The sequence below is a fragment of the Saccostrea echinata genome, unplaced genomic scaffold, assembly GCF_033153115.1.
Source record: "Saccostrea echinata isolate AGI-Se365-2 ecotype Australia unplaced genomic scaffold, CSIRO_AGI_Sech_v1 ptg000029l, whole genome shotgun sequence".
NCBI classification, from domain to species: Eukaryota; Metazoa; Mollusca; class Bivalvia; order Ostreida; family Ostreidae; genus Saccostrea; species Saccostrea echinata.
The window spans coordinates 42,827,474-42,950,000 of NW_026889778.1; the positions used below are offsets into that span (position 1 = coordinate 42,827,474).

At 33.5% G+C, this 122,527-nt stretch overlaps 3 protein-coding genes across 3 annotated transcripts; 2 read left to right on the plus strand and 1 right to left on the minus strand.

Annotated features, from left to right (window-relative positions):
* Nucleotides 1–51,646: 51,646 nt before the first annotated feature.
* On the plus strand, nucleotides 51,647–78,623 carry LOC133195972 (RNA helicase Mov10l1-like). Its single transcript, XM_061331959.1, has 21 exons — nucleotides 51,647–51,766; nucleotides 52,301–52,931; nucleotides 53,185–53,399; nucleotides 58,652–58,772; nucleotides 59,030–59,242; nucleotides 61,713–61,836; nucleotides 62,272–62,370; nucleotides 62,552–62,698; nucleotides 63,962–64,053; nucleotides 64,357–64,415; nucleotides 64,871–65,086; nucleotides 66,209–66,318; nucleotides 69,200–69,277; nucleotides 71,808–71,963; nucleotides 73,396–73,461; nucleotides 74,782–74,946; nucleotides 75,369–75,542; nucleotides 76,611–76,754; nucleotides 76,971–77,078; nucleotides 77,402–77,542; nucleotides 78,097–78,623. Exons 1-21 carry the CDS (start codon nucleotides 51,661–51,663, stop codon nucleotides 78,241–78,243), a joined length of 3,312 nt encoding a protein of 1,103 aa, XP_061187943.1. The 5' UTR covers nucleotides 51,647–51,660; the 3' UTR covers nucleotides 78,244–78,623.
* Nucleotides 78,624–80,397: 1,774 nt separating this feature from the next.
* Nucleotides 80,398–99,507, plus strand: LOC133195973 (kinesin-like protein KIF28P). Its single transcript, XM_061331960.1, has 25 exons — nucleotides 80,398–80,591; nucleotides 82,401–82,616; nucleotides 83,061–83,178; nucleotides 83,783–83,894; nucleotides 84,174–84,281; nucleotides 84,555–84,688; nucleotides 85,089–85,159; nucleotides 85,391–85,451; nucleotides 85,604–85,774; nucleotides 88,369–88,484; nucleotides 89,483–89,597; nucleotides 89,997–90,060; nucleotides 90,360–90,485; nucleotides 90,954–91,114; nucleotides 91,470–91,618; nucleotides 92,840–92,977; nucleotides 93,359–93,494; nucleotides 93,621–93,706; nucleotides 93,955–94,023; nucleotides 94,212–94,331; nucleotides 94,561–94,692; nucleotides 95,440–95,487; nucleotides 97,115–97,321; nucleotides 97,809–97,865; nucleotides 98,159–99,507. Exons 1-25 carry the CDS (start codon nucleotides 80,439–80,441, stop codon nucleotides 98,255–98,257), a joined length of 2,967 nt encoding a protein of 988 aa, XP_061187944.1. The 5' UTR covers nucleotides 80,398–80,438; the 3' UTR covers nucleotides 98,258–99,507.
* Nucleotides 99,508–100,346: 839 nt separating this feature from the next.
* Nucleotides 100,347–105,801, minus strand: LOC133194851 (sodium- and chloride-dependent GABA transporter 1-like). The gene is made up of 13 exons (XM_061330762.1): nucleotides 105,674–105,801; nucleotides 105,001–105,231; nucleotides 104,919–104,934; nucleotides 104,652–104,784; nucleotides 104,333–104,467; nucleotides 103,265–103,368; nucleotides 102,829–102,953; nucleotides 101,799–101,911; nucleotides 101,515–101,646; nucleotides 101,255–101,357; nucleotides 101,048–101,148; nucleotides 100,729–100,896; nucleotides 100,347–100,648 (listed from the first exon to the last, which is right to left on the minus strand). Exons 1-13 carry the CDS (start codon nucleotides 105,753–105,755, stop codon nucleotides 100,553–100,555), a joined length of 1,539 nt encoding a protein of 512 aa, XP_061186746.1. The 5' UTR covers nucleotides 105,756–105,801; the 3' UTR covers nucleotides 100,347–100,552.
* Nucleotides 105,802–122,527: the final 16,726 nt, after the last annotated feature.

A 122,527-nucleotide genomic window follows, 5' to 3' on the forward strand; every position in this document is an offset into this window, starting at 1 on the left:
TTGAGCGCAGTCTTTTGCAAACATATTTTCATCAAAGACTAATTATTGAAGAAATTTTTTTCTTCTTCAAAGCTGTGCTTTATGTTTTCATTGGTAAAAAAAAAAAAACAAGAAAAATGCATATTTTGTCTAATTTTATATTGATTGCAAACATAGTACAAATTCTGACCTTATAAAAAGCCACTGAGTGCATATATATGAAACACATTGATTGAAGATGTATCTAATATAAACTATTTTACAAAATCAAAAAGAAAAGAAAAAGAAAAAAAGCCATTCAGTGCATATATATGAAACACATTGATAGAAGATATATCTAATATAAACTATTTTACAAAATCAAAAAAAAAAAAAAAAAAAAAAAAAAAAAAAAAAAAAATTTAACTCCTGAATCAAATTTAAAAACTTTTATCTGTGGGGTCAAAATTTACACTAAGTTTTTATGATGTTTGTGACACGATTGCGGTGTTTTTCTTTGAAATTTGCTGTTCTGTATTAGCAATACAGAACGAGACTACAGTGGGCGGAGCTACTTTCCGTTCTTTATTAGCCCTGTATACTGTCTTGTATTAGCCAACTGTTCTGTATCTAAAATACAGCACGGTCTAAAAATAAATCTGATTCAATTTATCAAAAGCACGTACAAATAGTAAATGCTGATTTTTTTTCCTATTATAAATTTTGAAGAAATATTTCCTTAGGAATGTAAAATATCAAAATTTCTCAATCACTTTTAAAAAATTATTCCACACAGAATCTACACTTTAGTTCGATCCAAACGAAAAGGAAAATTTGCAATTATGGAAAACATCCTATGTTGATTAATTCCTGAAAACCTGTTTGCTTTCCCTGCTTTATGTGTCCCCTTCAAAATAGTAAAGCCAATGGGTTCGCGGATGCAGCATACCCTAGGTGAAATTCGCACTCCCCCTCCCCCATTTTCCACTCTTCTCGTGCAAACGCCATCAAGTCCATTTTTCAGGATTTTTTTTTTAAAATTTCATCTCAAATCCTTATCGCTGACGACTGCCGCACATCTCTTTCACTTCGTTTTTTATGTCGCATTTCAATAAGAAAATAAAAATCCGTAGCATCAAAGTCCATCGAAAAACTGTCTGTATTGCCTGTATGTGTATCTAGTTTAACTGAGATTTTAAGACCCCTGAAATAAATTAGGATCAATCTCCATCGACACCAAGGTTAAATCGTCCACCTTATCAATTAAGACTGACTTCAAGTCTGTTACGTCTACCCCATTGTCAAAACTAATCTGACTAAATCTTACGTGTCCATGGAAATATATATACTGCGGAAGTATGCTCCCCGTCGAGGCCTCATCTACAGAGAGATCAAACGAACTCTGGCGGAAGTTTGGATGCTGCACAGCTATGAAGTGGGCGGTGCTTTTTTTTTAATGATCGTGTCACAAATCATTTAGAGAACTCGACAGGTTCTGTACCGTAGATACAAATTTGGGGGTGGAGACTCGTGCTACATGTACGCAGTCGTCCACCCCCAAATTTGTATCTACGATACAGTACTGTCTCGTTCTCTAAATAATACTTACGGATGTTTTAGATTATTTTAAATAATTAAACATTCTACTTTATAGTATATCTACCCACCATGAAAAAAAAGGGTTTCGGAGTGCATCAAACAAAAAAAAATTCTAGGTCACCCAAGTCATGCAGGTGACCTATTGCTATCTGTTTTCCTCCTTCGTGCGCTGGTCGTAAACTTCTGAACATTTTCGTCTTCTCTGGAACAGCTAAACCAATTTTAGCCAATTTTGGCATATAGCTTCTATGGGTAAAGGGGAAAAATGTTAATTTCAAGATCTCTGTCCCACTGGGGGATGGGGCCAAAACCATTGAATTTAATGTAATTCTCAAAAGACACTGAAGGATGACACTTTCCAGAGGAAATCTGGAATTGTAGCGTCTTTCTGTAAGTATTTTCTTGAGTTTTGGGAAAAGGAAGTCACAAGTACTGAGATCTTGATAATAAGGAGAATGGCTAAGTTTTGTAACGGTTTCTTTTCTTTACAATAAAAAAAATCCTTTTTATCTCTATGTTTGTGTCCAACTGGAGTTGGAAAAGAAAACACACCGTGGAAACTGGTATTTTGAAGTTACAGTGGACTTGAACCTTTCTTTATATGTTCACATAAAAACTGTCATAATAAAAACTTTGATTTACATGAAACTTTACTGTGAAACTTATTTGAGATTTCAAATCTTAAAATCTCTTAATTTCGATAACGGTGATATAAAATTTGGAAATAACATGTGAATATACAAATAATACTTCCATTTAATATAAAAAATGTGCATGTATAAATTGAATAACAAAAATATAAGAATGAAATCCAAAAAAAAAAAAAATGATTTGCTAAAGAAGAAAAAAACTTTTATACTAAAGTAAACTATAGTTAACTGTAGCAAACTAGAGTATTTCTTTACGGTATCTCTATTAAAGAATTTTTTGAGTCAATGAAACAACTATGTAACAACTTTTTTGAGTTTTGGCTTCTCTAGATCTCAGTTATTATGGGTCGACTGAGTACGCTCTCAATCTCTAATGTATTATTAATTTTCCTCTGGGACTCACTATAGTATACGTACATCTCGTATCGAAACCTGATAAAAGTTTATCATACTTTATTTTATCAAACTGGTTATTTTTTTAGCAGTTCCTTGTAAAATTTTAATCGTGATTTCCTATGTGCATCTGTAATAAGATGAGGCATCCATCTTAAAGAAATCCTTTTCAAATTCATTTCCGTTGACAGAATTCTATGAACTACTCTGGATGATATTTCTAGTGTCTTAGCAATATCTTTCATTGTAGATCTGGCGAATTAACCTATCCAAATAAAATATGGGGTAAATAAACGCATATGAGCTGATTGTAGAAATCATAAAAGAGAAAAGAAGGCGACTGGACTAGATAAATTTATTCAAGTCTGGGTAGGAGAAGATTAGTGGATAATTCCTCTTCCTATTTTAATTTTTAGAGTAATTTAAATGTTGCAATGCAAAATTGATACCTTAATCGTTGAAAGTAGAAATCTGCTTTGTTTTGGTGAATAATTTGGGATAAAAAGATAAAATTGGGATTTTAGATTGGATTTAATTGACTGTGTAACATAAAAATAACCTTGTGTTGTATAGAAAGTGCATCATATATTTCGATTCAAACTAAGGAAGAGCACAATGTACACGTCAAGACGTTTGACGTCTATATCATCATGCGTAAAATTATTTTATTCTCGCACCATGTGTAAAGACGGTAGAAAATACGAAACAAACACCGTGTGCTTATGTGCAAATTTATAAAGCAACATGCTCCTTGTATTAGAACAGGAGGTTAGATCTGATCTAGTTATTCATTATACATTCATTTTATGAAAAGGAATGCTAGGAATTATGGACTAACATTTGGGAGATGACAAAGCTTTCTTCAGCTGTCTCGGAAGTCCACGCGGGTATGTTAAGGAAGCATATAAGTCAATTCTCTGGAAATTTAGACTTTTTAAAGAAAATTAAGTTTGATAATTTACCAAAACCGCTGATAAATGTAAACTATTATTATCTATTGCATAAAGATAAAAGAGTGTCTAATGCAAAGACGTGCACCACCACCACGGCATCACGTGACTTCTATTAATAGCGAAATTTTCCTTAGTAAAAAAGCTAACAGAACAACAATACCCCGAAGTGTAATAATTTCTTTTAGTAAATAATATAGTTGGAAAACATCTATTTAGCCTAAAAAGTGCTGCTAGAATCCCACTGTCCCGTCAGTCAAATAATAATTCCACACATTCGCACCAAACCTTACCCGATGTTTTGAATTTTATACATATAAACCGAGATTTTTCGTAAAACCATGCTTAACTCGGGATTCTAGCAGCACTTTCCAAGTATTTTAGGAGGGAAACTTTCCATCTGTACAAATCTTATGTTTTGAAATATACAGCTTATTGTTGTTCTGCTGCATTATTTTTGTCACAAATGACAGAGGAAAGGCCGACCGGGATACGTATATAGCTGACTGTCTTCGCAGAGAATACAATCGATGAAAATAAATTAGCATACCTGTTTTAGTAACTGAACTCCATATGAATTTCACAAAATATTCAGAATGTTTGCTTTTAAACTCCATTTTACGTATCTTTGTACATGCCGTCTTAGCCAAATTCTCTTTACACGACGTGATCAATTCCCAAGTTAATTGAAGTACACATATGACGTCATCGGTGGTAGATTTTAATCAAAATGACAGATACAGCATAACAAAATAAAAACATTTTATTTTTGTTAATGTTTACACGTTTCTATTTATTTTCTAGAGTTAAATTACATCTCTAAATACGAATATTACGAAAACTTGTATTCTAAAATTGACGTCATCTCGCCTACTATGACGTCATAATGTAGCACTGATTAAGTCAAGGTAGAATATTTTGTATGCTTCCTTATTACCCCTGCGCAAGGCATCATCATAAGAGGCAATTGACAACTCTCGATAAATAGTATAAGATTTCCAGATGTTTCAGAAGTGATGTACAAAAAATATACTTTTCATTTTCACTGCAAAATTGAGCACAGAAACGGTTTTTCTCATGATCAGTAGGTCAAATGCAACAACCTACTTCAGAATCTCTGGTTTCTGTGTATTTTTATAGCATTTAGTAAAATCACGATTTTTTTATTTATTTTTTTTTTTAATTTCTTTTTTTTTAAATAAATTCGTGTTATGCAAATCTATTTTGTATTTGATCATGGAAGGAGAGGGAAGATACTATGCAAACCTTTTCAGAAATATATACAATAAAGATACGTGAACGGCACTCAGTTTTTGTTTGTTTTTTTTTTTTAAAATGTTCTCTGAAAACTTCACTCATAGCATGCCTATTCGCATTCCGTGCCCATTGGAGAGGAACTTAGTAATATAAAGCACAACATCAATCATAAATATAAAAAAAAAAAAACTATAACGATTTTGCAAAATTGCAAAAATATTCTTTTTTACTTTGTGCCTTTGTGTAGAAGCCTTACGTTTTTTTCTAATATGTGCATTTAATTTGTTCACAAATGCATATTTTTGAGTTACAAGTATAATATATACAATCAACTTGAACACGCTAACACTAAGATGTACTTTAATTTAAGTATTTGATAAATTAAAAAAAAAACATTTAAATAAAAGAAATAAATAAATAAAGACAAATTAAAATGTCCAATCAACTTCTTCAATTAACAACCTTAACTGCATTACCAAACATATCTTCTTAATCACATTACAATGAATCGTCATAACAAAACATACGTAAATATTAGACTTCATTAAGGATAGGATCCAAAGCAACACATTTTAGCACAATCTCATTTTTTTTTATTTTCCGGATAAATGCTTATCATCTTAATTTCCAAACACATAAAAAAACTAAATGTAATACTAAATAAATAAGCATACGATCACAAATAAATATAAAATCCTTAGCAAAAATAAAATTACGAGCAAACAACATCAGATATCAAAATAGAAACTAAAGGAATATCAAAAATATGACAACAAAGTAAAAAAAAGAAAAAAAAAGAACAGAAAACAAAATCAAAAGCAAAATTTAGAACAATGCTACCTGCTAAAAGTAGCTATATATTCATTTAGGAAAGGGAAGGGTATTTAAAAAGTTGCTCATTACAGATATACAAATGCTGAAGAAAAAGTTATTATCTAGGTTTAATTTTTGTCAAATCTAAACATATTTATTTATTACATGTACTAGACATGCACCATTCAGAGATCAGATTTAGAAACTTGGAAATTACAGAAATTAATGAATTATATGATAATATTAACTGCTTTCGCCCATCCTTCCTTGATAAAAAAAATGGGGAAGATTTGGCATACCAGGTATATTGATACACTTCTTCAAGGAGTTTTTTTTTTGCAATGATAGACCGAAATTTGATTTTTGGGGTAAGTCATCTCTTTTCTTCATTGTCAATATATTTTGGTGTAACTCCAATCCCGTTGCATCCATATTTAGTTGAGCTGCTTTTTATATACCTTTTTTTAATACCTTTGCTGACCTTACTGTATGCACTGATGTGTAATGCACTCTCTCTTTAATACAATTTCCACATAGAAAAAGCATTTTGCACGATATAAGTTAAGGATACTGAAATCAAACAATTTATTTTCCATAAAATTAAGATTTTTGGCAAATGTTAAATATCTAGACTTTTGTTTATTAAAGTCATTCAGTACAAGCAGCAGACTGAAAACTACAAAAAAAAAAAAAAAAAAAAAAAAAAAAAATGGAGGAGGTACAAAAGTACATGTCCACACTAAAAATACATCCCCTGAGTCTCTCCGTTGATAAGCAAAAACGAAAATTTTAAAAGCGATAGTCTGGTAATCTTTTATACTGATTTACTAAAATATTTTTAATACTATTAACATGAAAAAAATCTTAAGAGATATTATAATGTATTGGCCATTGATACTTGTTTCAAATCCAACCCAATTAAATAATAGGAATATTCAGGAATGAATAATAAGCTAATGCCTTATAAAGATTGTATGTTTTACACGTTTGCATTCATTGATAGCATATGCACAATTGAAATACGAGGTGTAATTGAGGAACATACAAAAATGTACAAGGAAATAGTTGAATTACACTTTTCAAAAGTTATCTCCCTTGTCCGCCATCTTTGGGGGGGGGGGGGCATAGAATCCTCACAGTACCCCTTGGTAGTCTTCTGGTATGTTACTTTGTCATTTGACTGGAGAAAATCTGTGTATCGTGTATACTGATTGCCCCTGGATGGGGCTACTCATACATGGAAGGAAAAATATTTAAACACAGTGGATTTATCTGAGCATGCCCAAATGATTGGTACCATAAAGAGGAGAAATGTCGTTCCTTTCCCTTTTGGTTGACCACACAAAGGGACACAACTTTTTCAAATTGTGGATTGGACTATTGCAAAAATTTCTACAGAAACGTGCTATTGTGAAATTATAGGGATACTATTTATATGATATAAATTGAACGAAAGAATTTAAAAACAACGTAAGAAGGCATACATATTTAAAAGCATTCCATAATTTAGCTGAAATATATGACCAATATACAAATCATATGATTCACTAGATTAAATTTAGATTTGATTTAATTTGAAGAAAGAGTGAAATATCATTATTCTAAACAATGCAATATATATACATACACCGTATGTAATACTTTTTGTTATAAATGTCTGTCCTAATTAATTGATAGATGCCTTTTTATGTTGAAATCATATACATATCATGAAAACACAATCACAAAAAACTTATTGGAAAATGGCAACGTATAGAATTTCAACATCAGTACATTTTTTTAATCCCCTCAGTCGTTAGAATCTCGCTAAAATAAAATATCGACTTTTTAGGAAAAACTATAAATTCAACTTATGCAGTATATGAGAACATTTTTAAAATGAAGTAAGAACTTTTTCTTTTAAATTCCCCCCCCCCCCAAAGTCTTCCAAATAGCTTCATGACTTACTCAGATGGTTCTAAGCAATGTGACAAAGTGACAATAAAATAAATAGAGGCTGATTTTAAGATCAACACATCTCTATTTCATTACTTCTGTGTTTGTGTTGGTACGTTTTGATTATAATTTTGCCTCTGGAATCAGCTGTGTTATCGTGCGAATGATGAATTTTACTGTTAGGGTCTTCGGTAATTTGCATCTCTTCGTTGGAATCAGTCCTGGCATCCTGTGAATGTTCATTACTGTTTGGATCTTCGATATTTTGCTCTTCGTCGACAAAATCAATATCAGCAACAGGCCAGACCTCTGTATAGTTACGAATGACCTCATTCAATAAATTGCTAAAGGAGACACTACTGATGTTAACTTCTAATTCAGTCGGAGGTTTGAACAAGATGTTTCTGAAAATCCATGGTAAAAATCCTCCAGCGAGCGTTGCCAACATCTGATTAAAACCTGACATTGAGTACTCATTTCCGAAAGCCATCACAACAACAATTACAAATAAAAGAAATAAAATGATAATACAGAATTGACGAAGTGCCTGACATAGATTTTTAAAAAGACTTCCGGGACATCCCTTATGCTTCAGGTATGCTACTTTAAAAAAGAAATTACGAGATATTAATGGTTTGTCCTCGTTATCCAAAAAAGAAGAACTCTGCCAATTTTTGTTTTTAGTATTCCATCTGATACAAAGTATTCCTGACCAGTGCATGCTTCATTAGATACATGATCATCCACCTTAATCTGGAAAGCTGTATTTTCTTGTTCATCTGCTGATTGCCAGGCTATAGTATCAACTTCAGTTTTCGCTTTTTCTAAAAGAGCTCTGTTTAAAGCTTGGTTGAAAATTTGATATTTTTTAGCCACGCTACCGAAGCAATCCCTTGCATACAAAGATAGCATGAAAAGTAATGATACAAATTTTAGTGTTTGGGAAGCATTCAAAATGATGCCGATCAAAGTATAGACAATTATTTCTACGAAAAACACAAAAATCTCCACTGCCAAAATGACACAAGACATCATTGCTAGTAAACACAGCAGTATAGTTATGAATTGAAAACAATGAAAACTTATTGTTGAATGTTGGGGTAAACGTGCGATCTTTTGTTTCCGCAAGAATCTGTCACTTCTTTTCAGTAGGATTTTTTTAAGTTTAGTTTCAGGAATTAAGATTACTATAAGATGAGACATCAAACGTGCTATCTGCTGATTTCGCAAGAAGCTGTTATTTTTTCTCACTAAAAATTCTGGTAATGTACACCCAGGGAATAAGATAATTAGAAGATGAATTAGTAGACGCCCTAAAATATTGAGTGTTGGAAAACAATTAAAACACAAAAAAATAATGCAGATAGGAAATACAATAACCCAGTAAAATCCAAAGAAGATGAAAGCTAATATTCCACACTTTTTAAAAGGATATAGTAAGATGTTTGTTGTCCGTCCAAATGCATCTTTGAATGAATTTTCACGCATATCTCTGAAACACTTTCGGACAATTAATTCTATATTTTGTTTTATATCCCAAGCTAGGAAACTCTCTTTTTTAATATTTAGACATAATCGAAAAATTCCGAAAAATATGACATCTATAAATAAAACAACATAACAAATCAAAAATGCAACATGCAGAGGAGTAAGAAAACTTACAAAGCTTCCTGGGAAAAATGCAAAGTGAACCTCTAAATTTCGTTCTCTGGCTTTCTTTTCCTTTGCCTCAAACTCTACATTTTCAAATTTGTAAAAGATAAGAATTCTGATGATCCACGGTGTTATGATGAGAAAACCACTGAAAAGGAACATCAGTTTTCTAAAGCAACTATACCATGTCGATGTTTTTGAATTTTGACATAGATTTCCCAGTGGTCCACAGATGCTGCTCTGACAACATTCTGAAAAAGATTCTGTTTCTCTGATTTTACATCGGATGAGTGAATTATACACAGACTCAAGAATTCCAACAGGTACATCATTTGATGGTATCAATCGATGAGGATTAACACGTAAGTAGAGATCTGATATTTGGCGCTGTTTCAAATCGTTCGCCTTCATATCAGTTATATGTTCTTTTAAATTCTTCATCGCTGACAGCTTTGTAATGTCTAAATAATCTGTTTTCTTGGGATTTGATTTTTTCAATAGTTTTATTGTTCCTTTTTCTTCGGTAAAACTAACGTTGTATGCAACTGTCTCATATTTGATCTTGTACCAAGATTTGGGTATGAAATATGGGCAATAAATGATTGCTATGAAGATCATGAGGTATATAGAGTAAAATAAAATCTGTATCCAGATATCTTTTACCAATTCTGTACATTCAATAACACCTTTCATGGTTTTATGGCAACATACGTGATAGAAAACAGCGTGACTGTTCACATTTTTAATGTGCATGTTGCATACGTTTTCGTTGCTATTCAAGCTGCCACCAGATCCATCGGGAGAGATTTCCTGGAAGTCATTTAAAAGAATACGTCTGATGTTTACTTCAATTTCTTTAACGTTTTTTTGCAATAAGCATCCTATGGGATCTTCCTGTAATTCTATTTCCATGGTTTCTGTTCCGAGGGTTAAAGTTGACAGCGAAAACACTTCAAAACCTGTCTTCAGAAATAACAAGCCTTGTCCATGTCGACCTGTTGTTCTCTCCCAATAAAACGGTTTATAAATATCAGACTCCATTTCTCCGGGTAAGGTTCCGGTATGATTAATGAAACTAAGCTGCATGTATATTAATTTAACTCCGGAGTCGAGTTTCTGTTTGATATCATGGCGGAGCATGTTTGAAACGGGACTAACTGAACAGTTTTTCGAGATTTTGATTTTGTAGTCTACTTGTTTTGTTTTCTCGCTAGAATTGTGATGTAAAACCAAGTTTACATTATGGTTTTGTATACAATCCATCCTTTCCACTGAAAAACTAAATACAAGCAATAGAATTAACAGATCCATGTTGAATAAGGCTTTCCTATTAAATTGTGCAATCTATTTTAACACTTAAAGAGATTACGTAACTTGATAATGTATGTCGTCTAGATGACAAATATCTTTAAGTAAAAGAGTACTGCACTTTAATTTTCAAATTACAAAATCAATGCCTTTTGCAGTTATATATAGGATTGTAAATTTTATGTGCTACAAATCAAACTGAATATGTAAGTGCTAAAAACCAACAGAAAATTTGTTTCGGTTTCAGTATTTGGACAATCTTCAGGCATATAAATATAGAAATATCTCTGTCTTGACATATATACAACGGAAGAACTTTAAATCCACAGATATAGTGATATATAGGGTTAGATTAATATTCATGTTTCTTTGCATACCCTGAAAATCTTTCATAAAACGTCAGCTACAATAATTTTGTTCAAGTTAATTTCAGTAGAATATCAAATTGATGAAGAATTTGAGTCTTATTCATATCAATATCCCATATAAGGAGATCGACCGATCAACATCATATAATCAGTTTTTCTGCTGATCAGTCATATACAAGGTGGATTAAGGACCCTCTCTACATTAAAAAAAAAATGTTTTTTTGGACATTAGAAAATTATATTGTATAAAGGTGTAAATATTGAGCTTATTTATATCCTTTTCAACATAGGGTGCCTGGCTTTTAACCCCAGGAAAAATGTTCAAAGTCAACAAAGTTGAAATCAAAGAAATCACTGTTGTTTACCTAAGTGGGGAAAAAGCATGCAGATGATGTTTTCAATTAATTTATCTTGGCCTATCAAAATGTCAAGAATGCTTGAATCATTAGAAATTGATTGATAAACTGTAAATTTCAATTTATTTTATTTTAGATCTAAGGGCAGATTACTCTAACTACATAAAAATACCACAGAATCAGAACTTTTTAGTGTGCAGTGTATAGAAGGTTCTTAATTTTTTTTAAGAAATTTAAAATGTGGAATATAAATCCTTCTTAGATAGTGCAAAATATTATATTCCAAATCGTATATGAAATAACATTCCTTACTGCTTTGGACTATTGTCCCTGTCGCATATATATATATATATATATATATATATATCTATATATCTATATATCTATCTATCTATCTATCTATCTATCTATCTATCTATATATATATATATATATATATATATATATATATATATATATATATATATATATATATATATATATATATATATATATATATATATATATATATATATATATATATATATATATATATATGTCAAATATCGTTCAAAGTTGATGTAACAGGAGATACATTATATACACTATACGTTACAGATAGTCCAACGTGGATTTTAAAATAATAAGTACCTCTATAAGCTTTAATTATATTGCTCCTGGGGGGTTTTCAGAAAACGATGAATTCTTGGACCATTGATTGGAAAAAAAATATTGAATGTGTAGGAGGTATGACCAAATAGTAATGTCACTGCTGCTGTAAAGTATTTAATACTTACAGACCCTGAAACGTGCTACTACCCCGCACGCACGCTGCACGAACGGTACACTCTCGCGACACGGTTTGCACGAAACGCTGCACGGTTTACACGAAACGCCACACGGTTTGCACGAAACGCTACACGGTTTACACGAAACGCTTTGCACGAAAGGCTACAAGGTTTGCACGAAAGCCTGCACGAAACGCTTTATACACGTTTCTCACACGCTTTGTACACGATTCTCGCACGCTTTGGCCTCGATCTGGATTTTCTATTCTGAATCTCTCGGACTTTATTTAAATTACTACGGATTAATCAAAGATTAGTTAAGAATTGCAATCATTAATATTCAGATTAAGTTAAGATTAAAACTCACTATATTAGTACTATTTTAACAGATAAAATATACTCAATGTTCAGTTGTAATTAATAAATAGTTGTCACTGAGTATGTGACCCGCCCGGTGAAATGCGTATAGTCGTCTATGTACAAAGCTTTTTCACTAAACTCTAAATAACGCACTGAAAAAAAAATAATTATATTTGTAAACCAAAATCTTTTACAGCATTCAAGGTTTTTTTTACAATTATAATTTGTAATTAAAAGTCGTTTTATTACTGACAAATAAACTCAGTTATTGATTTGAAAAAAAAATATTGATGAAATTGCTTATGATTTCTGTAAACGGATTGACTTTCTTTTTTTTTTCCTTAATTATTGATTGATTTATTCATTTTTTGATTTAGTAGAAATAATTTCATTTGATTAAATTAGGTTCTGTTTATAAATTGAAATGGTATTATGTACACTGCATCAAACAGGAACATTGTGCAGGAAATGGGGGGGAGGGGGGGTTATGGATTAGCGAGATCTTACTGTCGTATCTTCAACTCTGTACATGGCTAAATATAACGAGCACTTGTTTCAGTAAGTATACCATTGGGATAAAATTATTATAGAAACAAATGCCCGTTCTAAAAAAAAAAAAGGATATCCATATATCCAGCGGGACCAGATACATATAATTCATTAAATGCACTTAATTCAGAATGGTACATTTATCGTTTCAATAAAGAGTAAAACATTAATTTATAATTAAAATTTTATATGGTAGAGAAGCCGGGGGATAGGTATTGAAATTCTTTAGTTCTCTTTTGAGGTATTGTGTTTATCAAATAAAAACAATATAACCACCACCTTGTAAAATCCTTGAGTATATTCGATTAAGACAACCCGTGTCACACTAGTGTTCAATATGCGCATGCTTACTAGTTGAACTCTAGAAATCAAAATAAAACATCTCGTGTTGTACAGTGTTTATCTAAATATGGTGGGTAAAACAGTATATCAGCGGGTGTATAATTAAGGAATAACTGTCTTATTTTTTGGATTCATGATGTGATCAATCGAGTGGCTTGCGTGATAATTTGCATAAACGCCGAAGGCGTTTATGCATAAAATTATCACGCAAGCCAATCGATTGATCATCGTCATGAATAAAAAAAATCTGACAGTTATTCCTTATATTTACATGCTCCTGATTCTGCAAATTCCCGTGCTAATAGCCCCGCTTCTGTCTCTATTTGTCCCGCCCCGCACGTGATTTTTTTTAACCGCGCCTATCGATGAACCAGTAGATTTATGTAGAAATAAAGTATTTTCACAATTTGTAATTTTATCTCGGACAAAGACATTGGAAATGTAAATATAAACAGATCAAAAACCGACAACTGTATCCTGAAAATGTGTATATTCCAGCAGACACTCTGACAACTGGGTTGTAAAAATCAAAGAAAAACTTTTTGAAAATGATTTATCTGGTTTGAACAGGACAAACAAATGACTAATAAACAATTTCTAATTACTAGTATCAAACAAAGAATAACAGATAATTTCATACAAAACCTCATGGCTGAAATTAATTGTTCAACAAAATGTATTTTTTACAGAGATACTGTAGATTATTTAACCTTGCAATATTATTTAAGAAAGTCAATACCTTCTCTTTATGAAAAACAAGAAAGTAGAATAAAAATGTCTTCACGTAACCTTGCAATTGAAACTGGGCGTCATAGAAATATTGTAAAGGAACGAAGATTTTGTGAATTTTGTAAAACCAACATAGAAGATGAATTTCATTTTGTTTTGATGTGTCCCCTATACAAAGAATTGAAAAGTAAATATATTAAATGTTATTACTGGAAAAATCACCCGCATTCAAACTAGTTCAATTACTGAGTGTCCAAAACTTTTCCGAGCTTTGTAATTTCGGATTTTTTTGCATTTAGCTTTTAAGTTAAGAAATGAAAAAAGTTGTGGTTCATTCTTCGTATATCCTATCTTTATATCCGTATATATGTATTTATTATATGTTACAATGTTTGTTATATTCATCATGTATAGAAGCGCCATACCAAGCAAATTTGTTCTATAATATAGGCGCTGTTTTTCATGTATAGAAGCGCCATGCCACACCATTCTGATTTTTCTGTGTATACTGTAAGAAAATTGTGATAATACGTATGCATTAAGCAAATAAAGAATAATACAGATCTAATGACAGACGTGTCAAAAAAATCAAATATTATACCTCCTATAATTTTTTGCATGGGGTATAATAATTAGTCAGAAAAGTACTATGCCTATCATTTTTCATTAGTCCAGTGTTAGTCACAGGATGTGAGAGACATATACTTGAATAAATTTTTGGAGATCTCTACCACAAAAAATTCTGACGCCGGTTGGAAATAAACATATGTATTAATGGTACAATATTATGATTGTGATTGAAGGCTGACAAGGTAATTTCCATATAGGTATAACCTTTTTAAGTGTATATTTATTGTAAAAAACAAACCATGCAGCTGGTTCTGGGGATGCTACATCCATATTTGTAAGATTATTACATGCACATGTAACTGCCATTGCTCTCACATTGGAGTCTGTTTATTATTTTGAAACTGAATTATTTAACTAATGAACACGACATATCTATGTTAAGATTGTTAAATCTATAGGAATAATTTCATTGATCAACATACATAGACATTTTTATAAAGACTAATCCAACAGGCATAGTGAAAACAAAAAAGAAAGATAAACTTAAAAAAAAAATAAAATCTGTCAATGGTAACACAATAGTAAATTGATGAGTTGATCTGAAAACTAAAAATGGGAAAAAAAGATGTCAAAATAATGTTGTAGACTTTTTTCATGGACGTTGTAATTTCTAATACAAACACTGACAAATTTATGCAGAAACAGTTTTCACATTTACACTGGGTCTTCACTTCCCGCCATTTTTTTTTTACCTGCTACTCCAGGTAAACTGAGGAGTATACTCGCGTAACACGGGTTGGTCACCCGTGTCAAAGATGTCTTGTTTTATTTACAACGCAAGTAACTCGTGTAACTCGTGTTGCTTAATCGAATATACCCCTTGATTTCCAAACCCCGTACGCGTCTAGACAAAAAAGTGTAATCAATAGTCGCGGCTCTTAACAATACATTCAATATACATCTATACATGTCCAATGTCCTAAAAACTATAAATTATGCTCTAGAAGTGCGTGATTAATAAAACAACTTATGTATAATTATTCAGGATGTATATCTTAATATTTTTTATTCACGAATACACTGGCAAATTAATTCACTGTTTACAGGCAATCGGATAAATTTAAGAAATAAAATCCACGGGTATTTATTTGTACCCATTAAATACTAATAAAACCATTTAATTAATTTCACGAATTAAAAATCAATCGTTTTTGTCGGGTGTCATCTAAGCTATGATTGACAAGAGCTAATAGCAGAACAAGTTTTCAGTTCCCGGCACGCGGAGCCCATGATCGCCGTTGTAAATGACCTTGATCACAGTCGTAAGAAGAGTGTTGGAAGTGTCAAGAAGATTCCAATATATTTTTAAGGGGTGCATCGGGCGCACCCCGAAAAAAAGCAATAATTTTCTTTAAAAAGAAAGTTATCTGTAAAACACTTGTTAACAACAAAAACTCGAAGTTTGTGTTTTCTTTTGAACATTTATATGACAATTATCAATCACCAATTTTATGCATAAAAAGACTGTAAATGACTCATCGTTTCAAAATTATTTGTATCACAATCTTATAATATAAGAAAATTATGTTCGTTTATAAAGAAAATGAATTAACTGTGCTCCCCGGCCTAGAATTCCGATACTTCACATTTATAGCAACGCGCTGAATTTTGTATTTTATTTTTCACACCTGTCTTATCTCTATTATTTTGTATTAATCATCCATATGTAATCTCTATACCATAATTGTAAAGCGAATCCTACACGTTTCTCACACGGTTCTTGCACGAAAGTCGCACGTTTCTCACACGCTTCTTGCACGCTCGCTACACGGTTTGCACGAAACGCTTTGGAGCTTACACGAAACGCTGCACGGTTTACACGAAACGCTACGCGGTTTGCACGAAACGCTACACGGTTTGCACGAAACGAACAGCGCACGAAAGTTACACACTTTTTTGGGGTAGTAGCACGTTTCAGGGTCTGTAGTAATAGGAAATGATCAGCAAAATTTGATTCACCAATACTAGCTATTTTGACGATTTTCTGGAAAATTATGCATTCATATAAACACACACGGGTGTGACCGGTCTGCAGAGGATGCTCACTCCTCCATGGCACCTGATCCCACTTCTCATGTTTTAGAGGTCCATGTTTGCTCTGCTCATAAATTGGTATTGTTTAATGGACTTTTGAGTTTGAATACATAGAGGATATTCAATGTTTTGTAGATGAATATGGAATTTATTTCACGAGTGGGACAAGATTTTTGATATTTTCACGAGTGCGAAGCACGAGTGAAAATATCAAAAAATCTTGTCTCACGAGTGAAATAAATTCCAAATTCATCTACAAGCATTGAATTTTCTGTTTATTACATTTTCTTTGATTTTCCCTTTGCCTCTGTCTTTTCTTAACACAGTGCCACAGGCTTGACGTCATAGTTGAGCGGTTGAGACGTCATAGCTTAGCAGTTGTGTGATTGAAAACATTACATAGCATGTATTTTAGCAACATATTTGTGAAGGAATTTGCAGTTTTAGCTCTATCAAGATGCTTAGTTGCTATCTCTATCTTATGTCAGGCCAGAAATTATTTTTTACTTACTTTGATATCCTTTCACACTGTGAGAGAATATCATTTTGGTATCCTTTCACACTGTGAGAGAATATCACTTTTATTCAATAAATAAATCACAGTATTTCACCGTTGAAAATGTAATAATGTTCATTATCTCCATATATTTCACAATACTCTTTGATATAGAAAGATTAACGCAAAGATAGGCTACATTTGAACGTCTATCGCCGCAGGATGAAAATGTGACCGACTACTTTATTATGCATGTTACTTTTTGCAACTCATCCACAAATCTCTCACACGCGTTTTATTTAATCTTCACTGCCAATCTGTACTAGAGCGTCTTGCTTTTAGTTGTAGTAAAATCATTTGAACTCTCCCGTACCTCATTTCCATGTTCATTCTGATGAGTGAATATAATCTCCTCTAGTCTTATTTCATAGACAGTGAGTGTAAGTTTAGCAGAACCTCTACGCACTTTCTTCTTCCTCGTATCTTTCTACCTTTTGACTTTCATTTACTTATTAAGATGTTAATGTAACGTTTTTATCTCTATAACGTTTTTTTTTCTTTTAATTTCCCTTACTCATGGTAAAACTGTTTTTATTCACGCCTTGACGTTTAATCAAGCAACAAACTTTTCAACATTTTAAAGTGAGTGGGCGATGGGTCAATATTTAAATTACTTACTCTTGAAGACGAAGACACACTAGAATACGTTCAACAGAATGAATATGGTGAAGAACTTTGGACATTTGAAATATCAATGAAATAACTTGAAGCTACACGCTATATAACAAGATGACAATGATTGATTGATTGTATATTGTTTAACGTCCCATTCGAGAATCTTTCACTCATATAGAGACGTCACCGTATACCGGTGAAGGGCTTCACATTTAGACCTATACTTAACACTCAAGGCCATTGAGCAGTGAGGGTTCTTTATTGTGCCAACGCCTACCGTGATACGGGACCTCGGTTTTTAAAGTCTCATCCAAAAGACTCGTGACTTTGAATTCTAGTGCCGGGGGCTTGGCGAAGGAACTATACCGCTATGTTTACGTCATAGGTAGATGACTATGAAGATTATTAAAAAGCGTGGAAATTAAGACACTTTTGAGAGATTTAATATACTTGTGGATGAAATGAAAATGGGTGATGAAAAGGAACGTCATAAAGACGTCGGTAACGTTGTTCTCGAACGAGCAATAAACGTAACCTAAGTTTGTGTTAATTTATATAGTTTTAAAAGTATTGCATATATCAGAATGAAATTTTTAGTCAAAATAGGAATTAGTAATATATCAAATGTCGTTGATGATTTCCGATTATTATAACAGTGGTGACATTGCTTTTGGATCAAACCTCGTATAAAGCATTGTATCAGTCAGAGTCTATCTCATTGTAATGGCATTGTATCAGTCAGAGTCTATCTCATTGTAATGGCATTGTATCAGTCAGAGTCTATCTCATTGTAATGGCATTGTATCAGTCAGAGTCTATCTCATTGTAATGGCATTGTATCAGTCAGAGTCTATCTCATTGTAATGGCATTGTATCAGTCAGAGTCTATCTCATTGTAATGGCATTGTATCAGTCAGAGTCTATCTCATTGTAATGGCATTGTATCAGTCAGAGTCTATCTCATTGTAATGGCATTGTATCAGTCAGAGTCTATCTCATTGTAATGGCATTGTATCAGTCAGAGTCTATCTCATTGTAATGGCATTGTATCAGTCAGAGTCTATTTCATTGTAATGGCTTTAGATAACCAAATTGGCAAAACACTATATTCCGGATTGACTTTGATTGGTATAACCTGATTTCATTCGTATCCGGTGAATTCAAATATGGATTAAGCATATTTTTTTAGTTTATTCGCCTGCTTTTCACCGTTTTCTGTTAACTTTTTTTAATTGAACAGGTATCAACTAAATGATACAAAATCAAAATCTTGAATTTCAAATGTTCTTTACGGCAAATTTGATTTTGTATCATTTTTATTTAGCATCCTCATAAAAAAGAGTGCAGATTGAAAACAAATTTATCATATGCTAAACTCTTATTAAGCTCTTTAGCCTACCGGAAGACCAATCCATGGATCCCTCCAAAATTCTATAAAATTCTATATCCTAGTGGAGATATATTTGTAAGTACATGTATTTGTATTTATAAGTTTACACTATGTACTATGTATTTAGATTTTTCCTTACAGTTACCATCACACTACCCATAGATCAAACTTTTTGCTCTTATGCATATTTCACATACATGTACATTAAGGGACTCTTTTCCTCGTTCTTATCGGTAAGAAAACAGAAAATGACAATGAAAAAAGAGATTTTACTGATATGGTTATTACTGATAAGTCATGGGAAAATGTAAATATTATGTGTTAGCCCTGGTCATTGATATGCGTCTGTCACATTTTTCTTTCATCGAAATTCCGTACGTTTGAAAATGTTGCATTTTGAACTAACCTTCCTAGGCATATTCGTGGAAATAAGGATGACAGTTTGTTTTTCATCTTGAGCTTTCTGTCTTGACATTTTTACATTGAGGGAAACTTCAAATACCACGGGAATGTTTGTGTGTATATTGAATCCAGAATGTCGATCTTTCTGGTCACATCAGGTACAAAAAAATTGTTTAAATTATTGAAGAAGATCATCAAATTGCCTGATTGTAAAATAAATTAAGGCTTTTTTGTATAAATATCTCAAATGGGAAAATAAAATATCGTATATTTTCAATTACCCCACTGCTTAATTATATAAAAATGGTGGGGTAATAATTTCTATGAATTTAATTTAAAACAGGAGAATCCAAATTTTACAAAGATATTGCAAAAATATGTATTCCAAATTGATTTTTACATAACATTGCCTTACTGCTTTGAACATTTTTTACCCTCTCTAAATCTTATAAATATCAATAAAAGTTCAAGTTTGGTTAAGCAGAACACATTAAAGGTGGATTAGATTTTAAGTTTAAACTAGAGTAGGTGATTCTTGAGGGTTCTCATAATACGATCCTTTTTGAGACCAAGATTTTTCAAGACGTTTTGAATATTAGTATTGGTTGGAAAATTATAGTAACCCGTCAAATTATTGGATGAAAATAAACATTTTTAAGGAATAAAATGTCCGTATTATTAGAAACTATTATAAACTTCTATGAAAAACTTAAAAGGAGTTAAAGCATGAGCTTCTCATCATTTTTAATTCTTAGATCTTATAATAATCTGTCTAAGAATTTTGATTGATTGGTATTGACACCATATGCATTGAAGGAAGAGTTTCGTTTGTTATGGAGAGAGGCATTTTCAATCGATTAAGTACTAGTTATATACTAAGATTTCTGTATAAGATCCCAAACTTATCTTCAAAATTAATTGACCGGTCACGGTAGCCTTGTGGCAGGTCGCTCGCTTCTTGATCGGATGGCCTGAGTTCGATTCTCGTTCGCCGCGCCGCGTCAAATCTAAGACGTAAACATACATAGTGACTCTTCCTTCGTCAAGCGCCCGGCACTAAAAAAAAAACCGAGGTCCACAGCCACAGTAAGCGTTGGTACAATAAAGAACTCTCACTGTTCAACGGCTATGAGTGCCGAGTATAGGTCTAAATTTGAAGTTCTTTACCATTATATGGTGTCGTCTCTAAATGAGTGAAAGATTTTTAATGGGAAGTAAAACAACATACAATAAATCAATCAAAATCAATTTTTAAAACCTAAGTCATAATTTAAACAAGAGGCCCATGGGCCACATCGCTCACCTGAGCAAACTGGTTAGGAAAAAGCAGAAAACAGTTCAGTATATTGAAAAGTTTTAAGGAGGCAAACTTAAATTTACACTACCTCAGGATGCTTATATATCAATATTACTTATCATGGCTTTGCTGTTCATAAACAGAAGAATTTTAAAGATTTTTTTCCTATGTATTTCTTTGTAAAACTCTGATTGGTCATTGTGGCCCAACCCTACCCACCGTAAATTTGAACAAATTTTAATTTACATTACCTGTGAATGCTCCTATAATAATATGACTAATCATGGCTTTGATGTTCTTAAGTAGCAGATTTTTTCTACGCAGCATTGCTAAGGCGTACTTCGAAGAAATCAACGGAATATAAACGTTCATAAATACATATCTTTTAAACTGAATTTATTTTTGTAAAGGTACTATATTATCTCATGACTTTTGATATTATTCGAAATAACATTGTATACCCCACTCCGTACTGACTTTGGTTTGGTCACGTTATTTGACAGTCACGTGATAAATGCATGTAATGTGTACTGTATGTAGGTCACAAACAAATTTCAATATCGCAAGGGCATGCCCTAGTTAAAATTAAAAATTAAAGTAATAGATTGTTTCTATATAACTTGTAGTTTATGGAAAGTGCTGCTGCCTTAAATAGAATTCGCATTTTATTAGTTTAAATTTCAAGTTATCTTGCTAATGTCGAAATATGTGTGACCTTTACCAAGTATTTTATGTATTTATTAAGTTATGCTCTCGATTTCAGGAAAGCAGCAGCACTTTTCAAGTTAAGGAATATGTCCGTTATGTGTATTCAAAAAATGGTCAAAATCTATTAAGTGTATCCCCTTGCGAAAAGGCGATTTAATGAGGAACCTCGGCGTGAAACATGCACACCTAAAGACAAAAACACGGTAGAACTAATTCAATACATTCTCTCGATATTTTTTAGATAATGGTACTAAAGAAAAGTATCAGATTTGTATTAATAGTCTACCTAAGATTTGCAAAAAATATTCTGTTTCATAATAAAATGCATTTTTCACTGTGAAAAAATCACTTGATCCGCCTCTCACTGCACATAAAATGCGTCAAACTTTACCATGATGACGTCATGTCGACAAGTGCATTGCGATCAGTGACTTGTTTATATCTTGTTGTGTAGGATTTAACTAGCGACAAAAATGAATGCAGTGGTAAGTTTTGATGTAGTTCATTACTCTTATGCAGTTTAGATTCGCAGATTATTTCATTTTCTGTTATAATGAGGAATTGCTATATTTGTGTGATGTCACAGTAAACTTTTCCCGTATAAATTAGGCCCCGCCCACTTTATGCAGCCTTAACAGAGCTGCGTAGATGATACCCATATATTCTTATGCAAAACTTTGACCCCATGTTGTGCCCCAACCCCCGGGGGTCATGATTTAAACAAACTTGATTCTACAATACCTAAGGTTGCTTATATATATATATATATATATATATATATATATATATATATATATATATATATATATATATATATATATATATATATATATATATATATATATATATATATATATGACTAATAATGACTTAGTTGTTCTTGAGAAGATTTCAAAGATATTTCCTATGTAACGTGTATGATCAGATTCTTACAAGGGATATATAGGTTTTCCTTTTACTCTGTCTGAGTTAATGACTGGACAGCTATATCTGAGGGTATATCACACAGTACTTAAATTTTCTCTTTCATCTAGAGATGGGGACTGGATAAGGTACTACTTGCACCGTGTTTCTCCCCTAGGTTCCCATTGATAGATAAGAACCAGTTTTCTCAATCTTCTTCAGATTTACTACACCCAGAACTTCAGTATTTAACAAAGATTGCATTGAAGTCTATGGAGCAATTTTTAAAAAAAACAAAATTCAAATAATAAGAACATCAATAGATACTGTAGTGAAAAATGCACTAAAACACAGTAGAAATTGAATGACAATTGAAAATGATTTTTTTTTTCAAGTTTATATTTTTAAAATTGATTTTTTTTTATTTATTAAAAACAGAGGGAGATAACTCTTTCCAAAATTCAAGATCATAAATTAGGACACATCCCACCCGTACATACTAATAGTAATAAATGGGAATTATGTCTAAATATACTGAGTATTTAACACCTACATATCTGTTATGTATTCAATTTCATTGAATCTTTTGGTATTAGGATGGAATACCTTAACTTCTTTATTGCTGATTCATAATCCAACTTCTATATCTACCTTCTGAGTGCCTGACTTTCCCAATGCTTTGCCTTATATACCCTTATGCTAGTCCATTGCAAGGGTTGTCAGGTCATTCCACTATTTGAAGTCTTCAATGTGTTTTACTCCAATGTCCTTTAACCATTACACCTATATATTCATATGTAAACCTTGATCCACTGTTGTGGCCCCCGATCTACCCCAAGGGGTCATGATTTGAACAAGCTTGTATCTACAGTACCTGAGGATACTTCTGTATTAATATGTCTAATAAGGGCTAAGCTGTTCTTGAGAAGAAGATTTTTAAAGATATTTCCTAAATATCCAATGGTAACCCCCCCCCCCCCCACCTGTTGTGGCCCTGCCCTACCCCCAGGGGTCATTATTGGAATTTTAATCTACACTATCAAAGGATACCTCTGTATTAATATGTCTAAAAATGGCTTATCTGTACTTGAGAAGAAAATTTTTAAAGATATTTCCTATATATTCCTATGGTAAACTTTGACCCCCCCTGTTGTGGCCCTGCCCCACCCCAGGACCCATGGTTGGAACAAACTTAAATTGACACTACCTGAGAATACTTATGTAAAAATATGACTAATCATGGCTTTGCTGTTCTTGAGAAGAAGATTTTTAAAGACATTTCCTATATATTCCTATGGTAAACTTTGACCCCCCCCCCTGTTGTGGCCCTGCCCCACCCCCAGGACCCATGGTTGGAACAAACTTGATTCTACACTACCTGATGATACTTCTGTAATTATATGACTAATCATGGCTTTGGTGTTCTTGAGAAGAAGATTTTTAAAGACATTTCATATATATTCCTATGGTAAACTTTGAAATCCCCCCCCCCTGTTGTGGCCCCGCCCTACCCCTGGGGGTTATGATTTAAACAAATTTGAATATAGAGTATGTAATGAAGCTTTCACATAAGTTTCATATTTCCTTGCCCAGTGGTTCTTGAGAAGATTTTTAAAAGATGCTACCAAATTTTTACGAATTCTTAATTATCTCCCCTTGAAAGAGGGCGCGGCACTTCCTGTGAACAAACTTGAATTCCCTTCACCAAAGAATGCTTTGTGGCAAGTTTGGTTGAAATTAGCCAAGTAGTTCTTGAGAAGAAGTCGAAAATGTAAAACGTTTACAGACGACAGAAGGATGCCGGAAACTCTTTGATCAGAAAAGCTTACTAAAAAGTGATAACTTAAACTAGTACGTTTGTCTATATCTAAGGATATGCGAAAAGGATATGCCAGAAGTAGATAAACAATATTGTTTGTGCACAAATGCTAAAAAAATGGATTTAGGACATTGAAATTATGTATAAGGCAGGAAAAGTTATTTTTCCTTATTTTTGTCCTTTTGATTGGGCATGAATCTTTATTTCCTGATTTTTTTCCCGGGCAATTTTACCCAGGAAAAACGTTGAATACAAATGTTCAAAGTTGGGATGCTGTAAAAAATTAGAATAATTAAGAATAATTAAAACTAAAGGTGAAACGATCAGCCAATATAATCTAACATAAATGAAGGCAAATTTGTCATGCTTTGAAAGTGGTTATAACAGAATACCTGAGGCCCAATTTAACAACTGCAAACGAGTTCCTGAAGGAAAGTTTAAGGTTTTGCTTGACATCAGACTTCAAAATTTCTAAAACTCCAAAAATAAGGTGCCGAAGATGATAATACTGTAGCAAAAAATAAACAAAATGTACACGCATATGAGAACGCTTATCTATCTTCCTGGAAAATATGCATAATAAACCTCTAATTTTCTTTTGCTTTATCTTCTGAGCTCTCATATACATAGTATACAAACATTCTGAAAAGACACGTAGTCATTGCTAAAATGAAGTAGAGAATGAGTATTGGTTTCCTTAGACAAAGATTCCATGTCCTGTTCTTAATACATGTCATCAAAATCATTAAATATACTGCTGTTACAGCAACCTTTGACCGAAAAAACTCTCAGCATTCGGATCATGTGGCTCCATCATTGGATCCTTCCTGAAGTTCTGCAGAGAAAAACTTAGTATTCCGATTGGGACACCATTTGGGGGAAACCGAGTTATCAGGTTTTACGTCTAAAAACATTTTTGAATTGCCTGTTTTCGTCTCCTACATATTCAAAAAAGAGTTTAAAAAAAAAAAAATTCCATAACACGAGGGTCACTTATGTCCACTCCAGTGTTTGATTGATCACCAGCACCTTAGCTGTTGTCAGAGCATGCAATTGCGTTTTGTACCTTAATTGTAATAGTTTTATTGCAATAAAACTCATATTTGACAGTGGCAATGTTTATAATATATATACAGACCAAAAAAACTTACACCCAGATGTCTCTCCAATTCCTTACATTTTATGTCCCCTGCATCTGTTTTATGGCAACAAACGTGATAAAACTCTGCACGGTTGCTAATATTTCTTATATGAGTGTTGCATACGTGTTCGTCATCGACGAGACTATCACCAATGAAACTTCCATTCGGCGGTGTTCCTCCAAAATCACCCAGAAGAATATATCTTATTTCCATTTTTATTTTCTTTACATTTCTTTGCAAAAGACATTCTTTCGGATTTCCATTCATTATTATATTTAATTTTTCGGGTCCATGGGTTAATGTAAACAGTGAAAGTATCTGAAAACCGGTTTTTAAGAACAACATGCTTTGACCATGGTGCCCTTTACTTCGCTCCCAAAAAATGGTTATACGTCAGGAAGGGGTCCAGAATGGTAGGGAAATGTAGGTTCCTTCCAGAGTCCAAATTTTCTTTAATGTCATGTCGTAAATTGGCGGACATTGGAAACACGGAACAGTTTTTTGGAGAACGCACCTGTAAGGAGATTTGGTAACTTGCATTCTTTTGAATAATTGTATTTTCAAAAACATGTCTCAAACCATCAAATCTGTTGTATACATTTAAACGCCCAACAAAAATAAAACCATCTACAGCTCCATTTTGCAACTGAATATTAACCTTGTTGTCCTTCTGAGTGGTTTTAAATATTTCGTGTCATCGGGAAGATATACTGATTTTTATTCCACTGTGCAAAAATATCAAAAGACGTGATAATCATTCCTACGAATTTAAAATTCGTAAAATCCACATTTTTGTATATGCTGCAAAATATCTTATTCCAAATAAAAATACTGTATTGATTAACCTTTATTGTTTGACCTAGCTGGCATTAATAAAGGGATTGTCATACTTTAAATTCAAGGTGGTTTATAATTAGCTCCCTACCGGTGAAACCGGAGGGGACTATAGGTTTTTTTATTGCCTTTCAGAGTAAAAGGATACTCATATCCATGATGATTCTCAGAAGCCAATTTATAACAGGTTTTTTTCAGTTAATTCGCATATAAGGGGATTTAAACATTAAACATCATTTCTACTTGGTGTCGAAGATCTTATTGATCTTTTAGAATAAAAATAAATCTGTTTTAAAAAACATATCCCAGAAAGTTGATACTATTCAAAAACTGACATTACTACTACTGGAACACGTCTTACTGTCTAATAGTACCCAATTCGAAATCATATCATTCAGATTAACAGTTTTTTTAACGTAATAAAAAGGATTAGTACTCTGTGCAGTGGTACTTCGAACGTCTTGAATTGTGTAAGCAAATTTTAGGGGTATATGCAACATAGCTGTTTATTCTGAATAAGGACGATATACTCTTTTACATCAAAGGTACATGTTTTATCAAGTTTACAAAAAAACTAACAGTATTATTATTCAACATTGTTATGATATCTATATGAAAAACTTGAAAGAAATATGTCAATTTGTAATGTGAAAAATTGAATGTCATAGGTTAAATTATTTTATGCAATCCAGAAATATGATACACCAATGGAGATGCGTGTTCTTGTTTAAAATTTAAGTTTTGGAATAAGGGAATTATCTCCCTTGGCATTTTAAGACGATAACTTAACTCGCTTATCTGCATCTCTCCTCACATTTTCGGTGATATTGGTACTTGTTCGAAATTAAAATACAAAGGAGAAATATTGGTTAAAAAAATCGAAACGACATGACGATTAGCAGATCTTTGTTTTTCGCTGGGCAGGGCAGTACTAAGGACAGTGCCCATATTATGAACTCTCCCAATTTATTCATGGTTTTTAAAGGCATTCATTTACTAATATATGTGAACAACAGTTGTCATATTTTTATGAAATGGATAGCATAATGATAAATATCCTTTATAAATATACACATGTGTTATCATGTTGGACTTCTGATTTATTGATGGCATTTCTTCATCCAGGGTTCTATCCGCAGTGTCCAGGGAAATCTATCTAGAACGTAGATATCTACAGTAGCAGTGTATTAAGCATGTATATTTTTAGAATTCGAAAATCCTGATCCTTAGAATATTTTCATTGATTCATTCTATCGCTTTTTGCAAATGCAGTTATCAGTCATTGTTTAACCTAACAAAGGACAAGATAGGCTAAGACCCCTTTTTGGCCCCTGGTTTAGGTTGTCTTTTAGAATGATGCAATAGTTTATCAATTAAAAACCTGTTGTCACCCCTGCCACAAAATGAGTATTGGTTCTAAGTTATGGAATACACAGAGGTCACATGAAAGTCAGAAAATACGTCAATTTCCGAATTTTCTCATTTTTATGCAAATTTTCATCGATTTTACAGCACATTTTGGTTTAGAAAACATAGAGCACAAGCTTGCTTTCGACCAGAATTGAGGAAATTTGGGAAAATGCCCTATTTCTGCGCCCTCTTGTGGCCTCCGTGTAAGTTTTGAATTAAAATTAGAGACGGTTTTAAAACAAGCATAATTTTAAGTTCTTAACTAAAAACTATCACAATTTTAACTGTGTTCTGATTTTTACATCAAGTAAGGGGCCAGATTCGGCCGTTACCATACCTTGTCCTTTATGTTAACAACAGTGTTTATGTGACACACTCTCATCTTCCCAATCCTTCCCCTACTCTATCTCCAAATCCATCTGTGAGGGGGACAAGAGGGAGCGCCTGATTTTCTCTCCTCATATAATTAAGAGGTTCAACTCTCATTTGGCCCCAAGGATGTAAATGAAATCTCTGAAACCTTATTGCATATATACAGAACACCACCTATCATATTCCAAGAGATAAATTGGTCACTGTTTAAGTTGTAATTAAAAGGAATTTCAGGAAGAAGAAAGCGTAAAAGACAGACGGACGGAACAGGATAACAACAATATATCCGAACTTTCTTTTAAAAGTGCGCGTATAGTGACACACTCCTTCTTCTTAACCCTTCATAATTTCATAATATTAATGAAATTATGACGCCAGTTGAAAGATCGGGGTTCCCTAAATTTTGGCCTTTTTAGAATAAGTGATTTAAGGTTCTCATTATTAATTATATTTTCCAGTAATAACTTGTCCAGCAGGACTATAGTTGTAGGGTGAAGAAAAACATGAACACGATGGAGGATTATGTTTTAGATACTCAATATCCAGGCTCTGTAAAGTTTTCTTGTAATTAAAAAGTTTGGAAGCAATAGTCGATGTATTTTTGTAGGAAATACAAGATGTAATCTTCAATTTGAAATATGGGGAATACAAGGCTGGACTCTTTTGTGATTAAGAATATTACTTATATTAACCGCGTCAATTCCTTTGTTGGTATATTGAATTTTAAGGAAAAAACGGGTAGTTTTAGATGCATTATTTTTCGTAAAACGTGGTGGTTTAAAGGTCTTTGTTTTGCAATATCTATGACCACAGATCCAAGCTTGTATTCAGGTGTCGAAGAATTCAATTATGAACTTTCTTTGTCTTTTACAAATAGATTATTCAAAACTTTCAAAGGGACCGAGTAAAGTTTGGTGCGAATGTGATGAAGGCCTAATTGTTTATTTACATAGTAGCGAATCAAAGGAGACATCGTGTATAATAGGTTTATTGTAAGACCGATATCCATGACTACGCTTACGTCTCTTTATACTGTTAAAACCTCTCATCACATTGACATTGCTACACTGTATTGTCATTGCTACTATATTGAAAGGCCTATAGTTTTCTAAAGCAGTATTCTTCTCGTTGTCTACGGAAGGGTGTACGGAAAGGTAGAGCTGCTGTAAACATTTTATTGCCCCCCGCTTTCACTGAAAGTGGGGAATATTAAATTGGGTCTGTCTGTCCGTCCATCCGTCTGTATTTCTGTCTCTCTTTAATACTTTCGTTTCCGCACGATATCTCGAGAAACCTTTGAGCTTTCGCAATGAAAATTTGCATAGGAACTCCCTATGGATTAAAGAAGAACCCTATTAATTTTGAGGTCAAAAGGTCAAAGGTCAAGGTCATAAATTCTGTCTGTTTTAACACTTTCGTTTAGGTGCGATATCTCGTGAATTCTTTAAGATTTTGCAATTAAATTTTACATAACAACTCCCTGTGGCCTAAGGAAAACCTCTATTGATTTTGAGGTCAAAAGGTCAAAGTTCAAGGTCGTAAATTCACAAATTCCTCTGTGTGTAACACTTTCGTTTCTTGGCGATATCTCAAAAAGCTTTTGAGCTTTTGCAAAGAAATTTTATACCATAACTCCCTATGGCATCTCTCGCCCCTCTCAAAGTGTCCCGCCCCGTTTTTTTTATTTATTGTATATTAAAAGTCGCTTGGCACTATTTTTAGCACAGGGGCATGTGGAGAGTTATTACGTATAATACAGGTTGTCGACCGACTTTATATTCTAATTACATATATTAGAACTGTAAAGGCTAAATTGGACAATATGTATTGTGTAAAATTTTGACAATATCGAACTTGAATATAAACATTATATGTGACCTAATATTTGCATTTAATCAGACTTAACTCAATATGAGTTAAGTCATATTATGTAAATGAGTAGATCAACTTCTTGTTACATAGTCAAAGAAGCATAACTCTTACAACATTATCATTACTGACTTTTGATACTACCCTTTTGAAATAATTTGCTGTATAATCAAGTGCTTCCGTGTTCTAGGGGTATGATGCTTGTTAGCAAGCGAGAGGCCCGGGTTCAAATCCCGGACAATCCAATTTTTTATTTTTTTTTTTTATTTTTTATTTTTTTTTTATTTTATTTATTTATTTTTTTTTTTTGATTTACTAAATGATACTATTCAACATGTGAAATTAGAAAGTTATGACGTCTGGCGTGTTCAAACTCATAAAGTCATTATTACAGCAATATTCTATCTACATGTATTAAAAAGAATATTCTATACACATATGAAAGAAAAAGCAATCAAATCTTTATATCCATATTGGCATTTTTTATTTGCTTCAATATACATGTATACATTTAATAATTCTATAAATCCAGAGAGGGGGGGTGTCCGACCCCCCCCCCCCCAGAACTGCGCATGCACTTCTTCTTTCCCTAAGCGGGGGACACAAATTCTCTGAATTAGCTTGTCTCTAAATGGTGTAGGTGATCCGATTCTTGCCGATTTAGCTATTCTATGCGCATGTAAGAATTTGTCGAAATCTTTATCTTACTAAGAAACTTGAATTATGGTATGTGTAGATAGATGAAAAAAACATATGTCAGGATTACAAATCTTAAAATACATTCACATTTTTTTTTGTTTGGTAATTGAAATACTATTTTTCACAATATAGGGAACGATATTTCTTATTAAGGCAGAAAAGTTATCTTTTTTAATATTTCTGATCAAACTCACGAATGTCACAATTTACACATTTGTAACCTATAACATCAACTTCTTGATGACCCTTCTGTCATCTTCTAGCACAAAACATTAAATAGCATGAAGAGCAAAAGTAATCCAGAATTTAAGAAGTAGTGAAGATTACATGTTGTCTCGAATTATCAAGTCCACTTGAGTTTTCAAAATGTCCAACAAAAACAATTAACAAGTTTTCCATGCATTATCACCTCTCAATGACTCAAATAAATATGAACACTAAAAGGTCTTCATTATTTCAAAAATAAGCACAAGCACTTCTAGGCGTTCATAGTATTGGAGGAATCTCGATTCCAAGAACTTAAATACAGATCGTGTTAGCGATTTCAGATGAAAAAGATCTACAGTAGAATATCTGAATTTCTCTGGTATGACTGTTTATTTACAAGTTTTCTTAAGAACTGTATCTTTAAAAGAGATTGATATGTATCGTTTCATGTACTCATGAGAAAAATAATTTTATCACTCTTTTCTTCAAGTTTACTTAAAAAGCGGATTGTGTACTTCCTTCACCAGAAACTTAAAAAAAAATGAATATTATTATAAGGCATAAGACTGCTATACATTATAAGCCTAATTCCTACAAACATGGATAAGAATATTTTATGTCAGAATTGAAGACATGTGATTGATGGAATTAGGAAAAACATATTAAGTCCTGAATTTGACATGTAACATTTCAAAGAAAAAAAATCCTCATTATCGCGAGAAAAAAAAAGTTTGATGATGATAATAAAACTCTGTTTGTAATTTCCATTTTACAGATGGCATCTCTCGTTTTAATAAGTACCGGTGTTGCCGGTGTTGTAGAGAAAGAATTCCGTCAAAGCCACATTTTCCCTCGAAATCTGTACAATGAGGTAGAATTTCATCGGGAAGGGGGGTACTTCACACCAAAGTAAATTCCCCTCCTTATTTCTCCTATCTAATAAAAGCTAAATTGTATAAACTACAGCGAAAATATTTTGGCTGAAGTTGATATAAAAGATATGAAAGTCAATTAACTTATTTTTTTTTATGAAAAATGAGTGTTTTTGATTCATAAATTGTTCAATTAATTAAAAAGTGTGATTTTTTTGCAAAATATATTTAGAATAACTGAGTTTGATTCCAAAATTTCAAGGGGGAGCGTCACACCAAAATTTCAGTTCCTGGATCTTCAAAACATTTTTTTTTAATATGAGAGCGAGAGAAGCCCTGAATGATTTCATGTGATTTTTGTGTAATTAATGTAAACACTGTTTTGGTAACTAATAAGACGCATTAGAGCTTTTGCTCTTGATTAATGCATAATACAAATATATAATGAAACACGTCGAGAAGAGCCAGACATTTTACGTTTTAAAATAAATAGTTATTGTTAAAAAAAAGTTATTCATTTATTATTTCAAACTGTTTATCCATACATTTAGACCTATGAATAAAATACAATTTTGAAATTTAAACCAATCCTGCATGGTTTAAATGAAAAGGTTCTTGATTAAAAAACAGACTTAAGAATAAAGGAACTGCAAGCGATTTCATTTTTTCTTGGCAACTGCAACGAATAAGCAGTAATTTTGGAGAGAAAAAAAATATTTTAAACTAGAAATGTGTTTTATATAATGAATAATATTTTTGGTGGAGGAAAATTGTCTCTTGGGGAAATCACACTTTATAACTATTAAACAGTGTAGGATTTCCCCCACAGAAAATTGAGTCCAGTGTAGGATTTACTTTGGGCAAATTCTACTCTAGAGTCATTTTCGTAGAGAAAATCCTACTCTAGAGCCATCCTTTTGGGAACGAAGACTTTATAGGAGAAGGACAACTCTACAAGACCGGTATTTGATAATCATTAGTCATATTTATCTTTAAGTAAACTTAAATTTATTTATATTAATGAAATAATTATTTTGATAGCCCAGTTACCCATTAAATCGCTTATTTCTTTCCGTAATCTTCTCAACACTAGATCACCTTATCTTATCCTCCTTCAAAAGTCTGTACAACATATATAGTTTGCCCTGTGTTGCCACCTTTATGCTGTAAAATATGATATAATGTTGTGCATTTGAAATTGATTTGAGCGGATATGCATAATGTTTAGAATTTAAAGTTTAACTACCTTGTTAAATGAATATCATCTTCTTTTAGATAGTTTAAGTTGTGCTTAGTTTCAGCAATGATCAATTCAAGTGTACAGTGTATTAATAATAAAAAACCAATAGGGTTTGGAACCGACATTTATTTAAACATTTGAAACTTTAAGCTTAAGAAGTAATGATAGACTTAATATCATACCAGTTATTAATTGAACCCCCCCCCCCACCCAAAAAAAAATTACCTGTCCGGTTCCAGAGTGGGAAGGGTGTACGGACCCCCTTTGGGATTTTTATTGTTCTTAAATTGCTATGTAAAGTAATCAAGATCTTACTTTGGACCCCTTTAGGAAACACGGACTCCTCGTATAATAATTAAGAGAGTGATATATAATTATGAAGAAAATTGATTTAGAAAAGTGACATGTCCTACAACGTTACCCCTCCCCTTCCCTCCCCTATGTTTTTAATGCAATGCATGTAAACTATAATTTTGCAAATTGTATTTAATGGAATTGATATAAAAAGACAAATCAAAACCTTCGATTCTAAGTAAATTTAAAAGAATGCAATATTTCTATTAAGGTAGTTAAGAATAACAATAAAATTGGAAACTGAATTAGAGATGTTAAAGAGCTCAGGGTCAGAACTCCTAACGTGATAGAGTGGGGAGTGAGCCCATAAATATAACAACTATGGGTTACCTTGACTAAGGTGTTTTGCCATCTTGGGTTTCATTGGTCAACGGGCAGAACTACAGACAAGCTTAGGTGGCAATTCAATGAAAAGGCAGCCAGTAAAGAGTCCTTTTATATGCTGGACCATGGATACCTTTTTTGCGCCTTCTTTTTGCGTTACTGTATGATTGTATATCCATTAGTTAATCTATAGTTAAGATTTTCGGGAAAGTAATCTGTATTATTTCTTTCACTTTGTTCATGTATTTCATTCAAACACCAGTAAATTGAACATATTCAGAAAATGTTGTACACTTACGAATTCGAATTTATCAGAAAAAAACTAATTAAAAATAATAATATAGATTACCTTCTCGAATATCTTTATTATAGATAACTGTATGGTATACAATACATAAAGTAAAGCAATAATAATCTTTTTTTTATATTTACTTATTTCAGCATATTCAGAGTTAATATAGAAAGAAATGTGTCGAATTTTTCATCATATATCTTATAATATGGAGCTTCATTTTAGATTTAAAAGGATTTTTACTGAAAACTTATTGATAAGTTATAGCTATCGAAATATCTACCATTCATATATTTCATAACACATGCATGTCATTGTATTCATTTTTAATGATACACTGTATCATAATGTAGGGACTCATAATATTTGTATACATTCTAATTTTATATTATTTCGATGAAAACTAAGAAAGCTATAATTCCAATCTTAGCCAATCAGAATTCAGCAAACGTGCATGCATGTAGTTTCTAAATTTCCCACACATATTTTATTTTACGGTTTCACTATAGATAAGCCTATGTTTTTAATTTCAAAACTTTTAATTGAATAGTAAAAGAGTTATAGATAATAAATTATTGGTCAATCAGAATTCAACACACGTGCTTGCATGTCCTTGCATTCAATTTTTATAGTTCCATAATGTAGTAACACTTAATATCTATATGCTACAAATATTCTAAATTTCGCCCTGTTTTGTTGAAAATCAAGGTAGTTATAGCAAATTAAAGATTGAACCATTTAAATTTCAGTTCACTTGCATGCACGTGTTTTCAAGAATTTCTAATTATAGTAATATTCATAATGTATACGTATTTTAAATTTCACAGTATTTCATGTGAAAACAAGGAAGTTTTTTTTTTATTTTTGTTAAAGTCAAAAAGAGCGAAGTACACGTGCATGCACATGTTCATCTAATTCATTCGTGCCATCTTGTCTTGACAACTAATATACGTTTGTATATAAAATTTCATAAAAGAAAATTACATTTCAAGTGTTTTCAAGTCTGTTAATCATTTCGCTCATCGCACGCTCAAGCACGTGCATGCAAATCTACTTGTGCATAGCATGCCTGTTAACCCTGAAAAGGCATCATCTCAATCGGATGAATACTTTCCAAGAACACTCACGGGCAAAAAATAAAGAAGACCTAAGAAGGAATAAGAAACAACGTAAAAGCAATATGTTCCTAAATTTCGTTTATTATATATATAAATTATATTTATTACACTCATTATATATATTACACTTACATGTATATAAAAGGAAAGAAATAAAGCCTCATTACAATTAATATATTTAATATATAAGTAATACAAATAATACATAAAAATATATATTACACATATAAATAAAGGTAAAATAAAGGGCTAAGAACCCTCTATACACTGCACACTAAAGAGTTCTATTTCCATGGCGTTTTAATGCAGTTAGAGTGGTCTGCCTTTAGATCTTAAATGAATTAAATTGAAATTTAAAGTTTCTTTATAAATTTGTATTCATTTCAAGCATTCTGAACATTTCATTTGGCCTAGTTGAATTATTGGAACACTTTATTTTCATGTATTTTTTTTCCAATTAAGTAAGCATCAAAGATTTCGGTTCACCAACACTTTATTGTATCTGAATATTTTTCCCTGGCGAAAAATAGCAGGTATCCTATGTTAAAAACTAAACAGATGTACTATATATATATATATATATATATATATATATATATATATATATATATATATATATATATATATATATATATATATATATATATATATATATATATATATATATATATATATATATATATATATATATATTGGTTTTCAATATAGAGGGTCCTTAAAGTCTGCTTGTAAAGTGCATTGCCCCGCATGACAAGCATTGCCCCGCATGACAAATCTCCCTGGCGAGACCCATACTATCCACAGCATTTCATATTCACCCCGGCTGGGGGGGGGGGGGGCATACAAGCAAATCTGTCATATATACGACGCTAATACTTTTACATCCACAAAGCAAGCTCATCCCAGCTTTACACATTACGGTAACATTTTTAACAAAAATAAAACAACAAAAAACAAACAAAACAGATTATATGTTTCTATTGACCTTGTAATAAATACATTATATTATATCTAAAGCAAAGCAGCTACAGTATTTTCTTTCGAAACATTTTACCATTTACATTTTTTCTGGTTACTTATACATGTATGCGTATATAATTTGTGAATAATAGTAAAAATATAAATGTAAAATAAGCGATACAGAACAATTGATAAAGACAATCCTCTATACATACAAAGTTGTACAGTAAAACACGCTGATAGCGAATTGTCAGAGACGACCAATTTTAATTCATTATTAACGTTATTCGCTAAATATATTCCATAAGTTCATGATATGTTATTAAACCACAGGGAATAAAAATCACTTCCCTATAAGCATAGATTTATTATAACCGTGTTTGCTGTATAAACATGTTTAAACGTTTTTGAAATAAAGTTTACATACAATATCTTCATCGTTTTCTCCAATCATTGGTCGATATGCGTTTTCAATTCTATTCTTTTTATATTTCTCGGCCTTTGTTTTATCCCAAATTAACGATATTTCCTTATTATTATGACTGTTTTTCAATTGAGTGTCGTTTTCTTTTCTGTTTTGAGACTGAGTGTCCTTTTTCATCGTAAACTCGATATCCGAAACAACATACTTTTCTTCATGTTGGTTGATAAGGCCAGAAAACACACTTTTAAAAATGACATTTTCAGCGTCGACATTTATGAGTTTTGGAGTTTTAAAAAGAACCTGACGCAAAACTAATGGTATTAATCCCCCAGCAAGTGTGGCAAGCATTTGGTTTAACCCGGACATAGAGTGTTCATTTCCAAAAGCCAAGACAACAACCACAACAAACAGAAGAAATAGAACAATTGCTATAAACTGACTTAAAGCTTGACAGATGTTTTTCATTACTCTGCCTGGGCAACCCTCATATCCCATTTCTGCGGCTTTAAAATAAAATTTCCGAGTGAGAAATGGTGCATCTTTACTATTCAAAAATAATACAGTGCCTGGTATTTTTGTTTTAAGAATTCCGTTATCATTTTCAAGTGTAAGATCGCCATTGGGAATATGAGCCAACGGCACTCTTACTTGAAAAGCAGTATTGGGTTGGGTCTTCGCAGTTTTTTCAGCTACTCGGATTACGTCCTCTTTATTAGCGAACCCTAGAACAGCTCTGTTTATTATTTGATTAAAATTTTGGTATTTCTTGTGCACACTTCCAAAGCATTCACGAGCATAAATGGATATCATAAAGAACAGTGATACAAATATCAATGTTTTCGAAGCGTGTAAAATCACGCCAATTAGTGTATATACAGCCATTTCAACAAAGAAAACTGTAACTTCAATGACCATAATTGCGCAAGATAACAAAGCTAACAAACATAAAAATTTGGTTATAAACTGGTAGAATCGAAATGGTGGTTTTGAATCTTCTGGCAATTCCAAAAATGTGTTTTTCTGCTTTTTGTTTGAAAGTTTCATTTTTATTTTCTTAAATGGGAGCAATTTTACACAGGGAAACACCAAAAGAATAAGATGGGAAAGTAATCGAATACATATATTAAGCATTGGGACGTTGTAAAAAATAAACAGAATTAAAACCAAAGGTAAGACGATCAGCCAATAAAAAACAACATAAATGAAGGCAAATATACCATGTTCAGAAAATGGATAAATCAGAATACCTATGGACCATTTTAACGACCCCGAAAGCGAGAATGCACTCATGTCCTTGAAGCATTTTCGCACCACCTTTCTAAGGTTTTCCTTCACAACAGACTTCAGCAATTCGAGAACTCCAAAAAGTAAGGTGTCAAAAATAAAAACACTGTAACAAAAAATAAACAAAATGTGTAAAGGTGTTAGAAAGCTTACAAATCGTCCGGGAAAATATGCATACTGAATCTCTAACTTTCGTTTATTAGCTGCATTTTCTTTTGCCATATATTCTGCGTTCTCATATTCATAGTATATGAAAATTCTGAAAAGCCATGGAGTCATTAATAAACAAAAGTAGACAACGAGCATTGGTTTTCTCAGACAGCGATCCCATGTCCATTTCTTACAACTATCACATTTATAAAATATGCTGCTCTTACAACATTTATGGATCGAAATGTTCTTACTTTCGTCGCCCTCATCATTTCCATGATTTGTTTCCGCTGTATTATCCTCGTTCTCCTCAGAAATTCTACAGCGAAAAATCTTATAGTATATAAAATTAAGTACTCCGACTGGGACATCATTTGGGGGAATCAAGTTATCAGGTTTTACAATCATATGTATTTTTGAAATGTGTATTTCCTGTGTAAAACTAGTTTTTTTTCCTTTCACGAGATCGAAAATACATTTTTTAAATTCTTTCATAAAATGCGGGTGGCTCATATCCAAACTTTGGTTGTTCCCAGTCTGTAACGGGGCGTTACCGATCTGTAACGGGGCGTTCCCAGAGCTTGCGTTTGTTTTTTCTATCTTGAGTGTGGCAGGTTTGGTGGCATGAAATTCATACTGAAACTCTTCCTTACACTCTTTATACCATGAGGATGGTATTAAACAAGGACAATACATTACTGCGAGGAGGTTCATGAAGTATATGCTGCATAATAAAACCTGCACCCATATATCTTTCTTCAGTTCTTCACATTCTATGCTCCCTGCATCTGTTTTGTGGCAACAGACGTGATAAAACTCTGCACGGTTGCTAACATTTCTTATATGAGTGTTGCATACGTGTTCGTCATCTCCTAGACTACCACCGATAAAACTTCCATTCGGCGATGTTCTTCCAAAATCATTCAAAAGAATATGTCTTATTTCCATTTCTATTTCCTTTATATTTCTTTGCAAAAGACATTCTTTCGGATCTTCGTTCATTTCTATATTTAATTTTTCGGTTCCATGGGTTAATGTAAATAGTGAAAGTATCTGAAAACCCGTTTTCAAGAACAACATGCTTTGACCATGCCGCCCTTTGCTTCGTTGCCAAAGAAATGGTTTGTATACGTCAGACTCCAATTCACCTGGAAGGCGTCCAGAATGGTTGGGAAATATAAGTTCCATAATGATCAGGTTCACTCCAGAGTTCAGTTTTTCTTTAATGTCGTGTCGTACATCGGTAGACATTGGAAACACGGAACAATTTGTTGGAAAACGCATATGAACGGAGATTCGTTGACTTGCATTCTTTTGAATAGTTGTAGTTTCAAAAATATTACCCAAACTCATTGCATCTGCAGTAGAAATATAAATGCCAAACAAAAATAATATCGTCCGAAGGTTCATTTTGAAATGAAATTCGTTGTCGTTTTCAGAAGGATTTCAATTATCTGTGTGAATATTCAGATCTACTGAGTTTAAGTATGCCTTCCCCTCCTCTGCTGTGCAATTATATATTTAAAAAAAAACAGATAATAATTTCTTGGAATTTAAAAATTCTGGAACTCCAAAAATCTTTTTATACTTGTATTTATAGGACATTTTAGCAGAAGAAAAATCAGTTACCTGTAAAAATTCAATGCACATTTTACCGGATTTTTTCCACAAGTAAATTTAATACGTCTTAATTATAAAGAATCCATATAAAGTCAGCAAATATTGACCAATTAATTATAAGGTATCAACGCTAATGCAGGTCTCAATGACTCAAGTATAAACAAACTTTAACTCATATTCATACAGGGAAGCACACGAGAACATGGTAGAATTGAAGAGTTCTTCCAACACCATTCTCATTCAAATCCTACTCCTGTCTCCCTGTTGGTGAGTAGGAGACTGGATAACGGAAGGGAAATATGCATGCATGTATATATTTTGCTACATTATCCGCTAAAATATCCGCATAGTTGGAATTCTGCTAAAATATTCTACAAATCTTCAGCTAAAATGTCCACAGCATCCTGTGGGTGAATTAAAAAAAATGACCAAACGCATATTTATCAACCCACACTAAAAATAAGGAAATGAAAATAGATTTCTATGTCTCAGCATATATCTTTAGATAGTGTCTGAATACCTGCCAAATATCTCGTTGATATCTCAATTAACAAAAAAGTTATGCCCAAAAATGATGCTAAAATTGTCAGGAGTGCAGCACCTTTTTGTGACATTTTGAAATTTCAATATTTTTTTTTTTTTTTTTTTTTTTTTTTTTTTTGAGTCTGTGAAACAATAAATAATGCTTCATGTTGAAAATAAAGACTTTCCTGATAATATTCAAAGTATTGAGCTTTAAATGTGGACTGTCATAACTTTTGTTTAATCAAGTTGTGGTCATGGCTGATGTTTAAAAAAATGTTATACCATGTCAGGAGTGCAACAGAAAAAATGTAGTGTTGCCAAAAAACATCAATTGTAAAATTCTGAAAGAAAATTAAGACAAAAAAAGAATTTTTGAAGTGTAAAACAATAACTGATATAATTTTAAAACTTAAAAATGTTATATAAATCACAAGCAGCATTAATGACAGTCAAGTATATGTGCATACCCAAAAATGTCAGGAGTGCAACATTTGATGTTTTGCTCCCAAGCATGAAAAAACTATTATCTTTATATGATTTTCTGATTTTTATTTTGGAAAATAAAGACACAAAGAACATTTTTACCATATAGATTTATCAATTACAGGATCTGTCTGTGCTTCAGCTCCATATTTCTATATGAAAAATAATGTAAAATAACAATCAAAAAGCCAATTATTTGTCACATGTACAAGAGAAGATACTCGTTCAAGGTCGAGATTTAATCGTTTTTTACCCTTTTACCAATTTGAAACATAAAAAACTATAATTTCTTGTGATTATGTATTTTAGAAAGTCTTTTAAGGTGTAATAATATTTTCTTTTTTCAAAAGAAATTTTACTAATTAAAATTCTGAAACGTTTTAATCCAATTGTCTATTCTATTGCCACTTCAGGATTTTAAACTAGAATGCATTTGCAATATGATGATTTAAGTGAAAAATATGTTATAAGTAGCTGAATTTTGCCAAAAAAATTCAGTTTGGTGGTCTTTTTTTTTTTTAATTCACCCCTGTCAATCTGCTAAAATGTACAACACCGTATTATTTTACTCAGACAAGTAAACAACTGTGATTTTTTTTTGCAATACTTTGTTGTCTTTGAACACTTCTGAACACTTATTGAACACTTTTCCTGACGGTAAAAGCCAGGTACCTCATATTGAAATTTAGATTGATAAGCTCAATATTTACACCATTACCGGTATATGATATAATTTTCTCAATGTCCAAAAAATTAAAAACAAAAAAACAAAAAACAAAAAACAAAAACAAAACAAAACAAAACAAAAAAAAAAAAAACATTATCTAGAATCGTAAGGTAAAATATTTAAAGTTTGAGGAACATAATTAATGACCCTCTATACGCTAAAGCGAAATGGTTTTTTTTAAACGAGTTCCGTGTGCATTGACGCCATGCGAAATTTCGTTCGCACTTGCGTGACTAAAAAAACAAACAAGCTGACAGAGAACAGAAGAAATTTCCGTTGCTTACCTTTGAACTTCTTTCCTTCTCTTTAGAAAAAAAAAATGTTGAAAATGATAATGATTCCGGAATTTGATGATCGCCAAGTCGATTTAAAATGGTCGCCAATTTGGTGACTTATAGAGAAATTTTAGGCACCATGCAATCAAAAATATTAGGTGCCATGGCGACTGAATTAGTCGCCAATTAGAGTCCTGTTTTGGTGTCTTGAAAATGATTATTAACGTGCGTATTATCATATTTAAGTGGACTTTTTATTTAACAGTAAAGAATTGATTGCATTTTCATAATTTGTATTTTTTAAAAATTATGTTTTCTTAACTCATCGAATTTGAAGTATACATATATCCCCACATAACCAACCCCCAACAATAATGCAGTTTGAAGCTGCAAATTAATGTCACTTCTGCTCGCATTCCAAATCAGTTAAGATAGTTTGAGACAATTTCATGTCAGTATTTCTCTTGGGAAGATATTATGCTTTCATTTATTCGGCCGGAGAATTTTATAAAGACGTGCGATAATAATTTCTACGAATTAAAAATAGTAAACGCCAAATTCCTTTGCATCTCATTCTTAAAAGAATGTTTTATTGCTTAACATTCTGTAACTATTGCCCAGTTCTGTTATTGTCATCTATCGAGCGAGATCACCTAAAGGGAGCGCCAAACCTTTAATTAAAATTTATAATTTTTAATACATTTCCGTGTAAAACCCACGCAAATTGATTTGGGTTCCCAGAATTCGATAATTTTTCACACAAAGCAATATGTACTATGTTAACAAGAAGATAAAATGTCTTTTTTTACTTAACACTTCAAAATTGTCCAAAGTCGATATCCTATCCAGTACTATAGTAAACAACAATAAGTTTTCTTGTTGGTTGCTTCTACTGATATACTCTTTCCAATTTATGCTGATTTTTCTTCATCCCATGCTCTATATACATGAAACGTTTCTCTTTGGATATTATCATTCAACAACTTTGGCTTTTTTCTTCTTGTCCCTTATGTATTACGTACATTTACGTCTAGTTTCTCACCAGGTCCAGTAACGAGTCTTATATTTATTATCTTGTATGCTATTTCCCCTTCTGCTGTATTTTCATTTCATGCTGTTGTTTATAAATAAAAACAAGAAATCTTACATAAAAGAATGGGGAGAATAATAAAAGTTTCATTTACAAACTCAGTATGCTTGCTTCTAACCTGGCCAAGCAGATGCAATCGATTATACTTATGTAACATTTGATAATACATGTATCCTTAAAATTTTTCAAAACATTCACAACTCTAAATTCTCATTGATAATTGTTGTTTCTTTTTTCGACCTCGTCGGATAGCAGTAAAAGCTTTTTAAAGACACCTTTATAGATATTTCTAAACGCACCGGGGTACTTTAACACAATTTGGTGTTAAATTTCATTATTTGCACAGGCACAAATGCAGTGGTGGATTGACTCTAAGTAGTATCACGTTAAGCATTTTGTCAACAACGTTTATTTTCTGAGCAAAAAAAGAGATATCTATGCAAATTTTATTCAATCCATTTTTAACTCACACAGTCTTAGTAATCAAATGTATTTGTATTTAGATTTAGCTTTTCTCTCCCCCCCCCCCCAAAGGTATACGGTAATATTATTTCAGAGCATACATATATGACTTCAATATAAATAATTTAGGACACCGTTTAATGTCAAATACTAGTATTTTTCTTTAAAAATTAAAGAAAAACAACGAAACTTCCTAAATATATTTTAAACATTTCTCTCTAATATCTAATATTCTAGAGATCTAGAAGATCTAAAGATCTAATATCATTTTCCATTTTTGTTAAGTTTTAATTAGAGATTGCCCCTCTACGATATATAAAAATACTCATCAAACTTAAAAAACGGAAAATGATATCAGATATCGGAATATAGGTACATGTATGATTAAAAAAAAGTTGTTAAAAAGGAATTCAAACAAGCACACACACATTTTGTCTCTCCAACTTGTTATTCCTCTCTCCTCTTTCTCTCTCCCCTATCTCCCGCTCAAAACCTTTCTCAATCTCTAACTCTCCACCATCAATCTCATTCTTTTTTCTCCCTACTTACCTTCTTCCTGTTTCCATTTCTTTACTTCCATTTGCACTCGGTATGTTCTAACTCCCCACTATCACTCCTCTCTCTCCCTTAATCTCACTTTCTCTCTCTCGCTTTCCAATTTTACTCTTCTCAGACCTCTGTCACCCACTGGGATTCTTCTAGCTCTCTCACTGCTCTCTCTCTCCCAATTATCCCTCTCATTCCTCTCTCCCAACTCTCACTCCTCCCCTTACTCTCACTTCTCTCGCTCTCTCTCCCACTGTCACTCCTCTCTCCCCCCACTGTCACTTCCCACTCACTCCTCTTACTCTCACTATCCAACCTCTCTCCTCTACTCTCTCTCCCCACTTTCACTCTCCTCACTCCCCACTCCTCTCGCTATCCAACCTCCCCCACCATCCTATCTCCCCACTTTCACTCTCCTCACTCCCCACTCCTCTCGCTATCCAACCTCTCCCCCTCCTATCTCCCCAATTTCACTCTTCTCACTCCCCACTCCCCTCCCTCTCGCTGTACAACCTCTTTCCCATCCTGTCTCCCTACTCTCACTCTTCTTTCTCTCATATCCCACTATCCTCTCTCCCCACTCTCACATCCCTGTGGACTTTTGCGAGAAGCTCTGACTTTTACAATCGACGGCTTATATTTACACTAGGACAATATACGAAAGCTCTTTTGCGATATTAATATTAAGCTTAACAATTAATTAAACGATAATAATGGGCCATTTCAAAACACATATTACGTTGTCTAGGAAGGGAACTGCAACCGCCCTACCCTCAACCCCCTCTCTTCCCACATTGACCAATTCTTGTTTAGTTTTCCTTCCGGGATGTATTTCTTCCTTATTTGATTCCTCCAGAAAATGAGATTAAAAGGGGATACTACCCCTCACTAATAAGGTAATCTAAGTTGTGTAATTCTGCCTCCAATCATCTCTTGCGTTGATTGCATACCGCTAAAGCATGTTAGTGCCCCTCACACCATACCTATAACCACTATTAAGGAGTTCTTGTCTATTATCAATTGCGCACATGCGTACATTAGGCAGGTTTATATGTCAAAGTAAGCCGTCGATTGTAAAAGTCAGTGCTTCTCGCAAAAGTCCAGTAATCTCTCTCCCCAATCTCATCCCCCCTCTTCTCTCCCCACTTTCACACGTCTCTCTCCCCTCTCACACGTCCCACTTCCCACTCTCATACGTTTCTCCTCACTCTCACACGTCCCTCTCCCCCCTCTCACTCCCCACTCTTACACGTCTCACTCCCACTTTCACACGTCTCTCTCCCCACTCTCATACATCTCTCTCCCCACTCTCACACGTCTCTCTCCACTTTTCTCATTCCCCACTCCCACACGTCTCTCTCCCCACTCTCACACGTCTCTCTCCCCACTCTCACCACGTTTCTCTCTCCCCACTCTCACATCCTACTTTCTCTCCTCACTCCACTCTCTCATCCCACTCATCTCTCTTCTCATCCCACTCTCACATACCACTCGTCTTTCTCCCACTCTTGCCTCTCGTCCCACTCTCATTCTTCTCTCTCCCAAGTTTCACATGGACGGGGGGGGGGGGGGGTGCTGGTTTTTATTGTTACTTGTACTTTGTCATTTCGAAGAAAAAAACCTTAATTAGATGAACATAATTGATAATTTTTAGTGTTTAATATCTGTGAATTACTATAATCGCAAAAATTTAAAAGAACGTTTAAATAATATACATCAAATTACAACTGAATGATTTTTATCAGTATTATGAACATTCTTGAACAATTGATTTGCCTTAAAAAGCACATCTGTATATTTATTTACGAGATATATCATACAAACCCGCAACGTATATGTAACGTCTATGTCACGAAACACTCAATAGTAATACTTTCTCTCAAAACCTTCATCTCATACATTTACATCAGCATTGTAAATAAAAATTAACTCTTAAAATATTCACTATTTTCAGTGATTAAAAAGGGACTTTTGGCTTGCTTTAATCACACATAGGAGGCGAATTTAACTTTCTTTACGGAACTTTGCTTACACTAAATACATGAATTTCACCAGAAATATTAGTTTTAAAAATCTGGATTTTATTCTTGGTGTATATGAATCTAAATACTTTGATTGATCGTGTTTATGCACCTGGCCAACCAGGAACCGGGATTTGATGTAATATTATTTGGTGTAGAGCTGTACTCTATTACCATGAATCTCCACTCAGTTATCCGTGGTTTGACATCAATGTCTGAACGGGACTTTTTGAATTGAAAGTGTTAATTGGACCAATCATTGCAATTGGACCAATCAACTTATGCTTAAATTTTGATTACTATTGAAATTCTTGCATGGATTACTTAGAATTTTCACACACAAAAAATTGTACAAGCTGATGGCCGTAGTGTATATTACGGTCATCCAAAAATGTCGAAAGAAATGATCGGTTAGAATTTTTTTACTCATTTCAATTCTTTATTCTCTTAAAACCAGGTCACTGGTTCGATAGTACATAATGTCTAATATATACAAACACAAATAACAGTCAAGGGTCATGAGAAGACTGAAAGCAATTTTTAAAGATGTTTTATAGCATATTGGGGGGGGGGGGGAGGGGGGCAAAAGAGAGATTGGGGCATAGATGAAAAAAATCAAAATATAGTAAGATGATATAAAAATGGACCTTTTTCCACAGTAAACATCAGCACATCTAAATGCTCTAATATGCCGAAATTGCATTCCTGACAACTTTTTTTCCATCTGATAAAATATCAGTTGACCACTATGTTTTTGTTTAGTTATGACATAATCTCGCCAACAGACATTCTGATAGTTATTTTTTTTTAATTTTATTTTATTATTATCATTTTTTTTTGGGGGGGGGGGGGGTATTGATGTTATGTAAAGTATTCAAAACTCTATTCTGATTTGTCAATGGTAAACATTTACCTCGTATTCAATAAACCAGTAAAATTCGTTCATTTAAATACTCATTCGCTATAGCATATATCGACGTTTTTTACTTGTTTTAGAGTCATATGTAAAAAATGTTTGACAGTTTCCACTCATTTTTTTAACCCTCTTCCCATGAATTCTGAGATGTGAAGTTTGTTATTTTGAAATGATTTTCGAAAAAAAAATTATAATGTACATGGATTATACAAGCATTTTTAAAAATCAAAATAACTTGTAACGTAATTACTATACTTTGATTACCATATGCATGGGAGAAAAATCCCGTTATAATAAAATAATTTAATGCACGCACTTGAAAACATATATACATGTATTTCACAGCGGTTTTTTTTTTTTTATTATTTTTTTGTTTATTTCGTGAAATCAAAGACGAAAAATGTATTGATAAACACCTTTTAATTTTTTTTCTGATTTTTTTTTTTCATGCGTCACGTGTTTCAACATTCTTCATAGTTCTTTGAAAGTATGAGTACGTGCATCATGTAAGTTGTCACTAGTTGTGGAGTGAATAAAGAAACACTTTTATATCTGGCATCACACACTTTTTTTTTTAGTCAAAAGAAATTCTTCACCGAATAAACAGATAAATGGAAATGATTATCTTAGTGCAACATTTAAATTTTAAATTTCTCTCAAATACTCAAATTCTCACTAAGAGCTTAAAGTATTTTTAAAATACTTTTGCAGGTGCCCCCTTTCGCCCCCCCCCCCCCCCCCGAAGGCAAACAAACTGAACAGTGACTGGACTCCATTAAAGACCCTCTACACATATAACAAAATGTTTTTGGACATTGAGAAAATTATATTGTGTGAGGGTGGACATATTGAGCTAATCTATTTCATTTTCAACATAGGGTACCTGGCTTTTACCCCCAGGAGAAATGTTCAAAGATAATGGAGTACTGCTGATCAGAAATCACTGTTGTATACTCGTGTGAGAAGAATACATGCCAATAAAGTGTTCATTTAAGGTCAGTTGACACGTTCCTCAATAATAAAATTTTTTCCAAGAATTTGTCATTGAAGTATTGCTACTTTAACAAGTTTCCTCATGCACAAAAAATTAAGGTACCTTACCAGCCATTTTTGTAAGATACTAGAGGATGCCATTTACTATAGAACCCTATTGGAAATCACTAATATTGTCAATATCACAATTCTTTAGTGTCCTTATCTACTTAAACATTTTGAAAACAGTTTAAAAATCACAAGTCAATGATAATTATGGTTAATTTGTTGTATACTGATTACGAAGAGATACAAAACAGATATTCAAGTAACGTGTCGTCATGCAGACCTTAATTTATCCTGTCCTATTAAAGTGTTCAGAATGCTTGAATTGATGACAAATTGAGTACACGCTTTATTTCAATTTCTAGGGGTAGATCGTAATCAGAGCTCTTTAGTGTGCAGTGTAGACAGGGTTCTTAAGGACTCTATCTACGACGTTTCCTAATATGCCTGCCCTATAGAACTCGTGTAAAAAATCAATTTTAAACATAAAGCAGGCTTTGTCTATCCCACAGATAGAGTAATCAATTCTACGAATTTAAAGTCGTAAAATCCAATTCTAATGTATACAATGAATATTATATTTCAAATGGAGTATCCGGTACCGTGGTCCCATTATCATATTTAATTTTTTCGAACCAGACATAAAGGAAACACTGGACTTTGAATTCAAGGTGGTTTAAATAAATAGAATTTCGCGTTAAATCCAAACAAATTCACAATTAGTTTTCACACTTTGACGATTTTTTTACAAAATGATCTCGCACTTTGAAACATGCATGTACTTGTACATGTTGTATACAAGACAAGAAAATAACAAATGATATAATGTCTTCCTTTTTCTTAACTCTTCCTATTCTATCTTAAAAAAAGGATCTGAAGACGATATCTAGATATATCCAATATATGTACAACCACGTTATGTTTCTATACGTACTGTATTTCTCTCTTCAGTTTGAACTTTCTTTTCCTGTTTATGCTGATTTTTATCCCCTGCTCATAGATTTCGATAGTTTTGTTTGAATACGCATTTAACATCATACTACAATATTTTATTTATTTATTCACCATATTATTTTTCTCCCGCGTTTTTGTGCATTTCAAGTTGTCATTTGGGTAACATAATTTTATATTTCGGTATTTATTGTAATATTGTATATATTACATATACATGCAACTGTAAGATCATTGAAACAAATAATAATAATAGTAAGTCAAAGCTATTGTATTTAATTGCATGCAGATAATGATTAAAACAAGATGTGATTGTGAAACACTGATGCCCCCGTATTGCAACTTATAGCAAAGGTTAAAACTTTCTCAAATGCAAAACAAATATGTTGGTACCACTGGCGGATTTAGAAAGGGGGGGGGCTAGGGAGCCCGGGTCCCTCTTTTGTGTCCAAAATGTACATAAGATTTAATAAATCAATTGTTTTTGGGTGTGGCCGCGGGCCCCTACCCCGACCCCAAACTGGTCGGGCCCTCCTTTTCAAGATTCCTGGATCCGCCACTGGGTACCCAAAGTAAGGTCTTGACTCAAGGAATATACCTGTGAAATATGAAAGCCCTAGTAGCAACCATTGAATAGATATGGAAAAGGTTAAAGTTTTTTCAAAAGTATGTCAAACATTAAGGTCAAGGTCAAGTGGTCAAAATTAATGGTGCCCAAGGAAAGGCCTTCTCCCAAGAAATACACAGGTGAAATATGAAAGCCGAAGCACCAATAATTCAAAAGTCATGACCAAGGTAATTATTTTTCAAAAGTGGGTCAAACTCCAAAGTCAAGGTCAATGGATTACAATTGTTGGTATCCAAAGGAAGGCCTAGGTCAAGTTGTCACAAGGAATAGACATGTGAAGTATGAAAGCCCTAGCACTAACCGTTCAAAAGTTATCGTGAAGATTAAAGTTTTTCAAAAGTAGGTCAAACTCCTAGGTCAAAGTCAAAAGGTCAAAGTTGTTGGTATCCAAAGGAAGGTCTAGATCTTGTCATAAGGATTACACATTTGTGAAGTATGAGAGCCCTAGCACAAAATGTTCAAAAGTTATGGCCAAGGTTAAAGCTGGGTAAAATCTTGCAAAACTGGGTCAAACCCCAAGGTCAAATATGATGGTACCCAAAGAAAGGTCTTGTCAAAACATGCAATTTAAGGACATACGCAACGTACCTTACCTACAGATAAGTTTTTAAGATATTCTTAATTTAAGATTATAGTGCAATTAGATGTTCGTAGACAAAAAATCAGCATGCATTACCAGGGGTTTTGAAAAGATATCAATTGATGAAAATTCTTGTATAATTCAAAGAAAAATATACAAAAATTACTAAACATAGATTCTAGATGTTTTATTTATCCAAACTTGTTTTAGAAGAAGTGTACAGCAGCATACATAGACATTAAAATGTAACACACAGTTCCTTTAAGTATTGGAACTCTTCAACTCCAGTGAAAAAGACAATAAAGTTCAAACTACGTTGCGTATGTCCTTAAGGAATATTAAACATGTGAAATATGAAAGCCATAGCTTCAACCAATCAAAAGTTATGGGCTAGGTTAAAGTTTTTGCGGACAAACAGACAAACGGACGGACAGGGCAAAAACTGATCTTCGATACGGGGGCATAAAAATAAATAAATAAATAAAAACAAGCAGGTTTAATAATACGAATAAATATGTGTACCGGTTATTGAAATAGCAAAGCTTCTGCGTGATCAAGACTTTTAGCGCCATTTGTGAAAATGAAACTAGGCTTATGTGAAAGGTGATTTTAATAAAAGTTCACGTGGCTCTGGTTAAGAAAGATAGAAGTAAGAATTCTTTGTTGTAATATTGAATGTTTTAACCTATTGTTCTAGTGAAGTCTTTGCTCAAGAAGGTTGATTGAAAGTCACACGTTATTTGAAATGCAGAACATGCATGTTTTAGTTTTTATCGTGCTGTGGTTCTTGCAAGATAAAAACATATTCTCATATGTTTCTGAATTTCGAAAGGTATACATTAAAAAAAAAACCCAAACATTATTTTTTTTTTAAATGTAGGTGTGTATTTTAGATTAAGGTCTTATCCCCAGCATGTGTCTAAAAAATCATTTTGCAGCAACAGTAAGGCACAGCAGACTTGAGAGTGGGGGTCAATGCTAAGTTTCTCTTGAGTTTAAAGGGAAAGAATGAATAGCTATTCCAGTTAATGCCATTTTTTGCAAAGTTAGATAACTCGTGTTTGTGACCTGGCGGCCATCAACATTCGAATTTGTTATGTGAAGTAAACAATGATACTAAATAAATTGAATATTCTGATCTATCTGTAAGGACAGTTGACAATTAAAGATTACGTAAGTAGTTATTTTGTTTTCCGATATAATCTTATATGTTTTAGATAGAAAAAAAATATTTTGATAAGAATATTTTGATGAAAATGTATGTTGAATAGGAAGTGTAGCATGTACACTATTTTTCCAGATTGTCTTTACGTTTTTAGTGTTTGCACAAATTTGCTACTTTCTAAAGATTTTAAACATTATTTAAGATTTTTTCATGCCTAAACGAAGTCCCCAACATGTAGCACAAAAGTGCACAGACTTTTGTAAAATTTTATCTTCGTCGGGATTGGAGACATAGTTGGTATTTCATAATTTGAAGAAAATAAAGTGCTGACAGCTCAAAATACCTATAAATATAAGGAAATTTTTGCAATTTAAAATACATTTCTTAATTTTTCTAACTTGAAAATTATTCAAACGTTAAATTCAGTCATCTATATTTTGCTTAATTTCAATCGCGCTCGAAATACTTCTGATAGTTATCTTCCCTGATTTGCTCTCCTGGGTCACAGACGTTGTCAGTGTTTGGGTATTTTTGGGCATCAATATTTAGTTTATTGTGTGAAATTCCTTAAAAAGAATGCTTATTCTTTTCATTCTATGGACTTAACTTCCTAGAAATCAAAGATTTGCATTGAAATTCCTCTTTTTAATTTTTAGGTGGATTAGCTAGAAAGAAGTATAAAACTGATATTTCACAATACATTTTACTTATTTACTTGCAGTTATAATCTCTGAAAGGACCATGTTTTCTGCATTTGCCAAATTGTTAAGTTTTTTTTTGAATGATGAAGAAGATACATCAGAGGACAATGAATTATCTGCAAAAGAAGTAAATGATGAAGACAAAGGCAAGTGTTATCTTCTGTTTTGAAGTTAAAGATTAATTGTATTGAATGTTATGAAACAGCATAGATTTAACCATTTTTTATCAAGTTAGTTGCCAATGGTAAGTTTTTTTTTTTAAAATACTCAAATGAATTCATTAGCATAGCATACACATGCATAGAAGTAATTAAGTTCATTTTTAAAGCTAATGGACTGATGTGTGTAGTTTTCACTAGAGGACAAAATTTCAATTGTTTTCATTCTTACTTGGAGAAGTAGGAAAGTATAAGTCCCCATTCATTAAAAAAAAGTACAAGTAGATTGATGTAGTGTTTACTTGAAATAATCTTTGATAAAGGAGACAGGAATTGGCCTTTTTTTCATTGTGTAGTTCTTCCATATGATTACATTTTCAGTACATATTAATTTTATTTTAGTTTTAATTGTTAAGAGTAGTTTTTCTTGGTACATGATTCACAGCTAGTAGTACACAGTTAATAATTACTCTAGTGTTCTGATTGTTTTTGAATTCTCTTTACTAGGTCTTGATGGCACAGATGAGAAAGAAGGATTATCTAAGAGTTCACATGGAAAGGTCACTCACATCTACAATGATTATGGTCTTATAGATGGGGAGATCTTTTTCACATTCCAAACTGTCTTGTCAGAAAAAAGACTAGGGTATGGGGAAGAAGTCAGTTATGTTGCTAAACGGGAAACCCTGGGATCTGGTTGGCGTGCTACTCAGGTTGCCTTAGCAACCAGCTGGGATGTTGACAGTGATGAGGAGGAGGATAAATCAATGGTGGGGATCATTGAAAAATTCAACGGAGAATTCGGCACCATTAATGGACATGTCCAGTTTAGTCTGGCCGCAGTATGCTTGGATAACTATGTTCCTTGTGTAGGTGACTATGTCACAGTTGATGTGAAAAGGATATGCGGGCTGTTGGAGGCAACCAATATGAAGCCCCTGAGGATGTTTGAAAAGGAAGGACAGATCTCTGCAGTGCAGCAGGACCATGGGTACATTGACGGAGACACATTTTTCACCCTGGCAGCTTGCTGTGATGGCTTCAATCCTCGAAAATGGGACAGAGTTCAAACTGTGGTCATTGAGAGTTCTCGGGGCCAGTGTAGCTGGAGGGCTATATCGATCAAACCTTTGATTGTGAATCCTACTCTGAGGTAACAAAATAAGACTGGGTCCTCTGTAATGCTTTAAATTTTCTTAATTTGATAGAAAACACAGAGAAAGGCTTAATATGAGGATACATGTGTAATGCATATTTTCATTGATGACTTTAAAATGTTTACAATTAAATTTTGTATTAAACAAATTTGATTCAAAATTTTAAAAATGTTTTTAATATAAAGCTTGCAGTGTTGTAAATTCAAATCTTTTTGATGAAATCTGAGTAAACATAAAGTGAACTTTCAGTGTCTCAGCTTTTGCTAGTCCCATGAAATCAACCTTCCTTGATGATCTCCAAAAAAACAAGAATGGCATACATGTGTCTGTGGAAACTGATTTTGGGAAAGTGGATGTAGGGGAGAGACGTAAATTGACTGTGTGGGTCCAAAACAAGGGGGAGACAGAACAGGTGTTTCTGAGGGCGCATCTGCCACCAGAGTGTAAACAGGTCAACATTGAAGGTAATAAAATGTAGGAGAATACTAATTACCCTGGAGTATTAAATTGTCCTGATGCCAATAATCCTGTTGCTTCATCTTCCAGACATTGCTTTTCTGCAGTATTTATCTTGCTTCGTAAATCTTTTTTTCTAGAAAAACTTGAGGCTATTCAGTCATTCTGAATCTTAAAAATTTATCTAGACAATTTGATTAGAGACAGAACTGGCTGTTTGGATTTGATTTAAGAATGAAGGTGTCATTAATAAGCTGAATCTGCATGGCAACAGCTGCATATATACAGTCAGACCTCGTTATTTCAAACTTGACGGGACCGAGAAAAAACTTTGAGATATCCAAGGGTTCAAGATATTGAAGGTAAAATACTTAAGAAATACGTGGTTAGGACTTCTCAATCACTTTGACGTATTCATGGTATTCGAGATATCCGTGTTCGAGATACCGAAGTTCAACTGTATAGATAAGTAAAGAATGATAGGGTAAGTCAGGGTAATTTCGACCACCATTTAATTCCGACCACAGGAACACAACACCACACAAAGATCTACGGAAGTGTTAAGACAAGTTTAATTTATTCGGAATTATAGAAAACTATTCCTCAAATAGTGTTTCCTAGTATAATTATTCATCGCAAATATAGCTTGATCAGAGATATAAATAATATTTTTACTATCATTTATGTCTCCAGTTCGACGTTCGATGTCCCTGTCTTCAGTGCGCTTGATTTGATCAAGGAAATGCAAGAGAGACAACTGGTACAACCTCTTTGACCTTGTTCAACAGTCTACAGCACGAATTAAATTAAAATTGTTTTATTTTTTCTTGGAATATCTTTAAGTTGCAGAATTTTACAAATTTATCTTGGATTTCTCTCAAAATGCACAAGAAACGTCCATATGATTTTGGTCGAAATTACCCCTACTGATTTTAAGGACGCGGGGTAAATTCGACCACTTATTCTGAAATATGTGTAAGTTGTCTTTAACAACTGTTTAATGCAATGCAGAGTTAGATCTTCAAAAAAAAAAAGAAAAGATTATACTGTATATTTACAATATAAAATACATATAACCTTTTATATTAAAAAAAATATATCAGATTAATTAACATGTGCATGCCTAGCTTTATATATTGTCCGGGCCGTTCACGAGGGTGCATCACTGATCGACGTGTGAGAGAACACGTAGTCGGCACTGGCTTTGAAATAACACATGGCGAGAGCAATCCATAAGATTCCAAACCTGTCAAATTAACAAAAGAGAGGATGCAGGCAATATTAAATATATGTAAAAAAAAATCAGGTTTTTGTAATTTTTTTCATCATTACAAATGCGTTTTGCGGACAAGACTGAGGCTATCGAAAACCAACGAACCAGTCGTATTAAGATCGCATCACACAGTCAAGGTACACAAATCCAAATAGTACCCAAAATATCAGAACAACACACCAAAAGAGCCACAACAATCTTGAAACACAAAAAAAACTGATGTTACACGAAATAAATGATTTCTTTGAGTTTGGGTTTTTTTTTGGGGGGGGGGGGGTCAGAGGACTTTGCTTCTATAAATCTTTATTTAATCATCGTTGGAAACCCACGGTCGGTCTCGACCGACCGTGGGTTTCCGAAGATCTATTTAATTGACTTGATCGAATTTCTCAGGATCTATCTCTTTTAAGAATTATAAAAAAAAACACGTAAAAAATATGTAAAACCACGCATTCCAAATGAATGTGTATATTATGGTAAAAATTAGTGAAGAAAAATATACACAATTCTAATGCTATGCTCAAAACTTGTACATATTATATTATATCATATATATACAATATATATATATATATATATATATATATATATATATATATATATATATATATATATATATATATATATATATATATATATATATATATATATATATATATATATATATATACAATTTGAATGATTCTGTTGTGAAAAGACGATATTAAATAAAATCCTTTTGGGCTGAACAATTTAAAAATCATAACAAAGAAATTATTTGTGGAATCTGAGAAAATTTTATCTATTTGCATAACTTTATAACACAATTTTAAAATATAGAATTAGGGAATTAAAAGCAGAATTTAGAATAAAGAATAAGAATTAAGATGTCTATAAGACAACATTGAAAAGCTTAAGTAACCCAACCCAATTCTTTACTGTATGGATACTAGTACTTATTCATTTTAATCTTTTTATTGAGAGAGATAGATACACGTATTTTCTAAATAAGGCAATATAGTTTCTCGGACCATAAATTTTGAATAAAATGCGACAAGTAAAGTTTACATGCATTGCAAGAGTTACCTTTCTTTTTGATGTTTGTTGTGGTCGAAATTACCCCGAGGCCGGTCGAAATTAACCCATGCAACATGCTTACTTATTTCTAAACCAATTCATTATTTTTTATGCATTTTTTAACTCCTAAAGCAAAAAATATGAAGAAAAAATCATTCTCAATTACTTTTAATCTTTTTTAAACTAGTACATTTGAAAACAGTTGTGTTTTGTGGATTGAAAGCCACAAATCAGCATAAGTGGTCAAAATTACCCCAGTCTACCCTAGCAATTTTTGTTATATAAATTCAGTGTATATTGTGATATTCTAATGGGAGGAAAAAAGTCAAATACTAACTTCAGAACATTGTTTTAAATTTTAAATATTTTACTTCAGTTTAGGTACATGTACCAAAAACTGAGCTTCCTTGTAGATCATATTAATCCCTTTGGACATTGTATTTACTATAGAGACCTTTTGATTTATTTTTTAGACATTGTATTTACTATAGAGACATTTTGATTTATTTTTTAGACATTGAATTTACTATAGAGACCTTTTGATTTATTTTTTAGACGTTGTATTTACTATAGAGGCCTTTTGATTTGGACATTCTATTTACTATACAGACCTTTTGGGTTTTTTTTTTTTAGACATTGTATTTAATATAGAGACCTTTTGATTTATTTTTTAGACATTGTGTTTACTAAAGAGACCTTTTGATTTATTTTTTAGACATTGTATTTACTATAGAGACCTTTTGATTTAGACATTGTATTTACTATTAACTTACTATAGAGACCTTTTGATTTATTTTTTAGACATTGTATTTACTATAGAGACCGTTTGATTTATTTTTTAGACATTGTATTTACTATAGAGACCTTTTGATTTATTTTTTAGACATTGTATTTACTAGGGATGTCAACGAATATTCGAGTACTCGACTATCGTTCGATCACACCGACTATCGACTAAAATTTCTTTAGTCGGTTATTCGTTAAAAATGTGTTACCTAAAAGTAATTTTAAATTTAATGTTATAAACTTGGATCCTCCCATTTCATTTATTTACAGATCAATATTCTCGTAAGTAAAAAACTCAGGGTATGGTTTAACTGTTCAAAAGAAATTATTTGTATATCGATTTATGTTCGGCAAATATGCCTCCAAAATCTACAGTTTTGATGTCAGGATGGAAAAACAGTTTTACGTTATCAAGATTATGTGAAACTGAACTCGTATTCTGCAATGGAAAATCAAATATGATGTATCATGTGCCGAATCGGTCAAACATATACACAGTCTTCAAGTGAAACTTTCGTAGTACGTTCTCCACAAAAATGCCAAAAAAGCAGAGCCGGAAATAAAAATGTTGCTATCACAAACGTGACTATCAAGGATTATCTACCACATATTGTTGTAAATAGAGAGGACGTTCAAGAATTGTTTGGTTTTGTAGATTTAAATTATAAAGTTCCATAAGATTCCATAAAATGCAACTATTCATAAAGAATATTTAAAAAGCTGTTACAAAATTGTAAATACGTGTAAATTTGGGGACAGTTATGAGTGTAATTAAATGGTGTTTCTTTCTGATATTGATACCATACAGTCATTTTAAGATTGTATTGATTGGACAAAATCTCATAATTAAAATTTATCGCAAGCTCTCTCTGTTTTTATAAGAGGCACGCTTCAATTGTTTACCAAAGGTCACTGATTGTTTACCAGTCAAAGGACACTAACACGACACCTAGAAATGGCTTCAATTAACGGGTACATGTACTATCGTTATGAAAAGAAAGGACAAATGCGAGCGTTTTATATCCTGCATTTAGATAGAATGTGCAGTAAATGCTATATTAATTTTTAAATCAAATACATTGGATACATGTAGATATAGATGTACAGTATTTATTGTACTATGTAAATGTTTACGATTCAGAAATTTGTTGTATAATGGTGATAGCATAGGTTAGATATTGTACAACTAGTCTATAAAAGATAAATATTGATGACATGAAAAATTAATTTAAATTTCAACGAATATTCGACTATCGTTCGACTAAAGCCTCCGACTATTTGACTTAGCTGTCCGAATAAAATTGACATCCCTAGTATTTACTATAGAGACCTTTTGATTTAGACATTGTATTTACTGTAGAGACCTTTTGATTTAGACATTGTATTTACTGTAGAGACCTTTTGATTTAGACATTGTATTTACTATAGAGACCTTTTGATTTACTTTTTAGATATTGTATTTACTATAGAGAGCTTTTGATTTGGACATTGTATTTACTATAGAGACCTATTGATTTAGACATTGTATTTACTATAGAGACCTTTTGATTTACTTTTTAGATATTGTATTTAGGCCAAACAAAAAAATATGTGTGGTTCCGGTTACACCTCCAAAAAAATTAGGGTAGGTAGGGAGGGATTTTTTTTTTTTTAAACAAAATAATTTTCTTAATTTTTCTAAATAATACCTATCACTGCTTTGCAAGTGGCATTTAGATGTGGTGTGATAATATACTAGTCAATATTGGTAGGGGACACCTACATGCTAACTTGCTTTGGATTTAACACTATTAAACACTTGCACTATGTTTTGCAAAGAGGCCGTCATTGCTGAAACTAAAACTTAAACCGGAGCTATTGATGGAAATCGGGGAAAATTCTGGAAAATATATGAAAATTGCCAAAAAAAAGTTTAGGGTAGGGGGTATAAAATAGGGACGGTCGGGTAATTGGAACCACATATATTTTTTTATTTGTCCTTACTATAGAGACCTTTTGATTTATTTTTTAGTCATTTTATTTACTATAGAGACCTTTTGATTTATTTTTTAGACATTGTATTTACAGTACTATAGAGACCATTTGATTTATTTTTTAGACATTGTATTTACTATTTAAACCTTTAAATTTGATTTATTTTTTTAGGAGTGAAATACTTAAGTGAACATACAGCCATGATGAAATCTGGGAATGTTGAAGTCAAGAAGGGAAAGATAACTCTGTATCCAGCTATGTCACTGTATATCAATGTATCACTAGAAGCAAAGTATGTGTGAATTTGCTTGCCCTTTTTTGTAAATGTTTATTCATTTTGACAGTGAACACACCGCAAGATTCATTTGTATTGTCTCCTTTCATATGTACAAATCAGAGGTCTGATTGTGGCATAACTATTAATATAAGTTCACGCTTCAATGTGAGCTGCAAATTGATTAATTAATTTTCTTGAACCTTTGAAGAAATTTGATATTATATAATGGAAGATGACAATCTCCATTTTCTTTCTTTTTTCCTTTGTTGCAGATTCCCTGGAATAGAGAAACAGCTTTTGGTGGTAACTTTTGAGAAGTTCCGTATTGGACGGTACATCACAGCAGAAATCGCTGACCCATATCACAGTTTGGTACCAGTTGGGTCAGCGTACAGAAGTGAACAGCAAATGTCACCTTTCAGCAAATACCGAACCTCAGCCAATGCAGGTCAAGGTTGGGTGGTTCCAGGTGAACGGCCACAGAGGTAAGTCATGCGTACAATGTAATATCATATGATAAATACTGTTGTAAATCATGTGTCAGAACACAAGAATGGGACATTGATGATTTAAACATGATTGACCCAAGACCTGGCACCTACATGAATGGCAGTTTTAGTGCTTTACAAAATGAAGGAGAAAAATAGACAATGGGACTGAGAAAATACATGTGATATTTATAGAAAGTGTTCAGGTGTAAAACTCTATGTAATGTGATCAATGTGATACTCTGTGTAGTACAGTGTATTTTATCTAAAAACCTTTATTTTTGGTAAAATTTCAAGTTCTAATTGTCTTTTTAGCTCGCCTGAGCTGAAAGCTCAAGTCTGTCCGTCCGTCTGTAAACTTTTCACATTTTCAACTTCTTCTCAAGAACCACTGAGCCAATTTTAACCAAAGTTGGTACAAAGCATCCTTTGGTGAAGGGGAGTTTAAATTGTTAAAATGAAGGGCCAACCCCCCTTACAAGGGGAGATAATCAAGAAAAGACAAAAATTGGGTGGGGTAATTAAAAAATCTTCTTCTCAAGAACCACAGGGCCAGAAAAGCTGAAACTTATGTGGAAGCATCCTTGGGTAGTGGAGATTCTAAATTGTTCAAATCATGGCCCCCGGGGGTAGGGCGGGGCCACAATACGGAATCAAAGTTTTACATTAGATATATAGGCAAAATCTTTGAAAATCTTGTTCTCAAGAACCACTGGGCCAGAAAAGCTGAAACTTATATGGAAGCATCCTTGGGTAGTGTAGATTTTAAACTGTTCAAATCATAGCCCCCAGGGGTAGGACGGGGCCACAATAGGGAATCAAAGTTTTACATTGAAATATATAGGCAAAATCTTTGAAAATCTTCTTCTCAAGAACCACTGGGCCAGAAAAGCTGAAACTTATATGGAAGCATCCTTGGGTAGTGTAGATTCTAAATTGTTCAAATCATAGCCCCAGGGGGTAGGGCGGGGCCATGATAGGGAATCAAAGTTTTACATTGAAATATATAGGCAAAATCTTTGAAAATCTTGTTCTTAAGAACTACTGGGCCAGAAAAGCTGAAAATTATGTGGAAGTATCCTTGGGTAGTGTAGATTTTAAACTGTTCAAATCAAGGCCCCCGGGGGTAGGGCGAGGCCACAATAGGGAATCAAAGTTTTACATTGAAATATATAGGCAAAATCTTTGAAAATCTTCTCAAGAACCACTAGGCCAGAAAAGCTGAAACTTATATGGAAGCATCCTTGGGTAGTGTAGATTCTAAATTGTTCAAATCATAGCCCCAGGGGGTAGGGCGGGGCCATGATAGGGAATCAAAGTTTTACATTGAAATATATAGGCAAAATCTTTGAAAATCTTGTTCTTAAGAACCACTGGGCCAGAAAAGCTGAAAATTATGTGGAAGCATCCTTGGGTAGTGTAGATTTTAAACTGTTCAAATCATGGCCCCCGGGGGTAGGGCAGGGCCACAATAGGGAATCAAAGTTTTTCATTGAAATATATAGGCAAAATCTTTGAAAATCTTCTTCTCAAAAACCACTAGGCCAGAAAAGCTGAAACTTATATGGAAGCATCCTTGGGTAGTGTAGATTCTAAATTGTTCAAATCATAGCCCGCGGGGGTAGGACGGGGCCACAATAGGGAATCAAAGTTTTACATTGAAATATATAGGCAAAATCTTTGAAAATCTTCTTCTCAAGAACCACTGGGCCAGAAAAGCTGAAACTTATGTAGAAGTGTCCTTGGATAGTGTAGATTCTAAAATGTTCAAATCATAGCCCCAGGGGGTAGGGCGGGGCCATGATAGGGAATCAAAGTTTTACATTGAAATATATAGGCAAAATCTTTGAAAATCTTGTTCTTAAGAACCACTGGGCCAGAAAAGCTGAAAATTATGTGGAAGCATCCTTGGGTAGTGTAGATTTTAAACTGTTCAAATCATAGCCCCCGGGGGTAGGGCGGGGCCACAATAGGGAATCAAAGTTTTTCATTGAAATACATAGGCAAAATCTTTGAAAATCTTCTTCTCAAGAACCACTGGGCCAGAAAAGCTGAAACTTATATGGAAGCATCCTTGGGTAGTGTAGATTCTAAATTCTTTAATTCATGGCCCCCGTGGGTAGGGCGGGGCCGCAATAAATATTACAAAGGGGAGGTCTTGTGAAGAACAGCAGGTCCAAAGTTACTCAGGTGAGCGTTGTTGCCCATTGGCCTCTTGTTCTTTTTGTTTTGAGAAGAGAGCTTTTAGTATGTCTCTTTTTATGTCTTTTCAAAACTTCACAACTGGATATATATAACTCCTGAAGTATTTTGAGATAGCCAGCAATCAAATATTTATTGATTTTGTTATTCTTCAAACTTCTGTTAATAAGTAAATTCACAGGTATAAATCAAAGGTCAAATATCAATTAATGTATGGAATTGACCTGAAAATAATTTTTAAGAACGTTTTTTGCCTTTTTTTTAGAGGTGGAAGGAAACACATTTTGAAATTACCCAATCGTCTTCCACAATACCCTGTGCCCCAGTTACTGCGGAACTTCATTCTCAATGGTGACCAGATTTTGGAAATCTGTCCAGAGCTTACACAGGTTAATGTAACTCTATATTTACTATGTTTACTAGTAGTCTATATTTACTATGTTTACTAGTAGTACCACTTATAAGTCAGTCTGTCTTGCAATCCTTCTTCTTATCTTTGATCTAATATGGGTTCCAGGTTTTAGATCTGACCATAATTATTTGGTGACTAGGCAAGGACAAGTTTAACAATTACATTACCTAAGCATATCTGCTATATCAGTAGATAAATGTAATTCTTTTACAAAAAAATTCAAGAACTGGAATGACCTTGTGTGCTTGTCAAATTGGAAAATTTAATTAAGTAAAAATGCAGTCACGTTTTCTGAAAATCATTGATTTTGTCATTGATTTTGGTAATGTTTGATGTTCAACAAATAAGGATACTGGATCAACAGTTTGTTCATTCCATTATTTCGAGTTCAAGATAACCTGTTTACTTCCAGGATTTAACCACTGAGAATTATGTGAAGAAAATGAAAACCCTTCTTCATTTGGAGGAGATACAGATGGATATAGACATCAGAGAATTCGACTTAAGCAGGGTATGTAATTTGAAAAAATAATGAAATTCATTGCAAAAGAATTAATTAGTATCAAAATGTTTTGTCTTGAGTATTATATAAGTTCATAAGACAGGTGGTTACATTTACAGATCAATCTGAAGTAAAATTTTTAGAAATAATTCATGAATTACACAATAATAACAGAATAAATGAATTGTAGGTTCCTCTTAGACCGGTTGGGGAGTTTCTTGGGTTAGCAGTACCTGGACTGGCAGAGGGACGACCTTCAGTGTTGCTAGGAGACAAGGTCATGCTCTCTGATCCCTCAGATCCACAGGGGCCTGTTTATGAAGGATATGTTCATGAGGTAGAACATATTTGAAGTGCTTGATGATTGCATTAAAAAATAAGACATGTTTGTGAAACACTGATGTCCCTGTACGGCAGCTAATGGCAAAAGTTAAAGTTTCTAAAAAGCAAGTCGAACTCCAGGTCAAGAGATCAAAAATGTTGGTTCCCAAATAAAGGTTTTGTTTGTCTCAAGGAATATACATGTGAAATATGAAAGACCTAGCACGAACTGTTGAAAAGTAATGGAGAAGTTTAAAGTTTTTCAAAAGTAAGCAAACGTCAAGGTCAAATGATAAAAGTTAATGGTGTCAAAGGGAAGGTCTTGTAACAAGAAATGCACAAGTGAAACATGAAAGCCCTAGCTCCAACTGCTCAAAAGTAAGGGCCAAGATTAAAGTTTTTCAAAAGTAGGTCAAACTCTAAGGTCAAGGTCAAAGGGTCAAAGTTGTTGGTATCCAAAGGAAGGTCTTGTCACAAGGAACACACATTTGAAGAATAAAAGCCCGAGCTCCAACCCTTTAAAAATTATTGCTAAGGTTAAAGTTTTTTACAAAGAAGGTCAAAGTTCCAAGGTCAAGGTCAAAATTGCTGGTACCCTAGGAAAGGTTTTGTCACAAGAAATGCACATATGAAATATGAAAGCCCGCACCAATTGTTCCAAATTTATGGCCAAGGCTAAAGTTTTTTAAATGTAGGACAAACTCCAAGGTCAAGGTCAAAAGGTCAAAGTTTTTGGTATCCAGGAAAATCTTATCACAAGGAATACACATGTAAGGGATGAAAGCCCTAGCACCAACTGTTCAAACATTATGGCCAAGGTAAGTTGGGTAAAATTTTGCAAAAGTGGGTTAAACTCCAAGGTCAAGGTCTAGAGGTCAAATATGATGATTCCCAAGGAAAGGGCTTGTCACAAGGAAAACACATGTGAAATATGAAAGCCATAGCTCCAACCAATCAAAAGTTATGGGCAAGGTTAAAGTTTTTGCGGACAAACAGACAGACAGACGGAGGGACAGGGCTCCAACCAATCAAAAGTTATGGACAAGGTTAAAGTTTTTGCAGACATACAAACAGACAGACAGACAGATGGATGTACAAGGCAAAGGCTATATGCCCCCGAATCTTCGATTACAAGGGCATAAAAATAAGATAGTATTTCTGAAGTTTTAAATTAAATTTGTCACTTTACAAAACATTGTAATCTTACCTGAACAAACTTTCATATAAGAATGTCGATGATACGTACATGTAGTTCATAGTTTTGCCATAATTGTCACAGGTTCTAAGTGAAGAGGTGCTACTGAAATTTAATTCAAATTTTCACCTGGGCTACAATGGGAAGGATTATAATGTACAGTTTACCTTTAACAGGTGGGTTCAACTTTCTCATACATATTGTCAATGAAGATTTAGATAATACAATTTTTTATGTTGTCAGGTAGGAGCTTGATGAAATCATTTTTATGAGATTCTTTTTGTCAGTTTACATTGTAATATAGAATTATGTATCAGGGTAAAACAAATCTTCTTGACATCTTACTTGTATATAAATCTGAAAACTGTTCAGCCATTCAGCCATTCAGCCATTCTTTATTAATTTTTTTGGGAACAGTACTATATTTTATTTTGAATACAGATCTTCTATCAGGAGATATATTTTTATTTTGAATACAGATCTTCTATCAGGAGATGCCATCAAGCAGTGCAGTTTGCAGCAAATTTGGATGAAAATGGTAATTATATAACTTAATGTATAATAAGATTTACAGATTCATTGATTCGACCAGTAATGTTTTCAGATAGATTGATGTACATATGCATGTAGGTACTCTTATTAATTTACACTCCAGTACAAGATTTTACAATTAGGGAAATCTATAAGTTCTACACAGGGGTGTCCACACTGTGGCTCAAACCTACAACCCTAAGATTTAAAATCCAACGCTCTACCTACTGAGCTAAAGGGTTAACCCACTAGCTAGTGCTAGTAGGAGCGTGGCCTCACTATATACAATGCATAGCCACTTTTAACTCTGTTACATATGTTTATTGTCAATGATCAGACAATCTGTTTGTCAATCTAACACATTGTATTCTGTTTTAGGTTCATTATAAATTAGAATATTACATTAATTATTCTAGTATAATAAATGAAGATCTAGCTGTGATTCTGATCCAATGTTTGCAGTTCTGTTTCCGTCCACCGTATGCCCTCGCCCATCTCAGCTGAAAAGAAGCTCCAGTGGTCCATCTCTGTCCAGACAGGCAGAAAGAAATGGTCAAAGATCTGATAGGACAATGCAATTCTACAATCCCGAACTAAACAAGAAACAAAAGGTGGCAGTATCTAGGATATTACACGGACAGTCTCGTCCTGTGCCTTATATACTGTTTGGACCCCCAGGTAATCTAGTGCTACAAATTTATAATCCAATGATAGAAATGATGACAAATATTGTATGATCAAACTTGGTTATTAAGTGCTTATATATACTGAATGTGTAATTAAAAAAGTGGGCTTTATGTTTTAGCGGCTTTGGCGCAAACAAGGATGTGCTAATTCATGAATACTGCTAAGAAATCATTTATATATACAATATAGACATGTTTAGCACTAATTCATGATTTAGCCAACAACTCCATATGTAGTGATTGCGCTAAATTTTTGAATACTCCAATTTATGTACACTTACAGGAGTTAGCCTAGTATTTAGAATTTGTTGACAGATCTTGTGTGATTGAGAACCAGAGTCGAAAAAGAATTCAAAGTTTTTCTAAAAGTCAAGCTTAATGTGAAACGTAAAATGCAACATTCTGTGTACAGTTTTGGTACATGCATGGTTTTCTATGAAGGAACATTGTAGGCAAATATGATTTGGAGAGTAGAGGAAATTGAGTATATTAACAAGTCTGAACATCATTATAAAACTGGTCATGATGGACAGACTGCAAATTATGAAGTCACCTTAACAATGATAGGAGATTGATTTTTTCCCAACATTTGACATGTAAATCATCTTACAGCAGAATAACTATCCTTTAATGCAAAGGAATAACCTATCTGTCACAGGTACTGGTAAGACTATAACAATTGTGGAGTTAATGCTACAGTATGTCTGTTGTTTTGTTGTAGGTACTGGTAAGACTATGACAGTTGTGGAGTCTATGCTACAGTGTGTCTGTTATTTTGTTGTAGGTACTGGTAAGACTGACAGTTGTGGAGTCTACACTACAGTATGTCTGTTGTTTTGTTGTAGGTACTGGTAGACTATGACAGTTGTGGAGTCTATACTACAGTACATGTATGTCTGTTGTTTTGTTGTAGGTACTGGTAAGACTATGACAGTTGTGGAGTCTATACTACAGTACATGTATGTCTGTTGTTTTGTTGTAGGTACTGGTAAGACTATGACAGTTGTGGAATCTATACTACAGTACATGTATGTCTGTTGTTTTGTTGTAGGTACTGGTAAGACTATGACAGTTGTGGAGTCTACACTACAGTATGTCTGTTGTTTTGTTGTAGGTACTGGTAAGACTATGACAGTTGTGGAGTCTATACTACAGGTGCTGACCCAGATTTCACACAGTCGAATATTAGCCTGTACCCCATCTAATAGTGCTGCAGACCTCATAGTAAGAACAAAATATAGCAGATCTTTCTTGCTTAAAAAATCCCCAGAAGTCTTAAATTGAATTCCATAAAGATCTGTTTGTAAAAATTAGGAATTCAAATTAATGCATGTACAATTTAAACTTCAAAAATTTAATTGACATACATTTAGCATGTATTAATGGACTTTTGCGAGAAGCACTGACTTATACAGTCGATGACTTACTTTGACATTTAAACCTGCCTTGTGTACGGATGTACGGAATTGATAATAGACAAGAAAGCCTTAATAGTGGTTATAGGTATGGTGATAGGGGCACTGACATGATTTACCGGTATGCAATCAATGCAAGAGATGATGGGAGGCAGAATTACATGTATAAATTACCTTCGCAGTACAGTTACGGTGCGCAATGGAAATATCGGCAATTTTTGTAATTAAAAATATATTCTTAATCTGCAGGATGGCGATTCTTTTCAGTACTTTATTGATATCCGACAAAGGTAATTATGGTTAATAAATACATATTGAGGACGATAAGATTTTATATTTAGACTTGTCACGTGATGCAGCAGTCACGTAATATAGCACATATACTGGCAATATAGAGGTCACCTATAAATTTCACTAGTGCAAGGGCATAATCAAGTTAATATTCTAAATTTAGAGTATAGATATTTTCAACACGTATTGAAGTTTCTGAAAAGTCCTGCAATCCTCTATAGATTCTGCTATTTCATTGTTAAAATCATATTTATATGACCGCATTCTGTATTTTTTGCTGGTCAACGGCATTAAATATAGATATAATTAATTCATTTTTCAAGATTTCATCAGGATCGCAGCACTTTTCAGATACCTTAATACTGCTAGAGTTTATATGTAAAAGCTTACTGTGATCCGTTGAGTGTATATGCCCTTGCACTAGACTGATTTATTAAGCCCCCTACATTACCCTCCGATGTACTTGCATACGGAATATATATGAATAAAATCATAAAGAAGACATTGCATCCAAGTTAATGGCCTCTTAAATATCTTTAAATGATATTTTATTTATAGAATACATTTTTCGTTGTGAAAATATCTCTTGGCCCGCCTCTCACTGCATAAAACTGCGTCAGGTTTTACAAAATGACGTCACTTCGACAAGTGCATCGCGATCAGTGACTTGTTTATACCTTGCTATGTGGAATTTAACTAAAGACAAAACAGCATGTTATAGTAAGTTTAGATGTAGTTTGATGGTTTCCTATAGTTTAAAATAGCAAATCATTTCATTTTGTAGTATTTTTAAGAATTGTTGGTTTTGTATGATGTCATAGTTAACATTTCCCGTACAAATTAGGCTCCGCCCCCTTTTTGTCTTAACTGTGCTGGATTACTCGTGAGGGGTAGTATCTCTTTTCAATGAAATAAGGAAGAAAAAAAATTTCGGAAGGAAAACTAGACAAGAATTGGTCAATATTGGAAGGGAGGGGGTTGAGGGTAGGGTGGATGCCGTTCTCTTCCTAGACAAGGTAATATGTGCTTTGAAATGGCCCATTATTATCATTTAATTAACTCTTAATTCCGTATATTGCCATAGTGTAAAAGTAAGTTGTCGATTGTAAAAGTCAGCGCTTCTCGCAAAAGTCCAATATTAATAACTTTTCCCCATCAATTACTGTTACTGTGGTTTCATTAATATTCGTGGGCATCAATTTTCGTGGATTTAGTAAAAATCACTATTTCGAGGATACATAAATTCGTGGATAATGATCATACAACAACAAAAAATGTCACTTTTTCTTTTTTGTTTACTCTCCGTATGCTTCAGCGGGAATCCTCACGTCATATACAATGTTAAGAGTTCGTTAATATTTTAAAACAATTACTAACACTTGAAAACTTTTTAATATTCTTTATATTTTGCTCATCTGTATTTTTAATAGTCGGAACCTTCAAGCGTTTACATGGTATAACAATAAAGGGAGAGAAATTCCAAATACCTTCTCCACTGTAAGACTATGATCTCGATTGGACAATTATATCGGATATTGAAACAGATTATTAGAAACAATTAACTAAAATACTATAGACTTTAATTTAATCATCGTTTCGGTTAAATGGTTTTTAAGACAATTTGAATTTCACATTGTATCTTTTAAGCGCACATATATACCGACGATAATTAAGTGTGGCTAAAAAGTAACAAAAATTATTAAGTACTTAAATTTATAAATTTACAAAATAGTTTTAAAGACTTATTTTCACATGCACAGCGTGTTGTTTCTGTACTTGACAGTGATATCAAGACCCCTTTGTGTTTAACAAAAAATTTGTTTCAAAGTCAAATTAGCATTTAATTGTGTTAATAATTTGTATGATTTAATCCAGTTATGAACAGGGAATAATTTATTATTTCTACCGGACTTTTTATTTAACGATAATTTGTGTTTTTATTGTGCAGGTGATAACTGGTGTTGGACCGTTAGATGTTTGAGAATAACGAATTTACAAATTTACACCTGATTTTCTATCATCCTTTGTGCTATACTACTGACTGGGATATGCACCACTTTGACAGTTCTACGTTTTGTTTGATTATTTCCGTACAGAATATTTAAACATATTGACTAAAAATTGCCATATAATTATATAAAAGTATTTCTTCTTTATTAAATATTCTTAAAAATGATAAAATACATTTATAAAGCCAACCTGTTGGGAAAAGGGGGACAGGTATTCGCATATATTAATAGAAGTCGTTATAAGCTTTTTAAAAGTTTATCATAAATCAAAATGGAGGCACCAAACTTCGATGAACATTTGATTTCGTGGATTGACTCAACAACGAAATCCACGGAAATTGGTGTTCCACGAATAATGATGAAACCACAGTATACTTGTTTTACTTTCAGGCTGAGAGGTTACACATGAGTGGTGTTGTGAAGACCTGTGATATGATACGACTTAATGCATCACAGAGAAGTCAGGAGGTACCACATACACTTACTACATGTTCATATTCCATTTTATTGCTTTTTTAGCTCACCTGAGCCAAAGGCTCAAGTGAGCTTTTCTGATCAAAATTTGTCCGTTGTCTGTCGTCGGCGTTGGCGTCGTCGGCGTCGTTGTTGTCGTAAACTTTTTACATTTTCATCTTCTTCTCCAGAACTACTGGGCCAATTTCAATCAAACTTGGCACAAAGTATCCTTGGGTAAAGGGGATTCAAGTTTGTTCAAATGAAGGGCCACTCCCTCCTCAAAGGGGAGATAATTACGAAATAGCAAAAAATTAATGGCATTATTGAAAAATCTTCTTCTCAAGAACCAATGGGCCAGGAAAGATGAAACTCATGAAGAATTATTGTCAGGTAGTGTAGATTCAAGTTTGTTCAAATCATGACCCCCGGGGGTAGGGTGGGGCCACAATGGACGATCAAAGTTTTACATAGGAATATATAGGAAAAATCTTCAAAAATCTTCTTCTCAAGAACAGCAAAGCTATGATTAGTCATATTTATATGAAAGCATCCTCATGTGGTGTAGATTCAAGTTTGTTCAAATCATGACCCCCGGGGGTAGGGTGGGGCCACAATGGACTATCAAAGTTTTACATTGGAATATATAGGAAAAAATCTTCAAAAATCTTCTTCTCAAGAACAGCAAAGCTATGATTTGTCATATTTATTTGGAAGCATCCTGAGGTGGTATTGATTCAAGTTTATTCAAGTCATGACCCCCAGGGGTAGGGTGGGGCCACAATGGACGATCAAAGTTTTACATAGGAATATATAGGAAAAATCTTCTTCTCAAGAACAGCAAAGCAATGATTGGTCATATTTATATTGGAAGCATCCTCAGGTGGTGTAGATTCAAATTTTTTCAAATCATGACCCCCGGGGGTAGGGTGGGGTCTCAATGGACGATCAAAGTTTTACATAGGAATACAGTATATAGGAAAAATCTTCAAAAATCTTCTTCTCAAGAATAGCAAAGCAATGATTGGTAATATTTATTTGGAAGCATCCTCAGGTGGTGTGGATTCAAGTTTGTTCAAATCATGAACATCGGGGAGTAGGTTGGGGCCACAATGGATGACAATTAAAGTTTAACATAGGAGAATATAGGAAAAATCTTCAAAAATCTTCTTCTCAAGAACAGCAAAGCCATGATTGGTCAAATTTATATGGAAGCATCTGCAGGTGGTGTAGATTCAAATTTGTTCCAATTGTGACCCCTGGGGGTAGGGTGGGACCACAATGGACAATCAAAGTTTTCATGGAGTACATAGGAAAAATCTTCAAAAATCTTCTTCTCAAGAACAGCAAAGCTATGATTTGTCATATTTATTTGGAAGCATCCTGAGGTGGTATTGATTCAAGTTTATTCAAGTCATGACCCCCAGGGGTAGGGTGGGGCCACAATGGACGATCAAAGTTTTACATAGGAATATATAGGAAAAATCTTCTTCTCAAGAACAGCAAAGCAATGATTGGTCATATTTATATTGGAAGCATCCTCAGGTGGTGTAGATTCAAGTTTGTTCAAATCATGACCCCCAGGGTAAGGGTGTTGCCACAATGGACGATCAAAGTTTAGCATAGGTGTACATAGGAAAAATCTTCAAAAATCTTCTTCTCAAGAACAGCAAAGCTTTGATTGGATATATTTTTTTGAAAGCATCCTCAGGTAGTGTAGATTCAAGTTTGTTCAAATCATGACCCCTGGCGGTAGGGTGGGGCCACAATGAACGTTCAACGTTTTACATAGGAATATATAAGAAAAACCTTTAAAAATCTCAAGAACAGCAAAGCCACGGTTTGTAATATTTATATGGAAGCATCCTCAGATAGTGAAGATTCAAATTTGTTCAAATCATGACCTCCAGGGGTAGGGTGGGGCCACAATGAAAGTTCAAACTTGTAGAGAAAAAAAGTCACAGTTAGTCAAAAAATTATGTAAGCAGTGTAGATTTAATTTTGGTTGATTTAATTAAGTCATACCCCCCCCCCCCCCTCCCTTTTAGGGGTAGGTTGGGACCATTTATGCATTTAAGCTTTTCAATACTAAACTGATTTTTCCTTTTTTCCTAACCACAGTGCTCAGGTGAGCGATGTGGCCCCTGGGCCTCTTGTTGCTTGTATTCCCAGTGTACAGTAAATCAGAAGAAAATTTGCTAGTTAAAAATATTTTATGAAAATTGTCAAAACTCCCACCTTTATTACAAGAAAGACTTCATTTCAGTCCTATGATTCTCATTTGATCAAACCATTAGCATTGAATGATTTTAATGAAAGATCCAATGTAAGCAATGTCCATGGTTTAGTTAGAAATAAGTACTTTACATTTAATTGAAACTTAAAACCAAAGTCAGTTTACCTATTTTATATGGATAATGAAATATAGTGCAATTTCCAGTTCAAAGGTCTGAAAGAAACACTATTATTTCTTTCAACTCAGCATTCCTACATGTACCAGGCAGACAAAAAATGTATTTTTGACACTTTATATTTTTTGGGGAAGGGTATACCAGCAAGTATTCTGCCCTACTGTACTACAGGAGAGGATCTTGACATGGCGTCCCGGTATCGTATAGTGGTCAGTACCTGTATCACAGCCGGGTCATTGTGTATGTGTGGAATCAAGGCTGGACACTTCACACACGTGTTTGTGGATGAGGTGAGCATTAAAGACCTGTTATGTACAAGTGTAAATAAAGAAAATTTTGTATCTGCGAGAGGGATGTTAATCAGGTACTGAAAGTTCATGTTTATTCCAGGGGTATACTATAAATGTATTATATTTGGTGTGTACAATATTTGGTGGAAATTAATTTTTGAACAGGTTAGCGTAGATTTGATTTAGCGCATTTCTTCATGTTCTTATTGATGAATACATGTATATGTGCAAGACATTTAGCGATGTACTTGAATTAGCGGATGTTTCTTTTCACCAAAGGCGCTAAAAAGAATACAGCCAAATGTAATACGCCCCCTCCACGGTACGGTACGTATCGCGATACTTGTGTCACAATTCAGTTTTTCATAAGGTTAAAGAAAACATGTAATATCAGATTTCAAAAGGCAAGTAAAAGGCGGTGATACAATAAAGAGCACTACTTGTGCTTCTGTAGATTAAAAGAGCACTTTGTTCGTGTCAATACTAGCAGTGGCAGCCTGCTCTGAAACTTTCTCCATTGCAACTTTCTCCCTTGTGTGTGTCAAACTATTAAAATGAGGTCGAACTAGATCTATTTCAAGGAGTAACCAAACACGATTATAAAAAAAAACATAACAAACCAAAAATCGAGATAGTGAATCGAACATTGAACCAAGCAGTAATACTGAACAATATTGATACATGTATTTCAGTGAATCGTTTCAGCCCTAATAGTGATGAGGGTGTTTCTTGTCTGTAGGTTTGTCCATTGAAATGAAATTTAGTGAAACTTTCACAGAATCTTTGTTACATAGTGCCATTGTGACTTCCTTTTTTACCTATTGATTGTTGGTCAGACACATATTTGGAGTTCCTCATAGGAAAACAAGGGACACTGCCATTCTTTCTAGTATAATATTGGGGGAACCTATCTCTTATCCGCAACTCCTCCTATATCACTGAATAAAATTGAATGAGACTTTCCCACAATCTTTATAACATAGTGCCATTATGCAGTTCCTATTTTACATTTTAATCCAAAAGATATTTAAATTAGGGTCTTCCATAGCAAACATTGACTTTGTCGTTAAATGGGAGCAGGGGAAATCAGTTTGGGAGTTCAGCGCTCACAGTACCTTCTAATTTTAAATGACAGTTTGTGAACACTGTAATTAAATTTAGAGAAAAATTTTGAGCTACAAGTAATGGTAGTCTGGTACATGTATCAAACTGCAGATCACTTGTAACTTACATATGTATGTCTTTTTGAGAGAGAGGGCATTAATTCTAAATGTTAAGAGTTTGTTTTCAATCCCTTGTACCTTTACAGTGTACATGTAATTATATCAAACTAAAGATTTATCCCTTTTAATTGAGTTATCCTTTTTATTTGAGTACTGATTTTCTTCAGTCATCTGATGTATATTTGTTAACCTGTTGTTATTAATTTCAGGCAGGCCAGGCTACTGAACCTGAGTGTTTGATTGCTGTCAACTTTGCTGCCGGGGAAAACTGTCAGGTCTGAAGTGCAGTGTTATGGGATTTTATGTACAGTGGCTGCAACGTTATTGTTGATAAGTTACACAAACCATCACGTTACACAAACGATTCCGGACGATTAACGCCTGATTAAACCTGTTACACGAACGATCCTTCACGCACACGATTCTACACGTTACACGATCTTTCACGATTGCTAACACTAACGCACAATTCTTCACTCAAAATAGTTAAAAATATTTAGGAGTGGATATTTTCGAAAAGATATATTAAGACTTAATTAGTATAGTTATTTTTTATTACATTCAAATAATAATTGATGCAATTTATGGACTTTGGAAAACTAAATAAATATTAAGAATGGATATTTTTGAAACTAAATAAGATTTAATCGTTATTTAAAATCACAAGTAATTATTTAATGTAATTCTCCAACTTAGGAAAAGTGATGTTTAAAAAAAAAATCTTTTCAATACGTAAAAATGTAATTTATGATCAATTTCTGCATATTCTATCAAGTGATATAGGTGGGCCGTGAGCATGGTGAGTTTTGATTCTATTTGATATTATGATATGCAGTAAGGGCACTTAAGATTTAAAAAATGGCATAAAATTAATTAAAACTATATCCATCTTTCTATTGGTGATCTCTAAAATCAATAATTATTTTACAATTCATTTATTTGCAGAAATTATAAAACTACACTGTTTAAAGAAACCGCACAAGTCATGTCATGTACATTTGCCAACTTAATATTTATTATTGGGAATTACTTATTATTTTTTCTAAAAAGATATATGTTTTTGATGCATTGATATAAAAATATCTTGACAACATTAGCAGTAATCATAGTTAACATCAGAGAAAAAAATCATTCAATTTATTATTAAAAGTCACGCTAATTTTAAGAGAATACAATATTGTACGACTTACTATATTGCTTACTTACTGGGTACTAGCGATAGTTAGTTCATTCAATATTGTAAACTGTAAACTCCATTTTTTTTTTAATTTTCAATTGAAACAGACAATCAAAATGCTTGTTTAACAAATTACATTCCTATGAAAACTTACAAAATGAAATTTGCACGTTTCTTACCGCACGATCACGCACGTTTTAAACCGCAAACGATTGAGCCTGATACACGCACGATCTCTCACGTTACAAGAACGATCACGCACGTTAGTTGTAGTAATGAGAATTTGAAAACTTTTTTTTGTTATGGAAAGTTGATGTTTCAGTTTGTTAACACAGTATTTCAGCCATATTTGGCATCTCTACCATATATATATTTGTAAAAAATAACAGAAAATTTAATTTGTTCTTAATTTACATAGGTAACATTGGCTGGGGACCCCATGCAGTTAGGACCAGTCATAAGGTCAAAGTTTGCCAAAGGTTATGACCTTGACCTTTCTTTCTTAGAGAGATTAGTGGAAACACCAATCTATGCAAGAGATGAAACCAAGTTTGTTGACCATGGGGCATATGACCCACTTCTAGTATGTTGATATTTCTCCATGTCATAGGGTAATTAATATAATATTGGTAAATGACATTTAAAAAAAAAAAAAAAAAAAAGATAATGCTCTATATTTTAATATGTGATTCTTGGAAGTGACATATTGAAATTATACTATGTCTTGCATATACATTATATTGCAAGAATTTTTTTTTTTTTTTGAAAAGGGGGTGGGGAGGGGGGTGTTATCCCTTTTTCATCCACTATAATTTTTTCCTGATCAAGAGGTCTAATTTAAAATATTAGCCATACTTATTTCCACTGTGTGATCCTATTAGAAAGGTGTATATGAATATTCCCTGGATTTAAATGGCATCATACCATGAGTTCAAAATGTATATATTTTATTGACAAAACATTAATAGGCAAATATCAATATTGTATTTTTAAATTTCTTTGTAGGTGACAAAATTAGTAGATAATTATAGATCTCATGAAGCCATACTGACTTTAACGTCAAAACTGTTTTACTATGATGAGTTGAGGGAGATGGCAGATAGAGAGCTGACACATTTTCTATGTCAATGGACAGCCTTGCCAAGAATGGGTTTCCCTGTCATATTCCATGGAGTCAGGGTAATTAATTCTTGAAATTCAATGAATTGGTGATAGTACAGACTTGTCGAAATCCGTCGGTCCTGTTGGCAAGGCCGGTAAAAATTTGTCTGGACTGATAACTTTTAAGAAAACATCGGTCCAAATGACCGTTTGAAAAAATCGAGCATGACACAAATTTAAAAAAAGGTCGGGATTGGGATGCGCAATTCAAGGTCACAAACTTAGAAAAGATGGCCATGTGCGCGGCGTAGTGACGATGGTTAATTTAAATTGTTACAGGAAAGACAAAAAATATGTTATTTATGTCTCTTATTAAAGACTCTCTATCCTAAGAAAAGAAACTTGTGAGATTGAAGGCTGTTGAAAATATTAAAGGCCATTTTGGTACTGTTATTTATTTTCCTTTCTCAGCATCAAAATAAGGTACATGTATCTGGTCTGACAAAACTTTGTCCAGTCCGACAGAACTTTGACTTTGTCAGACCAAATGTCTGATAGTGATTTCAAAATTTCAACAAGTCTGTAGTACAAGGTATAAAAGACACATTTTTGATCCTTAACCATAATTATATTGATGGAGGAATTTGAAAAAAAGGGTGAATTTGATATCTCAGATGCTGAAGAACTTTGAGATATAGGAGTGTTTGAGATATCCTGATGGAAGTTGAAACACAATCATATTAAAGTTAGGAATGCTGGTAACTCACTTTGGCTATATTCTCTGGTTAGTGGTAATTGGTATGTCAATGTTCAAGACATGGAGACATGGAAGTTTATCAGCTAGCTGGTATTAAAAAAAATATTTTACAATGCTTATGTGATTGCTGCCATGTGTTCACATTGAAATATGCAGTATTTCTTGTTTTAATTATTAAGTCAATTTCATTTATAATATTATAATCAACTAAATGACAGTTGATGGGGAAAGCTGATTTGGAATATTAAGCAATACATGAGTCAATAGAGACATGTCTTTGAATGAAAAAAATTACAAGAAAACTAGAAATTATTTCATTACTATCAATCTTGTGTTATTAAAACTTTTGTATAAAAAGGGCAGATTATAAGCCTTATGATGTTTTACAGGGTGAAGATCTGAGGGAGGGAAACAGCCCCTCCTGGTTTAACCCTGCTGAGGTTGTACAGGTTGTGAGGTACCTCCAGGGGGTACAGCATGAACAGTCCATAGCTTCTGAGGACATAGGTATCATTACACCCTACAGAAAACAGGTACAATATATATAACAAATGTATGTAACTTGTAAGATATGGAAAGAAAGGAAGATTACAGTAATGATTGATCCTGTTTCTTAACTTCAATAAAGTAGAATTTATGATACTACATATAAGGACTCCGCTTTAAGCATGCTACATGTATGCCTGTTTCTTGTTTCACGAAGATAAAATTTGTTACTTATACTTAATATTCTGTTTGTTCACTGTTAGGTAGAGAAAATTCGCCTGTTGATTGACAAGCTGGGAATGGAGAGAGTCAAGGTCGGGTCTGTGGAAGAATTTCAAGGTCAACAAAGAAAGGTCATCATCATATCCACAGTGAGTTCTGTAGAACTATCATTCGATCAGTACAAGTAAAAACAAATCACTGCAACAAAATGAACATTGTAATACTTTTAAGAACAAATATAGATCACCATTATTTTGCAACGCCTTATCTTTGTGAGGTAGTAATTTTGTTTTTTTAAGCGAGACATAATTTTCACAAAAAATTGTTATTGTTCTATATAATCTTAAATAATAGAATTTAACACAAGAATGAGATTTTTGCAAGCAAAAATAAAGTTCTCACGACTAAAAAGTGATTTAAAGTATGTTATTAGACTATGCTTATTTTGACTGAACCATTCATTTCCTTTTAGGTTAGAGCCAATGAGAGAATGATTGGATTCGATAAGAAACACACCCTAGGTTTCCTTAGCAACCCCAAGAGATTTAATGTTGCCATAAGTAGAGCACAGGCTCTCCTGATTATTGTGGGCAACCCCTATGTCTTAGCTCAGGTTTGTGTTTTTGTTTAATTTTTGGAATTTGAGACTTTAGCTTTGAATGTCTGCACAGTGAAAAATGTGTGTACAATGTGTGATGACTTTCCTATTTGAAGATTATATATCCCATGTCAAATTTTGTTGGTACCTTGAGATGCAGTTGAACTTTGGTATCTTGAATATTGATTTCTCAAACACCATGGATAGGTCTAAGTGAGAAGGAAGTACCAACCACTGACCATTTTGAATTCTGAATTATAAGTTTTTTCTTGGCCCCATTGTGTTTTGTTATAATGAGGTTTGATTATACATGTACTTTATACCAGACAGATGGAGTGAGAGTTTCTCCAAAATTGTGCAAATTACATGACCTGTAATGAATTCCATTGTCTCTTTTACCAATTGATCAAATTTAAACCACAAGTACATGTAGATGCCATGTATATGTACAGAGTGTATATGCAGCAGTGTACCAAATAGAAACATTTACATGAATTATGATAATACCTGGAATCCAAAAATATTTCATAATTTACAGGTATATCAGTTTTGATTTTATTCTTCCACAGGACAAATACTGGCAGGTGCTCATCCAATACTGTATTGAGAATGGTGGATATTGTGGGTGTGACATTCCAGAGATCCTCCCACAGGATGTTTCTAGCAATCATATGCAAAATGATAATGAATCTGAGGAGTCAAAAGTTCAAACTTAGCCAATTAGAGTAGAGGAAGGATTTTATCATATACATGTACAATGCAAAGAAATGAAATCTGAAACACAGAAGTTTATTTTATTATACATAGGAAGAATGTAGAGTCAATTAACTGCCAAAAGCACTGTGTGCCATGTTTTTTATTTATTTATATTTAATTTTTGTCTGTTGGTCTGCTTGTTTGTTAATTTTTGTTTGTTTGTTTGTTTGTTTGTTTTTTGAAAGGTAAGTGTATTTACTTAACAGGTATATAAATGTTTTTGAATAATTATATACAGTAAAACATATTTATTATAATTTTCATTAACACAAAGTAAATGTCTGCTTTATGCAAATGTCTATAATTGTGTTCCTAAAAGGTTAGATGTACAAATGTAAATTGCAGATGCAATGAAATAATTTTAATATCCCCAGCAACAATTGCTGCATGTATATCTATGTTATTTTACACTTCAATAGTAATTAAAAAATATGTATAAAATGAATTATTATTAATGTAATGAAGAGTTTGATGATGATAAACCTTTACTGGAGACATTTTTAGCAAGGAGCAAAATGATTTTGCCTTTCCTTATCAGCTAGCTACATGTACATACATGTACATGTAATTATATGTCTGTGTTTTTGGTGTACAGTTTACTTCACACTTCAATGGTATAATTGTCACAACAGTGCATATTTTTTACAACTGTACTAGTAAAATGTTTATACAATGAATTATGAGAGAAATAAACAAGATGTTGATAAACCTTTATTGTAAGGTTTTGTTTCTAATTGATAAATATATGTTCTATGCATGAAACTGAAATAAAATCACTATCTTGTTGGCTTGGTGGCATTGCTTTTCTGTGGATGAACTATAAATGTTTTTGAGAAAATATTCTTTTCTTTTCTTTTTTTCCTTTTTGCATTTAAATATTTTGTTACATTCATTCTGAACAAGGATAAAGCATGCATTTTTTATGTTACATGTACTTTTTTAAAAAATATATATATATAAATAATGAAGAAAGCACCTGTATATGCAAATATCCAATATTGGGCCTACTAAATTTATCACTTAATGCAAGGTCAGGTGTATCTTTATTTTTCTCTAATATTAGAAAATAAATGAATATTTATAAAACATTCCTGTTAGCAGGGAATCTCGTCATTTATTTGTTTAAATTTATAAATGTTCTGAACTGAAATTTGTTTAAATTTATAAATGTTCTGAACTAAAATAAGTACGTTTTCATGGTTTTCGTCACTTTCGCTCAGAACAAGTCCAAACGCGGTTGTCTCTCTTTTGTTGACGGAAGAACCAAGGATCTGCTGTTCTGTTTGCAGGACTCACGCCTTCCGATAATCCGCAATTAAACGGCAGTAGTAAACAATTACTATCGTGATATTGTCCATAACAAAATTTATTAAGAAGAGAAAATATTACTTTGTTGAAAAAAGACATGAAAATGGAGTAAAGGGATTTGTGTGAAAGAAGGCATCGTAAACTGATTTATTTACACGACGGTCAACAGGTGCGCGAATTGTTTATTTACAGTCACGCAACTTCAGAATTTCCTCGGTAAAAGACCTAAAACGATGGCGGAAAACGTGAAAGTAGCGGTTCGAGTGAGGCCTTTCATATCCTTTTTAGCTTTTATTTAGGAACAAAAGGTTCAGATATAATGGTTTAATTTTTATTTGCTGATTTTTAATTGTCTTTTTATGAAAGGTAAAACTATATGATTGAATTTATTAGATTGATGACATTTGTCACCAGATACTCTGTATTTCGAAATTTGCATTTCATTATTTTTGTTTAGAAAATTTTCTGCACTATATGTCTTCCACTTGACATGAAGACATTTTTTAACAATCAGACACGACTAGAATATTTTGTACAGAATCTTTAGGAATTAAAAGCACTGAAACATAAGTGAAAGTAGTGTCCAAAATCCAAATAAATTGAAAGATGATGTAGTGCCAAATATAAGACTTCAACATGCTTGTTAAACACAGAATTGAAAGTTTGCTAAAATAAGAAATGATGTATTTAATTGTTTTATTTGAATTGAATTTATTTTTTCATATATAAATAAAACAATTTCAAAAAAGAATTAAAAATCTACAAGTGTATTGACTAGGAATGAATGTTCCTTAACATATCTTACAATGACCGTGAGAAGCAGAGAAAGGCCAAACTCATCATAGACATGAGGGGTAACAGTACCTATATCAAGAACCCTGAGGACATGGCTGCAGAGGCACGGTCTTTTGCCTTTGATTACTCTTACTGGTCACATGATGAATTCAAGGAAACATCAAATGGGTACTTAGAACCAACAGGAAGCAGATATGCTGATCAGGTAACACATCTCCCCCTCTTCTCTCTTCTTGTCCTTTCCTCTTTTTGCTGGTTGAACTCGGAGAGTTTTAGTAGAGAAGTTTTATTAATTTGTCTGTCCTTTGGCATATTTTTAACTAATACAGATAAACTTTATCAATAAGGGAAAATAAATAAATAAATAAAAGGATATATGTTTTGTGAAATTAGAATTTCTAATCTTTTTTTTTCCCTGACAGAAATCAAAATAAAGTAGCTTCAAATGCAATCAACAAATTCTATTTTGATCTTGAACTTTAAAAATCTAAATAATTCACACAATTTATCAAACAATTAGTAAATACAGTTGAACTTCGGTATCTTGAACACTGATATCTTGAATACCATGGATATGTCAAAGATTTGGAAGTCCCAACCTCTTATTCTTTAAGTATTTTACCCTGGATATCTCGAATCCTTGGATATCTTGAAGTTAATTTTTTTTCTATCTCATCAACGAGGTTTGACTGTAGTAAATTTGGAATTCAGAGTTGTATGTACCTCAATCTTCAAAGTTCTTCAACTTCGTTTTCTTGGATTACATGTAACCCATGGGAATGTATAAAAAGTATGAATGAAAATATAAAATTGACTCAATCAGTTTGATCATCAGATTTTTTTTTGTTTTTTACAAGAGAATTTTTTCTCAAAGTATCTCCACTCCCTATGTGCACCTTTTTCAGAATAAATGTATGAAGCATTGCAATCTTAGATATGTGTATACATGTATATATAGTCATGTTTAATGTCACTCTCATACATTCACCTCTATCTTTGGCTTGCATATATCACAATGATAAGCACGAGAAATAGTTTGTTTTAATTCATTATAATTAAAATGCTTGCACTAATGTTTAATTTGTCATTTAAGGTAGATGTTTACTTCAGTAGATCTAAAACTATTAGATTAATAATTTGAAATAATCCTTGAAATATAACTTTTTTTTACTTTATGTCAAAATTCTTGACGTGAGCCAATTGCAGAGGACCAATGACAACTCTGCACAGGAGATTGCATATTGGTTGAACATGCATTCAAACATTGTATAATATTTATAATGCTAGATATACAAGGAGTTAATGCCAGTATAATCTTCAAACAGAAAAGCCCTGGTTAAAAAGTTAATTTACAGAGAATATGAAGTGTGTGTAGACTGGACTTATTTGTTGACATTAAATTACTTCTGGCGATTTAAAATTTAAAAGTTCTGTTTGTTTACTGGCTTACACCATAATAAATCTTGACGAGGTCCCGCTGTAATATAGTATCGGAAATTTAAAGGATCGTTGCTTTAGTATAGGGTTAAAATTTAAACAAATATATTTCTGAGTTGAATGTGGCCAATTTTTGACAAATAATTGGAAGAGCAAGAGATTTGAATGAATATAAATACATATTTTTTTTTTCAATACACGATTAATATAAAACTTCTGTCAATTTTGAAACATATTTGTATTTTTATTTACTGAAATTAGTTGTATTAAAGTTTGTTTTCCTAAAAAAAGCAAAATTTGTTGACTTAAATTTGCTCGACTTTTCAATAAAAAAAAAATGTGATTTGCATATGATATACACTGTATTATTAGCACATGTACAGGTAAAAAGATTTTAAATTACATTGGACAATAAAAGTATGTGTTACAGTTGTAGATTCATAAAATTAATAAATTGTGTGTACATGCATGATTTCATAATAAGAAAATGCAAAATTTAATTTTAAAAAAAATGTTTTTGTAAGTAAATTATGAGACAATTAAAACAAATAATTTTTTTTAAATATCTTTTTCCCAGAGGATGGTGTTTAATGACCTTGGCCAGGGTGTCCTTGACAATGCTTGGAAGGGCTACAACTGTTCATTGTTTGCGTATGGACAGACAGGAAGTGGTAAATCTTACTCCATGGTGGGGTACGGAAACAACAAGGGGATTGTTCCTATTTTCTGTGAGGAGCTCTTCAAGGGAGTGGAGGGAAAAAAACAGACAGCAGGCGAAAATGAAGAGTACCAGGTCAGTGATAATAATTAATCAGCAGATCGTTTTCTATCTTTAAAGGGGTTTTTTTCAAAACCATAGCCCAGCAACATTTTGTTTGACAAGTTTTGAAAATGTAGCCGCTACATATTGTGAGTACTGTTTTCAAAACTCGTGTAAAAATGAATATTAACAAGACATTCAAGATATTCCAGACCTTTGTTAATTTGAATTTCATGTTATATGTGTTTATAATAATTATAAACCCTTTTTTAACTGAAATTGTAACAAATATGATTATTCTTTATAAATATATATATGTGTATACTTGTTACAAGTATTTCATGAGCTAACATGGAAATCACATGGATTGTGGCAATGATTGCTGCATGATCTGCATGTATATATATAGTAGACACGATTTTCTGTATTTGTATAGTTCATATGTACATTACACAGCCTAATTTGTTAAAATCTTAGGTAACACTGAGTATGTTGGAGATCTACAATGAACAAGTCAGGGATCTTCTGAATCCAAAGTCTATTGCAACAAAGGGAGGATTAAAAGTCAGACAGCACCCCTCTAAAGGATTCTATGGTATGTACCAGACAATCAGTTAAGTCGGACAGCACCCCTCTAAAGGATTCTATGGTATGTACCAGATAATCAGTAAAAATACAGCACCCCTCTAAAAGATTCTATGGTAGGTACCAGACAATAAAATTCAGACAGCACCCCTCTAAAAGATTCTATGATAGGTAGTACCAGGTAATAAAAATCAGACAACACCCCTCTAAAAGATTCTTTGATATGTACTAGACAATCGATAAAAATCAGACAGCACCCCTCCAAAGAATTCTATGGTATTATTTCTTATAGTGCAGTTAATATGAAAACATTAATTAGTGCACCTTTGCTGTTTTCATCACACAGTCATTCTCCTTAATAATATTACAAGAAAGTAAAACAGTGAAGCATGCTTATAATGAAGTTCCAGGGATGAACAATTTTGGTTCGTTATAAGCATATTTCTTTCTTTAAGTCCGTTTAGTTTATAATATATTTTAAGGCCAGGGGGAATGAAAATAACTTCACTGTAAGCATCAATTCATTATAAGCATGTTCACAATAAGCATGTTTTTTTGTAGTCCTAGGATTTATAGGAAATGCTTCACATTATCTTATTTTGTCAATTTTCCAGTGGAATCTCTGATATCTTGCCCTGTCAGCAGCTACACAGACATCGAGAACAAAATCAGCGAAGGAACCAGAAACAGGACCGTGGCGGCCACCAACATGAATGCTACCAGCAGGTATATACAAGGCTTTAATAATATTCCAGTAAAATTTTGGTATATATAGTCTGCATATTTTTCTACTTTTCATGTACATGCAGTAGTGAGAGGATGGTTAAATGTGTACAATTCAGAAAAATGAATAATTTTTTTAATGTAATGTTAGTTGTTTACAAGTTTTCTTTTGAACCAATAGCTTTATTGATAAGTAGAAATCTTTTGAATTCCAAAATAAGAGTATATGAATACCTCCTCCATGTATTTTTATTAAGATTTTGATTTTCTAATTTGGAACAGTCGAGCTCACACCATAGTGGCCATCACATTTGTCCAGAAGACCCCCAATGAAACGGGTCAGAGCATGACGAGGTCATCAAGTGTGAACTTGGTGGATTTGGCAGGAAGGTAGGTCAGAGGTCATCAAAAAAAAAGGAAAAAAAAAAGGCTGAACAACAATTATTTGGCAATTATGATGAGAATCATGTTTGATACAGTTACTGTAATCACATTAATTGATTTCTAAAATTACTAATATATATATATATATACCAGGTATATATATGTACTTCTTAATACAGTGTATTTTATTGAAATAAAAAAAATACATTATAATTGTTTTTATATTAATATTACATGTATTAATTAGTGTATTTATCATGCTAACTTATTTCACATTAGTGAGCGTGCAGAATCAACAGGAGCTACAGGGGACCGTCTCAAAGAGGGATCAGCCATCAACCAATCACTGAGTACCCTGGGAAATGTGATTAGTGCTCTTGCTGACCAATCACAGGGCAAAAAGAAAGTTGTGGGTGGGTATATCAATCCACTATGACATAAGATGTCAAAATTGCTGGGGGGGGGGGGGGTTCAATCCCCATCCCCCAACTTTATCAATTTTCATGCATGTAAGAGAGAGGTGGGTTTGAGATTCAGCCTAAAATTGAACTCTGAACTCTAAGTAGTATAGTCTTAAAACAGTTAACACTGTCAGTGATACCTTATGCCACTAGCATCACTATACTGTTAGGTTAAAAATCACCAGCATCAGTAAAATCACTTAATGTTACACTTATTCAATTTTGAATGACATGCTTGTTTGAGAAAAAGTATATTATTTCAATCTGTAATAAATATTGAGATTTTATAACCAAGTTGTACAGCAGTAACAATGATACTCATATGTTTGAATTTTTTTTTTATAAATTTCAGTACCATATCGAGACTCTGTTCTGACCAAACTTCTACAGAATGCTCTCGGTGGCAACAGTAAGACTATCATGGTAAGGTTTACATCAAGACTATTGTGGTTATTTAACCAAATTATTTTACATCCATTGAAAATGTATTTCATCTCCATGATAAATAGAAACACAGAATTGATTGGTCCAGAAGCATTTTCTAATTTCCATCTGACAAAAAAAAAAACGAAGAAATACTGACTAATTTATGCATCTACATGTACTTGTAAGTCTAGCCATTTTAAATTGAATTTCATTTTTTCTATATTGTAGATTGCTGCACTTAGTCCAGCAGATATTAATTATGATGAAACTCTGTCTACATTGAGATTTGGTAAGTATAATCCTTATGATACGTGAGTAAGTTACTTAAAGTTTTAAGAATTGATGCAAAATCGGAGAGGAAGAGTCAAAAGATGATATTGGATTAAAAAAGATTGGGAATATTTTTTTAAAAAAGTCAATTTGTAAACAATATTTCAATAGCTGACAGAGCCAAGGCCATTAAGACAACTGCAACAGTGAATGAGAGTCCCACAGATAAACTTATCCGTGAGCTTCGTGAGGAGAATGCCAAGCTTATGGAGATGTTGAAATCAGGTGGTATCTCTCTGGATCAGCTGGGAGGAGGTGGTGGTGGTTCCAATGCTAATCAAGGTAAGGGTCAAATATGTGGTGCTGTGGGGTACCACTTGTTTGAAAGAATTTTTGATTCATAGTTCATTGGAAGCTTCAACTACTATGCAAATGCTCACTAATGTTGCTTCATTAAAGTACCATTGTGTTACATGTTTATTTTGACAAAGATTTTGCTTAAGCTAAACTTGATAAGCAAAATTGTCAGTGTTAAACATTAATCTTATATGCAAATTTAGTAACCTGGTACATGCTTTATAGCATCTTAAATTGGACTTACATGTAACTAATGATAAGTCAAGATAGATAATTATTAAAGGAATTAGACAGTTTACAAAGTTTTGTTTTATTAAATTAATAATTCTTTAATGTCTAACCCAGAAAACTACAAAAAGTATCTGTTACGCAGTTTGTCTCGTAAAAAAGGTCAGTTAGTACAGGGATAATGGATGTCGTAATAGAGGCTTGAAACACAACAACTTGATTTTATTTTATTGTCATTTTTTAAGACAATGAAAAAAAAAATAGTTCTATTCCTTTTAAGATAAAGTTGATCGTATAATTTTCAACATAGAGCCTTTTTGGACTTCATTTCATACAAAAAATATTTTAAGTTACTAGTGTTTCAAGCTTCGAAAACAAATTTTAAGTTGAATTTCAGGGTGCAGGGAATTTAATTGGTTGATTTCAATGTTACACAGTTACAGATTTTAATTCCTGGACCAGGGGATTGATTAAGAAAATTATTTTTAGCAAAAGAGATTGATTGGATAATGTCATAGTTCATTGCCATTTTCTATAATTGTATTCACCGATCAAGATGAATATACAGTAATTCATGGATATACTGAATGGATAAGGGTCACCAAAACCACTTTGTAGTACGCTTAACCTGTTTTTTATCAGCTTGAACTTTTAGGAGGCAAAATATGACTGTTATAAACAAGTATCTGCATTAAGCAAGTTCACTATAAGCAAGTTTTACTGTATCTCCATATTGTATTATTTCCTTGCAACATAGTCTGAGGGGATGTGAGTGGTTGAGTAGGTTAGTGAGTTCAAGCATAAGAGAAGTAATTTATATCAGCATCTTTGTGATTTTCTGGCTTGAACTTAATTAAAAAGAATGTGCTGTCTTCCAAGGGAATGCTCCACTTTGCAGTGCCCTTGTTACCCTTAAGACTGTGTCAATCAAATTACCAGCCATGAACAGAGTTGTTGTGAAATACTTTCAGAAATCATGTTATTATGTTGATTTTATGGCACAATCATATACTTTGGCCATGTTTGGCTCACCACAACATGCTTTTTTTTGATGAGCACATCTTTTGTTATATTTTAGAGTCATCTGAAGGTAATATTAATTTTAGCCAGTTTCACTAGAGGTTTACCCCAGTTAGATATCTCAATTCTGCCTTTCACTTTGCTTCTTCTGATATTTAGTATTTATAATAATTGCAGCTCACGGTAAAAAAAAAACTTGTGGGAATGGTTTCACAACTAGGATAGATAAAAAACATGAAATTGTGATGAAAGAAATATATTATATCTATCTTACAGGACTATTAAGGTTAGGGTATGTGTTTTTAAAATGCTTGATTGTAAACACAGCTTTTTAGTAGATATATATTATTATACATACTGACTGGATGTGTGTGTTATTATTATAGGAGGACTATGAATCCCTGATTGCTGCATTTCTACATGTATTGTAGTTAGCACTGCTGACTTGTAGTTTGAGGAATGTTAAAAATTGATGTTAGATTTTTTTTTATATTTAAAATATGAATGCATTATGACAACAATTTAATTATCAAATAGAAATACATTATTTTGTTAAGTATATGAATGTTAAATTTATGTATTTAGCTGTTGTTTGTATATTAAATGTTTCCGTAGAAAAGGAAGAGCATATGATCTTTCTGGCATTTGATACATGTGTTACTTTTGGACTGATTTTCTTTTTTTTCTCTTTCTTTCAAGACCATAATCAAGACAAAGGATAAAATCCTTGTATTAATTTTTCCAACTAATCATTTTCTCTTGTTAGGAATTCCTCCTGGAAATTTTAAATGTCTGTGTTGACAGTTATTTACAGCATCAGCGCTCAATTTCCTAAGGCCAATAATTCTCACTGTGAATTAATTATTGCATTTGACATTTTGCCACCAGTAAAAATCCGTTTAGATATAACTCTTCCCTTTAGCTACAGTTCCTATTTTGAATTTCTAAAGGACTTATCAAGTAATTGCAATAATTGCCTTGTCTTTGTTAATTGCATTTCAAAATATATATAATCATTGCTGTATTTTTAAAAATCATTTTAAAATAATGTAGGTTAGAGCCCATGTATATTTTTAAACTTTGGTTTGATCCTAGTAGTAAAATATTGATGTATTCTTTTAATTCTCTGTGCCTTTTAACATCTTATTTGCAGATGTATGTTATTATAGACTTATTAACAATTTTACTCTATCGACTTTATTTCCATTACTTTCATGTATTACACATGTTTACTTAATATTCAAATCAATATACTTTGTATCATAACATTTAAAATATAACAGTGCATTTAAGGCAGTGCATTTTGTTAATTATTAAGTGTTAATTATCAGAAATTGAGGAGATGAAAAAAGCAATGGAAGAGGAACTCCGAAAAAATCAGGAGGAGATTGAGAACATGAAGAAGACGTGGCAGGAACGATTGGCGGAACAGGAGTCCGCAAATAAGGTGAGTTGTTGTCCTGGCAGGAACGATTGGCCAAACAGGAGTCCGCAAATAGGGTGAGTTGTTGTCCTTGCATGAACGATTGGCCAAACAGGAGTCTGCAAATAATGTGAGTTGTTGTCCTGGCAGGAATGATTGGCCGAACAGGAGTCCGCAAATAAGGTGAGGTTGTCCTGGCAGGAACGTTCCGATTGGCCAAACAGGAGTCCGCAAATAAGGTGAGTTGTTGTCCTGGCAGGAACATTCCAATTGGCCAAACAGGAGTCCGCAAATAATAGTGAGTTGTTGTCATATCAAAATGTAGCTTGAACTCCTTATACCCTGTTCAAAGAGATTTGCTCAACTGGTTAGTGGTGACTGCTAGTATAGTAGAGCCGTAAACTTTGTCCTTGACTTGCAGAGGAATCAGGGGTGATGTGGAGGTTATAAGGTCAATTCTTGTCATGATAGCCTAAAACTTTAAAATTACATGATTTACGTGTAGCTGCATGGATTGAAGGGGAGATAGATATTATGTATTAAGTCTCTCTTTTGTCTTAGCTGATGGGATTACATCCTTGAAAGACAAGGTTGGTCTTTGACCAAGCAAGAAAAACTTATTTAACAGGAATCTATGAATGTAACCACTGACTTACCTAAACCTTAACATTTTTTCTTGATAAATATTGGAATATAGAATGATCTTGTTTGAGGATATGTCTTACTGCTATTAAATGCTTTTCTTCCTTCTTCACACATAGTTAAATCAAGATGTAATATTTTGAATATCAGATTTACAGTTTGTTCACTTAGACCTTTCCCATCATTTAAGATGTACCAGTACATGTATTTGGAATGCCAAATTCTTATTTATTAGTAACATGAATTAGAAATTGATCAGACAATGATTATTTCTTTCATAAAATTTCAACAAGATTGAACTGTCTTCAGTGGTTTCTTGTTAATTAATACACTGCCTTATTTAGCAAAATCAGATCTAGCTAATTAAATTTTTTTGGCAGGGTAACATGGATGCAGAGAGGAAGAAGGAGGAGGATAAAAAGGTGATTCCCCACTTTTGGAATTTACATGAAGATCCAGCCCTGACAGCCATGATAGTTCATTTTGCTAAAGAAGGTTTGTATTCTATGAGCTTTATGAAATAAGGTTCAAAGAAAGATCAATTGTTTTCAAGGGGAGAATAAATACTGTATACAGGGAAAATTTCACCCACATTTTATTTTCACCCCTTTTGGCCTACTCACAGGTGAATTTAAAACAGGGCATATTCAAAGAACATAGTTTAAATTCTTAAACAAAACTGTGACTGGGCAAATTTAAAATGGGACAAAATTGTTTGCAAGTGTGAAAGGGTGAAAATAACATGGGGCAAAAGTAACCCTGTACACAGTATACATCGATCATTGCATATTTCTTTCTATTTTTAGCAATTATTAAGCAAATGATACATATAAGCATATAGAGTTTTATAAAAATTGAAATGGAAATTAATAAAATGTTGAAATATATTTGAAGGGTCATCTAAGGTTGGAAACAAGAATGCTAGCCCTCCTGCTGAGATCACCATTAGTGGACTCAGGTTTGTCTTTATTGGATTTTCATTTACTTAGGACAACATAAATATACATTCTTTTATCAGGGCATAAAATATATTACAAGATTATGGCATCCTTATCGCATAATATTTACTGATAAGGTTAATTGTCATTTGTTAAGTATTATAACAGAGTAATTGTTATGCACCTTAGAGCATTGAATGTATGAAGTGTACTTACTTCAGAAGGGTTAATAAAAACTGTCTGTGGGACAGAAGGTGTCGTAAAATTAGAAATTAACATTTTATGACAGTTATAATTGGGATGACCTTTAAATTTTCAGCATTCAGAAGCAGCATGGTGTGGTGACAAATAAAGGGGGAGTAGTGAAGATCAAACCTGTGGATGGAAAAATTCTGGTTAATGGAGCAAAAGTCACCAAGGAAACTGAGTTACATCACAATGACAGGTACAGTTTTCATACATTCCCCAACAATTATGATACCTATTGAAATAAATTAATATGGTATTTTTTTTTCCTTTGTAGGTCAAAATTCAAACATTCTGTGAATAAATGTGTAAACAGACTAAATATACTGGAAAATCAATTATTTTTTCATGGGATCAAATTTTCATGGTTTGAGAAAAAATATTGATTTGTGGGGATTTGATTTTGTGGATGAAGAAATGTTTTGTTTTTTACGTTTGAAATTTTACATTTGAATTCATGGAAGACATGAATTTGAAGTAGCCTTCATACCATGAAAACAACGAAAGTTAAACCCCCATGAAAATTAATGATTTCCTAGTACAATTAAATGTAGCACCATTGTTATGTATTGATTTCTGTTTTTTTTTTTCCGCAAAAAACCTCATTCTCATTCCCCCAATTGAATTTTTACTTTAAAGTTTGCATAACAATTGCAATTTTCTGTAGAGTGCTGTTTGGTCCAAATCACCTGTACGTTTTCCACCACCCACAAGACTTGGCTAAGAATGTAAAAGAGGGAAAAACTGTAGAGACTCCTACTTATGACACAGCACAGGAAGAGATTGCCAAGAAGGCAGGGTTCATGGACAAAGCTGGCAAATCAGAGGGTTGGTTTAGTTTCTTATTTATTTAGGTTTACATACATCAGAATTGTTAGATTAACATAAAGTGGCTAGAGAACATGCAGAATGTAGTGAAAAATACGTAAAATCATATAATTTATTAACGAGAATTATGTGCATCTATTCTCAGAATTTTAGTGTATAATGTATACGGTGCACTATTAAGTTAAAAGTTAACAATTAAGTTAAAAAAGTTAAATTTTTGGTCCACCTGTGTATCTGTGTATCTGTCTGTTAGCTTTTTTGTGTCTGGATCATAAAATACTTAGACAAGGCTTAGAATCCTCAAACTTTGTCAGCTGATGCATCTTGGGTTTAAAACTCATTTTGAATCTTTCAGAGGACCTCATTCTACAGGAAGATGTCATTCAGATGTTACCCATGGTGAATGAAGCAGACGCTATGTCAGCAGAGCTGGACAAAAAGGTCAAGTTTGAACTGGCCCTAGTGTCCCCTCAAGCCAGGGGCCTCAAGGAGGGGAAAACTGAGGTATGTTTATGAGTAACTGAAATCTGTACTGACCTGAGACCGAACTGACCTAAAAGTTATTCAAAGACTGGGGGCTAGCTTGGGCTATAACAGTGATTTTTCTACACCCAATTTAGGTCCGAATATCGGCCCTTTCCCCTATCAAATATTACCAATTTTTCTCAATTTCAGTTGCTTTTTCCCCAAAATAAAACCATTTTTGTTTTTGTTATATTGAATTTTTTTATGTACGACTTATCTAAAATGGATTGCTTTTTTTCTTGGTCATTCAGACTCTTAAAATAATAGTGAGGAAGAGCAGATTGTTTTGTGCGTTTACAAGACATAGAAAAACACATGGATCATGTCAAACTTGTGTGTAAATACGTTGTAAGAAAGTGTAAGATGCATGTGAACCGGCGAAACATAGCTTTATTTGTAAAGAACTAGTAATTCTACAACAAGCATCCCTTAAATTATTCCACTAAAATCAAATTTTCGACTCTCGGTAGATGCAACTAATATTGCAGGGTTATTGCAGCAATATGATTAAGGTAATTTAGAAAGCTTTAATAATGAGTTAGAAAAAATGATTTGTTATAAATCATCTCAGATTATTCCATCTTCAATGGCTATTATGAGTAGGATTTTCTTTTATGTCTACCATTATGGCCCAAAAAAAAAAAAATATGGAAATATAGGACGATCATAATAACAACTTTGAAAGATTAAAAAAAAGTTTAAAATGTAGAATTGTGTCTAATTTGTTATTTTGTAGTAAATATTTTGAATAAATAATCTTACATTTACTCATATATTTATTTTACCTGTCAATTAAGGTTAATTTCAATCTTATTGATTTTTCCCAATTTGACACAAATGTCGATGATTTTTCCCAATTGTAAAGGCCCAGGCCCCGTTTAAAAAATGTAGAAAAATCACTGTATAATGCAGGAATGCATTCTAGTGGCTTGGAGTTTGGCAATGTCTACTATCATTTGTATCATTGGTCATTAAATGCAAAGAAATTTGACAATTTTTTCTGGGTATAAGGTGGATGATTTTCTGACAGAAATTTAGAAGATGGAAAAAAATTGTGAAATTGTGAAAAGATGTGAAAAAATTGTCTAAGGGTTTAATGTTATACATGTATATTCAATTGCCATATTTTACAGTGTTTTGGAAAATTAAAGCAATGAATACATTCTCAGCTAAATAGAATAGTACATCATTTATATTCAGGTGATGGTTAAAATGAGGAACTTGGAGAATGGAAACGAGTGGTTGTGGGATCGTAACAAATTCATCAACAGGAAGTTCCTGATGCAGGAAATGTACCAGAACTATGTGGAGGGGGCAGACGACTGGGATGTTCCCAAGGTAACCACTCAATGAATATTTAACATGAAGAAATGAGTGTGATAAACCTTGCTTTTGGCCTGTAAATTTGTTGATATTTGTTCATGTTTAGTCATATAATGTGAAAAAATTCATAAGCAGTTTTATAGGTGCTAAATCAATCATGTCCTGTAAGAATGTCCGTCATCACAGTTTTCCAAGATTTGGAAAAATTCATGTAAAGTGAACCAATTACATCCTCATCAACGAGAAAAAAATTCTTTATGAATATTTAAAGAATCTCAATATCGGAAACAAAGATTTCCAAAAAAAAAAATGGAAAACTGATAGGTATCTCAATCTGCTTAACATTCAATACCAAGTACACATCTTTGCAAAAACATTTGACCTAAACCTTTTCAGGAGAAGGATCCGTTCTGGGAGGATGCTGATGTGGAGGTGTTGATCGGGACTGTACATGTCCATCTGATGTCACTGAGTCACAAACTGGACATCGAAGAGACACTAACAGTCACTAACTACCAGGGAAAAGAAAATGGTAGGCACTCAAATAATGTTTGTCAAAAGTAACAAGAGTTTAGGCTCACACTTGTAAGAAGTAATGTAAAATTTTGTCTGTTCTTTAAGTTAGACATGCAGATAAAGGGTTTCAATTTTTAAATAGGTCACATTGAGATCGAGGCCATTCCTTGCACAGCTAAAGGAGCCCAAATAGGGGAGGATGACTTTTTGGATGATCCCAAAGAATTGGTAATTACTCGGTGTTAATTATTTAATACTTACTTGTACAAACTTTAATCATCAGTTGCTGTAAATACATGACTTGAAATATGTATAAAATTGCCTTGTATTTACATGTACATGTATGTTCAAAATGTTTGAGTTAATTGAAAATATATTAGCTATTTTTGTTATAATCATTTCTTAATGCATTGATGATGATGTGCACATGCAAAGAGGACATTTAATTACTACAGCTTTCTTTGGTTTTCCTGCAGATTGGGAAGGAGTTAAATTTCAAATTTCAAATCAATTTTGGCCGAGGCCTTCCAGCCAACATTAGACAGGTCAGTTGAATTTTTTGTTCTGAACACTAAGATCATTCTTCATTCTTTAGAATGATGTGTGCAGTTTAGACATATTTCATGAATAGGTTTAATAAGTCTAGAAATTAAAATTCTGTCTCATTTGGGTAGATTATTTGAATCTTAACTGATACCTATATTAACTATTTTATTTTTTTTTTTCATTGTAGAGCTGCTGTAAGTTCAAGTTCTACCTGGACAACCAGTACACCTCAACAGCCTATGTAGATGGAATGAATCCTGAGTACAAGTTTGAAAAACTCTTCAAGTTCCCTAAGTGTACATCTGAGGTAAGCAAAGTACTAAAGTGTACCCCTGAGATTATTGTACTGATAATGGCTCAGAGGTGCTATAGTTTACTGATAGTAAAACATTGTCTGAGAAAGGTATTCTGATTGTTAAAAATATATAATGATTTCTTGGAGATACTGCCTCATTAAATTGAGTTCATATGTCCTAACCTTGTCATACATGTTTACTGGAAAAACTATATCTGCACCAATAATCTTATTTCCTCAGTTTGTGGACTACTTGATTGACTCTGTGGCAGTGATAGAAGTGTGGGGCAAACAGAAGGGAGCAGGGATGAAGAGTGGGGGCAACCTAGGAGTGGCTACCAAAGACCTGATGGCAAGAGAGAAATCCAACTTGGTATGTGATATTAAGCTAGTGCATGGAGATGAAGAATTATTTAAATGTGAATGTTCTGGATTAAATGCAAGTTGTAATGTTTTCAGTGATCTTTTAATTAGTATTGTGTATCTACATGTAGCTACACACTGAATGACAGCATGTTAATTTCAGTTTTAACTTTGGAATGATAATGCCTCTCTTTTGTAGTGCATGTTTTTACTTTTCAGCTAAAATGTCTTGATGTTGCTGCATGACTTTGTTTTTCTAATGTTACTCAGTTGATAGGCTGTATGCATAGTACATGTACAATCACATATAATAATCACAGAAAAAAAGGAATTGAAATTATTTTTTTGTGAAGATTTTATCAAACTATAAGGGGTAACAAGAAGTACTCAATGAACATCAATTAACTGTAGAAAATATTGAAAATGTATTTGTTTGAATTCTTAAACTGACTTGTGGTGAGACAAAGGGGAAGTATATCATTTTTGAAAAGACAGTTTGATGTGATTTTCAGCTCACCTGAGCTTTTATGATCACATTTTGACTGGCATCTATCCTAAAGTAGTGTAGTTTCAAGTTTGTTCAAATCATGACCCAGAAGTGTAGGGGTCAGGTGCCATAATGTTCTGAAGAACAGCATGACCAAGGTAATTCAGGCAAGCATTGTTGCCCAATGGGTCTTGTTTTCTTTTGTCATTTCATTTCAGGTTCGATATTAAGATTATTGATTTGCAGTACCTGTTTGGCTCTTATTTTCAGTTTGGTTTAAGTACTTATGAGGAGGAACAGTCCAAATTAAAGAAAAGAGTAATGTCTCATTTAGATCTTCTGTCCTCTTTTAAAAAATTATCTTTCCCCTGAATTATTTATCTTTTTTTTTTTATATAGATTTCCAGTGTACACGTTATTCTCTGCTTGTAGTGGCACTAGTAAAACAATATTGTTATAAAAATCACATTAATAAGAAATAAGAATATAAGAAAATAGAAATAAGAAAAGAAGATTTATTGAGATTCCTCTCTATATTTTGTATTTCATTAGACTGTAATTCTTTTTCTATTAATATATGCCTCTCATCCTGTGTCTGTAGCATTTCCTAGATGAAATGTTTATTTGTTGCTATCTCCAAAGATTTCAACATAATAATAATCGTAGAACATACTCAGAAATATGCACACAATCCTTCAATCCTTTTTAGCCACTGGTCGTTAGTTGAAAATATTTTTCATATTTATATATAATTATTAATTCAACTCTGTACTGTGTCTGCCTCTAAAAATAAAACATAACTGATCTTAAAATTAATATTTCCGAGTACTGACATCTCTGAATATGTTTACTTGGCCATTACAATTTATGCTATTTTATTACAGTTACTCCATTAAATACCTAACATTATTATTTCCATATGTATTGCATGCTCATGTATTTAGTGTATATGTTAATGACTTACTTATACAATAGCATTATCATTATATGTAGATTTCAAGCATATTGTTATAGAAACTGTATAGATATCAAACAAATATCATCAATGCTGTAAATGAATTATATTTAGTGTTTTACAATGTTTGCCGGAAATTTTTCAACTTGATTTAGCCCATTTCTGAATGTCTATATTAAATAATATATATGTATATAAGACATTTAGTGATGTACTTGATTTTGCGGATGCTGTTTTTCACCACTGATGCTAAGTACAATACACAGCCAAATGTAATACATTTACAGTACTTGTACATGTATATGATATTTTCAAGCTGAACATGATTTGTAAAAGGAAGTGATTTTTCCTTGTCCACTATTTCTCTTCGTTCACTTCTATTTCTTGACCCCCTATATAAGCCTCTGACTTCTTCATGGTTCAGAGTATTTCGTTGTACAGATCTCACCTGGGAGGACATACGTCTTACATTGCCTTTGCTACTTGGTTGCAATAAAATAATTAAATGTACTATGCAACTAAACTACATCAGGCCAAAAAGTAACATCAATAATTGCAAACAAATGCATTACAAACAAACACAAATGCATGTAAAACGGTGAAATAAAACATTAACTATAAAACAACATATGAAATACTACACACTGGCCATGAGTTCCAGGAGTGCAATCAGGTGTAACAAATGGGAAGGGTATACATACCCTAGTGCTGATATCAGAGATGAGAAAACTAATATAGAATATAACTAATTAAGAGTCATGTTCAGCTTTAACTTAGCAGTTTTAACTTTAAAGAAGATTTAAGTACAATCAAATGCATTTAAATAAAAAATCCTGTATTAATGAAATAGTAAATGTTTAAAATGTTCACACAAGATTTTTTTTTCCTGGTATTTATTGCCCTTCTAAAAATTAAAAAAAGACCCAACACACTTTTTGCCCTTTTTAAATTCATGAATCCCTTTTATAAATATTCTATGGTCATATGTAGGATGAAAACAAGCCAGCACCAGTGAAGAAGAAGAATGACACCTCTGCCAAGGCCACAGACAATGGGGTGGTGATTCCAGTCCCTCCCCCACCGGCAGATAAAAAACAGAACGACCAACAAATAAATGCCTATAAGAAACAGGCAGATGACGCGGACAAGCGCGCCAAGGCTGCAGAACAGAGAGCCACCAGCTCGGAGAACATGGTGGTGAGTATTTATCTGAGATACTTGACTGGTCACAAATGTCTGCTTCTAAGGTAGAAGGTTTGGGGGTTGTACTGTATTTGATGTACATATAGATTATGTTATTTACAAGAAATTTACTTAATATGTATGCTTAATTTTGCATCTTTGCCGCAAGTACAGAATTAAGTTATCCGTTATAACTGGAGGCATTATTAGGATCTTGTAACTGATTAATTGTAACAAGTAATGCACAAAAATTATGTTACACCTATAAGATGCAAATTTGTGACATTTAATAAGTTATGCAAAATTAACATAAATGATTTAAGTATGTACAGTATACAGTAATACGTACATTCTGCTAAACTATAATGTTAACTTTCTCTCATTGTTGGACTAAAATAATATAAAATTTCTCAAGATTATAGAGTACAATATTGCAACATACATGTACAGAAGTTGTACATTGTATACTTTAAGATAATCTATTCAATTGTTCGTTTTACAGTCCAATGTCAGAAATCATCTAAATCAGATGAAGAGAGCTGGGAATAGCACAGTTTCTGTAAGTGTTTGTTTGTTGTTGTTTTTTATTTTTTGATTGTTTTTTTTTAACAAAGAAAAAAGTTTTTGAATACTACATACTTAAAGAGATAAATTTCAATCTTTTCAATTGACTTTATTATAAAGCCTAAAAAAAGAAGAAAGAAAATAAATATTAATTAGATGATGTAGACATTTGAATTTTTTTTATAAGGAAAAAATGTAGATGCATTAATTGTTAAGCAATACATTTTTCACTGAGAATATAATTATATGCTTTATTCATAATTTTTTACACTTTCTTTTTTGACACAGATTGCTGAGCTTGAGTCATTGCTGGCAGGAGGTAACTCGAGTTCAGCCCGACAAGAACAAATGGGGGACAATGCATCAAAGGCTTGTTCAATACAGTAAAATAAAACATTTAACTGTATACCTCAGAAACCTATAACTTTACTTTCAAAATCTCAGTTTTTGAGGAATCACCAAATTAGAATACAAGAATTTCTCAGTACATCATAATCAGCAAAATCAAAATGGACATCTTTGCAATAAGTTTTACATAAATCTTACTTGTAAGCCATGGCGAAGAGGATGTGTTTAGTTCTCTCTATATCAAAGATCTGATCTGTTTACTGTCTTCGTTGTTCTGAGATTTCTATTTTTACCTACATTTTTCTTCTTATCAAAATATGTTTAAGTCAAATTGTCTTCTATTTCTAATTCTTGCCTTGTGATTGTAAAGATTGTATAGTACATGTATATTTGTGTATTGGTCATTATTGTAATATGTATATATATATATGCACAAAGGTTGTTAATTAGTGATTTGATTAATTAATTTAGGGAACTATACTTTGGTATTGATAATGATTGATCATGCTCTACCATGATTTTTTATATAATTATGGTAATACACATTAATGACATTAAATTATGAGTCTATTTTTCTTTTTTTGAAACATGAAATTGAATAGCTACATATGTAGACTGTAGTGTCTTCATGGTACTGTACATGTTAAGAATGCAAGTAAATGATTACAGAAGAACTTAATGGACTATAATATGAATCAGGGTTTTTCAGCTTTTGTACATCCATGTAACTTTGTTGTGGTGTTTACAGTATATGACATGTTGTAGTGTTTAGTATATAACGTCTATATGTAGAAGTATCAGGCAACGTACTGTAAACCAACTTTTATTTGCTTACAAGAAACATCTGCAAGTTTCAGGACCTTCTTTTACTTGCGAATATTTCTTGCCACAAACCATTTCCTTATTAATTTTGTATTTATGTAGAATGTTTCCTCCATTGCAAAAATTTATAGTTATGGATGGATAATTTTAAACTGACGAATTGCATATAAAAGTTGATTTATAGTATTAACAACAAAATGTAGAAATATATATTTATTTAGAGACTTGTTTGTTATATCATTACTATGTTTTTGGTGGAAAATGAAACTTTGTCTTATAAACGACATGCAAGTGATAATTTATATAAGTTTATTTTTATAGATCGAAGCATCTCTACAAAGAATTCTTTGATATCCGTCCACAGAAAATGTTAGGAATTTTCAAAAAAATAAATGACATTTTATTTAAAGATAGTAATTTTATTTGATTTTTTATTCTTATAACAAGAATTTCTTTGTGCAATACAAATCTGGTCTTTTATCATTTATGTAATTATATATTTTTCTTTATTACTTTTGTAATTTAAATAATTCATTTTTATTTTTAATATCTATGATATTATTTTTTTTAATCAAACACATTACAACCACCCAATAATGATTATCAAGAATTTCAGATTATAAATTAATGGGTATGGTTAATCATACAAGAATTTGTATTGAAAGTCAAGCTTACTAGAAAGGCCTCAAAAATTGTTCTAGAAATATTTTGTCCTTATAGTAAACTATTTTTGGTGTCTGGTGATGTCATATTTTAGATATAATAGGTACTTGTTTAATCAATTATCTGTGATATTTGTTAATATGTATTCCCTTACAAGTTCTCTTCATTGAGAGTTTATATTTTATCTTTCGATCATCATTCAGCATACTTGAACAATAATTGATCCCCTGCATCTATCCATATACCGGTATGACTATTTGGTATCTCAAACACCGATATCTCAAATACCATGGATATTTTGAATTCATTTGGAAATCTCAGTCACTATTTATGTACAATTGTATTTTACCTTCAATATCTTGAACCCTTGGATATCTCGAAGTTTTTCCACAGTCCCATCGAGTTTGAGATAACGAGGTTTGACTGTTATATATTTCAACTCTTGCTCATGTTCTACACAATCAAAGCTGGTTTTACAATTAAAGAATTGAAATAAAAAAACGGGTTGTTTTTATTTGAAGTACCAATCTATTTAATTTGTTAAGAAAATTGAATATACATGTATATAATTACAAATATATACCTGATACATTAAGCTGTTCAGTAAGTCATGGATAACATATACATACAGTGTAGTGTTATAGACAACAGTATAGTGCATGTTTTCTACATATATTTTCAGCCCAAAATCCGACTTTTTTTTCAATCATTGCAGTTCTCTACGTGTACCTATAATTCTCATTACATGAACAAGTTCTGACTTGTAAAACAAATTCTTATAACTAATTTTTAGCCATACATTCTTGACCATATTCATTCTAACTTAAAATATGAACATTCTCTAGTCATCTATACCCTGTCACCTGTGTAAACCGCTGAGTATGGAGGAGGGGATTCCACTCGATCTGGAAGGTCGATTTCGGGACGAACCAACAACCGGGATCTCTGAAAGTCATTGGATATGAAAGCATGTAACTTCAGTAAAGAGAAATCTTAATATGTTTTATTAATTAGAGTTGACTGACCTGACTTATAGATCCTGGAGTCGTGAGTAACTTGAAGACCATATAAATAGGAATCAGAGAAACAGACGACAGAGCCATGATACCGCCGATCACGTGAGCCCACGTGGGAAATTCATACTCTAGATACGTCACGGGCTTAAACTTGATAAAGCGGAATAATAGGACACCCTGAAATGTTTTACTCCATTTAATAAGTAATACGTGTATATATCAAGATCATTACTGGAAAGAGTTATATATATACCAATATTGAAATGAGTAAGTTGTTTGAAATTGAATTGCATTAAGTATAGAAGCAATATTATGTACACATACTTACTGCCGTCAGGGCAGGGGTCGAGACTACCCATGTAAATTTCCAGAATGATCTTGGATAATAACCTAACATACTGTGGAGATTTTCGTAGTACCGCTTGACACCTAATGAAAAGCTTATCTTATACAGTCATCACAAACATGTAAAATCATCAATCTTGGCATAATTTGAGAAATATAAAAAGATGTATTTTGATGCCCCATGAAGTACCGTATCCCCAAGAAACAGCTGTACATTCGAAGAAAATGAGGACAAGGAGACAGAGTCCGCTGGCTGAATAGTTATCAAACAGTTGGAACACGTACATACCACCCTGAAATGATACAAAGGAACCCAGTATCATATCGTCTTAAATGCACGCGAGTAAGATGAAGCCAGAAAAAGGAAAATTACGTGACAATTAAGAAATCACCTTAGTTACTAAATTTATGTATTGAAAAAAATAATTCTAATCAAAATGGAGTAACTACCTCGGTAACCATAGACAACCCAATCAGGTACGAGACAAAACAAACTACACCAATAAAGAATTCCCGCCTTTTTCTCAGAAGTCCTGGATATTCGTCTATCACAGCCGTAAAGAAACCCTCCATTGTACAGAACTTTGAAGAAAAAAGAATAAATTTTGAATGCCGTGGAAATAGTACCATTGATATGTTTGATGTTTTGAATTTCAATTTCAATAAAAGTGATACTAATATATCTGAAGAAATTGGGCAAATAGGACTTGCATATTAATATTCCTACAAATTACCTGACTATCCATTCCCAGTATCAACAACATCAGAAAGAAGAGTATGGCCCAGACTGGTGACATGGGAAGTTGTACCACAGCATTAGGGTACGCTAGGAAAGCCAATCCAGGCCCTTGATAGCAAAGAAAACAAGATGTGTTTGTGACTGATGCCCCCGTATGACAATTTATAGCAAAAATTAAACTTTCTCAAATGCAAATCAAATATGTTGATACCGAAAGTGAGGTCTTGTCTCGAGAAATATACCTGTGAAATATGAAAGCCCTAGCAGCAGCCATTGAATAGATATGGAAAAGATTAAAGTTTTTCAAAAGTAAGTCAAACATCAAGGTCAAATGGTCAAAATTAATGGTGCCAAAGGCCTCACATGAAATATGAAAGCCGCAGCACCAATCATTCAAAAGTTATGGCCAAGGTTAAAGTTTTTCAAAAGTAAGTCAAAATCCAAGGTCAAGGTCAATGGATTACAATTGTTGGTATCGAAAGGAAAGTCTTATCACAATGAATAGACCTGTTAGATATGAAAGCCCTAGTATCAACTGTTCAAAAGATATGGCCAAGGTTAAAGTTTTACAAAAGTAGGTCAAACTCGTAGGCAAGGTCAAGGAGTCAAAGTTATTGGTATCCAAAGGAAGGTCTTGTCACAAGGATTACATTTGTGAAATACATGTATGAAAGCCCTAGCACCAACCGTTCAAAAGTTATGGCCAAGGTTAAAGTTTGGTAAAAATTTTGCAAAACCTGGTCAACTCCAAGGTCAAAAGGTCAAATATGATGGAACCCACAGAAAGGTCTTATCACAAGGAAAACACATGTGATATATGGAAGCCATAGCTCCAACCAATCAAAAGTTATGAGCAATGTTAATTTTTTTGCGGACAAACAGACAGATCGACAGACTAGTAATATATCTGAACAAAAAAGAAATCTTAGATTGATCCATGGACATTTTTCCCTTGGGACGTTTTGAGGCTACAATGAAAAGTAATATGAATATTTCACGATTTTACATCGGTAATTTTTTGGTACCTGAGGCTGCGACATCGCTGACAGGTTTCTTTTGCTCGTAGGCCATAAAGCCAATGACAGAGAAGATGACGAATCCAGAGAACACACTAGTGGCACTATTCAGAAGGGAGATACAGATGGCATCTCTGTAAAGGAAAATTATTGTTTTCTTACCTGTATAAACATTGTTATTTTTGTATATTTTATGATATATACTAACATTTGAAGTTGAATTCGATCTATTTTTAATCATAACACCTCACCATGCTGACGATGTTCAAGAGGAATTTTCACTTAGCTTATACGGTCATTAATTTGCATTGACGTTGCATGTATGCCTAAAAGGCTTTTTAATACATCGGGGTCTTTTAAAAGTAAACTATAGTAGTTATATGTTCAATATATTGTTTTTAAAAAATGAAAACACTTAAAATTCTATAATAAATGAAAATCTTACTTGCAGACATTGTTATTATACTTGTTGTAGCTTCCCAATGCGATCAGTGTTCCCAGACCCAAGCCGTAGGAAAAGAAAATCTGAGTGACAGCATCTATCCACACCTGTTCAAGTAATTCACAATATACTTATCAGATCCTTTCAATAATGCCGTTGTCAAAATTTTCGGAGGGTTTTGGCATTGAAAGAGTGATGTCAGTGGCATAATGAAGATATGTAATGGATGGATGCAAAGGATTCCTCAAATACCTCAAAAGACCAAGGCTTACTACTGACCTTTACTTTTTATGAAGAGAAACCAATACTGATAGAAAAATTGGACGAGAAAAAAAATCGCAGAGGTTCAAAAGATCAAAGAAATTGAAAAGACCTGTATAAGAATAGACATTTTTTAAGACTGCACAATCCTTAACCACTCTCGAAGGAGAGCATTTGGAATCTTATGGTCAATTCAAATGATTCTCATATATTACATGCATAAAGTAGCAGTTATGACAGAAAACTAAGAATAACAAAACTGCTCTATGAAAACCATACGACTGATCTTAAATAAATCGGGATTGCTATATTCTCGTAAGATTATCAATGGAGTAAGCGAGGTCAGAAGTATCCATCAAAGAATCCTGGACATTTTAAAATATATGTACTAAGAAGAAGGAGTGAGGATGCTATGGAATCCAAAACAGAAAATTTAAATAAAAGTGTTGCTCAGTAAAAAAAAAAAATACGCAAAACTTTAGAACAATAAAATTTCTTCAGGAAAACAACTGGTAAAACCTGTTGAAACCCAAGATGGCGTTTAATGGATGATAAGGTTAATTGATCCAAGTACATCTACATGTATGTGTATATTGTAAAGCATAACCTTAGACACCTTTGGATCTTATACTGGATCACGTGGCTCCAAATCTGACCCATAACAGAGATAGACCTAATATAAATTTTAATGTCTCCTCTACCTACATGTATGTACCTTTTGGTTTTACTAAAAATAAAATCGAATGTTCTTAATGAAAAAATGTACAATTACAGAGAAATGGTTTCTGTTAAAGTGTTTCTCAAATATACCTGCGATTCGGAGAGTTTTCCTAGATCTGGATATACGTAGAATTTGATTCCTTCCAGAGCCCCAGGAAGCGTAACGCCTCGAATCAGGAGTATGAACATGAGAACATAGGGAAAACATGCGGTGAAATAAACAACCTAAAACAAATGATAGAACATTTGTTATACACTTTATATTGATATGTTAACAGCACTCATACGTCGTTAATGATATATTTTTTTTATCAGTTACGAACTTATGGTATAAAGCAATATCAATCTTCATAATTCTTTTTAGTGATGGGCGAACTGCGCATGGAGAAGAAATAATAATAGTTAGTACCCTTCCAGTCCACTTTACTCCTTTCCAAATACAGAAGTAGCAGAGAATCCACACAACCAAAAGACAGATTGACAACTCCCAGCGCAGAGTTCCAGGTATGCCAACATCACTGGTTATCCGCAGAGTATTGCGTCTGGAAAAAAAAGAGCTGTGGTTAACCGAGCTTATAATATTCTGAATACTTCTATACTATGCATAGCGCTCAATGTGTATTTTATGTACATTTATTCATTATTTTATTTTTCTATCATTTAATTGTTATCTTACTCCCAGAATTCTCGAACTGGAGAAGTGTATTCAACAGAGGAGCAATTCAGACCATCTGTTGACCAAATCGATGAATTTCTGCCACCAGATGTTAAATTCTGAGAGTACCAAGCCGTCCCATTAGAACAGTTGAGGACTTTGAATTCTCTTTTGTAATCAGACAAGCAGAGGGGAGTATTCCAAGGGTTGTCACAGGTAGCCCAAGGAAGAGGGTCAGCGAAGGAGTGATAGAGGTAGTAAATAGCCCACGCCAAAATTACAATGTAGTAGATGTTTAACCAGGCTGCTATTACAGCAGAAGCATAGCCGATACCTATATAAATGTAGACCGTTGGAAATGTACTAAACTTGTATGTCTCAAACTTGAAATCGAGACATTTTTTTTAAATTTGTGAATAACAAAAGCAATGATTAATGGCTGAACAAAAATGCATGCATGAAATACTTAATCTTGTACGTAAATCTGCAGGACAAAGGTAAATATCATGTAATAATAATATTCTCTTCTTTTTTTTTTATATAAATGAAGATATTTTCAAAATAGTTTTTATCTGTATATAATGTCCATTTTAATCCACAGCAACTCTTTAATTTACCTTAAATTTGTCTTCTGTAAATCAATAAAATTGTTTGATATTATAGTTTTATTTGAATCTTTGATATGCTGAGTCTTGACCAGAAAGTTCAATTTGCAGACTTCTAATATTGAAGCTGATGTCATTTTTTCACAAGATTGCTGTTATGTATTCCCGTACCTTTGAAAAGTGGACAAATTTTCCACACACCGAGCCCACCTATACTCAACCATTGTCCCAGAGACAGTTCCAAGAAGTACATAGGTATACCAGCGAAAATTGCCGTCAGCAGGTATGGAACAAGGAACGCACCTTTTTATATATAAATATAACCCTTAGTCTCTTGAAGCCAAAGGAATACTATACATGTTGTAATTTATGATTGTAATTTACCTAAAAAGATTACCTTTTGCCAATAGAAAAAGATCAATTACAATTTTATGAATTTCTGCCTCAAAATACACGACTGAAAAAATATTTGTGGCCAATATAATTTTAAATGAAGGTGACTATGTTGACTTCCGTTCGTACGCAAAACTTTTATGCATAAGTATATAAAAGATAAATGATGCATGTAATTAACACCCGAAAATCCCTCCTATTGTTTATAAGGACATTGCCGGGTATACATTAACATAATACAATATACCGTAAATAAATACATTTTCAGCCATTTCTAAACTAGACTGAAGCTAGCAGCCAATAACAGCAGCCATTAAGCCCGTAGAAGCTAGCAGCCACTAAGGAAATTCATCAAAGGACTGAGAGTACTCTGACGCAATACTGTTTAATGCCTCATTTTCGACAATTTATAATTAATAATTAGATAATTAATGCAACACTTAATTATTAATTAATAATTCAAACACTTGGAGGCAGTTAAGCTCACCTGCATAAGGAAAATTATGCGGTTTCACAACAAACAAACAAACAAACAAAAAGAAGAAAATGTCACCATCTTTGACCGCTTAAGAATAAAACAGCATTGGATAGGTTAAGTACTTCCGGGAGAATCCCTTTTAGGCTCTTTTACGGGTCTCAGGAACATGATGGTGCCAAAAGGCTAACCTGAAATTTGCTTACTCCTAATATTTACATTGATAAGGGTTTGAAGGTAATTTAATCTATTTTAAGTTATGATCCTTGAAGTGTGCTTCGAACAATTACTGGCTCAAGGTAAAAGGGTCCACAGGGCTATTATATACGGCCATAAAATTTAGGCTGAAGTGGTACCACCAAGTGGTGCCAAGGGCAGGTTACGTATTTCAAGCAGCTATTATACCTCTTATCTTATAAGTGTGCTTTAAATCATTACTGTGCAAGATAGAAGATTTCTAGGACTATCTTTCCCGCAATCGGTTTGAGGCTGTAACGGCACCACCAAGTGGTGCCAACGGTGGGGAACATCTTTCATGCTTTCATTTTTCAACCATCATTGACCACTAGAACAAACTAACACTAAACTGGAAAAAAGTTAAGGGCCTTAGGGAGTATCCTTTGTCAACTTTTTGACAGGTTCCAATGACTAGAAAAGGCCAGTTAGGTAACCTGAACTTTGTTGTTTTTCACATTGTCTATTGATATACGGATTAAAAGTCAGATGTTATACCCCTTATCTTTGAAGTGTGCTTCAAATCATTACTGGGGCAAGGTAGAGGGCCCCTAGGACTATCATTTCCCGCTATCAGAATGGGGCTGTAGTGGTACCACCAAGTGGTGCCATGGGTGGGGGACGTAATTCAAGCATTCATTTTGAAAGCATCTTTGACTACTAGAACAAAGTAACACTAGTGAAAGGTTAAGGACCTTAGGGAGAACCACTTGTCAGGTTTTGGAAGTGTCCCTAGGAAAGGAAGGGGCCAGTAAGCTAACCTGAAATTTGTTGTTTTTCACATTGTGTTTTAATATACGGGTTAAAGGTCAGCTATTATACCTCTTATCTTTGAAGTGTGCTTCAAATCATTACTGGGGCAAGGTAGAGGGTCCCTTGGACTATCAATTCCCGCTATCAGAATGTTGCTGTAGTGGTACCACCAAGTGGTGCAATGGGTGGGGGACGTATTTCAAGCATTCATATTGAAAGCATCTTTAGTTACTAGAACAAAGTAACACTAGTGAAAGGTTAAGGACCTTAGGGAGAACCACTTGCCAGGTTTTCGAAGGGTCGTGTTGAAGAAAAATGGCCGGTAAGCTAACCTGAACTTTGTTGTTTTTCACATTGTGTTTCAATATACGGGTTAAAGGTCAGCTATTATACCTCTTATCTTTGAAGTGTGCTTCAAATCATTACTGGGACAAGGTAGAGGGCCCTTAGGACTATCATTTCCCGCTATCAGAATGTTGCTGTAGTGGTACCACCAAGTGGTGCCATGGGTGGGGGACGTATTTCAAGCATTCATTTTTAAAGCATCTTTGACTACTAGAACAAAGTAACACTAGTGAAAGGTTGAGGACCTTAGGGAGAACCACTTGCCAGGTTTCTGAAGGGTCCTGAAAAAGAAAAAGGGCCAGTTAGCTAACCTGAACTTTGTTGTTTTTCATTTGTGTTTTAATATATGGGTTAAAGGTCAGCTATTATACCCCCTTAACTTTGAAGTGTGCTTCAAATCATTACTGGGACAAGGTAGAGGGCCCCTAGGACTATCATTTCCCGCTATCAGAATGTTGCTGTAGTGGCACCACCAAGTGGTGCCATGGGTGGGGGGCGTATTTCAAGCATTCATTTTGAAAGCATCTTTGGTTACTAGAACAAAGTAACACTAGTGAAAGGTTAAGGACCTCAAGGAGAACCATTTTCCAAGTTTTTGAAGGGTCCCGGGGAAGTAAAGAGGCCAGTAAGCTAACCCGAACTTTGTTGTTTTCACATTGTGTTTTAATATATGGGTTAAAGGTCAGCTATTATATCCCCTTAACTTTGAAGTGTGCTTCAAATCATTACTGGGACAAGGTAGAGGGCCCTTAGGACTATCATTTCCCGCTATCAGAATGGGGCTGTAGTGGTACCACCAAGTGGTGCCATGAGTGGGGGGCGTATTTCAAGCATTCATTTTGAAAGCATCTTTGGTTACTAGAACAAAGTAACACTAGTGAAAGGTTAAGGACCTCAAGGAGAACCATTTTCCAAGTTTTTGAAGGGTCCCAGGGAAGTAAAGAGGCCAGTAAGCTAACCCGAACTTTGTTGTTTTTCACATTGTGTTTTAATATACGGGTTAAAGGTCAGCTATTATACCCCCTTAACTTTGAAGTGTGCTTCAAATCATTACTGGGACAAGGTAGAGGGCCCTTAGGACTATCATTTCCCGCTATCAGAATGGGGCTGTAGTGGTACCACCTAGTGGTGCCATGAGTGGGGGGCGTATTTCAAGCATTCATTTTGAAAGCATCTTTGGTTACTAGAACAAAGTAACACTAGTGAAAGGTTAAGGACCTCAAGGAGAACCATTTTCCAAGTTTTTGAGGGGTCCCGGGGAAGTAAAGAGGCCAGTAAGCTAACCCGAACTTTGTTGTTTTTCACATTGTGTTTTGATATACGGGTTAAAGGTCAGCTATTATACCCCCTTAACTTTGAAGTGTGCTTCAAATCATTACTGGGACAAGGTAGAGGGCCCTTAGGACTATCATTTCCCGCTATCAGAATGTTGCTGTAGTGGTACCACCAAGTGGTGCCATGGGTGGGGGACGTATTTCAAGCATTCATTTTTAAAGCATCTTTGACTACTAGAACAAAGTAACACTAGTGAAAGGTTGAGGACCTTAGGGAGAACCACTTGCCAGGTTTCTGAAGGGTCCTGAAAAAGAAAAAGGGCCAGTAAGCTAACCTGAACTTTGTTGTTTTTCACATTGTGTTTTAATATACGGGTTAAAGGTCAGCTATTATACCCCTTATCTTTGAAGTGTGCTTCAGATCATTACTGGGACAAGGTAGAGGGCCCCTAGGACTATCATTTCCCGCTATCAGAATGTTGCTGTAGTGGTACCACCTAGTGGTGCCATGAGTGGGGGACGTATTTCAAGCATTCATTTTGAAAGCATCTTTGGTTACTAGAACAAAGTAACACTAGTGAAAGGTTAAGGACCTCAAGGAGAACCATTTTCCAAGTTTTTGAAGGGTCCCGGGGAAGTAAAGAGGCCAGTAAGCTAACCCGAACTTTGTTGTTTTTCACATTGTGTTTTAATATACGGGTTAAAGGTCAGCTATTATACCTCTTATCTTTGAAGTGTGCTTCAAATCATTATTGGGGCAAGGTAGAGGGCCCCTTGGACTATCATTTCCTGCTATCAGAATGTTGCTGTAGTGGTACCACCAAGTGGTGCCATGGGTGGGGGACGTACAGTCCCTGAAACGTTCTACTTTCCCACTTGAACGGTGAGCGAACGCTGAACGAACGGTGAACGAACGCAGAGCGAACGGTGAGTGAACGATGTGTGAACGCTGAACGCAACTTGGTGAACGATGTGTGAACGGTGAACGGTGAGTGAACGCTGAACGCGAACGGAGCGCAAACGCGAACGCAAAGTGAACGCTGAACGAACGGTGAACGCAAGCTGAACGATATATTCGGAATGCCTCTGATCTTTTCCTTGCATTGAAACTATTTTATTGTATTATAATTTCAGGTGCCAAATAAATAAATAAATAAATAAATAATAAATAAATAAATAAGTAAACCAATAAATGAATGAATAAATAAGTCAATAAAATAAATTCTCCAAAATTGTCCTAAGAAAGACGATGCATGCACATTAAGTTTTTAATCACACGATTTTTATCGCATTAAAACATTGCAATTGTTGCCGAACGCTGAAGTATAAAAGATATTTTTTAGTTGGAAAATAAAAATGTTTATTCTTATTTGATAACAAATCAGAGAAAACTTCTGACTTATAGAATGAATTAAAGCGGTTGTAACATCCATTCATATATCTCCGTGTCAAGGCGATTTCGTGTAAAGTAATGAAAAAAAAAATTAATTACAAAGGTCAGTGGACGTTTTGCATTTATACGCTCGTATTTTACATTTTTAATACAATAATATATTATGTGTCATTTCTATTTTTCATGATGATTTATTGAGCAGACTTCTACATGTATATGTAGATGGCCGTGGTTATACTCGGACAAGATAATACAAAGATACATATTCATATTATTTGTTATAAATTCAATTTACAGAACTTGATATTTAAGTAATATGCTGTTATAGTTTTTATTAAACAGACAAGAGAGAGAGAGAGAGAGAGAGAGAGAGAGAGAGAGAGAGAAATATTCCGTTTAGCCCCCCCCCCTCCTTTCAGGCTTCACTAAGTGTTTGTACCTATATCAAAAAAAAAACTCTGATTTTTTTCTAAATATATCAGACAGTGAAAGTAATTTTTTTTTTATCAACAAATCATATCCATTTGTTCGACAGTCATACTCGGTTTTATTTTCCTGCTTCAAGTTCACACGAAGTCCACGTGCTTGTCCTGTCAATCAAAATCATTCGACACTGTGCAGGTGTTAAAGTTTCGTCGCATCGAAGACGAAGTGCGAGTATTTCCAACAAGTTATAACATTTATTTTTATCATTTCTAGATTTGATTCCAACATTTCAAAAATAAATGAATAAAATACATTGGGCATTAACACTTGAATTTGAAACATATACTCTCTGCCAATTTCAGATACCACGCCGACACGTGTACATTTTGAACTACTATTGTTTTGTGACTTTTTTTTAGATGCATGTTTGTTTTGAGACTGAAATTTTTGTTCTAAAAAAGACCTTAACTTTTTTTTAGAAATGTTTATTAAAATATTCTGGAAATGCAGTACTGACTAAGTAACCGATTTAGGGGGAAAAGGGGGGTATTAATCATATCGAATGGCAAACATATAAAGTTACGGTGAAGAGAGAATTTTTTTCTCTATAACTATAGACTTTACATATTATAGTACAGAAAATTCTGTAGTGCAGTACATTTTAAATAAATATTTCTTTTAACCACACTATCAATTTAATTCGCTCCTAAGATAATTAATTAACAGGACATCCGCAGTATTATGTATAACTCTCAGAACTCGTTCTATTATATTTTCTGTAGTAATTGAAAAAAAAGTGTTAGTAATAAATATTTTCGTAATTTTGCTGCGTAATTATTTGACTTGGATAATTATATCACCATTAACGATTTGTCGTCTTTAACAAAACAACAAAATGTTGCAGTGCTTGAAGTATTTGCACATTGCCCTTAGTTAAATTTAATATTTCCGCATCGTTCTACATAGGTACAGAATGTGCTTATAACAACATTTATTTTCCAGAGTAATTTAATAAATAACCTAACAGCTAAGTTAGAATAATAAAAATATATATCGTAGATATTTTCCCCCATGAAATAATGATTCTTCAAACACGATATGTTAGTTATCAAATATAAAAACCTGTAACTCCTTTCCTACAAAAGATAAGTCCTTTCACTTCGGAGTTCCGAATGACAATGAAAACTGAACGATAGGTGAACGCTGAACGCAAAGTGAACGGAACGAAGAGCGAACGCTGAACGCTTTGTGAACGGTGAACGCGAGCGCACGGTGAACGGTGAACGCAAAACTGTGAACGGAGAGCGAACGGTGAACGCACGGTGAACGCACGCTGAACGAACGGTGAGCGAACGGAAAAATGGGAAAGTAGAACGTTTCAGGGACTGTATTTCAAGCATTCATTTTGAAAGCATCTTTGGTTACTAGAACAAAGTAACACTAGTGAAAGGTTAAGGACCTTAGGGAGAATCACTTACCAGGTTTTCGAAGGGTCCCGGGGAAGAAAAAGGGCCAGTAAGCTAACCTGAACTTTGTTGTTTTTCACATTGTGTTTTAATATACGGGTTAAAGGTCAGCTATTATACCCCTTTTCTTTGAAGTGTGCTTCAAATCATTACTAGGGCAAGGTAGAGGGCCCCTAGGACTATCATTTCCCGCTATCAGAATGGGGCTGTAGTGGTACCACCTAGTGGTGCCATGAGTGGGGCACGTATTTCAAGCATTCATTTTTAAAGCATCTTTGCCTACTAGAACAAAGTAACACTAGTGAAAGGTTAAGGACCTTAGGGAGAACCACTTGCCAGGTTTTCCAAAAATCCCTTGGAAAAGAAGGGACCAGTTAGCTAACCTGAACTTTGTTGTTTTTCACTTTTTGTTTTAATATACGGGTTAAAGGTCAGCAATTATACCCCTTATCTTTGAAGTGTGCTTCACATCATTACTGGGGCAAGGTAGAGGGCCCCTAGGACTATCATTTCCCGCTATCAGAATGGGGCTGTAGTGGTACCACCAAGTGGTGCCATGGGTGGGGCACGTATTTCAAGCATTCATTTTGAATGCATCTTTGCCTACTAGAACAAAGTAACACTAGTGAAAGGTTAAGGACCTTAGGGAGAACCACTTGCCAGGTTTTGGAAGTGTCCCTAGGAAAGGAAGGGGCCAGTTAGCTAACCTGAACTTTGTTGTTTTTCACTTCGTGTTTTAATGTACGGCTTAAAGGTCAGCCATTATACCCCTTATCTTTGAAGTGTGCTTCAAATCATAACTGGGGCAAGGTAGAGGGCTCCTAGGACTATCATTTCCCGCTATCAGAATGTTGCTGTAGTGGTACCACCAAGTGGTGCCATGGGTGGGGGACGTATTTCAAGCATTCATTTTGAAAGCATCTTTGGCTACTAGAACAAAGTAACACTAGTGAAAGGTTGAGGACTTTAGGGAGAACCATTTGCCAGGTTTTCGAAGGGTCCTGTTGAAGAAAAAGGGCCAGTAAACTAACCTGAACTTTGTTGTTTTTCACTTTGTGTTTTAATATACGGGTTAAAGGTCAGCTATTATACCCCTTATCTTTGAAGTGTGCTTCAAATCATAACTGGGACAAGGTAGAGGGCTCCTAGGACTATCATTTCCCGCTATCAGAATGTTGCTGTAGTGGTACCACCAAGTGGTGCCATGGGTGGGGGCGTAATTCAAACTTTCATTTTCAAATCAGCTTAGGCCCCTAGAAGAAACTAATACTGGTTGAGGATCATTGGAAACTTTCGGGTTCTCTCGGACTTGATGGGTGCCAGTTCAACTTTGTCGTTTATTTACATTGAATATTGAAACACGGATAAAGATCAGTTATTATTTTTTGAAAGTGGATATGCATCATACCTTAGTAGGGTATAGGAGGTGGCGTATCGGGCTATCATTTGCCGATCTCAGATTAAGACTTTAGGGGAACCACCTAGTTGTGCTTTGGTTGAAAGCCCTTTTTGAAGTATTTATTTTTCGCAATATTTGAACACCATAAGAAACCAACACAAGGGAAAGGTAAGGGATCATAGGGAGTATTCCTTTTCAGTTTTTGGAGGGTCTTTAAGATTGGACATTGCCAATATTCTGATAGAAACTTTATTTTTTTTCTTGTTCAGTTTTTAAGAAAATTTAGGATTCGTCTATTATCCCATTATTTTTGAAGTGTGCATGAAAGCACTTTTGTGGCAGAATGGGGGGGGGGGGGGGGGGGCTGGCTTATCATTTTCATTGTAGGGGTTCCGCCAAGTGGGTTGTTTCAAGCGTTTTTTTCTTCGCCATCTTTGAATAATGTAACAAACCAACACTAGGCAAGGGAAAGGGATCATAGAAAGTGCCCCTTGTTATGTTTTAAGAGAGTCTTTGAGACAATCATCTCATCCAAACATTGTCACATTTTAACATTACATTTTGAGATGAGGTTGTTCATTTACTCAGGTGACTTATTGCTATATGTTTTCGTCTGTTGTCATTTGTCGTCCATCGTATGTTATATTTAAACATATTCAGCTTTTTCTATGTGACCTTTATATCAATTTTAATCAATTTTCGTATATAGCATCTGTGAGTAAAAGGAGAGGAAAGTTGTGAATTTCATGTTCCTGGCTCTTTTGAGCCGAGTTATGCCAAAGACAAGATGTAGTTACGATATCGACAGATTATTTTTTCATAGTTTGCTACAATATTTCTTTTTTCTTGTTCGTATGTTACAATACTCAATATTTACAAAGTTTTTCTTACTGTACGTATCCACGATATCGCATTGATATTGAATCATGATTATTCAATGGATGTTGGTTACCTCCCTCAATGTTATATTACCTGAATGCTATCATTTTCATAGTGTCGATATCATTTCGATGTCGATTCATGTCTGCTCAAGCATTTCAAACTGCTCTCCTTGCCATTGTGCATGTATGTCTTTGTTTAAATACTTTAAATTTAGGAAGATTGTACTTGCTATCGATATCGACGATATCGTATGGATATCAAATCATTTTCGACATCATTCTTGTGGCTGTATTTCTTTATGCAACAGTTATGAGTACGTTCTTTCTGATTATTAAGTTTGTCCTAATGTCGATCTCGTACCGATATTGAACTATGATTCCGCAAACCATAATATTTTTACCAACGCTCACCCTTACACAAAACCTTACCCTAACCCCAACCTCCTTAAAAATAAAAACAACCCTTGCCCTTTATTTGTCATCCTTAATTTTATCTAGATATTTATACCTAGCTGCAATAATGTAACCCTCTCCGATTTTTTTTTGGGGAGACGGCTACAACTCCTTAGGATCTCCGTAATGGTGCAAGTGCGGGAGTAATTCACTACCGCACAGTTTTTGGTTCAAATTATCAGAAAGTGGGTATTTTATTATCATATCTTAACTGAACTCATAAAATGTAGTTATGCAAGACATGAATTGGTCCAAAAATATAACGAACAATTCGTAGATCGGTTATTTTTCGTGTATGTCAACATCATAACTTGAATTTGTCCGCCATGTTTACTGACTTTGATCGATTTTATTTTGGAACAACCAATGAGAATTCTGGATCTACGGGAGCGGATCTATATTGGATTTCCTTTATTTTAAGCATAAATATAACGGTTTATGAAAAAATATCACATGGAATGCTTTTATTTATCGATGTTTAGTGATACCAAACAACACAAACATTTATCAACACCGACATTTACTTTATCAAGTGATTCTAAATATAAAGCGCAAGTCTCAGTACATCACGCGAGAACTGTCATGGCTGCTAGAGAGAACGACTGGTAAACACGCAGATTTACTTTACTTGGTTTTCGCGTATAATGGGCTATGTTGTTGATAGTGAATAAAAATTCTTATTGGAAGTAAGTTAAATGCAAAAACAGTTTATTTTGCCTGCAGACGCCCGTATCAAAAATATAAATTTGCACCATTATGGAGATGCAGTGGAATTGTAGCCCTCTCCTGAGAATATCATGTTAAAAAAAAATCTAATTTATACCAAATAATGAATGCACATTGACATCATACTTGCGACCTTCTATAAATATGTTTCTTCCTCAATTTGGAAATAAATTGTACAGATCTGTATCGATATCGATGATATTGTCGATAGCAACGGTGTCGAAATAAAACTAAGTTTAATATTTATCCAGTATTTCCAATTCCATAGTAATGATCAGGATCGATAGCATTACAATATCGATGTTATATTGTCGATATCGACATAGAATTTGTTGGAACCTGAGGGGTGGGGTTCAAACTATCAAATTTAATGTAACTTTTAAAAGTCTTATTTACTCCTAGACATCAAGCAGTCAGACTTTAAGCATTTATAAGATATGAAAATTGCGAACAGTCAAAGCAAACAATACAAAATTGTTAGCAGAGCCACAAGGACCTCTGAAAACAGAGGAGGGACCAGGTACCTTAAATGAGTGAGCATCCCCTGTTGTCCGGTCACATCCGTTGTTTGCTCTTTGTCATTATCGGGAAACTGGAGAATTCAGTAGACAATTCAATGTAAAAGTAACGGACTTAACGAGAGATTGTAGTTGCAATCATAGCCCTTGTTTCAACCATAGAATTTGCAAAATATTGTGTGTAAACGAGATTCTTTATATCCATGTATAATCAACTTATTCGTTAAATGCTTGCTTATTTTTTTCCAATAAGCAATGATACCTCAAAAGCAAACTGTGAAATTCTTGGTCCTTAGATTTGTAAAGTAATATTCTTTAAAGTCTTCTTCTCTCAGCTGTATATTTAGGAGACAAACTAAATGCACAGAAATGATAAGCAAGTGTATCTCTTCCAAAATTTTGAATTAAGGCCTCTTGGTCATGGTCATACATGTATAGTGAAATTGCTTCAATTCTTTGAAAATCTTCTCTGTTCCTGTGTATTGAGCAGACAAACTAAGTGCATGGTTATGAAAAGAAACAAGGAAGGGTGACCTTTCCAAAATTCTGAAACTGGTCCAATGGATCAAGTGTTCTGGTTCTGAGCAGGGTACCATTGATCTTATGAGTAAACTGATAGAAGTCAGTTTCTTTTGTTTATTCAGTTATGATAATTAATCACTGTAAATACTGAAATTGATAGATCAATAAAAATAAAAAAAAATTAATGTATACTCAACAAAAAAGTAACGGGTCATGAAATTAAGTCCACAATTATTTTTTAATACAAGAGTTTTGTTTTTAGGAATAATATTTATGTGGCTGTCGTACATACTGCTTTTTATTTGCACAAGTTCGATTACCGAGTAACCGAAACCATGTGCACATTTACAATATCCCCCTCCCAAAATGAGAAACGCTGTCAAAGGTCAAGTGAAAGAAATTTTGTGTAAGACTTTAAAAGCCATTCTCTGTAATGACTTGAACTTTTATATAGGAGCTGTGGCACGCATAGTCTCAGAATTTCTCCAAACTCTCTATGATAAAAGTCTTTGATACCGTAAACTCAAATCAGGCAAAAATTGGTTGCTACGTGTCATGGTTACCATAGCAACATGTCCTAACGTTTGAAAAATGGCATTTTTCAACATGTTCAGAGTCCCCCAGTTAACGTTTGCAGCAAAGCAAACAAGTGGCAATGACTGTTTCTGAAAGTTGAAGGCCTGATGTCTTAAATGCATGATAAATATGTTTGGTAAATCAACTATTACATATGTTACTATGGAAACAAAGTATTCAAAAGTAATAATTTTGTTCATTTAATTTTACAAAGTCATATACTTAAGAATAAAAACAATTATAGGTTGAAATGCAAGCAAACAATAGACAAGAGATCCTTGTAACATATACCAAGGACGAAATATGATATTTCTTAAAGGGTGGCAACGGTTGCTATGGTTTATTTACCTCGAAAGATTTTAAATTTACTCTCTTAGTGTTTTAATCTTATCCTATCTTTTTAAAAAGCATATTTCTATATAACTGATGATCAATTTTTAAAGGCATTGGTGTGACCCTAATTTTCACATTTCAAAAAATTCAAACCCAATTCTTTAAATAGAGCGTTGCTATGGAAATTAGCCGAAAAAATATGCATAAAAATCTGAAAAATACTCCGTTTCCTTGGATACGCACCCTTGTAAGTACATTCCCAAAACTTTTATGATTGATATATATGAACAACTAACCTGACTTTGAATTTTGACTACCACCCAATCTCTAACTGGATGCAAAAAGCTGGCACATAGGGTTTAATATTGATATAAAATTAACAAAATTGAACATTTTCCCTGCTTGGTAACCATAGCAACAGTGTTGTATTTTTCAACAAACTTTATCAATATATGATATTCAACTTTAGTTCTACCAGATAAGTAGTATTCAAGGTGAGTCAAATAATATGTTTCTTGATTAAAAGGTAAGTAAATTCCTAAAGGAGCAAAAAATATCACTTTAAACGACTGAAACGTTGTTTCCATGGTTACAATGCAAAGTAACATTTAATCCCAATTTTTCTTATGTTGTCGGTGTTGCAAGGTTCCAAGGATGCATATGTGTTAGTCATGAATTTTATTGTTTTTCCTCAAGATGGTAGCATTAACCCAATCATAGCAACAGATTTTGCATGGTTACGCTGTGTTACCATGGCAACCATGAAAGTTGTTTTTAGAATAATATTGCCAATACCTAATTACATAAGGTCAAATATTTTTTATTGTTTTTCTTAGGTTGTTGATTGAGTTTGATCATGTAACATCTATCATTGGTGAATATTGAGCGTTTTTCAGCATTTTTCAGCATCTAAAATGTATTCCAAATGTACCCATGGTTACCACTTACTAAGAGATAAATTCTAAATAGTTTTTTTATAGCATAAGTGGCAACAAGGTGTCATGTTTTTGGGAGAATGGTTTGTTTGTTTTTCTTAGTCTTTATTAAGGCGTAATAAAGATTCAAAGTAGCTGAAAATCTCAATTTTTTCAACTTTTCTGGCTGTTACCATGGCAACCAAGACACATAGCAACGGAATTTTATTCAATATATGTTTCTGGTGTCGAGTTGTAATAATGGTCAAAGTTTCATCAAAATCGGTGACCATGCGTGGCAAAGAAGTTTAAGTGGTTACAGAGAATCGCTATTAATTTTCAACAAGAGGCCCATGGGCCACAACGCTCACCTGAGTAACTTTGGCCTTGCTGTTTTTCACCTGATCCCCCATCCCCTGTAGTACTTATTGTGGCCCCGCCCTACCCCCAGGGGTCATGATTTGAACAATTAGAATCTACACTACCCCAGGATGCTTCCACATATTTTTTCAGCTTTTCTGGCCCAGTCGTTCTTGAGAAGAAGATTTTTAAAGTTTTTTTTCTGCATATTTCAATGTAAAACTTGGATTCCCTATTGTGGCCCCGCCCTACCCCCAGGGGTCATGATTTGAACAATTAGAATCTACACTATCCCAGGATGCTTCCACATAAATTTCAGCTTTTCTGGCCCAGTGGTTCTTGAGAAGAAGATTTTTTAATCACCCCACCCAATTTTTGTCTTTTCTTGATTATCTCCCCTTTGAAGGGGACTTGGCCCTTCATTTTAACATTTTAAACTCCCCTAACCCAAGGATTCTTTGTACCAGGTTTGGCTAAAATTGGCCCAGTGGTTCTTGAGAAGAAATTGAAAATGTGAAAAGTTTACAGACGGACGGACGACGGACAACGGGTGATCCGAAAAGCTCACTTGAGCTTTCAGCTCAGGTGAGCTAAAAATTACTTTAGACTTTGAAATTTGACAATTGCTGACCTTAACTAATGACAGCATACCGCAGAGGCGACATATGGATGTACAGCACAACGGTTGTGCCAAAGGCATGTTGCAATTGGGTATGCTTAACGTCAACTGGTTCGACAGTTAAACGTCAGCCAAAGCGTATCAAGGAGGTAAAGGGAAAGGTCCCAGAACACAGGAGAGGGGGGGGGGTGCAACAAAGACTGAAGTGACAGGCCAAAAAGTACGACAGCCCGTCAGCAGTGTGAAATTTGCTCTTGGCAAAACGCATCGGTTCATGTCTGCCGAAATCTTGAATAGAAAGTATAGGAATGATCATGGGTTGCAAAAACCCACTCAGACGTTAAGAAATAGGATACCTGCAGCAAAGAGCTAGTTTCATTTTTTGCATAAAATGGCCCTGTCCTTATATCAATTAATTGACTATCACCTTCTGTCCCATTTCATATATCAAAATAGAGTAGAGACTTAGTGCTTTCATTTTCTATAATAAAATTTCTTTTTGAGAATTCAGGTACTGGTAAACAGGCTTTGAGAAAATGCAATGTTCTTGAATTTTGCAGAAAACATGCGTATTTGACTACCTTCAGCAAAGAATTAAAATATGAGCACAGCTCACGATCCAAAAATTAAAACATGTTTTGTGATCTTCAGAAACCGATCGTTCATTATGTAATTGCATATTTTGGATCAGAGGTTGTGCTCTATATGAAATATTGAAATAATACCTCAATTTTTGGCCATTTTTATGGTTTTTTTTTTTACTGAATATGGGGTACATGACGCATTTTATGACGTCATAATGCATTGACTAGAGAGAAAATTACGTCATGTTCAATAGATACACAGTCAAGGATCCAAGTTATAAATACTGCATTTCAAAACCAAAACTGAGCAATTTCTATTTTTTAGAAATTCTCAGGGCTAAAAAGGGCCCTAAGTGGCTCTGGCTCTTTGCATGTTTACAAGCCAGCATATCCGTCCATGTTTGACTGTAATATCTCGCAATGCTTGTCTTGAGTTAGTAATAACCATGAACATTGGCAATTACGAGACCGATTCTGTTCACATATGAATCCAAGTTTTGTGTGGACTTCCATATGGTCGTCTCTGTGTGCGGCGCCAAAAGAATTAACAGTACCATAACTATTGTGTTGCTAAGCATAACCGCTTTCTGTCATGGTTTGGAGTGGGTTATGTTCCGATAGATTACGGAGCAGTATTTCATTCGGAATGGTCCGTTAACTGGTCTTAAATACAGGATGAGATTTTCCACAACATTGTTTGTCCTTTTACAGCTGCTACTAGTTTTGGTCAAGATTTTGATCTCATGGATAATAACGCAATACCAAACAGGGCTCGAGTTGTTGAACAATATATTTCTAATGAAACAATTGAACGAATGCAATGACCTTCATGTTTGCCAGACTTAAACCCAGTAGAACAAACTGGGGATGTCCTTCAGCGATGTGTACGACTGATGTGCCTCCAACAAATGTACAGGAATTGGAAAATGCTCTCTGTGAAGAACTAAGCAAGATCCCATTGTAAATGATTAGAACTCTTATTCGGAGTTCTCTGAGGCATTGTCATGCTGTTGTATTAGCGCTTGGTAGTCACACAAAATATTGAAGCATTTGCACAACGAATTTGATCAAATCTTATGACATTTAAAATCTCTAGAATTTGCACTTTCATATTGGATTTATGAGACTGTACACTAGAAAACAATCGAATACTTAATAAAATTCATTTTTTATACCCACACTTTCTAAATGAAATATATGGAGACAACGAACAGTATTCAAGCTCAAAAGTCCATTAAACATTACAAAATAGGAGCAGAGCAAACACGGACCTCCAAAACATCAGAGGTGGGATCAGGTGCATGGAGGAGTGAGCATCCCCTGCCGACTGGTCACACCCGCCGTGTGCTCCTTGTCATGATCGGGAAATAACGGAAAAATCCGTCGACAATTCAGTGTGTAAATAATGGCCTAACAATTAGTATGAAAAAAGTCAGTCAGTATTTGACTCAGTGATAAATTGTATTTGCTGACAAAGTCATTGTATCGACCATAGAGCTTGGGAAATAATGACTTTAAACGAGACTGCTGATATTCTTGTTTCATCAACTTGTTTGTCAGTAATTTACCTCGTTTTAGAAATTGTATATACGTAGATCATGCTCTTGCGTATCGAATCAAGTGAGAGATATAAACCCCGTATGCAGGTGATGAAGGTATATTGCTGCATAAGTAAGGGAAGTTGACGATTGAAAAGTTAAAGTCATCACGTTTATCAGAAAGCTTGGTTGTTAGATTACCATTAACGTCTTTTTCAAGTAAAATATCCAAATATGAAACAGATGTGTCAGACTCTGTGGTATCTTTTATCTCAAGCTCACCGGGATATATCGTATCGACATAAGAATGGAAATAACCATTGTTAATTGACAATACGTCGTCGATATATCTAAATGTCGAGTTGAAGGCCACGTCAAGTGTTCTCTTCTTTTCATGTATAAGATTTTGGACAAATTCTGCTTCATATGAATATAAAAAAGGTCTGCTAATAACGGGGCGCAATTGGTACCCATGGGAATTCCATCTTGTACAACAAAATAAGACGAGCTAAGAGCTGTAAGCTCGCAACATAGAGAATATTAATTGTCTTTGACAAAATACATTGTCTTACTCATTGACTTATATCCGAAAGCATACAGCTTAATTTATCGTGGGGAATGGTTGTGTATGAAGTTGAAAAGTTTTTAAGCTGTTGATTTTGGTAAATTCTTGTGATTTCAAATTTTCATAAAGTTCCTTAGAATTTTTATGTATCCACATCTGATTTACACCATTTCTCGAATATATTGTTGCACAGTACTCTTGAAGTTTCTCCTTCACTACTGTTAATATCTTAGTGAGGAGTAAAGAAAGAGGCTTGGTTGAACATTTACTGGAACCCG

Excerpts from the sequence above, each read along its gene's own strand:
- LOC133195972 (XM_061331959.1), top strand. The coding sequence starts at position 51,661 with ATGTTTTCTGCATTTGCCAAATTGTTAAGTTTTTTTTTGAATGATGAA. Across the intron at positions 51,767-52,300 it reads AGTAAATGATGAAGACAAAG|ATGAGAAAGAAGGATTATCT; the intron begins GCAAGTGTTATC and ends TTGATGGCACAG. Across the intron at positions 76,755-76,970 it reads TTACACCCTACAGAAAACAG|GTAGAGAAAATTCGCCTGTT; the intron begins GTACAATATATA and ends GTTCACTGTTAG.
- LOC133195973 (XM_061331960.1), top strand. The coding sequence starts at position 80,439 with ATGAGGGGTAACAGTACCTATATCAAGAACCCTGAGGACATGGCTGCA. Across the intron at positions 82,617-83,060 it reads GCGAAAATGAAGAGTACCAG|GTAACACTGAGTATGTTGGA; the intron begins GTCAGTGATAAT and ends TTAAAATCTTAG. Across the intron at positions 85,775-88,368 it reads TGGTTCCAATGCTAATCAAG|AAATTGAGGAGATGAAAAAA; the intron begins GTAAGGGTCAAA and ends GTTAATTATCAG.
- LOC133194851 (XM_061330762.1), bottom strand. The coding sequence starts at position 105,755 with ATGTACTTCTTGGAACTGTCTCTGGGACAATGGTTGAGTATAGGTGGG. Across the intron at positions 105,232-105,673 it reads AATTTGTCCACTTTTCAAAG|GTATCGGCTATGCTTCTGCT; the intron begins GTACGGGAATAC and ends ACATTTATATAG. Across the intron at positions 100,897-101,047 it reads CGACCCCTGCCCTGACGGCA|GGTGTCCTATTATTCCGCTT; the intron begins GTAAGTATGTGT and ends AAAACATTTCAG.